Genomic DNA, 144,179 nt, shown 5'->3' with positions numbered 1-144,179 from the left:
TTATATATAAAGGGAAAAGTAGAATATGTGTATTAAAGTTGATATTAAATATACGAGGGCTATTCAAAAAGTAAATGTTTCATGATATGTAACCCAGGGTTCTTTCCTTCATAGTAGAACTATTATGGAAGTCCCGTCCGAGCGACATCTACAACGATAACGTTGTATGTAATATTAACAATCTGTGCCAATTTACAGAAAGGGATCAGAGGCGAATTATTTGAGCAGTGCTATTTATAAAGAAAAGAAAGACATATAGAGATTTCGAGACATTATTATTGTAATCGGTAACTAAAATAAGAGAGTTGTTGTTACTATAGCAACATCGTAAATAAGTGAACATGTACGTAGACATCTTATCGAGTAAATAAGTGTATGTATAGTGGTGTAGACATCTTGTTGAATATGCAGAAAAGTTGATTATGCATGCTTCTCATGGTCAATTATTAAAAACCAGCTAAGGGAGTGTTAAAACGTTTCGAATTATTTTGAAGATTACTAGTATACGAACCAGGACAGACCCCTTACACACGATCTTAATAAGATCATACTTGCTTGCACAGAAATAATTGATGTAGACTAAAAATTTTACCTTACTCATCATTTGTACTGTTTCTTTTCTGATGAAAACAATCTAGTTTTATCGTTTTTACTTGAGAAGAAAGGTGGCAGCCCTTTAAAATTATTTACCGGCTTTTTAGCTTGTGCCGTGTATTATTGGACCCGCTCCCCCCCCCCAAATGATTGTGCTTCTATTCTGTGGAGATTGATTTGTGATTAAAATTTGCATCTAACTGCTACCTCAGTTGAAAGGACCAATGATGTTCTTTGCGAAACACACAACGAGTTAAGAATAATTCCTATAATACCTATCTATTATAAAGAGGTCACTAAAATTTTGGGAGTAAAAGACTATTGTCCGTTTCCTATGTCAGAGTGTCTGTAAAAGAGAGGGTTCTTTCCAGGAATTGACAAAGGGCCGGGGGCTCTAAAAACGAGCCTCAGAGAGTAAATTTTATATGTTTCCTACTGACTTTTTTGGTTTATATTATTTTAAAGTAAGTAATTACATAATATTTTTCCATTTCACCATGGAAGAAGAGATTTCCATAGTACTAGGGGGACTGTATCGACAAATGGAGACATGGCATGTAGAAGAAAGAGTGGAGGGGGAGTTGATATTACTTATAGTGGGCCATGTTTGTTGTGAACTTTTCCCAGGCAATGTATGCTATTGGATTTTACGTATGCAACTCATTTAAAGTGATAATGGAGGGGGAATAGTATATAGGATAGCACTTCCTTTTGATTTCGTAGAAACGACATAGTCGCACCAAACTGTCAGATTTTATTGAAAGTAGTATCTAGGAGATGTTATTCTTTCGCTATGTACGTTCGTAACGTATTTAAAATTATTTAATTTGTTGCTAATTTTCAGTAATAGTGAAATTTAACTTTTAATTTAGTTTTTTTTTTAAGTTTTCTTACTCTATTATCACACCTAAGGCCAAATTCTAGATTTTAAGGTACTGTTTTTATGCAATAAAAAATATGGACGCTTTCTTATAAATTTCCCTAAATTGACTTTGGTATGGTTTACTTACTTATCAAACTTACCAAAGTTAGAGGATTTCTAATACTTGATAAAACCTGTAATTAAGCTTTAGTCTTATAAGAGTGTTCAGCTTTTGTATAAATTAATGAGGTACGTTTTATGAATGCTATGGACTTCAAGCATAAAAAAGTTGTTTATATTGCTGTGCAACAAAACGTGTGTGAAATGTATTTATTGGTATTTCATCTTATTAGAAGAGATTGTTACATAGCCGGATATATGGTAGAATGACTCCTGATGTTATTGATGTAACGAAACAGTTTACAATATAGCAGTAATCATGTCACCATTAGTAGTATTCAATAAATGCTGTTCGGTATTGTTTTGTTTTAAACGCAGTGTAATTACTAAATATATTACATCATGTATTTGAGCATTAATTTTTCTTTTTGAAAATATTAAAATCACTGTAATAAAATGTAAAATATAGGATAGAAGTATGGGGCGCCAAAAAGTCATTTTGCTTGGGTGAAAATTTTGCCTTGGTCCACCTCTGGTTCTTTCCCACAATGACCATATATATATATATATATATATATATATATATATATATATATATATATATATATATATATATATATATATATATATATATATATATATATATATATATATATATATATATATATATAATCGACATATTTCCCTATTTTAAGATGTCTTAACTAAAATTCACTGTATAATCTTAAAAAAAAAAATCTTGGTCATCCAGCTCTAAAAATGTATGTAATTTATTCCACAACAAGAAAGATGAAATAAATGTGTGACTTTTTGACCTGTTTAAGATCTTTTTGAAGCAAAAATTCCCCTAACCTTATAAACTACACTTATTTTAAAAAAAGTTACAGCCAATTCTGAACAATATCACAATGAAGGTAGATCGTCATATATCTAGTATGTAAGAAAACTAAATATCTTCCGCTTTTTCTTTTTCTTTTTTTTTTTTTTTTTTTGTTCTGTTAACCTGCAAAGAAGCCTAGACAAGATCATCACAATTAGCTGGTGTAATCGTTACATTTATGAACTGAAAAGGGTAAAATCCAGTATTGGGTTGCTAGAGCAAAAACACATTAACTTAAATAAATATTACTAAGATTAATTATTTTATGATTCTAGCCAGAAATAGAAAGAAGGATGAAATTACACTTCTAGGATGTTAATTTTATTTGATTACGTTAAAACGGTGTATTGACATTTCTTTATTGTTTTGCATATACAGACATCTTGTGAGGTAATAGTTTGCTATTCTAAAGTCTCGTATCTTCTACTTGCTCCTTTCTTGGATTTCGTTTAGGCGCTTAAATTTATAAACATCAAGAAAACTTAGAAATGTGCATGGGCGCAACCTCATATTCAGTGTTCCATTCAAGCTTGACGCAAGCGTTTTACAAGTGAAGTCAAGTCAAGTCAAGGTCCAATGAACGGCCAGTGATGCTATGACGCTCTGTGAAGGATCTGAAGCATTGCTTGCAACTACAACAAAAGGCAGATTGTATGAAAGCATGCGTTTGAAGTCAAGCATAGAATACCAAAATCCAAGCACGCGTCGACTGGCAGAAAGCTTTTTTGCTGCCAGGGTCTATAACTACTGGTTGCAATAGATTAATAAGATCAAAGAAAGAACCTGTTGAATGTATATCAAAAAGCTATCAGGCTTACTCGCCCTCATTTACTGTTTTTTTTTCTATCACGATAAATGTCGAAACTCGAAATTCTTAATTTGAACCACTTCCGGTTTCAAAAGAGTGTTAAGGGAGTTAGAACCTACTCTTGGCAAGATGAATCGATTGCAAAAGACCGCATCTTGATATCTCTGATAGGCTTTACTCAACGAAACTCAGAATTACAACCGGAAGTAGTAGTAAATTTGAACCACTTCTGGATTTGGTACAGAGTTGCAAATAGTCATGGTACGTTGCCTTCAGACGCCTCGTTATTTGTTACCGTTTCCGTTCTATGGTGCCAAATGTTGAAACCGGAAATTACTAATTTGAACCACTTCCGGTTTGAATAGAGGATTAGCAGAGGAGATGGAACCTATTTTTGGGACGCTATATGATCGCAGAAAACCATATAATTTAACGTTTTTAATACATGGAAATCTGTATTAAAACCGGAGGTAGTAAATTCAAACCCTTGCAGTTTCGGTGGAGCATTGCGGGTTGCAACATGTACATTTGAGATACTGTATCAGTTGCAGGAAAACGTTTGTCGCTATATATTATCATTTCTGATCAATGTCGATAAATGTTGAAGCCAGAAATGATTAATTTGAAAGGCTTCCGGTTTGAATCGATCGCTGACTAAGAATATTAAATCTATTCTTGGACAATGAATCGATTTTTTAAAAAAAGCCGCTTCTCAATATTTCCTACCATTTCTGCTCTGATACCAGTCCACATACAGACGGACAAAGCCGTTGTGTAAGACTTCCTACACTTACGCCTAACATAGTATGGAAGTCTAATAAAACTGAGACGTTCAAGGTAGGCGGGTAGTTCTCTATGCACGGAAAATAGGCGTGTGGCGAATAGAGTTCTTTTAAAAATCCATAAAAAAACATATATTTCGGTATACTAATGGAATTTGGTCATAATGTAAATAGCATGCTCAAAAAGTGCACCACATACACGGGATGCAGCATAGACAAGAAGAATTGAGTTGAATTTGAGTTTAATGTCCCTCTCAGCAGCGAGGCTATATGAGACGGGACGGGAGCTACTTATTAACGTGGAATCTGAACCACATGAGCTCTCTCCGGGAATCGAACCCGGGTCTCCCATCATAGACTAGAAGAATAATTACAATCTTCTTATGTGTTGAAATTAGACTCATTGGCCTTGGCAAATAAAATCCCACCAGATTCGGGAAAAGACGAGCAACATTGAAGCTGTTGTAGCGGTTCGTTTTTATGTCGTAAGCACAGAAGGAAGAAATTGTGCTGCTTGCCAAGTTTTACAGCTTTAGAGGGATCACTAAAGGTGAAACTTGTTTTCCTTTTGCGTTTTAAGCGTGACTAAATTTTTCTTTACGTTCTTGACATTCTTTACGTCTGCCAACACTTCAATGATCATCCTTTGCATCAGAAACCTCTCACTATTCTGGCCCTACGAATTCGTATTTTGAGCGCAGTTTATTATCTGTTTATTCCATCTTTGTGAAAATGAAATGAAATGAAATCTTTCAGTTTAACGTTCCACGATTGCAAAACATTACGTTACGTTACGTTACGTTAACACATTACGTTAAGGGATACGAACCCTAGTATCAGATACAACTTGCAAACCGATTGCTGTAAGATTGAATTGCAAGTCGGGCAAGCTTGCATTTACCTTGATTGGAAAGCGTGCAAGCATGCTGCAAGCTGGATTCCAGTAACGAAGTTACAAGGGGCAATCTTGCATTCAGTGTTACATTCAAACTTGACGCAAGCGTTTTACAAGTCAAGTCAAGTCAATAGCCAATGAACAGCCAGTGATACTATGACGCTCATCGAAGGGTCTAAAGCATTGCTTGCAAGTACAACAAAAGGCAAAGGCAGATTGTATGAAAGCATGCGTTTCAAGTGCAAGCGTTGTAGTCCAAAAACCAAGCACGCGCCAACTGGCTGAAGGCTTTCTTGGTGCTAGAAAATGAATGATGATGGAAGAATTGGTGTAATGAGAGTGTGAGAGGAAAGATGTGTACCCCGACGAAACCTACGGGCATGACATTGTCGGGAGGCGCGGTGGCTCAGTGGTAAAGCGTTCACCTCTGGTGCTTGGGGTCCCGGGTTCGATCCCAGCCCCCGCCAAGTGAACTTTGTGGTGGACAAACACCGTGCTCGTGGGTTTTCTCGGGGTTCTCCCGTTTCCTCCCACTTTCTTCATTCCACCATTTCACTCATCTCTCATCATCACCGTCTCCTTTAGCCTAACCGGCATAACCGTGGGACGTAAAACTCAAAGATTTCATTTCATTTCATTTCATGACATTGTCTACCATTTTCATCTTTGTGACGTGAGGTATTTAATATTACCCATTTTGAAAGTATGATAACAGATTTATTGAATGTACCAGTGAAGTTAAAACGAACCCATGTAAATAAGTTAGTGTTCCGGATTTACAAAACAGGCCTTGCATCTTAAATACAAAGTTCTGGAGATATATTCGATGATAGTCAGAGCAATAATAATCGTCCATGATATATCCAGGACGTAGACTGCCCTCTAAAACTTGCAAACGACTCGAGTTCGATTCCTGGTGGGAGCTCATGTGGTTCATATCTCGTGTTTAGCTGTAATTCCACGTCTCATATAGCCTCCGTGCTAAACGAGGCGCTTTAATTCACAAACTTCCACTATCAATTAACCAACATAACGAACCAGTTAATGCTCTCCAAAGCTATTTTTCTTTTAAATTTTGTTGCTAAAGAGAGTGAAAAGTTATTAGATATGGCGCCAAAGTCGCCACATTGACAACACCGGGCTTAAACTATCATAAGCAAGGGTGCAACGCTAGTACAAGAGGGGGCGCTGCTGGACCTAAGTGCTCCCATCTCTTTGACATTTAATATGTATTGCCGATGTACTGTTCTACCCATCCCCAGTGTCATGCGGGCCATCCTTTCTGAATATCGCAATTTTCACACATGTATGCAAGTATATGCTTATATTTTTAAGACCCTGTAATTCGAAATTACATCCAAGTCTTTGTACTACAAAGCTTGATCCAAGAGTGTATACGTAAAAATACTTTCAAGACATTATATGAGATATTACTTACTAATACTATAAAATACATGCATTTGTTTTACATTTTCTTTTACATGATGTAACAAATTATATATGTAGATATTGACTTTATTTCCTCGTGCCTTTATTAAGTATATGGTATTCTATAAAGAATGCGTTTTGAAATGCCCGCCATTTTTGTTCTAGTATGTTGGCAGCACTAAACGTTACACGATTTTCGTCTGTTGTTTTGGTGGTTAGTAGTTACGGAGCACTGAATAGCGTATGATCATAATCTGTTTTCTGTACGGGTAGAAATGGAGTGCTCCACGACGGAACAGTGAAAACTTATCACAAATGTGGTTAATGTTGTGCAAAGACTGTTCGCAAACTCCGTAGAAAGTTTGGTTTATTTAGGAACTAGTATGATAAAAAGTTTGGTTTATTTGGGAACTAGTATGATAAAAAGTTTGGTTTATTTGGGAACTAGTATGATAAAAAGTTTGGTTTATTTAGGAACTAGTATGATAAAAAGTTTGGTTTATTTAGGAACAAGTATGATAAAAAGTTTGGTTTATTTAGGAACTAGTATATGCCCTATCCAAATATCCATATTTCAGAATCATGCGGTACTTCCGTAACAATTTTTATAAATATAGTTGTTGAGTAGTTCAATTATATGCCCATATGATACATGAGTACCATAGGATTCTGAAACATGTATTTTTAGATAACGCACATATTAGTTCCGAAGTGAAGTCTTGACCCGACTACGGTAGGTTCCATACTTTTGAAGCTGTGGATCTTTAAAGTGATTTTTTTTTTAATGTTTTTGGCAGCCTATAACTCCAAAAAGAAGTATTTCTGCACCAAGGTTGGTCTATACTTTTCGTCTTATCTTGATGTCAGAAATTACCTCGCAAACGTAGTTGGTATTGTTTCGAAACACCCCGTATATTATAGTAATTTCAAATACTATCGTACATTTTCGAAAGTGTAAAATCTCTTGTATAATTAAATTACACACTATAGTCCAATGTTTAAATTAACTTTTCTTTAAGTAACCCATTTTCTTTTCATAGAGTGAGGCTTATTTTCTGCATCTTATGTTCACGTGCATTATACTGCTTCACTCACATCAAAATGCAATTATCACGTACTCAGTAAGGGTAGGAGAAAGAGCTGGAAATTAATTCTCATTTCTTTCTTTTATACTTCAAGAGTCCATTTTTAATTTTCTATTATGTCTCTTGCTCTTCAATTTTTTTCTCTTTATTTAATTTATGTTCACACATGTATATATATATATATATATATATATATATATATATATATATATATATATATATATATATATATATATATATATATATGTTCATAGTGTCATTCCATTTCCTTGTATTCTTTAATTTAAAAAAATGCATGTACTTGTTTTATAAAGGAAGAGTACCGGTACTTGAGCCTAACAGAAGGGTCTGCATGTGTTATAATCTACGTAGAGTCTCAAGAACTATGATTACTAAAAATCTAATTTTAACTGGTCTCGTTTTTATTAAATCTGTCATGATGAAATATTTTTTCTAGGTTTTATTACGTTTCTGATATTTATTATGTAACGGTATTATTGTGTTTAATAAATTAAGGTAACAAGAATTTTAAGAATGATAAAAAAAGGGATCAAAAGATTGCGCTCTTGGCCAATCATTAGTTTTTGGGTCAGAGCAACAAAATTTTTGAACGGCCCCTAAATCGAATTTTTACATTTTTTTTAACGGAAGAAGCTCATTATACTGAGTTAAATAATAGCTTGGGTTTGGCTACACTATATGTAGTTCTCCATATATAAGGTTTCCAAGAAAATTTTTGATTGAAATATATTGGATCTTTGATGCATTTTTGGATCGGAGGCTACAAAATTTTTGAAAGGTCCCTAAATCGAGTTTTCGTATTTTTTACGGAATTAGCACGACATACTGAGCTAAGTGATAGTTTGGGTTTGGCTACACTATATGTAATTCTCTAAATATAAAAGGCATAGACTATAAGAAAATTTTTGATTGAAATATATTGGATCTTTGATGCATTTTTGGATCGGAGGCTACAAAATTTTTGAAAGGTCCCTAAATCGAGTTTTCGTATTTTTTACGGAATTAGCACGACATACTGAGCTAAGTGATAGTTTGGGTTTGGCTACACTATATGTAAATCTCTAAATATAAAAGGCATAGACTATAAGAAAATTTTTGATTGAAATATTTTGGATCTTTGATGCATTTTTGGATCGGAGGCTACAAAATTTTTGAAAGGTTCCTAAATCGAGTTTTCGTATTTTTTTTTTTTTTTTCGGAATTAACACGACATACTGAGCTAAGTGATAGTTTGGGTTTGGCTACACTATATGCAACTCTCCAAATATAAGGCATATAAGAAAATTTTTGACTGAAATATATTGAATCTTTTGATCCAAGGAGAATTTAAGACAGTCTTTATGTAATATAATTTGTTGCTGGTAATATAATTTGTTGTAAGCTAGAATTTTTGAGCTTGTAATTTAGCGATTTCTGTTTTTTATTATTATTATTATTATTATTATTATTTTTTATAACAACTAGGTTATGGAGGACGAACATGTACTATTGATACGGACTCTCAACCATGACCATCCAGTGCAGCTAGCGGATACACCATCCGGTGCAGCTAGAAGATACAGAGATCATCATGCAAGATCAACCTCACAATACGGTCGTGGTGGACAAACACCGTGCTCGTGGGTTTTCTCGGGGTTGTCCCATTTCCTCCCAACTTCTTCATTCCACCAATTCATTCATTTCTCATCATCACCGTCTCCTTTAGCCTAACCGGCATAATCGTGGGACGTAAAACTCAAAGATTTAATTTCATTTCATTTTCACAATACGGTCGTTCTCACCACACAACCTTGCCTTCAAGAAAGGTGAATTACGGTATTATACCACAAACCCCTGATCATAGGCGATAACCTACAACATTGAGAGCTAATTTCAGTATTTCCCAAATGAAATTTTAAAATAAAACGTATAAAAACAAGACATTTAATAACAAATTATTATTTTTAAATCCGAAGATTAAATATTACTATACTAACAATACAAAAAACGTGGTACTAATGTAGTCTAATAGTGAAATACGTAAAATTTGATGCATATTATCTTATTTTTCTTAAAGCAAATACAATGGAATAACGTAAGATGGAATGACATCTTACAATTGTAGTGTAGAAGTGGAATCTTAGTTAGACATGAAGTTCATGGAATTTGATATTAAGAGAAAAAGTTTTGGTTTTCACCTGTATGTTTTCCTATTTCCATATGTTATTTTAATATTTTCAGTCTTGTTTATTGCTGACATGGACAAAGGGTCTTGAGTCGATTATTCAGTCTTCACTCATCTTGCGATAGTCGTCGATAGTAACTAAAGGCTTGGAACCCGAGCAAAATGGCATTTGGTTACCAATGATCAACATACTTGATTCTATCTCGGCAATCGTTTATATATACCTCTGTTTTTGTTTTCAGCTGTATGTTTTCTCATTGCCATGTGTTATTTTGATATTTTCACTCTTTCTTTTTCTTTCTTTTTCTTTTTTTCTTTCTTTTTTTTTTTTTTTTTGTTCTTCTGCTTTAATAGCTTTCTAGGAAACGAGCTTGACTATCTTCTGAAGTAAAAAAATTACATTTACAGCGAAAATTATAAAATTTAATATACATAAGTTTAATTTACATCACAGTGCGGTAGGAATCATCTTGTTGGTAAGATGACCTGTCATCACCGTACATTGCAGGAATGGCAGGGAAAATTGAATCAGCAAGCATTGTTAGGCACTTTATTTCCAGTTACCTACCGACAAAACGGAAAATTTGCAGCCTTTTCAACAATAACGTGGGCATTTTTATCATTCTTTTCAGCCAAGTATGCACAAATGACAGTTCCATTAAGTTTGAACTGTGCTTCATCTGACCAAACAATGCTACCCATACCTATAATTACCGGTTCATGTTAAACTATCTTCAGGATCCATTCAGAAAATCGTATTCTGCGATTTGAGTTATGGGCACTTAACTGTTGCACCAGCCATGTAATGTACACACGCAAACTTACCTTTCTTCAGTATGCGTAGCACATTACTAGCTCTTATACCGTTTTCACGTGTCGCTTGCCTTCAAGATTTTTAATGGAACGTTGAAACAGTACCAGTACTGAACTGAGGATTCAGCACTTGCAGCTGTGCGAAGTCTCCCTCTGCACATCACACACTGTTCCATGAATGTCGAATTTGTCTAATAGATGTGTAATTGTTACCTTTGAAGGTAAATTAGTCGAATACTCACGTGTCCATTGTCCCGGGACCGAGCCCAGTTTTCAATGCTCAAACGACCGTCCGCCATGTTGATGTTGCTGTGCAGCAAGACCGACGATTCTGCTTCCAACTGTTGAAGAAATGTAACGTTACTTTTCCTAGATATCTAACTTTTTAGATTGGAAAATAAATTTTGATGCACCTGGTATAAGAATCAATTTCATAAAAAAAAAAAAATTCTGCTGATGTTACTGATGAGAGCCGACTTCAAGCATAACTAAGAATGTTGAAAGAAAGTAACGACTAAGAAAAAGAAACAGAAGAGTAGAATAGACGAAAGAAAGAAAAAAGAACATGGAATGAAATTTAACAAATACAGTGTCATTTCTGAAGAAAGAGCAAAAAAATGGAAAGTCAATGAAATTCTTAGAAATTTCTTAGAAATGATAATTGTTGTACGAAGAATGTGAAAAGCTAACAAATTTATTTCAAGGGGGGGATTGAGCCCGAGCTAAGTGAGCCTCTCTCTCTCTCAAATATATATATATATATATATATATATATATATATATATATATATACTCTTTAGATAATGATGTCGCATCAAGGAACCGCTTTCCGACATGTTCTTCTTCTTCTTTCTTTTTTCTATCGTGATCAGTGTTAAAATGGAAATCGTCGATCTCCAACTCTTTTGGTTTGAATACGAGGAGTATCGGAAATTTTTAATTATCCCCAGGAAGTTATTGATTGATTTTGATGCAGAGAGAAAAAATGAGATGAAAGTTATTCTTGAAGCGGTGAATCCATATGATACAGCCATTTCTCGCCATCTCTTAACATTTTTTTGCTCTGTGTAGATGAATTTCGAAACCGAAAATGGTAATTAATAGCTTCCACTCCCGATTTAGTAGAGAGAGAAAGACAAAGATGGGAAGGGAATCTATTCTTTCGATGCTGAATCAATTTTAGAAAACAACTTCTGGCTATTTATTATAGTTTTCGTTGTAGGGGATCAATGTTGTAACCGAAAGTGGTATATATATATCTATCACTTACGGTTTGAATAGTGTGTTAAGGAAGGAGACTAAACATCTATTTTTTTTTTCAAGAATTTTATTCCCATCTGGAGATAGGCGGGATGTATAACGTCAGATATATTTTCAACCTTTTTAAGCGTTAAGTTTTTTGAATGATTATAGCTGCATGCTACTTTTTGGGCTGAAGTAATTGGATGTGTCAGATTAATGCGTGTTGAAGATGATTGTCGTGACTATGTTGGAGGATGCTTCTCGTACTGTTGGCTCTGAGAAAGTACACTGAGAAAAAAATGTATGTGACGTAATTAAAAATGTATGTTACATTTGTAATTCCTGTAGTTTTTGGACTTAACGTACAGCAAACGTATAACTGAAAACGCATGTTTTATAATACTTTCTGTATAAGCATTCCATCTATATGTACTTTCCGTATGAAACAGTATAGGTGGTCAGAATCTCACATACAAATGGATGCATATAATATATAGCTGATTGAATGTAACATACATAAATGTATGTAATATACGGAACACTGTTCGATGTCAGACGTCTTGCAACGGCATGATGTAACATCTAAGGGCAGTGCGTAAGTAGCATATGGATAAAGTATGCTCTATATTGATTTCTGTAGTAAGCAAGAGGATTCCGCATGTGTACAGTATACCGCTGTCCGGAGAAGGGATTTTTCTCAGTGTACTGTTGATCTTGATGACAAAAATTCCGTGAAAAGTTCCATGACAAGAATGAACTTACTTAGTGGATCAGGAGCGACTTCAAACTGTGGCTTGTAGACTCGGAATTAAGTGTAGTATGTTGGATAGCTGAAGATCCTTCAGAAGTTGAAGTTCTTTCATACTTGTTACTAGATCTTCAGAGGAAGAACTGCCTCCGAATGATGTCTTGGGCATGGACTCCCGAAAGCTCTCTTCCCTTGGCTCACGGAAATGTATAAGTAATGTATAAGCAAACAATGTATATTAAATACCAGAAATACGAGAAGCAAAATAGCAACCATGCAGATGGTCCTACACCTTGAAAATTTTCTTCGGGCTCCACTGGTCTTGAGTAATACTGAATCTACCTTTTAAAAAGGTTGTTACTATCTCTTGCCGATATCGCTCTGAGGAGATAAATATTGAAACCGGAAATTGTGTTATATATGTACCACTTCCGCTTCTATTAGAATGATAAGGGTAGAAATGAAACCCTTAGTAGGACACTGAATCTATACATTTAAAAAATGCATCTGGGTGTGTCTAATTTACTGACCAGAACATTTTCTTGGCCACCGCCAAAACTATGAGGGCCACCAACTTGAAATTTTCACCAAATATATCCCTCAACACCTCCAATATGTCCACCAAATTTCATTTAGATATCTCAATATTTACTATATATCTATATCAAAAAATTGTTAAAATTTTGGTATAACTTGGCCACCGCCAAAACTATGAGGGCCAGCAACTTGAAACTTTCACCTAATATATCCCTCCACACTCCCAATATATCCACCAAATTTCATTGAGATATCTCAATATTTACTATATACCTATATCAAAAAATGTTAAAATTTTGGTATAACTTGGCCACCGCCAAAACTATGAGGGTCACCAACTTGAAATTTTCACCAAATATATCACTCAACACCCCCATTATATCTACCAAATTTCATTCATATATCTCAATATTTACTATATATCTATATCAAAAAAGTGTTAAAATTTTGGTATAAGTTGGCCACCGCCAAAACTATAAGGGCCACCAACTTGAAATTTTCACCAAATATATTCCTAAACACCCCCAATATATCCACTAAATTTCATTGAGATATCTCAATATTTACTATACATCTATACCAAAAATTGTTAAAATTTTGATATAACTTGGCCACCGTCAAAACTATGAGAGCCATCAACTTGAAATTTTCACAAAATATATCCCTCAGCACCCCCAATATATTCACCAAATTTCATTGAGTTATCTCAATAAATACTATATATCTATATCAAAAAATTGTTAAAATTTTGGTATAACTTGGCCACCAACTTAAAAGTTTCACCAAATATATCCCTCAACATCCCCAGTATATCCACAAAATTTCATTCAGATTTCTCAATATTTACTATATATCTATATCAAAAAACTATTAAAATTTTGGTATAACTTGGCCACCGCCAAAACTATGAGGGCCACCAACTTCATATTTTCACCTAATACATCACTCAACACTCCAATATATCCATCAAATTTCATTCAGATATCTCAATATTTATTATATATCTATATCAAAAAATTATTAAAATTTTGGTATAACTTGGCCACCGCCAAAACTATGAGGGCCACCAACTTGAAATTTTCACCAAATATATCTCTAAAACCTTCCAATATATCCACCAAATTTCATTCATATATCTCAATATTTACTATATATCTATATCAAAAAATTGTTAAAATTTTGGTATAACTTGGCCACCGCCAAAACTATAACGGCCACCAACTTGAAATTTTCACCAAATATATTCCTAAACACCCCCAATATATCCACTAAATTTATTGAGATATCTCAATATTTACTATACATCTATACCAAAAAATTGTTAAAATTTTGATATAACTTGGCCACCTCAAAACTATGAGAGCCACCAAATTGAAATTTTCACCAAATATATCCCTCAACACCCCAATATATTCGAAAATTTCATTGAGATATCTCATTGGTGGTGTTGATTGATACATTTGGTAAAAATTTCAAGTTGGTGGCCCTCATAGTTTTGGCGTTGGCCAAGTTATACCAAAATTTTAACAATTTTTGATAGATATATAGTAAATATAGAGATATCTCATTGAAATTTGGTGGATATATTGGAAGTGTTGACTGATACATTCAGCGAAAATTTCAAGTTGGTGGCCCTCATAGTTTTGGCGGTGGCCAAGTTATACCAAAATTTTAACAATTTTTGATATAGATATATATAGTAAATATTGAGATATCTGAATGAAATTTGGTGGATATCTTGGGTGCGTAGATATATATATTTAGTGAAAATTTCAAGTTGGTGGCCCTCACAGTTTTGGCGGTGGCCAAGATATACCAAAATTTTAACAATTTTTTGATATAGATATACAGTAAATATTGAGATATCCCAATGAATCTTGGTGGATGTATTGGGGGTGTTGAGGGATATATTTGGTGAAAATTTCAAGTTGGTGGTTCTCATAGTTTTGACGGTGGCCAAGTTATAACAAAATTTTAACAATTTTTTGATATAGATATATAGTAAATATTGAGATATCTGAATGAAATTTGGTGGATATATTGGGGGTGTTGAGAGATATATTTGGTGAAAATTTCAAGTTGGTGGCCCTCATATTTATGGCGGTGGCCAAGTTATACCAAAATTTTAACACTTTTTTGATATAGATATATAGTAAATATTGAGATATCTCAATGAAATTAGGTGGACATATTGGGAGTGTTGCGGGATATATATGGTGACAATTTCAAGTTGGTGGCCCTAATAGTTATGGCGGTGGCCAAGTTATACCAAAATTTTAACAATTTTTTGATATAGATATATAGTATATATTGAGATATCTCAATGAAATTTGGTGGATATATTGGGGATGTTGAGGGATATATTAGGTGAAAATTTCAAGTTGGTGGCCCTCATAGTTTTGGAGGCGGCCAAGTTATATCAAAATTTTAACAATTTTTTTATATAGATATATAGTAAATATTGAGATATCTCAATGAAATTTGGTGGATATCTTGGGGGTGTTGAGGGATATATTTAGTGAAAATTTCAAGTTGGTGGCCCTCATAGTTTTGACGGTGGCCAAGTTATACCAAAATTTTAACAATTTTTTGATATAGATATATAGTATATATTGAGATATCTCAATGAAATTTGGTGGATATATTGGGGATGTTGAGGGATATATTAGGTGAAAATTTCAAGTTGGTGGCCCTCATAGTTTTGGCGGCGGCCAAGTTATACCAAAATTTTAACAATTTTTTTATATAGATATATAGTAAATATTGAGATATCTCAATGAAATTTGGTGGATATTTTGGGGGTGTTGAGGGATATATTTAGTGAAAATTTCAAGTTGGTGGCCCTCATAGTTTTGACGGTGGCCAAGTTATACAAAAATTTTAACAATTTTGTGATATAGATATATAGTAAATATTAAGATATCTGTTTGAAATTTGGTGGATATATTGGGGGTGTTGAGATATATATTTGGTGAAAATTTCAAGTTGGTGGCTCTCATAGTTTTGGCGGTGGCCAAGAAAATGTTCTGGTCAGTAAATTAGACACACCCAGTGCATCTTTTCCTCTCTCTCACCATTTTTGCTCTGACATCTGACGATAAATGGACATGTTCTTATATAACATTTCCCGTACTTATGCATAACCTGTTTTTTTTTAAAGCACAGTCACAGTATAATGAAATATAGTGTAAAATATTTCTTTTTAAGAAGTTATTTATTGTTTGTCAAAAGCATGTCAGTTCATATTACGAATATACTGCCTAACATTGAGAAATGCCTCGTAAAAATTGTTTTTATTTGTTTTATTTTTAGATTTAGTATCCTTGCACCCTGTGGCTGGTTAACAGGTTCTTTGCTAGTTGCTGGAAGAACAATGTTAAACAAAGGGGCATGGTGCTTCAGTGGTAGAGTGCTTACTAATGGTGCGTAGGGTTCCTGGTTCGACTCCCTGGTCAAGTAAGTTTGTGGTGGACAACATCACGTCCGTGGGGTTTGCTTGGAATACTCCCGTTTCCTCCCACTTTCTCATTCCATCAATTCTTCTACTATCATTCACTTGCCGTAATCATGGTCTCCCTTAACTCGAAGGCCATAATTATGAGACGTTAAACTGAAAGATTTCATTTTAGTTTCATTTCATTTCAACACTGCTAAACAATGAAATCTACTTGTCATAAAGAAACAAAGTAATGCATCTTGTTAAGTGGAAGTATTTGTACTTTTTGGTGCAGAGAATAATGGAATACCACTTACTTTTTTTTTTTTTGTTTGTTGGTAAATACTCAGCGCAAGAAATGAAGAATAAAAGAAAGAATGTAAAAGAAATTTTATTTTGAATAATACCTAAAATTCATAGAACAAGGAAAGGTTGAAATTAGAGGTAACTGGAAAGCAAGAGAGAAGATTAAATGGATTAAAAAAGAGGGAGGGAGAGAAGAGAATTTCAAAATTCTTTTTTGTTTTTTTCTGTTGTGCAACTCTGCAAACTCCAATACGCATTGAGGACTACAATTATCGCAGCCATTACACAATGGTCAATGGGCCAAAGTTGATTCGCTACACAATGATCATTGCCTTCACTCTTAATAGCACCTGCTCAACTCCGCTAGTTTCAACAATCGGTCTTCTTTCTCTTTCTGTCTCTTTTTCTTTCTACCTGCAATTACATCATGCTTTTCCTCCTTTTTCTTCCTCCTTCTTCCCTCATACATCAACTTATTTTGTAAGAGCAATATGAATGTATCTACCAAAAGTAATATGCGATATATTTCTACTATAAAAAATAAAGTAACAAAAACGGAAGCTAATGTGTTGCTTAGGATGGAGCCCTATTTGTGATGTTATATAGAATAATCATAGTCTAGCATAGTGAAATGTTATTTTATTTTGTTAGATTTGAACACAATAGATTAGAACCCATTTACAGTGTTCGTACATTGTTCATACTATTTTAACATATGCTATACACTATTACAAATTCCCTTTCCTATATTTTTCTAAACAGTTTCTATCTTACAACTTAAATCAATTTCTCTAACTTTTTGGATCCAATATATTTTAATCAATTTTTTTCTTGTAAGCCTTATATCTGGAGAACTACATATAGCGTAGCCAAACCCAAACTATCACTTAACTCAGTATAATGTGCTTATTCCGTAGAAAATACGAAAACTTAATTAAGAGTCTTCATACCGGCGAAATTAAAATACCGCTAATTTTAGAGTAATTATGTGATATCTTCAAATAGATAAAAGATAATTGAAATATGGAACAAGAGCGCCCTAGACAATATTATTTTGCGTCAGATACCGTTATCACAAGTCACCTAATGGCTTTCTGTTTTCAGCTGTTTAGAAACGCGAAAATAAATGCCGATTTTCAAAATGGCTCGAAATCGAAAGCAGATAAGTGAGTCGTGATAACGGTTTCTCATGTAAAATAATATTGTCTAGGGCGCTCTTGTTCCATATTTCGATTATCTTTTATCTATTTGAAGATATCACATAATTACTGAAAAATTAGCGGTATTTTAATTTCGCCGGGATGAAGACTCTTAAGGGGCCGTTCAAAATTTTGTAGCCCCTGTTCCAGAAACTAATTATTGGCCAAGATCGCAATCTTTTGATACATTTTTTTTAATCATTCCTAACTCTTGTTTACTTATACTATTATAAGTTGCACCCATTCTCCATGTTGTCGACTTCTGGAGCATATTAATCCTTGGTTTTCTGGAATACAATATATCATAGTTATCTGGTCGTGTGTTTCGAGATGGATCATGAATATGAAAACATGAAATAAGTTCGTTATAGTCAACTTTACTATTAAATATATTATAAAGGAATATCATATCAAATAGAGTTCTTTGTTGTAAACTCATGATACCAAAATTAGTATTTAGAGAATCATTGCTATTTACCTGTGGGTATATGTGTGTTGTTTCATACGTTAGATGCCTTAAAAATTTAATTGAATATTTTTTCCAGTTTGGCAATATTATGTTTGAAGTGCGGATTCCAAATAGTACTTCCATATTCCAGCTTGGAACGAACGAAGACTTCATAAAGTCTTTGAGGTGTTTTGAATTCTCGTCCAATTCTAAGTATCATTCCAAGATTTCTATGCGATTATTATGTATTATCAATCAATAGTACAATCAAACGCTATTAAGTCATGTTATAAATACAGAACGAATCAAAAATTCCAGGAAATATCCAAGGTATACTCATGTCCAAAATGATTGTTGCATATCTATAACTGTCTTCCTGTAAGAATATAATTTGATAATGATTTTGCAGGCTACTTTTAATACTGATACTATGTCTATAATCGAGAAATGTATATTTGTGGTAAATTTCATATGAAAAGAATTATAAATACGAAAATTAGAATGAGTAAAACAAAATGTTGCTAAATTGACATGAAGGTTTTATTTTCGTTTTATTGTTCTTATGTACTGCTCTTTTGACCTGAAATTTACCACATACATGGCTTTGCCGATCATACATATACTAATATTATAAGAAATACCGGGCGAATTTGTTATCAAATTATATTCCTACAACAGGATATTTATAGGCATGCGACAATAATTTTGGACACGAGTGTACATAATTTATTTCCACCTGTACACATGGATGAATAGCACACAATTAATTTTGCTAACAATATTCTGAACATATATCTTCTCATTTTCTCAACGAAGAGATCAAATACTAAGTTTTCATGGTACTTGTTTCATTGGCATTCTTTTAATATTGTTCCGTAAGATGGTCGTTATTTCAAAATCTGCCATCTTCAATCAAGGTCAAGATCTGTCAAACTAAATATTAGAGGCCATGGCGGCTCAGTGGTAGAGCGTTCACTTCTGATGCATGGGGTCTTTGATTCGATCCCAGCTCGCGCCAAGTGAAATTTGTGGACAAATATCACGTGTGTGGATTTTCTTGGGGTTCTGCCGTTTCCTCCCACTATCACCATTCTACCATTTCAATCATTTCTCATCATCATCGTCTCCTTTAGCCTAGCCGACATAACCGTGACACATAAAACTTAAATATGTCATTTCATTTTTCAAACTATATGTTAAGAAAAATAAAATCTTTGAGTTTTATGTTTCAAGATTAATAAAGGAGACGGTGGTGATGACAACAAACAAAAGGTGAAATGAAGAAAGCGGAACGAAATAGTCAGCAAACAGCCGAGAAAGCTCACGCACACCGTGTTTACAAATATTAAGATAAGAAGGAATTGAATTCAAAATTTTGAGGCAAGGACCCATGGTACGGTAATCTAGAACAGGTCTCTTGAATATTAAATGGTCCGGATCCCTCTCCCCCCAAAAATTCCTAACTCAGCATACATTGTACACTTTCTTAATTAAACAATACTTTTTTTTAAACAGGGAAATGGTTGATGTAGCACGAAAATTTAAACTTACACTTCATCTGTATTCTTTCTCTTACAAAAACATTATAGTTCTAACTTATTATTTTTTTTCTGAAAATGTAGGTGGAAGTATTTTACATTTACTTAGCGGCTTTTCGGGTGCAAAATAATAACCGTTCAATTCTACATAGACATAATGACTTATAATATTGGATTCCCCCATTTCCAAGCTTGGACCTCTCAGAACAAAAATTTCTGGGTACGTGCTTGGGTGATACGATGATAAATGGCCTATATTGAAAGCATTGATCTTATATAATGAACTGTGTACCGATCAACTGCTAGAGTTGCACACAAGACGAGAAGAGACATGTTCTTCTAACAGAAATAGATACATTTCGTGACGAGGTATAACTTTGACTACACACTTTTGAGACGAGACGACCTTAAGAGTTTGACTTACTAAAAATAATACAAAATTTATTATTTTTCTTTTGCTTGTTTCTCATAAGTGAAAGGAGATAATAAAATGCAACTTACAACAATCATAGATAACGTTATTGTACAACAGAAAATATGAACCTGAAGGATTTTCCGTATTCCATCCATAGATATTACAGTGTTGCCAAAAATAACATTTCCTCCAAGACCTAAGTTAAGTCAGAGATTAGAGGAACGAACTCAACTGGATTAGTTTACGTATCATGTTGTTTTGGTATCCTGTGAACTACTTTTTTAAATAATAGTTGTATTTAGTTTGTAATAAACAAAATAGTTTTAACATACAGTTAGTAAAATTAAATAGTAATGTCATTTAAAAAAGTAGTTCACAGAATTCCAAAACAATATGATACGTTATCAAATGCAGTTGAGTTCGTTCCTCTAGTCGCTGCCTTAACTTAAGCTTTGGAGGAAATGTTATTTTGGTAACACTGTAATTTCAATGGATCGCAACACTGAAAATTCTTCATGTTCATATTTTCTGTCGTAGAATAACATTATCTATGATTGTGGTAACCTGCATTCCATTATCTTCTTTCACTTATGAAAAACAAGCAAAATTAAAATGGTAAATTTGTATTATTTTTAATGAGTCAGCCTCTTAACGTTTCTCTAGTGTGTATGCTTTCCAACTGCAGGGGATTCGAGCCCCGGTTATCATCATGCTATCAGTAGGCTTTCATAACCTTATTGCTACGTAAAAATACAAAAATTCAACTCAAAATTTTGCACGAGAAATAAGGCTTTAATACAATTATTTAATTCGGCAATACTGAGATTTAGTGTGTTAATTGGAAGGTGAACATGACGGTAGTTAGATAGCTCCAATTGTGAGAGAAGGAAGTAATGGTATTCAGTACAATTATAATGAATCCACTCAATAAGAATAGTTAAATAGATAATAGATATCTTCCTTATTTCACCTCAAAATTGCCCTTCTCTAAGTGCTAATATATACTAGGCCTAAAAATAACCAACTGTATATTGTATCAATTTGTGATTTTCACTTTGTTACTTGTTATGCTTTACACAACAAGTAGGAAAGACTTCAAAGTAAAAGTGGTGGAAGAATGGACGCCGAAATAAACTAATGCTATGTGCATCTAAGCAGGGCTTAGAAGAACGAAACAAGACAAAAGCAACAGTACCCGCATTTGCACCAAAAAGGATAGGAACTACAGCAGTCATCAGACACGTTCCAAAGGCAATGTTGGCGTCCAACAACCGAAAGAAAGAAATACTTAAGAGTAAGGGAGGAGCACGGAGTGGGGTTATTTAGGAGGGAAAAGCTAAGCCTCCATAGATATATATATATGTAAGCTTCAGCTATGCGCTAGAAGATAGGTAAAGAAAGATAAAAAGAAAGAAAGAAAGAAAAAAGACAACAACTCCACGCTTCGGTACGGGTCTAGAGGGGGCCGTAAGCGTCAAATATAGAGGCTTTGGTGAAACAGATCGTGCCTGGACTACCCTTAAATCAGCCCGATCCCCTATGGAGTATGTTTGGGATGACGTAGATGGCTTTTAGCAGATTGAAGTGTGTGCGGGAACAGGCAATGGCCCCTGAGAGATGAAGCCGGGGCTCAGGTAGGTTGGCAGCAGCCACAGGTAAAACTGCAGAGCATACCTTTTCCCCGCTTCTTTACTTCTTGCTCATTTCTCTTTTGGATTCATTCCATTTCTTTTTCTTTCGTTTTGCTTTTCTTTGCTATTCTCTTGAGCTGTTGCACTTTTTTCTGTTTTCCTTCTTTATATATATAGTTTTTCACGCTACAGTGGCGTCTCGTTCCTTAATGTTCTGTACTTGCCGAACCTTCTTATTTTTCGGACTTATACGTACAACCTCTTATCCTCGCGGATATGTCTCCTTACATATGGCTTTCACAAATTCCTTCCCCTCTCCATTTGCTTTCGCCATACGAAGATCAGTGTAATAGACAACTGCGCTCACAGAAACACATACAAGACATATCCAGGTGTGTATATAGATATATATGTAAGACAAAGTGACATATTCGTGATCCTTCTGAAGAGCTAGAACGGCTCATTGTGCACCTGTCTCTCTAAGTTGAAATACTCATTTTCTGTGTTTCTACAAGAAAATCTTCTCTCTGCAATATTACTTTATCTTTGCTTCTTTCTCTGCAGACACTATTTTTTTTCTTTTCATATGTGAACAAGCACTGCACTTCTTGTCCATCTCCTGAGAAAACAGAAATTTTGTTATGAAAGTGGCAAAGTGATAATATTGTTATTGTCTAGTGTACACTGAATAGTAATAAGAATAATATGCTTTGTTTATAGTAACATTTTTGAAAAAAAAATCATAAATTTGTACATTTGGAAGTTTAAACATTAAAAACGAATAAAATAGGAGAGAAAATCTTAACATAATTATTACAGTTTAGATTATATCATAGTTTACATCTTGAGCGCTTATAATATTAACCAATAATGGGCAAACTAGTTTAAAACAGGATAAAACAAAAAAAGAAAAAACTTTAGGCGATCCAATATAATTTATCAAAAAACAAGAATGGTACATTTTACAAAATTCTTATAATAAAAAAACCGCAGGCAAGGAATCAGAAATGTTTGCTGGGAGGAGTCCAAAGTATTTGGGGGAGGGTCCAGTACGTCTATGTAATATTGAACCCTTCTTATTCTACACCCAAAAAGACGATGAGAAGTTGTTAATTACTGCTATCTATATTTTTGGAAATTATGATTGAACTAGATTGCTTTTATGAGGCATAAAATCAAATCTTCCGCCTACATCAATCATTTCTCTGTTAAACAATCAAAGTTCGGTTAAGAAAGTCTACAAATGTTAGTCGAGTTTCGAAATTTTGGCAGGTCTCAGACACGGTGGACCTCCCCATGGGTACATCTCTGTCAAACCGTATTAATGATTGAGGTTTCTCACGATCTGCCTCGAAAAGTGGTTCCATTGATTCTCAATAATGAAGTTAAGTGCTCATCTGTCTCACTCTAGTTCTAATACAACTCCTTCGTAATAACCTTATTTTTCTTTTCATTCGTCAGCTCATGAATCATATTGCGGACCGGACAAAACTTTTCAAGGGGCCGCATCTGGCCCACGGGTCGTAGTTTGCTCTTCAGTGATATAAATTATTGTTTCATGTAAATTCTCATAAAAGTATATCGTAATTACCGTCAAACTATTCTTGTTATTTTTTTTAAATAATATATAGTTTTTTGTGTCCTATCTGAAATAGACTTACTGTACCGGTACCCCTTTACATAAGTTTTTTCTTGTCGTGTCCTACCATTAGAAATTTTCAATAAAATGTTTTGTACTATGCAAGTGCTAGATAATTTATTATTTTCGAAGTTATACATACTACTACATTAAAAGTAAGAAGGAAGCCCATACTCTAACTTACAAGTAATAATTATGTCATGTAGGACTATTGTGTTATCGTTAAGACAAGAAAAATTACATTAGATAGACCTGCAATATTGCTGTTAACAGCGTATTACTTTTACATATACTGTAAATAAGTAAACAATTTGTTACAGGGGTATAAAAGTTACATATCATCATTGGGCCTTCAAAAATCGCTATGTGCAGTTTTTGCTCAAAATTCGATTTTTACTGATATACGAGCATTTTGGTATAGAGCATATTCCTACAAAGACCCTTATGCGATATCGTTCATTTAAGGGGGTAATTACGTCATAAAAAGAAAACCCGTCATGTGATCAAATTGCTTCTATCACTTTCCGCTAAGTGTTCTCATACGTAATTTCTATGTTAAAATTGTAACAATCATACACGCGCAGCAACTGCATATGTGAGTTTTTTATTCTCTGGCACCTAACAAACAATAAAAGCAATGCAATCGTCTTTTTTTTAATCACTCCTATAGAATTTTAAATTTTACCCATAGCGGTTTTTGAAGGCGCAGCGATGGTATTGGCAACAAACGAGATACTTTTTTTTTTCTATCGCCATAAAACATTCATTTTTCTCGAGAACAAAACATGATCATTTACTCTGAAGTATCTTATTTTGTCTGGCTCAATATGATCTTTCGATTAATGTGTATCTTTTTTGGATAATATTATAGTTGAACAAAGATTAAAGTTCAACAGTTAATCAAATTTTTGGCTTATATATTGTTAAACACACTGTATACTGTGAACGTTCTGATATCACGCAGAGAGGCTCATTAAAATATGTCTCAGTATTAGAGTCTTCTTGATAACTGGCATGTAATAAAAAAAGAAAAAAAACGTATGTGGCGTAAGTAAAAACGTAGGTTACATGCGTAAATCCTGTAGTTCTTGGAGTTAACGTAGAACCGTATCTAACATCATGCAGCAAACATACAACTGAAAACGTGTGTTCTATATATACTTTCCTTATAAGTGTTACGAATAAACGTACTTTCTGTACGAAAGAAAGAATTGTATAAAGGCGATGAGAATCTCCCATATAGATGTACGTATATAACATATAGCTGACGTACGTAACATATATATATATATACCCTGTATGTAATATACGAAGGACTGTTAGACGTCAGAAATCCTGAAGCGCTATGATGTAAGATCAAGGCTGGAAAAAGGCATACGTATGTAGCATATCGATAATGTATGGTCCTTACGTATTTCCGTAGTAAACATAAGGATTCCGTATATTTGTACAATATACAGCTGTCCAGATAACATATTATTCTCAATGTGGTTGTCATAGAGCATCAATTTTATAAATTTATAAAGTGTCAATTTGTTTGGTGATTTTCTCGAAAATTGCACATGAGAATTTAGAATTACCCATATCTTTTTCTTCAGCTCAAAGGACTTTCTTCTCTTCCACTTCCGTCAAACGCTATTAGTATTGTTCAATTAATAGGGACCAAGAAATGTTTTTTTTTTTTTTAAGTTCTGGACATTACCTAAGAGAGATGTTTCACAATGTAAAACACAACGATATTTTAAGCCCAAACTATTGAGTAATACGTGCAGGGCCGGATTTATAACTAAGCTTGGACCTAGAATTAAAACGTTCTTAGGAGCGCAAGTTGGACGAAAAGCTAATAAGCAAGAAGATAAATTGCAATATTGAATAATAATAATAATAATAATAATAATAATAATAATAATAATAATAATAATAATAATAATAATAATAATAATAATAATAAACATGGTTCGGTCATATTAAATGCCCTGCAAGTAATAATTCCTTTAACAAGGATATTAACTTCAATCATTGGTGGCTGAATTTGAGTGAAATTTTAACGTTGTATTCCCAATAAACAATTGCGTATGGCAGACGCATACGCTGTTGTGCTTAGTGCACGATGCGCAACCCCCGTGAAACACCTAAGCGCCTCACAATACTGTATCACTATACCAAAATTCGTCAAAATGTATATAAAAATGTTCAAACAAAAGGTACTCATAAAGTGTCTTTAAAAAAAAAAAGGATTACGCTACTAGGGCTTATAAGATCTTAATTTTAGCCATGCGATAACACCCATTAAACTACACGATAACTCTTGAATAAAAATGAGCTTGAATGAATATATATATACATACATATATATATAGTATATTTCGGCCGAGTTCACTAATGAAGTCAATCTGTCAACTTAACTGAAAACAGTGACTTTCAAGATGGCTATCCATATCACGTACATTTATTAAAAAAATTACGTTTCACACAATTATATAAGCAAACCCTGAAACATTGATAGGTTAACGGCTGCATAGTCATCTAGGCGAAAACTCAAGCCCAATCATTCATAAATGTGCATTTCACGTAATGCTATTATACAACCCTCACAACACTCTAACAGTTACAGGTTGCATAAACATCTAGGCGAAGGTAGCAATACTTAATCCTTGTTACGAATATAAACGCAAGCCTAATCATTCATAAATTTACTCTTTGTGTGATCCTCTTCACTGTTCTGAGTAGACTTTTATTTTTAATTGTGACAAAATTTCGTACGTCGGATGACGGACGCCAAATACCTTTCGGCTTAGGATCGGCAAAACGTCCGACCCTGAATACGTCACCAGTGTGTAACTGACAAGAGCAAGGAAGGAGGAGAAATTAAGCCATAACTTGTCCTCCCTATGTTGGTGCTCATTGCTTATATTATCCAATTATTGTACCTTCAAATAGCATTATACATATTCATATTTTTATATAGTAGAATAGAATATTATATGAGAGTAGTACTTTCTTCATTTTTAAAAAAAATATTTCGAACATAAATACAATTTAAGTAGTCGCGAGTACTGTCTATAAATTTTTCATATCTTCAGAATGATTTGGGGTAATGAAAACAATGCTATGATTCTTAGAATTTCCATGTGTGCTTGATTCAAATATATTTTGGGATACAAATACTTAACAATATTCTAATTTATTCACTATTAGTTTCTTCTATCATTTTCTTGTTTTATCAAAAATTATCGGCCTTTCGTTTTACATGCGTCTTATGATTATGGAAAAAGAAATAATTATGGAATATTGAAATGATTATGGAAAATGAAACAATTTTTGTAGCATATTTTTTCGTTTCAGGAGCCTTTTAATAAATGGAAAAAAATAATTGCACAGTCTACTAGACTGAGATAAAACATCTTAACAGCTGGGGATATCTTCTTGTTCACCTCACCCATAGCTTGGAGAGCAACATGGAAATTACCTCTCTCTCCCTTGGGAGAGCTGTTTTATACTTTGATAAGCTCTCATCTTCGTAACTATACCTAAATATTCTTTCGTTGGTTTTCCTCTTCCTGGTTTTACTTCTGTCTTTCCCTCTATCAGCACAGTGATCCTATCAGAGTGCCGAATAAGGTGGCCAAGCATACAGTTTCTTCGTATTATCTTCATGATCTGTCGTCCTTCATTAAGTTCCTTTAGTAAGTCTCCATTCCTTTCCCTTTTGGTCCATGATATGCACAGCATTCTGGGCCAATCCACATTTCAAATGCTTCAAGTTTGATATTTCAGCTTTTCTCAATGTCCACGTCTCTGATCCCTAAAGCACAACGCTCCATACCAGAGTCTTAATAAATCGTTTAAAGATGAAACGAAGATTAGGTTGGAAAATATCAGCACGCGTATTCAATGATGTCTCTCGTTGCTATATAGTTAGTACATGCTTCGGGCAGGGAGACCCGTGCTCGATTCTCAGTGGAATCTCATGTGGTTCGGATCCCACGTTAAGCTGTAAATCTATATCTCATGTAGCTTCGGTGCTGAATGAGACACTAAACTCCGAATCATCCAATCCATTTATGCAGATTAACGAGTTCTGGATGTAATCTGGATAAGTCCCCATTAAACCACAACAAATCAATTAATCAAATTCGGATAACTGGGGAAATAATAAAAATACTGAATATGTAAGATTTAAGAAAACACAAAATTTCTTTTGCTGAATAAAATAATATGGCTAATGTAAGTTGAAAAGCACATTTTTTTTTATTACAAACAATTTGAAAAAAATATAGAAAATTCAAATTAAGGCGGTAGACTACTAAATATTTTTCAAAAACTAACAATTTTTCTTTTGCCTGTTTTTCGTAAGTGAAAAGAGATAGTGGAATGTAACTTACCTCAATAATAGATAATGTTATTCTACATCCGAAAATATGAATCGGAAGAATTTTCAGTGTTGCCATCCATAGAAATTACAGTGTGACAAAAATTTGAATTACCCCAAAATCTAGGTTATGGCAGCAACTAGAAAAATGAGCTCAACGGCAATTGATGGCTTATCATGCTTTCTGTGTTCCTTGTAAACTGCTTTTTAAATAATATTTGTATTTATTTTGTAATAAAGAGTACAAAATAAATAATTTTTAATAAACAATAGAATTAAAATACAAATATTATTTGAAAAGTAATTAACAAGCAACACAGACAGAATAATGAGTCATCAATTCCGTTGAGTTCATTTTTCTAGTTGCTGCAATAACCTAGATTTTTGGGTAATTCAAATTGTTGTCACACTGTAATTTCTATGGATAGAAACACTGAAAATTCTTCCGATTCGTATTTTCGGGTGCAGAATAACATTATCTATTACTGAGGTAAGTTACATTTCATTATCTCTTTTCACTTAGGAAAAACAGGCAAAAGAAAAATTGTTAGCTTTTGAAAAATATTTAGTAGTCAGCCCCCTTATAAATTTTAATAGCTTTAAATCGGAATATTTTTATGAACGAACACATACAGTTCGAAATTAAATAGGTTTCTTGTTTTCTTTTCTTTCTTTTTACTTTTTTTATGTACGAGTATATCGATATTTGGTGACCTCGATGACTGGAGCTGGGATAATTAGAGCGTTACACTATGTTTTGGCTATTTAAATATTTCATTAACAGGAATTATTTGGGGGTGCTACATTAAGCTGATTGGTTTTGCCTGCTGTTAATTGTGCTATGTTGCCTTTTAGTAGGGTTTCTAATGTCAGAAATTATAGCTCCCACTCGATTTGAGTGCTGTTTTATATTTTTGTTGAAATTTATAGAAAAACGTTAGTAGGTTTTCAAATTTTAGGGTGTCATTTTTTTCTTTTCATATATAAACAAAGACCTTTATTGAATTATGTTTATGATATACAGCTTTCAATTCAGTGTTTGGAAAGTGTGTTATGAGCCACTAACGTACAATACTATTACATTTCCAGAGCTCAGACTCATTCTGAATAATTCTGAATGTCAAATCATCATCATCATTATAATCATCATATTCTTACATTATTAGGTGATGACTTCTCTTTATTTTAAGAACTTCTAAATACTGCAATCCTCCATTGATCTCTTAGTTTAGTCGTTAACACCTATTTGTTTCTTTAATATTGTGAATAAATTACAATAAATGTTATTCTCTCCCTCTTTTTCCTTCTGCTACAACTTCCATTATACTCTTAACGATAATTTATGGTTAAGTAATATTCTAATCAGTTATAGTCTTCATTTTTGCTCTTCTTTTCTCAATTTTCATTCACTTCGTACTCATTGGTTTTTATATGAACAACTAATCCATTCACAAAAATTATCTACAATAGTATTAGTGTTTAGCAAAAAAGAATATTTCTAAAATAAGACTTACGTTAATCGATAGACCTGAACAAAATAATACGGTAGAGCTATATATACAGTAAATCCTCATGTGTAGTTTTCGACAAAGTAAAAAATTAACTTTAGTAAACCTAAAAATTGATCTTTACAACAACCACGCCATCTATTAAGAAGGATCTGATATTGAGGCAAACATTAATCAATCTTCTTATGATGACACTTAAGGAGATAGCCGTAAACAGCATAATTAATGAAATATGCTCAAAATTTATGGTTTATTATAAATCTTTGACTTTTGTTATACTATAATGTTATGGAAAGATAAGACACATAAGACACTTAAGACATATAAGACATACAGGATAAGAATAAGACATAAGACATACAAGATAAGACTTAAGACATACAAGATAAGAATAAAACATAAGACATATAAGATAAGAATAAGACATAAGACATCTAAGATAAGAATAAGACATAAGACATATAAGATAAGAATAGGACATAAGACATATAAGATAAGAATAAGACATATAAAACATACAAGATAAGAATAAGATATAAGACATACAAGATAAGGATAAGAGTTGAGTTGAATTTCAGTTTAGCGTCCCTTTCAGCAGCGAGGCTATGTGAGACGTGGACCTACTGATTAACGTGGAATCCGAACCACATGAGCTCCCGCCGGGAATCGAACCCGGGTCTCCCGCGCCAAAGGCGCGTTCGCTAACCGCTTAGCCACGGAGGAGCTCGATAAGGATAAGACAAAAGACACATAAGATAAGAATAAGACATAAGATAAGACACATAAGACATACAAGATAACAATAAGACATAGGACATACAAGATAAGAATAAGGTATAAGATAAGATATATAAGATGGGAATAAGACATATGGCATATAAGATCACATAGGACTGAACAAAATTATATGCTTTAGGCTAAATTTTGATACAGTTTTCAAGAAAATGGTAGTAAAATTAATTTCGTTAACAAAGCATACCATTGGTTTGTCAATCTGATCCACTTCATAGTTTTTATTTTGCTAGAATCTACCATTTGTGTATTTATGTACTGTATATGGAAGATATACGCTGTTCAGAAGTAGATTGTAACCATTGTTTTATTTTATGTTTTCTAATAGTGACACACATACTCATGACATCGAAACATGTAATCCGAATAATGATGTTCATACTAACTAGGTACTTGTAAACAATATGATTAAAGAATATTAACACTAACTAGTTTCACTAATTGCTTAAGTATTTGATTATTTCCGTTTATGAGTCTTTAACGCTATGCTGAAACAAACTGCAAACTGTTTGTCTTCCAGAAGTGTGTGCACGTTTTTCTTTACTTACCTACTTTTCTTCTTTTTTACCTTGAGACGAGAGAGAGAGAGAGAGAGAGAGAGAGAGAGAAAGAGTGAGTGAGAAGGCCTAATATTTAAAGCAAAGCAATGGATATAAAAGAGTCTTTACGCCTAAAGATGTTCATTTGTCTACCGTCACTTGATCTAATCCAACACTTCATCTAGGTTCTTCCAATTCTTTTCTTTTTCTTTTTTCCTTTTTTTATCCTTAAGAGTTTCTCATTTGACAAAATCAAGGCAGAGCACAATTCCCTTGAGAGAAGAGAGGAATCTTCCAATTTTCCGTTGCTACTACTGATGGATAAGCTTGAAAAGAAGAAGGCATGGATAGATTCCAAGAGAACTTGATGGTTACAAATACGGTAATCACAAATTAGGAGTTTGAGTGAAAGAATTGCTTTTTCGGTTTTAAATTTCTAATTTGTTCATTTATCTCAATGGAGGAATTTTATATTCTTTGTACAGGGTAGACCATAATTATGTATATTATTCAAAGACTGCAGTAAAAGAAACTAGCAACATGACTTGTAGTTAAAATTGAACATAAACACATTACTTTCATACGTTGTGTTACAAGAATTTCAATCTCTGTTCTCCATGCCATAGTCCACCAATGCACCATCGAAGTCGATACATTTATTTATTTATTTATGGTTACATATATATCACAACAGGTATATTACCTAATGATAGTGACCTAGTCAGTTTGTATATAAATTAGAGCAAGCATGAATTCACTCACATAATTAAAAATACACATTTAAAGATAAGGCCATTTTAATTAATGAGTCATCAATAAGATTGCATAATAGTTCTTAGAGAACGATTGTTCATAGAAAATATGTCAAGTTCAGGATGACTTTCAGCATAGGAGTTAAAAATTAAACACATTGTCCTAATAGGTGACATGTATAGCGTTTTGGTTCTAGCTGTAGGTAAATGAAAAGTAATATTTCTAAGACGCGTGCGTTTACCTGGAAAATGTAATTCTATCTGGGATAGTAAATACTCAGAGTCTATATTATTTTGCAATAATTTCATTAAGAAAATCAATAGTTGGATGATACGTCTTTCTTCGAGGGATGAGATATCGTGCTTACGAAGGAGGTCGGTATATTTTTCGAATTTTGGATATAATCCGCTTTCCTTATAAGTTAAGTACCTCATAAAACGAGATTGAATCGCTTCAAGACGTGCTTTGTTTTCCTGACTGTTGAGATGCCATATGATTGAAGAGTACTCAAGTTTGCATCTAACGTAATTATTGAACAGGGTTTAAGAACCTTAGTATTTGAAAAGTCAAAGCCAAATCTGATTACGAAGCCAAGGCTTCTGTAGACTTCACTAACAATGCGATTGATATGCGTATTGAAGGAAAAATTGGAGCTAATAGTGACCCCTAAATCAGTTACAGTGTCAACTCTTTGTACGGGAGTGTTGTTTATACTGTAATTAAATTTTAGATTATCAATTTTCTTTTGTAAATGTAATAACGTTACATTTTTTAATGTTAAGATTAAGTTTGTTCGTTATACACCAAGTGTGTAATGCGCTTAGATCTTCTTGTAGTGCGAGAGCATCGGAGGGCTGGGAAATTCTTCGATAGAGTTTTACATCATCAGCAAATAAAAATTTAGTACAATTTGGTAGCACATTTGGGAAATCATTTATAAAAATTAAGAATAATAATGGACTTGGAGACGAAGAACAATGTTGTCACAAACAGCTTGACAGACCCGTACTGGAACTCTTCTGTGATAGCTTCCCATAGTTCAGCCAAATTACGTATGGGACAATTGAAATGAAATCGATCAATATTGGTTGCTGATAAAATTTTAGTTTTTTTTTTTTTATTAATTTTTAACCTAAGTTTGTACCACTTTCAGGGAGTTGAAAACGGGTATTCATTTACTTTTTAGCCGCGCAGGTTTCGTTGTAGCGGGCATTTTGTATAGGAGCCTGAGTGTATTTTGAACTTTTTAGTGCATTCCGTTAAACGCTGTAAAACTTTTTAGGTTTTAAAAATAATGAGTTCAAACCAAAACCATATGGAAGATAATGGAATGAACAACATTTTTTGTTCTGTGTACATTGATATGTACTCCAGAACATTGAAAAAAGCTTTGAACATTGAGGTTGGAAACCTAGAAATTGTAATTTGGAAATGTACATTTTGAAACGAAATAAATGAGACTCACCTTCAATTTTTTTGTCAACATAGAGACTAGATAATAGACAACGTCCCAAACAAGTTTCAAATCTGAGAACCATATACTTGATTTTTTGAAAATTTTTAAACATTGTGAATTTTTGAAAATCATGTATTTTCACTATCAAATATCTGAGGAAGGACACAAGTGAAAAATCTCAAATTTTCAAAACATATACGATAGTTAGGCAGTAACAAGTGGCTAAAATTGCATCACTGAAACTTGAGTAATTTTTGAGTTATAAGGTTTTTCTTTACTGGGACTTAATATGAAGCGCCATGAGGAGAGAATATAAACTTTGTAGCGAAAGTCAAAATAAGATGACAGTAATGTAAAATGGGTAAAGTGTGCAAAATTTATGTCTGTTATATTTTTTATTTTTATTTTTTATTTTATTTTATTTTATTTATTTATTTATTTTTATTTTTTTTTTTTTTGCCTATAGCACTGCTGTTAACACATCAATGAGGTAAACAGTTGACTAATTTGTATACAGCGTTTGGCACTGATATTGAAAGTACGACCTGTTGGAGTTGTGAGCTCTGTGGGTGTGAGTTTCCGGCGAACCTTAGTGATTGGCACCCATACTTTGTCATTCGTACATACTATAAAAGAGATTTTTGGGCCATGGGGGTGGAAAAAGTGATCAAAAGGTTCGTTATTTTCCTGACTAATGTCTTTAGTACCTCCAATCCACCATTTCTCGTCATAAATACAGGCTACGGTTACGTGCAATTGACAATATGCTATGTTCTATAAATACTGAAGTACTGCAATCAGTAAATTCATGTGATTGTGAGTATTCATAACATCCGATTTGTGTTTTGGTCAGAGGTATAAATCTATGAAATGATATGGTATTGATAAATTCTTTTACATGTAGCAAATCTCAAATTTCTTGCTGTTTGACTGCACTTTTTCTGATGAAACAGACAAATTGTATGTCTGAGATACTATATCAACACAAAACCTGTACATCTGTTGAGCTGTTGAAATTGCGAATTTCACATCATTGCAACAACTTATAACTCAAAAAACATTCAAGTCTCAGTAATGCAATTTTACTCATTTGTTACTGCAGAATTATCGTCTATTTTGTGCAAATTTGGGATTTTTCACTTGTGTCCTTCCTGAGATATTTGATGGTGAAAATACACGACTTTCGAAAATTCGCAATGTTTAAAAGTTCCCAAAAAATCAAATATATGGTTCAGAACACAGAATGTTGTCCATTCCAATATCCTTTCATGTAGTTTTGGTTTGAACTAATTATCTTTAAAACCTAAAAAGTTACAGTGTTTAACGGAATCCTCTGAAAAGTGTAAACTACGCACACGCGCCTATACAAAATGGTCGCCACAAAAAAGTTGCGCGGCTAAAAAGTAAATGAATACCCGTTTTCCATTCCCTGAATATGGTACAATCTTAAGTAAAAATAAAATAAATAAATAAATTTTGTCAGCAATCTTTGATCTGGAAATTGTTCGATGTCATTTGGATTGCCCTGTATGTGATGTTGATACATTTTGTCCTTTAGAACACCCCATAAGACAAAGTCAGGTGGTGCTAAATCGAGAGATCGAACTGGCCACTCCACAGACACGCCGACCGATGCAGTGACTCGGGAACGTTTCGTTAATCCTGTCTGGCATACACTAACTGTTCTAACGGTTCTAAGTCGAGTGGCCATTATCCCCATTCTCAAGCTACACAGTATTGCCATATCGAAACTTTTTGTCACGAATTACAAATATTCCAGTCAGTTAAACATCATATACATAATTTTTAGGTCATCCTGTATTCACTAAGTTTTATGTAGTTTAATGTTTCGATAGCACGACTTGACTACTAAGATTAGATTAGAAAGTGTTACGTGGTAGTATAACTAGCAGAAGTGCCCATTAATAACGAATAATGAATAATGAATAAATGGAAATTTGATTATTGTTTATTGAAATTTTACTTACTTCCTTCATTAGAAGTTTCTGAGTTAATAATGGATGTTTTAGTATTCTATAATATAGATGAGATACAATATACAACCACAAGCACTCAAGTGGTTATTCTGAATATAATTATCAGATAATATTTCCAGCGAGGAAATGAAATATAATAAAAAGATAGAATTCAGCGCTTCCAAGGAAAACTATTTCATTAATCGAATACAGTCCTAATGCTCTTAGCCACGATAATAATAATAATAATAATAATAATAATAATAATAATAATAATAATAATAATAATAATGAACACTCTTGCTAATAGATGTTGTTTCCTGCGCCAGCTAATAAATGTGGCTATCTGCTCCCATCGTTTTGCTTGCCTGGTGATAGTTAATACTGTACATGTCACTATCTGCCCCTATCATTTGCCTGCCTCATGCTAGCTAATCCTTGTCGCTATCTGCGCCTATCATTTGCCTACCTCATGTTAGCTAATCCTTGTCGCTATCTGTGCCTATCGTTTGCCTGTCTGATTCTAGCTAATAGGGGCTGCTATCTGCGCCTATCGCTTGCCTACCTGATGTTAGCTAATAGACGTCGTTATCTGCGCATATCCTTTTCGCTGCCTGATGCTACCTAATAGATGTCGCTATCTGCGTTTATCGTTTTCTTGTCTGATGTTAGCAATAAATGTCGCTATCTGCGCCTATCGTTTGCCTGCCTGATGCTAACTAATAGATGTCGGTACCTGAGCTATCATGTGTTAAACTGTGCAGACAATTTGCTGATTTAAAAGTATTATAATAACTTAATTGTAACTTTAAAATTGTAATGTTACAATTTAATTATTTCAAAATTTGGCAAGGGCTTCAACTATATTTAGATTTGTGCATAAATGTTTTTATAACTGTATGTTTAGCCACGTACTAACCTAATTTCATATATTAGGTACAGGTTTCGTATTATATTCATGGAAGCCAAGCAAAAATAATTTAGACTCTTACTTATTTTAATATGTAGTTCTTTGACGATGCAGCAAGAACGAAGACTTTGGAATCTACCTAAACTTTCTAATTTCAACGTTAAGAGGTAACAATTTTATAAATGATGCTTTTCATTCAATAAACTAAATAGATTACATTTTCTTTTTCTGGTGTTACAGGGGTCGTAGTCTGTTTAGAGAGGGGCTCATGCCCTCCGGAAAAGTTCAACGACGCCAATGTAGCTCTAATTTAATTAATGAGTATATTTCAAAGGAGATTTATACACGTAAAAAACTGCGTAAATGTACAGGAAGAAAGAAACTAGAGACACAGTAGTTACAGAGAAAGTGCAAGAAGCGGTTTCCGAGAGCAGGAATTGGTGGGGGTTAAAGCAATGCTAGTAAGGAAGTCTCTCTGTTTCTCTCCCTTAGAGACGGTTCCGAAATTCTGCTTTGTGCAGATTTACTGAGTGAGAACAACTTCTGACCGTTTATCTGATGCAGATAGCGAGGATAAATGGGCCCGGGTCAAGGTATACGAACTGTTCAACAAGGGTACGAGAATCAACTAGAAGCATTTGGACCTGATGTGGATCAGGAGGGGAAAGAGAATTTGGTGGTTTTATAGGTGGGCTTGTAACAAAGGAAAAGGAGAGATTGGGGGATTTGAGGTTGGAAAGGGAAATTCAATGTTACAACAGAGATTGGCTACAGAACAGTCATCAGTGTTGCTAATCTACTATTGTTTCATCTAGTTAACATTCTGCAATTAAAATTTCATAAATATTTGTGTGTGTTGTAGCTAGGGACGTCGCTGTAATTTCCGACATTTCTTAGACTTATATTAAGCGTAAGTATAGGGAATATTATAGAACAGCTACGTCTGTCTGACTGTTGTCAGGTATTAGAGCACTAAAAGGGTAACAGATATTCAGAAAAGACTTTTTTTTTTTTGGAAATAGATCGGTATCTCAACAGACCTATTTCCTCTCTTAACCGGGGGCACTGTGGCCTATTAGTAGAGCGCTTACTTCTGGTGTGTGGGGTCCCTGGTTCCAGCACCGACCAAGTAAGTTTGTGATGGACAACTGTCGTTTCCTCCCACATTCTTGTCCTACCAATTTTTCCATTATTATACACTTGTCGTAATCATCAGTCCCCCTTAGCATAAAGGATATAACCGTGGGACGTTAAACTGAAAGATTTGGTTTGATTTCATTCTTTCCCTTCTCTGAACCCTCCATTTAAACCGGAACTAGTAACAATCAACCATTTCCGGTTTCAATGTTGGTCGCAGTAGGGGAAAAAGTGGCAATGGATACGGAAAACCAGGTTTTTAAAATAGATTCGGCAACTCAAGAATAAGTTGTATCTCTGCCCTTTATCCATACACTACAACCGGATGTAGTAGAAATCTCGTACCATTTCCGGTTCTAATATTCACCTCCTTAGAGTAAAACCGGTAATAGATAAGGAACATTTTTTAAAAAATATTTATTCAGTTTCCCAAGAATAGGTTATATCTCGTTTCTTAACCCTGTACTAAAGCCGTAAGTAGTAGAAATAAACCACTAACTATTTCAACGTTGTAGTCTTACTAAACCACTAACTATTTCAACTATTTCAATCTCTATAGTGAAACAACGTTAATAGACAGACAGTAGTTTCTACTTAACCGATTCAGTATCCAAAGAACCGGTCCCACCTCCGATCTGATCACTCTATTGTATCCCCAAATGATCGAACTACTAACTCTGGCTTCAAAATTAAATCTCCGTAATTTTGATCATCATCATCACAGGTTCTCTGCCATTATTGACAGGTCATATGCAGCAACTGAGAAGTTTCCATGCTCTACGATTTTACGCTAATCTCTTCGTTTTCAGGTACCTTTTTTTTTCTGTTTTGATATCGTCCATCAATCGGAGTCTTCTTCACCCTCTCCTTCTCTTTCCCGCTACCATACCTTCTAGCACATCCTTAATGACACAGTTCCTTCGTAGCCAATGTTCCAACCAATTTCCCTTCCTCTTTTCAATAATATCTAAAACTTTTTCTTCCTCCATAATTTCTAACACCTTCTGATTCGTTTTCCGCTCGGCTCAGTTAATTTTCTCCTTTCTTTTCCATACCCAAATTTCGAAAGTCTGCCGTAATTACACAATGTGAAACAAAACTGGCGTGTTTTAATTTTAAGGAGTTTGTTTTACCAAATCTCCTTTATGCATGTACGTGTGTCCATCTATCCGGGAGATAAGAAATGAGTGTCCGTCCGTCCAGGAGACAAGGAATGAATGTCCGTCCGTCCAAGAGACAAGAAGTAAGTGTCTGTTCGTCCGGGAGACAAGGAATGAGTGTTCATCCGTCCAGGAGACAAGGGATGAGTGTCCATCCGTTCGAGAGACAAGAAATAAGTGTCTGTACGTCCGAGAGACAAGGAATGAGTGTTCATCCGTCCAGGAGACAAAGAATGAGTGTCCATCTGTCCGAGAGACAAGAAATGAGTGTCTATTCGTCCGGGAGACAAGGAATGAGTGTTCATCCGTCCAGGAGACAAGGAATGAATGTCCATCCGTCCGAGAGACAAGAAATAAGTGTCTGTACGTCCGGGAGACAAGGAATGAGTGTTAATCCGTCCAGGAGACAAGGAATGAGTGTCCATCTGTCCGAGAGACAAGAAATAAGTGTCTGCTTGTCCTGGAGACAAGGAATGAGTGTTCATCCGTCCAGGAGACAAGAGATGAGTGTCCATCCATTCGAGAGACAAGAAATAAGTGTCTGTTCGTCCGAGAGACAAGGAATGAGTGTTCATCCGTCCAGGAGACAAGGAATGAGTGCCCATCCGTCCGGGAGACAAGAAATGTGTGTCCGTCCATCTAGGAAAGAAGGAATTAGTATCTGTCCATCCAGGAAACAAAAAACAAGTGTTAGTCCGGGAGACTAAAATTCAACAACTACTTGCTTAATCACCACCAATTTTTGCCAGGATGTTAAGAGTCAAAAGTCACGGATTGATTTGCTTGATGAAGATGATATTCAAATAAAAAATTTAAGACACTAACCATTTCCGGTTTTAACGTTGATCGTTATAGAGTGAAAACGGCAATAGGTAGGGAGAAGTGGTTTCTGCAATCAATTAAGCATCCAAACATCATATTCAATTACTATCTTAATAAAACCGGAACTCTAACTCTATGACCTATGAAATCCGGAGGTTAATGCCACGTTCACAACAGCTTTCTACTTACTTCTATCCTTGGTCAACTAGATCAACTTTCTAGTACAAAGTAGAAACTTGATCTAGTTGACTAAGGATAGAAGTCAGTGGAAAGCTGTTGTGAAGACGGGTCTCGCAGAAATAGGAGTACAAAGCCTATTTTTGTGAGACAAATCTTAATATTGTCCTCCCATGTGCGCCTAGGGCTTTCTAATGGTCGTTTTCCGATTGGTTCTTCAGTTAAAATTTTGAAAGTGTCCCTACTTTTTCCATTCTCGCTACATAACCTGCCCACCTGAGCCTCATAGACTTGATGACCCTAACAATGTTTGGTAAACCATATAAATTATGTAGTTCCTTGTTATGAAGTTTCCGCCATTCTTCATTCCCGTTTCTCTTGCGGCCGAATTGTCTCAGGATCTTGCTCTCAAATACTTTCAGTCTATGTTCTTCCTTCAGAGTAAGCGACCATGTTTCGGAACCATACAAAACAACAAGCACTATTATTGTTTTATTTATTTTAAGCTTCAAATTCCTCGACAGAATTCGCGACGACAAGAGATTTTGAACTCAATGATAAAACGAATTCCCTGCTTTTAGTCGAGTTTAAGAATGATCGAAAATAAAAACTACATTCTTTCCTTATGAGCGATACCAAAGTGAGTTCTTAAATTACAGAAGTATTACATATTCTGAATTCTCTGAATAGCTGATTCACTTTTGTTCACTTTCTTCTATTTAAAGTGCTAATTTCCTTATATTAACGTGTACATTAATGTTTAAAAATTATGGAAGCTTTACAAAAATGAATGCGGAGTCGTAATTGAATAAGTTGACATTGTTCTAAATTTAAATCTTTTTTCAGCACCGATAATATATAAGAATTGAACTTACATTTTACATGGGACTCGAAGCAAAGGGCTCCCATCTAGAATTCATTCCAGGTCTGCCGAGCTGAGAACACGAACATTAACCATTAAATCATAAGATCTCATAATTAAATAACAAATGAATAAAACCTGTTTTGTTTTCAAAAATGACTATCCAATACGATTTGGTAGAGCTTCTGAACAAATTCAAATGACTTACCAATGCGCTTATAAGCTATAGTTACAAAAAAAAATAAATAAATAAATAAATAAATAAATAAATAAAATAAAATAAAATAAAATAAAATAAATACAAAAATAAAAAAAATAAAAATTGAACATGAAGATATTCTGCATATGTCCAAGTTAGTTACAACAGTGGTGGTACGGGAGTTTCATTCGTGGAGTCAGAAGGGGACAAACATAAGAGAATAAAACTAGCTGATATCACATGAATTTTCTAGGGAATCGGGTAAATAATTTTATATATTATACCAATACCAATTATTAGGTAAGATTAGACATGTTTCTTTAAATAGAACCTAGAACCATCTTGCTAAAATTTCCACTTTTACTTTCGAGCAGCGATACCAGAGAAAGTATGGCGATTGAAAAATAAAGTCGAATTTGACATATTAATGGTTCTGTTTGGGCTGCTCCATAGCCTATACGTACCAAAGAAGTGGTTCTTGCATCGTCCCGCGATATAGGTAATATGCACCAGTGGATTACAGGCTATTTTGTCCAACCTACTTACGCGAGTATAGGCTATAATGTTCAACCTATTCTCGCGACTACAGGCTATACTGTTCAACCTATTCTTGCCACATTTTAAACATAATGTTTTTATTTCTTCTCTACAGGAGTTTCTCGAAATTTCTTTCTGTCCCCAAAACCAAGTATAACTTTCTGGAGGAACAAATTAAAAAAAAAAAATTCTTCGGAAATGGCTCTATTAAGTTTGCTTACTTTTCAAAAAAAAAAAAAAATTAGCATTTTCTTAACAATCTCATAATATGATACTAGTCATTTTTCTGGTAAGTGAAAGCCATTTTCAACAGGGTTTAAGTTATTTGTAGTGCAAAAACCCACAAGGAGCAGTTTCCTATTGCGGGTGACCTCTATTTTGGATTTTCTAAATAAACGACTCAGGCGATTTTATTCATATTCCAGAAGTAAGTGTTTTTTTTTAACAATCCTATAATATGACAAAGGTCATTTTTCTGGGAATAGCCCCAGCGGGTAGTCAACTCTTGAGAATGAAGATTTTCTCGAAAAACGACTCACGAAATTTTGTTCGCATTTCATGAATAGGCTAAATGTTTTATAAACAACTCCATACAGTATGGTACAAACAATTTTCTGAAAAAGACATGTCTAGCAACGATAATTTTCTCATGAAAGTAAGTTTTCTCCAGACGATTTTCTCAATAATATTTTAATGTATGGTTTTCATAATATATATTACTAGGGGTAGCTTTTTCTTTGAGGTGATTTTTTTTTTCATAAAACAAGGATTCCTGAAAACACCTATAATAATTTTGTCCAGATTTCACAAATAAATATTTTGGTAATAAGTAGGGAATGACTTAAATAAATAGGACTGAGAAAGTTTAGTGCAGTGACCATTACCTTTTACTGTACAATAGTCTGCTATTTATTCAAAGGGAACTCATTGAAAGACCACATTTAGCATAATATCTCAAATTCAACACCAGCTCTACCTTCTGTTTCCGCTGGCCCCGTTAGCATCCGGGTTTGGTGGAGGAGGCTTGAAATTTGAATACATTACGGTCTGATACCACCTTAAACTGTAGGTTCACGTCTCATGCAGCATGGGTGTTCGAAAGAGACGCTAAACCTCAACAAACAAATAACAACAGATCTTCTTAATGCTGTAGAAATTTAGATTTTACTGTACTTTAGAAAAATACAACGAATTGCTGCCAATCGCCGTACTGTCATTCTATCATTGTTAAAGCACAGCTTTGTGTCACAAGGAAAATTGATTGATTTTTTTATTATATCCTTATATAAAACCGAGGTTAATAAGAACGACGCTTACTATTAGACTGGTGCAAATGAAATGTTCGCTCCAGGTGTGTCATTTCCAATGCCAAAGAATGAAAAGTACAATACCTGGTTAATCAAAACCTATTACTTTTGTATAGCTCAGTCATGGACTGGCTTCCGTGACGAAAGAAGTCTGGATTCTAAGATGTAAAAAAGTCCCCAACCGTACGTTGCACTGCCCTTATTATCAGGGAAGGGTTTTCCTCGCAAGATGGCAGAAGAGATTATAGTCAGTGGGAGAGATGTCAGAAGAATACTATGTATGAGGAAGACTTTCATACTGGAACTCATGGAGTCTGCAACATCCTTTGGGCCGACACTTCTGCGTGCTTTTCGTCCAATACGAATATATCATGTATTGTTACGGTTTATGGATTCTTGCGGGCAAAGTGAGCATTTCAGGACTGTAATGATCCATAGTGATGGTTTCGCCTCGACGGAGAAGGACGTGATATATCAATCAGTAACGTAACGATCGATATTGGTGGTTTTACATCGACGGAGAAAGACGTGATATATAAATCAACACTGTAATGATCTGTATTGATTATTTTGCCTCGACGGAGAAAGACGTGATATATAAATCAACATTGTAACGATCTGTATTGATTGTTTTGCCTCGACGGAGAAAGACATGATGGATCAACCCGTTCATAGATCACCATACCAGCAAGAACATCTAGATTTCTTGGTATTTGATCAAAATCTATCACCGTTCTGACCGGTTGATCACCTTAGCAGACCCATTTATCATTTGAAGAGACAATCCAATGTAGGAAACTTTCCCGGGTAGTCCTTACACTCAGAGAACTGCACATCTCTAGACGACGATTCTTGTTGGTCGATCTTAATTTATGTGTCACTTATGAGTCCAACTTTTTCGCCTTACCAAATGCACGGAATTGCCGAACAAAGTAATATGCCTAACTCGTGCCAATAAGACGAACGCTTTCCTGAAGATCCATTTCTATGGTGTTTCTGAGGAGCTCATTTGAACATGATGATCGTCGGTGCGCACTGGGCTTAGTTTACAATGCGGTATCACCGAAACGAAATTTGACGAACCAACGTTGCGGATTGCTGTGCAGAAATGTCCCAGATTAAATACGTAAAAGCAAAAATCACTTACGATTGTGTGTGTTCCATGGTGCACTTTGATACGATCCGGTTCAACAATGCACTACGTCCTAACTGCCTGGGTATCCTGCTGGATGTGTACAGAGTTCTTGACATTACACTTGTGCACTTTTTCCATCCATATGTTGTATATATATCTGTGGAGGTGAATTTCCCACCAGACTTCAGAGTAGTCATTTCATTCGAAATAACCTAATATTTATGTTGACTCTGAACTATTGGCAACCAAGTTGCATTTAAAGCCATATTGCGGAAGCAAACTGTTCTTCACCACGCTATCTCGTTTCCAAAAGAAGTGTATTACAGGACCAAGCCAAGCATCTCAGCTTACGAGGAATATTGGTAATATGATATTAGCATAAGAAATTACTGATACTTGGAAAACAATTTATGAATAACTCTGTATTTATATATCCATACATATAGTTGTAGTAATAGTGGAAAGATCTACAGATGGTAATCAGAAAAATGGAAACACCTGAACGAAATTGCAACTTACCAGATTAATATGGTGTCGGGCCACCTTTCGCCTTCAGAACAGCCTTGATGCGACGTGGGATGGAGGCATAGAGGTTGTGAATGGTAGCAAGTGGAATTTTACACCATTCCTCGTGCAGGGCATCGGCCAGTTCTGTGAGAGAGGATGGAGGTGGAAATCGTCGCCGGAATCGTATTTCCAAGACGGACCACAGATGTTCAATTATGTTGAGATCTGGGGATTGGGCGGGCAAGGGGAGGTGTTGAACTTCATCCCGATGTTCCTCAAACCAAGCTGCAACAACGGGTGCATTATCATCCTGGAAGATGGCGTCAATGTCCGGGAACAACATCTGGACCATAGGATGCAAGTGGTCTCCTAAAATTGCGACATAATCGTTGGTAGCGATTCGTCCGCAAAGTGTGACCACAGGACCCAATGAAAACCATGATATGGCGGCCCACAGCATCACCGAGTCGCCGCCATGTTTCACAGTTGGGCGGAGACACTGAAGATCATAAGCTTCTTTGGGCGTTCTCCACACATAAACACGGCCGGTGGTTGGGAATAGGGTGAAGGATGACTCGTCCGACCATATCACACGTTTCCAGTCCTCAACGGTCCAAGTTGCAGGGTCGCGGCACCATTTGCGGCGTGCGAAACCGTTATGGTCCCTGATGAGCGGTTTGGCCCGTGCAACACGACACCGTAAATTCATGTCATATAATTCGCGGCGGACTGTAATTGTCGAACAGGGGGGGGAGGTGCTGATTGAGTTCCTCCGTCACTTGCTCCGCAGTGGCACGACGGTTCTGCGTGACAATGCGCTTTAATACTCGGCGTGACCTGTCACTCATGATTTTCTTCCGCCTACTGTTCCGCTTCCCCGATGTGGTTTTCCCGTGCGTTGTGTAGGCCGTCATTACCTTCGACACTGTCCCACGCGACACACCTAACACAGTAGCTACTGCCGTCACACTCACTCCACATAACCGCGCACCAACAATTTGCCCTCTTTGAAAATCTGAGAGGTCTCCCATTTTACACTACCTCCGTCTGCTGCAGCCACTGGATACTGCTGTTCCACTGCGCCTGTCGTAGTATGGAGACCGACCTAACACACCACCACCAGCGGTTCGGCGCTGCGGGCGCCACGACACCACTGCCAACCCATACATCTGACGTGTTGCCAACTACAGGTGTTTCCATTTTTCTGATCACCATCTGTACGTATAGCAAGACGCTTCATTCGAACTTCATTACAGTAAAATGGGTTAATTGGAGTATACGGTCGCTAATAGCTCGAATGCTCATCTCTGATGATAGAGATCCTTGTTTCGATTCGAGGACAAGGGAGTTTGTGATGGACAACACTGTCGTCAGGTTTCTTCCTACATTTTCATTCCACCAATGCCTTCATAATCATTCACTTTCACTAATGATTTAACCCAAAAATTATAAGCGCCGAACGTAAAACTGAAATATATTTTTAGTTACTTGATTAGTTGATTGATTTTATTTTTTCTTCCTATTTCAATTCAAAGTTTGTATGAGTTGTCACCTACTGTAAAGTGCGATCCAATATAAATTATGCTTAATGGTTTAAACCAATATCTTAAAAAGAAAAAGAAATTGAGGCAGACGAGAAAAAATATTCCGAAGAACATTGACTAGTGTGTTTACTTCAAATTTCCATTCCAGTATTCATTCAGAAAGATCAGAAAATATTTAGAAGTAACTTTATTCAAATGGAGTGTTGCAGGACTCGAACCAAGGACACCAGGATTCGGGAAAAGAAATTAAATCTTCAGATTAACTTCTAGTCCAAAGGTTATATATTTTAGGCTAAAGAGACAGAAGGTAATGCAACTGAATGATAAATGAAGTTTTGATAAAAATAAAATATGAGGAAATGAGAACTGAATAAAAGTATTAAAGAGAAAGTAGTCAATACATCATAAGTTTACGTGAGTTCCACTATGACTTACTGGGTAGTATTTTAACTTATTGTGTGGCTAAGCCGGGTATCATACTTAATAATAGTACATGTTGTTTTAAGGAAAACTAGGAAATTTCCACTCAGTATTGATGTTAAGAAATGTTCAATAAATTTCAGATAAATAAATAAACTATAAACTGCCATGGCTAGCTGTTTAATACGGCATCATTAGTTCAAGATCTGAGAACTCTACCACTGATCTACCATGCTACCTTCTTTAGGAAATTAGGATAATAAATCACAGGTGGACACTTTCTCCAAACCTCACTCAATCTCAACTTCAACTTGAACTTCATCGAGGGTAACAGTCTCGCCCTCACTCTCGATGGCCTCTCACCACCCCTTAACCTCACTAGCTTTTACCCTCAAGGGTGATTATCACTGTTCTTTCACTTCACTTACCTTACCCAAAGGTCACTCAGTACCGGTACTCTAAGTCTCAATTACTCTAACCCTCATAGACCCTCACTATCACTTAACTTCCCTCATCCTCAAGGTCACTCAATACCCCTCAACCTTACTCACTCTCAACTTCACAGATTAACTTTGAGGGGGGTAACCTGATGAGAGTGTCCATTAATATGCAATAACCAACTATCAATTAAATAACTTGGATTTACAGTAGTCATAACATTTACAGTAGTTAACCATCATCTCGGTTACATGAGACTCGATTTTTGACCGGCCTATCCGGATCTGGTTCTCGCTTCACAGACCTGTTCTGACTTGAAAAGATTCAGTGACCAGGTCTGTATGGAAATACACGAAAGCAGCTAAAATCATATCGACTTTCCAGAATTATTGGATAATTTTGTGGTACTAGTTTAAATTGTGTCATTAATTGAGCTTGGATATTCACGTCTTTATTTTCCTGCGTTCCACAAGGGTCACATTTGGGACCTTTGCTATTGGTAATATTTATGAACGAACTTCCCGAATGCATAAAACTTCCCATAAACTTTTAAAATGCTAATGACTTCAAACTTTTTTGCTATGCCAAATCAATAAATTATTGCAACAAACTTCAACAAGATATGAATGCACTAGTTGTCCCAAAGTAAGTTACTAGATATAAATATTAATAAATGTAAAGTCATGAGTTTTCCAAAATGTAGGAAGGCATAACGAATGAAGCGAATCGAAATTTTGCGTTCATTCTTAAAAAAAGAATACTAAAACTAGAGACAGTATAATAAACACAGCACTCCAAAAATTGTATCAAATTTATGTTTGCTCTAAGCTCGAATATATGACAGATGTATGGAACCCAAACACAGAAACTAATTTACTAAAATAAATTTTAAAATAGTCCAAATTTCTTAGGTATCTTCTTTAAAAGCAAGCAAGAATTTTCCCACGTGTTGAAAATTATTACGCAGTAAATTTTAATTTCGAAAGTATAATCCTTAATCAAAGAAGAAGATTACACGACATGTTATTCTTGTACAGCATGCAGTAGTTAATAATAGATTAGAGTACAACAAACTGTTTTCAAGCTTTCAAATAAATTTTCCAAATAGAAAAGGACACACAGAAAACTAATTTATTTTATTTTAAGTACTTATAAATAAATAAATAAATACATTATTGCTTAATCACATTTAATCTGGTTGCAAGAAGTATGCTGTCATTTAGCAAAGATCTCTTTAAAGATACAAACTTAGAACATAACGAGACATGCACTTTTCCTAGTAACCGAATCTGAGCCTCCTATGTGTACTAGGAGTTTGTAGGAAGGTCTGACGTCTTTTGAGTCACATGTCACGGTGTAACACATTATCTTACTGCTCTAGAGACCGGGAGAAATACGGCTGGCCAGATGGCTGCTAAAGTGGCGTATGGCAGTCACCACATAGACTGCCGTCATCGATCATTGGCTCATTATGCTGGATCAACACTGAAAATCAAACTCAAAATCATCAAAAATACCCGCAATACCCGTCAGTGGCGAACCTAGAAGATAAAAGACTGGGTGAAGGGGCACCCAGAACCTAGAGTATGATGCGTATATCAAGAGTTTACTATAAAGTATCAGAAAATATATTAATAATAGCTTTAATTATTTTTGTAATTTAAAAAACTGGGAGGGCCCAGGCACGTAGCCAAGGAAGGGGGTCCGGGGGGTTCGGACCCCCCCCCCCTTCGAGACCAGAAATGGTAAAACAAATAAGGAAGCATGAAACAAAATGAAATGAGAAAAAGAAGGATCAGCGTTAAAAATAAACTACAGGAAGCTTTTCGTTACTCTTTCTTATGAGAAAATTTGTATTACTTGCAATACATGGTTGCGAGCTGAGCGAGATAACTTGGAAGAGTCAGGGAATTTGAAATTTCTAGAAAAGTTTCGGAATTCTCAGAATTTCTGCTACTAGTCAGGGAGATTTCAAGCTTCCGAAGGGATAGTGCCGTTGTGTAACAGCGTGGACATTTTTTATCATAATTTTTCGTCATCGCATCCTTACAATATCAAACATGTTATTTCAAAACAATTTTCTACTGCTCCTTTAACCTGTCATTTGAAACAGACAGTAGTTGGAATAATAAAAACAAAAATGTATGTGGAAAAAAAGTTCTGTTAACATTTGATTCAACAGAAAAAGGAACGCAGATATCGCAAAATATTTTACAAGACCTTATTGAGTATGTACTTTTTCTAATAGTGAATATGTATTTTATAATAGTTGAGGCCATAATGAAAGGAAAATTGTTATATTTGAATAGACAGAGGAAGGATGTAAATATTGTATAATCTTTTTCAATACTTTTCTTTTTTTACTCGAGATTTCTTCATAGTTTATTAAAATACTTACCAACATATCTTAACAAACCAATAAATGTTGATAGTAAAATAGTTTAGATTGATCGAGCTCCTGGGCCTTCAGAATTTCATGTCACGCACCCCCCTCCCCCGTTACGAAATCCTGGCTAAACGAACCAATATATGTTCCAGTAAAATTGTTTAGAATGATCGAGCCCCTGGTGTGATGACCACAGTATTTCATGTCACGGACCCCCCCTTCCCTTCACGCAATCCTGGCTACGTGCCTGGAGGGTCCAGACCACAGTCTCGGCCAAAATCCGTCCTGCTACCCATATAGCTATAGAGAAAAACTAATTCTCCATTACCACTAAATATATTATTTAGAATGAAATAATGTTTTAAAAACTAAGTGAAGATTTTCTAATGCTAGTTTTTACGTCTTGAGATTTACTGTATCTTGAGTTGTAGCCCGTTTGTGTAACATCTTGAATCTTGCAGTTGGCAAATGTATCTCCAACATCAGGAATTCAAGTAAGTCCACTTCGCTCGTTGGGAAACCGATTTCAGTTTTCGGCAAAGACTAACGCTACACGGATCTCGACTAATGATAAGAAGGGTAACGTTGTATTTACACCTCTTCTCCTTCTTCTTGTTCTTCCCTCCCGATCTCTCGGTGGACCACAAGAGACGAGAACTTCCAAGGGTGTTAAATTCAATTTATCAGTTAATCCTCAGGTATTTAGGAAAGGACTTATTTCTGGGATTGAAGCGAGGGGAGAAAACATTTCTTTGAATTTTTTTCCCTCTTTGTATCCTAAGTCTATGTACTAATACGTATTCTCTACATGACGCATAATTCAGCGCACGCACTTTGCATTATAGTTATGAGCATATTGCCAAGAATTGTTGTAAGTGCAAATAGCGTATAGGTACTCATTTCTTTTCTTTTCTTTTCTTTTTCTTTCTTTTCTTTTTTCTTTTCTTTTTCTTTAGATATTTACAGTCAAAACTTGTATTGATAAGTGAAATCTGGTAAAATACACTTTATTATTATTATTATTATTAGAAGAAGAAATAATAATAGCTGAAGGTTTATCGCTGCAAAAACGAAACTTTGCGAATCCAGTTAGCACTTAGCAGGGGATGAAACAGAATATCCTATTTATATAGCAAAGCTGTCACTCTCTGCAAAACGCTAATTCCCAAAAGTAAATAGTTAAGATGTCAACAGATGTCGCTAGCGTGCAACTTTAAAACTATTGTTACGATTCAGCGCTAGGGTTATCATATATCAAAATTATAGCATGCCGGACGTTCATTTAGAAAATACTTTACTTTTCATGGAAGAGCCTTACTCTTTCGTAATGCTGGAAACGCCTTGCCTGAAAAATATGTGACCATATCGTAATACTGCATTAGTATCAGGAACAGAATGCATCTTATAATAATATTTAAGCATAATTATTGGTCTTGTATATACATACAGGGTGTTTCAGAGGGAAAGGGTAATACTTTGGGAAAAGATAGTATGAATGGTTCTAAGCAAAAAAGTTCATATAAACATGGGTTCTATTTTCAGCGGTTTGAGAGCTACGGGTTGAAAACCATGTGTTGCTTATTTCACACTCTGTAGTTATTCTATGTAAGTGGAACATAGTGTATTTGAAAACTGATGGAATGATCTCTCTAGTGGTAGTGGTGCATTTGGAAGATAAGTTATTAAGGGAAATTTGGAAAACTTAAGATTATTTATGAGAACTGAATGGCAACACTGATTCACAAATTTCCCTTAATAACTTCTCTTCCAAAGACTCCACCGTTATATATTGCATATCGTAAAACACTAGACTCTCGCTAATTCGGCCATTCCTGACATATATGGGCGCCGGATAAGCGGAAGTACTGGATTATTGAGTGTCTGACATTTATTTGATTTATTTAGTTACTTTGTTTTTTTTATTTATTTTGAAAACATAGGAGATATAGTGTACTGTACTTTATTAAATCGAAGGATATAATTTTAAAACATAGAGAATATATTTTATTAAATCTAAATATACATTAATTTTCAAAGAAAACTTAGTTCTTGAGTAGTATCACTCAGTATGAAACATGCCCCTAATTTTTACCTAGGGGTACAAACCGGCAAAAGGAGAGAGATGGTCATACCAGGGGCAGGAGCTAGAAGCAGTTAAAAGCTTTAAATACCTGGGAGTTAACATATCGTATAATGGAACCTGGATCGACCACTAGAGGAAGGTGGCAGCTATTACAGAAAAAAGCATATTCGCAACACGCAAAACCTTGAACAGGCACAACAACATTCCGTTCAAATTAGCCACACGGACATTTAATACACTACTGCAGCCCATACTTCTGTATGGATGCGAAGTTTGGGGTACAAACTGTGCTGACAACGTAATTAATAAAGCAGCAACCAAGTTCATTAAACAAATATTAGGGGTACTACAATCAGCACCTAACAGCGCAGTCCTACTCGATAGAGGGAGGTATGCCGTGAGCGCAGCTATAAAAGTACGGGTACTAAAGTATTGGTTAAACCTATGCGAAACAGAAAACGAGAGGGAAATTCAGAAGCAATGCCTAAAATACCAAATGAAACAGAGAAGAAATAACTCATGGATAATGGGAGTAGTCAAACTATTGCAAGAGATAAATATGATCAACCTGTTAGAAAAAAGAAACAAGAAATCAAAAGAAATGTGTAAAACAATTAGAGAAAAAGTAATATCAGATGCAAATCAAAATTTGAAAGCTGATTGCGAAGCCAAGAGATCTTTGACAACATACGTACAAATCAAAACAAATGAGGGGCAGAAAAATATCTTGAATTATATAACATATTCTCAACATTCTCTATTCTACATATGTAGAGAACTTGTTACGTTAAGTAAAAAAGGGTTCAGGACATCGCTTCTCCAGATTCGCCTTAGATTGGAATCCCTAACTGTGAATGGTATTTTGTATTACTAGGCGTTGTCTTTAAGCATAGCAGAATTATTCGACGTCAGCATACAGTAAACTGGCCAGGAAGTGTGCAGTCACATAATATAACATCTACATGTATAAGGGCGAACATCAAAATAAGGTCAACAGCGTGATTCATTAAGTACATCGGATTCAACACCAATCATTATTTTATTCAGTTCGGCATAACATCGGCTCGAACTTGAATTATTATTTATACGTGGAATCCACCTGTAATATCACTAGTAGACTCTTATATATCTTCTTCAGCCATCCAGTACACGTTAGGAAATATATACACATATCTACACTACTTCAGGATTCTATAAATCAAAAGAACAACAGCTCCAACGTCAAAACTTAATTTCCTTACTTGCATTTTATTACGCCTGTATATAGATATACCAAAATAATAAGATGATCCATTTTAAGGTGAGGTAAAGAAGAATAAGTTGAGGGGACCCGTAACTAGTTTACTCACACATATTTATTATTATCTCCATGTCACAATAACATTATTTTAACTATATCCATTTGTTAACAAACTAGATCCATTTAATTTTTCTTCTTCTAATCAACAACAGTATATCTCTTTCCTTCTTTTCTTCGAACAAGTTAGAACATAGTTATAGTCATAACATTATACATAGATTTACAATCATTAAAGGAGAATATTAAATTATACCATATGACAATATTCAAATACATAAAAATATTCATAAGTAAAAAGGAAAGAGATTTAATAATAAGTATAAATTTTTTTAAATGTTAAAAATAATCCGAATTTATATATTTATAGCCGTTCTGCATATAAAACATCTTTGACACAAATAAATAATTCTACAAATTCTTTTTTTTGTCATAGAACTATCTATTTTAGGAGATGAAAACTATGTTATTTCTTAAAGTATTAAAAACGTCTGTAACTAACAAAATCTAAAATTTTGGTCCGTTACAGATTTGCCGGCCCATCGAAAAAAATTTAATATGATTAAATTTTTTATTGGTCATTAAAGGGTTAATAGACTTTAATCAGCCCTTTTATAACATGACATTAGTTCAGCTCGATAATCATGCGAAGGATTAAATTTCCTAAGATTTCTAAAATTTCTGAAACTACTAATTTTACTCTCAAATCTTCGAGCAACGCACAATTTCTAGGCAACGTCATAACTATATATGGTCCCGTAAAATTTTATAATTCAAGTTTCCTCATTTTGAAAAAAAACAGTAACGTTTGACATATAAGTGCTATCACATCTAAATAATAAAATAATAGAAAACAATTTTGGGACAATAACTTCATGGGGCATTGAAGTGTTGCCATATCGAAACAATGAGTTAATAGGAAACAACTGACTATTACCACAATTAACCTTAACTTAACCTAAGGATTAGCAGTTCACTATTTTAGCGTCGCATTGTACTCAGAGAAATCTCAACAATTCACATAACAGTTCTCAAGACTAATATAAGAAAGCTATTCATCAGATCGATTAAACAACTTATATCTAACAATCAGATTTGGCATAATATCAAACGCTAATGTTGTCACCTACATTTCTCCATCGTTGTTGCAAAATAAGATTTATCAAATTATTGGGTAACAACATAATACATCAAGATCAACCAAATTAGGTTCAGAACACAAAATGACTAGTTACATTTTCACTGCATCTGGCCTCTAATATTCTTATTGGCCAGTGCCATGACGTACTAAACGAAACTAAGATAAACCTAACAAATGATAAGCCTAACAAACCGAATAAAGTAACGCATTAAATCATAAAATATTCACTTACAAGGATACAGCTTTTTTTTTTCGCTTTCTGTTATACTTAACTCCAATTCTTAGAGGGAATTCTTTCCTCCTCTTCCTTTTCCTCATGATTCCTCTTAAGTTCGACTTCTTTCGGAAATGGTATCCTCTATCCTGTAATCTTCTATATGCATTAATTAGGTAACTCCATCGGGCAATTCTTTTCATTCTCTTCCGTTTCTTGTTTCTTCTTTTCATCTTCATTTGGATAATTCTTAGCCGACGTAATCTATCAATCTTCTTTCTCTTCTTCATCACATTATTTTGGAACATTCTCACATTCGGCGATTTTCTTCTTGTTTCTTTACGACGGCTGTTTCCTCTGAATTTCTTTCTCTTCTGACTCATGTATATCATGTATCTTTTTTTTCTTTTTCTTTTCCAACTACATTGAAGTTTGACATCTTTTACACATTCACTTTTCCACCTTATCCGTTTTCGATTCCTTTCATGTGTGATTCTTGCTGGTGATGTTATTTTTCTTGAAATTCGCCATTTCATTTTCCGTTTCATCACTTCATGACGACACTCTACAATTTTCATTTCAATCTCAACTCCATTGTTGATCTCCAAATTTTGTGTCTCAATCTCATCATCCTTATTTACTTCCTCTGTTTCCTTCCTGAGGTAACTATTCTTCATCATCATAGTATTTTCCAATGGTACTATTCTATTTGTTTGCAATTCCTTCCATTCGTTGATTTCTCTCCGACTTTCTTCCTGGTCTCTCGTAATCTTCTCCATTAAGGTCTTCATGCCAGTGAATTCGGAAAACTTCTCATCCAGCCATTTCATTAGCACTCTCAATTCACCCGTCACTTGCGGACTTCCAGCTAATGCTGTTTCAGTTCCAGAACCTTCACCATCATTGACCTGTACTGGCAACATTGATTCATCAGACTGTACTACCAGGTGACAATTCTCCAATACCCATGGGCATTCATGCTTAGCTAACTGTTTCTCCTCTGGTTCAGTATCTAGGCAATCTAGATGATAAACTTTTCCACATTTATTACATGTTACAGTGATATCTTCCACCGATCTCCGTGGGTCACAAACACAACCAAAGTTCACATCACTATTTTGTGACACTGTCCTTTTAGCTTTTGACCGAGTCATCTTTTCTTCATTGTACGGGTTCCTCAACTTTCCTTTCACCATTGCGTACGTGCTAATAACACATCTCATCTCACCACACAGCGGTTAATGTCCATCTAAAGACCTGCAGCGCCATCTAGCGACAATCCTGGCTGGGTCGCCATTTTATAACATATTCTCAACATTCTCTATTCTACATATGTAGAGAACTTGTTACGTTAAGTAAAAAAGGGTTCAGGACATCGCTTCTCCAGATTCGCCTTAGATTGGAATCCCTAACTGTGAATGGTATTTTGTATTACTAGGCGTTGTCTTTAAGCATAGCAGAATTATTCGACGTCAGCATACAGTAAACTGGCCAGGAAGTGTGCAGTCACATAATATAACATCTACATGTATAAGGGCGAACATCAAAATAAGGTCAACAGCGTGATTCATTAAGTACATCGGATTCAACACCAATCATTATTTTATTCAGTTCGGCATAACATCGGCTCGAACTTGAATTATTATTTATACGTGGAATCCACCTGTAATATCACTAGTAGACTCTTATATATCTTCTTCAGCCATCCAGTACACGTTAGGAAATATATACACATATCTACACTACTTCAGGATTCTATAAATCAAAAGAACAACAGCTCCAACGTCAAAACTTAATTTCCTTACTTGCATTTTATTACGCCTGTATATAGATATACCAAAATAATAAGATGATCCATTTTAAGGTGAGGTAAAGAAGAATAAGTTGAGGGGACCCGTAACTAGTTTACTCACACATATTTATTATTATCTCCATGTCACAATAACATTATTTTAACTATATCCATTTGTTAACAAACTAGATCCATTTAATTTTTCTTCTTCTAATCAACAACAGTATATCTCTTTCCTTCTTTTCTTCGAACAAGTTAGAACATAGTTATAGTCATAACATTATACATAGATTTACAATCATTAAAGGAGAATATTAAATTATACCATATGACAATATTCAAATACATAAAAATATTCATAAGTAAAAAGGAAAGAGATTTAATAATAAGTATAAATTTTTTTAAATGTTAAAAATAATCCGAATTTATATATTTATAGCCGTTCTGCATATAAAACATCTTTGACACAAATAAATAATTCTACAAATTCTTTTTTTTGTCATAGAACTATCTATTTTAGGAGATGAAAACTATGTTATTTCTTAAAGTATTAAAAACGTCTGTAACTAACAAAATCTAAAATTTTGGTCCGTTACAATTAGGGAGGGAACAAAGACGCGCCATAGCAATATTCCGAATAGGGATGTACAGGTGGAAAAGTCCGAAAGATGAAACCGGAAATTACATATGTAGTCTATGCGGAGAAATCGAAAATGAAATACATATTTTATTCGAATGTGAGGTGCTACAGGAAGAACGCAATAGGGGATGGACAGGGGATAGCATACATGACAAAAACTTGGAATTAAACAAAATTTTAAATGCAACCGATAAACAGAAGTTATCAACCTTAGCAAAATTTCTGCAGTCATTCTATCGTTTACGGAAAGAAGCATTAAAAGAGACTGAGGACAACAACGCATCCTCTACTCCACCATAAAAAAAGAAAAAAAATTAATTAATTAATCTTGTAGTGTACCGTATCTATTCATTTGTATTTGTTGTTGCTTATATTCGCATTAGAAGTGTGTGTCACAAACCTGAGCCACAGGCCTTCAATACAAATAAATAAATAAATAATTTTTACCTGTCGCAATAATGTTACACGACGGTGGCATGCTTTATCATGCAACCGAAGTGCAAAGAATGCTACAATTTCGAATACATACAGTATATAAAGCATGCCACCGTCATTGTTGTTTAACAACGCCACCAGCACTGTTTAACTAAGCATTGTTGCGCATAATTCATTGTGCATATTTTTTTTTTTTTTGGTTGGATGTGCGGCACCGGATTACTGAGAGGCCGGACTACTGAGGGCCCGATTATCGAGAGTCTAGTGTATTTTTTAAATTACTATTTTTCGTAATAAAGGCTACGAATGCGAAAATATTTTTAAAAAAATGAAGTTGAAAAAATCCCAGTTGGAGCGAATTTATTTATTTATTTATTTAGATATTTAGTAAAGCGCTCACGTTTGGTGCGAGGAATGCTAGTTTGATCCCAGATCATGTGAGTTAATGTCGGACAACATCGTGTTCATGGGATTTCTCTACGATCAATCTTTTTCCTCCAAAATGCTCATTCTACCAATTCATTTACAATTATCCCACTATAATTAATTATCCGTTTCCTTTAGCCTAACACTATTTTAGGCACTGAAAACTTCCTTATTAGATTATTGTTCTATACATTAATCATGATAAATTTTAAACATCCTTTTCACGTTAAAAAATATCGCAGAAAGGTTGTTTACAAGAGTGCTTCTTTCTTTCTTTCCCTTTTTTTTTTAAATGAATGTAATATTGTCTGGCATCTTGTAATATACTCTCCTGTTTTACTACTCATTCTTCTTCTTTCTTTTTACATTTTTCATTTTCAGTTTTTGGGAAGTCTGTTCTATTCAAAAGATAACCCAAGTGACAGATGAATCTTTTCAAAACATTTTCCCACTGATTCTGTGTCATTCTAGTCTTCTCTTGTGAAAACACACTAATGTTCTTTCTTTCTTATTATCTTCTCTCTCTCTCTCTCTCTCTTTTCTTTCTTTTTTTTTAAATCTTTCTTTTCCCTCTCAAAGTCTCTGGAATCTTAGAAGTTGTGCATGCTGTATTTTGCAGATGTTCTTTTGTTTTCTTGTCTCTGATTCATCTTTCATTTTGCATCCCTTATGAATTCTTTCACCTGCGAGGATTAATTTAATTACATTAAACAGTGTTGCCGGCTATCTATTTATAAAAATAACTACCTTGTTGGCTTTTTTCAATAATAATAATAATAATAATAATAATAATAATAATAATAATAATAATAATAATAATAATAATAATAATAAATGATCAAACAGACAGTTTACAGTTTGTTGAGTATGTTGAAGGCCAGTTGAGAATTGGAGGGTGAATTCCGAGGAGAGGACGTTAGACTATCAACTTCAAGGTTGAGAAAGAGAACTGAAATCTGAGCTTAAGGTAAGGACAGACACGGTGGTTTCGTGGTAGAGCGCTCACTTCTGGTGCGAGAAGTGTCTGATTCGATCTCAGTACGTGTGAATTTATGTTGCACAGTTTCCCTGGGTTTTCTGGCATTTCTCCCGTTTCCTAACACGTGATCATTCCACAAATTCAAATTAAATGGAATTTCTTGCTATTTGTACCATGCTTAGCGTTGTTTTCAAACACCAATGCTATTATGCAACGCATGGGCGGAGCTATGGGGGGCATGAGTTGTCCTCCCCAACTTTTTATTTTTGCCAAAAATGAGTTATTCATATTAACTCCACACTCGTGTAGCAAGTATTCCACAGATCCGAGACCGACCAAAAGGTCTGCCTCCCCAGCAGACAATTCCCAACACCGCCCATGATGTAACGTGAATCTATAGCTTAAAATGAGAACCGAATCCCATGAGCTCCCACCGAGAATCAAACCAGAATCTGCCGTACAGAAGACGAGTACGCTAGATCCTTTCTATTTCAAGTGTGTCCTCGGAAAATATGTGAAACATACTCGGCCCCACTCTTGCCACTCCTCTTACGGGAAATCCTTTTGCTTTGGGGAAATAAGAGAATGGCCTGGGCTGTATTGCGAATTTGTCATTCAGTCGTTTGGTTTTGGCGAATGAAGATCTTAGGCTACGCAGAATGGCTAACTACGGTAAAATATCGACCAAAGCAACTTGTTCCTGTTCTTTCTAGGGTGATACGGACAAACACACATCGACAGCAGCGCCAGCAAGGGCACTTTTGAAATACAAAGGCACTAACAATGTAGCCAGGAGGGAGCTTTGACACAGTGGCTCATTGGTGGTACAATGGCACCTCTGGTGCCTGTGCCCCTGGTTCGATTCTAAATCGTGCCAAGTGAACTTTCTGGTGGACATACACTGTGTGAGTGGGATTTCTTGGATTTTCCCGTTTCCTCCCTGTTTCTTCATTTAACAACTTCATTCAATATTATCACCACCGTCTCCCTTATCGCCGGAATATAATTGTACGACGTTAAATTAGAACTTTCAATTCATTGCATTTTACGTGAGAGCTCTGACATAATCGAGTGAAGTTTACCCTTCTGTTTCTTTCTTGACGAAATGAAATTAATTTTTGTTGTTTTACGTTCCAAGCTTATGCCCTTTAAGCTAAAGGAAAATGAAATTAAATGAAATCCTTCTGTTTTACGTACCACGGTTATGCCGGCTAGACTAATGGAGACGGTGATAATGAGAATTGAATGCAAAGGCGGAATGAATACAGTGGGAGGAAACGGGAGAACACCGAGAAAGTTCACTTTTGGCGCGAGCTGGGATAGATCCAGGAACACTACGCACCAGAGGTGAACGCTATACCACTGAGCCACCGAGTCCCCTTTAAACTGAAGCAGATGGATGATTAATGAATATACATGATTGTGAAATTATTATCTTTTGTGCTTTCCTCCCGAGAATCAAACCCGGTACAATATGCACCAAAAAGGCACATGCACTATTCCACTATTTAGCAGAGAAGCGGAGAGAGCGTTTGTTTTTAGATGTAGTTTTCAGATTTATATTTGTTGAATTTTATCTGACAAACTTTCAACTTATAAACAATCTTTTACATACCCAAGTTGTAATGAGGCAATAAGTAATCCAATGGTTTGAAAATATAGCGTTTTGTTTATTTTCACGTAGAACAGAGTTTCAAATAAATACGCATGCATAGGCTATATTTTCAACTTTCATAAAAGGAAATCTGAACGCACGTTAATATAAAAGGTGAGAGGAAAATCGTTTTAGGTAGTCTGTAAGCAAAGCAGTACGAAAACAATTCACTCTCTTGTATTTTTCAGTTTGTAAAATATTCCTAATAACCAAACAACAGTTTGGAATATGTGAAATTACGAGGCAGAAACCCATCGTAAAGTTAGCAGCAAAACGATGCTAGAATACGGAAACAGCCAGGTCATGGTAGAATAAACGAGAAGCGAAAGCAAAATCAAAGGCTTTTTGGTCGAGGAGTGGGAAGAAGAAATTGTATAGATATATATATATATATATCATAGACGAAAAGACGTGAAAAGAGAAAGAAGGGATAAACGGTAAAGAAAGAAGGAAAAAAAAGAAATCCAGGATGTAAAGGAAGAGAGGGGGGGTTAGCACCGTTTTCATTTTAATTGAGATTCGTAATACATCAAGCAGTAAATATCCTATATACCAATAAAGTTTCAAAATTACAGTGTTGATAAAGCGACTTGGCTTTTTGATATCTCAAAAACTTAAAACTCATAAAACCAGTCAAGTGTAGAATATTGGGCTGAAGTTTTCTCATGACGTACAGGCAGACGGGTTTGAAAGAGAATTCTGTATTCTCAAAACAGAATCGCGGTTGAAAGCTTTTCAAGTTTGGTTTCGGTTTACAAAGGCCAAGTTGAAAGGAACATCAACAGCTCAAAATGCCTTAAAAGTTAGATAAAAGGTTTTTTTTTAAATGTTCATTTTAAATATAATATAATAAATAGCTTAATATTGATAATAATTGTGTGAGTTGAACAAAATATTAGTAAGGTACATCCTCTGAAAACCCTAATGTACACTTATGCCCTGAAAATTTAACTTGCAGGAGGATTCTTGTCGGAGGATCTTTGTAAGATTATCACAGAGTGATTCTTAAATATGTGACGGACATACCTCACTGAAATCCATAAGAAACTCCATGAAAATTTGCATATAAGTGATCCATAGGAGGGCAAGGTGGCTCAATGGTAGAGCGCTTATCTTTGGTGCATGTGGTCCCTATTTCGATCCCCGGCCAAGTAAGTTTGTTGTGGACAACACCGTGGGTTTTCTCGAGGTACTCCCATTTGATCCCACTTTCTGATTCCATTAATTCTACCATCATTATTCACTTGCTTTATTCATCCTCTCCTTTAGCCTAACAGGCATAATCGTGGGATGTTAAACTGGAATACAGGGTGGCTCAAAAGTAGGTATACACCCCTGCTTTGTCCAAGTATAACATTCTAGTTTTTGGGTTTATTTGCTTCGGCCCTTCCGAAGTTAAGATGCAAGTAAAATCACATTAAGAACAAATAATAAAGAAACTATGTCTTCCTGACGGATAAAAATAAGAAATGATATAAAATGCAATGAGCTGATCAGTCCGGTACTGTATACCTACTTTTGGGTCAAACTATATTTCATTTCATTTCATTTAAAGAATCGCCTGCGAGTCTAAATGTCCAGGGACAGTGACAGATGGCGTTGTTGTGGGTGTGTTGATATTATGTAGGATGTAATAACTTTAAAGAAAATAGAATTACACCATTACATATATGACAAGAATTTCTAGATGAACTGCACACGTTTGCATATGGAAAGATAGCTTAGATGATAGTTGTATAGACCGCCTGTAGGCAGGTAGTAGGGTGTCTGAGTTCTTATCCCCTTTTGAAACTAAACGCTTATTGGTTTGTTTGCAGTTTAACGCCCCTTTCTTCAGCATCGAGACTATATGAGACATGGACCTTCAGCTTTACATGGGATCCTAATTACATGAGCTCTTATCAAAGATAGTGCTAATAAACTGTATTTGGGAATATAAGTTAACATAAAAATTTCGGACGAAAAACTTAATAATACTCGACCTTTATAATCCCAGCATGTAACTAAATATGAAATATGAGTAATAAATACTTTTCTGACCAGAGTATATACTTATTAAAATTTACAGTCAGTTTAGTTCAGACCGGTTCAGACAGTTCAGTTGGATTATACACTGATGAAGACTGATGAAGTGATCTGCTCTATGAGTGAAACAACTGTTTGTGTCAAAATGGTGGATAAGTTGCTTTATAATACCGTTTTATGTCAAGCGCTTTCAACATGTGGGAATTATCCTGGAGAATTATATTGAATTAAACACAGTTTGAACATGACTGCTCTATTTCTGTGAATAACATTAACTGAATAAAGTAATGATCATTAACTGATTCTTGTATCAGTTATTATTGTTGTTATATATATTATAATGTTGTTGTTATAATCAAGTAATGTACTTATTTTTCAAGAATTATATTAAATGACATAAATGGTTATTAAAATTAAAATAAGGCTTAACAGTTTCAATAATTTAATGTTATCTTCATCAGACGTTAACTCGAAGAGATATCTTCATAACATTAAATTATTTTAACAAAAGAAACACTGACCAAAGATTAAAACACACTTTATTTTAAATTATAATAACGGTGACTATATATGTGTCTGTATTTTCATTTATTTTCGATATTGTCTGAAGAAGGATATGTTAGATATCCGAAACTGTTATTATAATTTAAAATGAAGCGAGTTTTAAGCTTTGGTCAGTGTTTCTTTTGTTAAAATAATCAATCCAAAGCCATGGATAGTCTTACTATTAAATTATTATCGTTATATAATTCTAATTGTTGCATTTTATTTATTTATTTATTTTTTTGAATTAATAGAAAAACAAATACTATCAAGATAAGACGAAATTGTGGCAAAAATAATAAGAAATGCTAAAAGGACAAGAAATTATGGCAAAATAATTTTAAATTTTAATATGAAACAATCAGGTTTGTTATATTTTATTGTTTCATTTTAAATTTATAACATAACTGTTTTCTTAATCATTATTATTTTTCAGTTTCTTCTTCTTCTTCTTCTTCTTCTTCTTCTTCTTCTTCTTATTCTTATTATTATTATTTTAATACATTATTCCAAATATTAGTTAATTGGATCAAAAGATCCAATATATTTCAGGCAAAAATTTTCTTGTATGCCTTATATCTCGACAACTACATAAAGTATAGCGACTTGGCTTTTTGATATCTCAAAAACTTAAAACTCATAAAACCCGTAAAAAGTATGGAAACTTGATTTAGAGGCAGTTCCAAACTTTTGTGGGTCCTGATCTAAAAACTAATTATTGGCCAAGATCGCAATCTTTTGATATATTTTTGGGATCATTTCTAAAATTCTTGTATTAAGCATAAAACATGTTTACTATTACAGTCATCCCAATGGAAACACATCTACATTGTCGGATATGCATTCACACAAAATAGATCTTTTTTTAGACATGTTTAATTGATCTTTCATTTTTCAGTTTATTTCCATAGGTATTTTATCTGACCCGTGCGAAGAACCGGCATAACAGCTAGTATATAATAAATTGCATGTATGTAATTAGATGTGTGTGTGTGTGTTCCAACATAATTCTGATATATCTAGAGCAAAACGATCGATATTAATATCGGATACATAGTTTCTGTGTCGCTTAGGTAAATAGTGTCACTTTCAAGTCCAATTAGCACCCAGGGTGGGTACGTAGGGATGTAAAAAAAAATCGGAAACGACCGATATTAGTGTCGAATCTTAAGTTTTCAGCGTCGCAAAATTAATTGGTAGAAGTTATAATGCTCCCATTAGTAACCAGGGTGGGTACGTAGGGATGTTAAAAAAAAATCGGAAACGACCGATATTAATGTCAAATCGTAAGTTTTCAGCGTCGCAAAATTAATTGCTAGAAGTTGTAATGCTCCCATTAGTACCCAGGGTGGGTACGTAGGGATGTAAAAAAATCGGAAACGACCGATATTAGTGTCGAATCGTAAGTTTTCAGCGTCGCAAAATTAACTGCTAGCAGTTGTAATGCCATTTAAGTCCAAATTTACTCCAGGAGAGGAATACCCCCTTAGCCGTCCTAGCAGAAATGGGAGAGGCTGACATGAAAATTATAAAAGAAGATCGATATTAGTGTCGAATCCATAATTATTGGGGTCACTTAGATAAAGAGAGGCACTCCGGATGCCATGTAAGTTAAGCACCCATTAACACCCTGAAGGAGTGTGTGAAATTGTGACATGTAAAAGTAATTGAAAATGACTAATGTTAGTGTCGAATCCATAGCTTTCGGGTTCACAAGATCATTGGAAGTAGTTCTGATGACTTTTACGTTCAGCTTCCAGTAGGGGTAAGATCCCCTAGCACATCTACTAAAGAGAGTCGAAGGGAGTAACATATACAATGAATCGAAAACGACTGATATTAGTGTACAACCCATAGTTTGGGGATCACCGAGATACATAGCAACACTTATGGTACCATTTAGCCATTTAGCCATGTCAGCTTGATTTAGGGGCAGCATCGAAGGCGTTGCTCGCATAGCTCTAAATATTTTAATGGATATGTATAAATGTATATTTCAGTGTAACTCCGGAATATCTGGAACAACTTTTACCAAACGTGGTAGCCATATTACTTTCAATCTAAGTAGTAAGATACCCCAAGGGATGGAAGTTGGGAGGAGTGACATGTAAAAATAATGTAAAACGACTGATCGTAGTGAGTTATCCATAGTTTTCTAGGTCCTTGAGATGAGTAGTGACGCACCTAATGACATTTAAGTCCAAATTCATCTCCATCTTCAGAGGATGAGAAGCTAGGAGACCTAAAAATAAAATGTCAACAATTACTGAAATGTTTGTCCAATTTATAGTTTTCGGGGTCGGAAAAGCGTTTCTAATAACTTTGGAAGGTAGTTTTTATCCACTTCAAAAGGGGTTTTTATTCATATCAATTTCCCACCGTGAAAAGAAATGACCATCTCAACTAGTATAAGTATCAAGCCAACCATCGCAATCGAGAAAAAAAACTGTTCAAATGTATATTTCGTCTTTTAAATGAAATGAAACATGTTAAAATCAGAGATGTAGAGGATCAGTGGGTCAAATGGGTCAAAATTTGTGAGTGGGTCAGTAGATCGTGGTCAATGAGACGTGGTCCACTGCGAAACATCACTCACCATGAGTCACACTGACCCACCGATCCATTACGACCCACCGACCCATTCTGCTCGGTGGATTCAGACAGCATCTTCTGAACACTGGTGAATTTGTCTACAATTAATTTGAAGATCTTTATTTTTCTTCTTTTTTTCATTTGTATCTAATGAAAAAGGAGGTTCAGGCACTTTTGGATTTTGATATTTGCAATTGTAATAATAGCAATAGGATTTACTATGTTTCTTTTGAGATGCAGCCTGAAAGATTTTAGAGGAGCTAACTACTGGAAAAAATGTTTTATTACAAGTACAACCTCTTTAGTCAGTGGAGAAGATGGTGTCGATCATGAGTCAAAGTTGATGACGATGGGTTTTAGTGGATCGGAGTTGGTCACTATGGTTCAGAGTGGTTTATGGTGGGTCAGTGTGGGTCACGATGTGTGGTGGGTCAGTGTGTTGTGGATCAAGTTTTCATTGACAAACGCCATCTCTGGTGAACATTATACTAAAGGGGAGAGGTTCTGAAGGTACGCATAGGCGATTTTGCTCAAATTTTGCACATAGATAGTACCCCAGCAGAAAGCAATAAATCTGAAACGGTTCACAGTATCACTTCATAGAACTCGGGATAGAGTGATTTGTCTGATTGGCTAAATTAAGCCCTCAATAATTTATCCTTCTGCAAGGGAGGTTTTCTTAATCGTTTCCGTGGCAAAGTCGGAAGAGTACGCGGCTAGTAAACATAAGGTTGGAGGTTCGCGCCTCTCTGAGGGTACTTTCCTTTTCTTTTTCTTTTGTTTGTGTGTGTGTGTTTTGTAGACTCACCTGAATATGAACAAATCACGCATATAGGCAATTTAACATATTTTGGGGGAGTAATTTTGTGGTTCGTTGTCGTTTTGTCGCGTCTCTGCCGCTGGTGGTAAAATTTTCAAAATGGAACTGGGGCCACCGCGTATCGTCGCTGCAGGCCACCAATTTTTGGCGAGAGGACGATAGTTGACCATCTGTGGTCCACCAACGCTTACAGCTTGGGGTAGTGAGCCTGCTAGACTTCATGACTACAGACGTCGGCAGTCAACTAGCTTTCAGTATTCCGATAAAAACCGTCTATCGTTCATGTTTATACACGATGTTGTAATAATAATAATAATAATAATAATAATAATAATAATAATAATAATAATAATAATAATAATAATAATAATAATAATAATAATAATAATAAGTAGTAGTAGTAGTAGTAGTAGTAGTAGTAGTAGTAGTATCATTGATAATAGAATTGTCTGTGTATTGTCTAGATAGGACTTCACACAGGATTTGGCTCGTTTTGGTTCGATTCGGCTGTTATCCGAGTCGAGTTGGAGGAAATTTTTCGCGCCGAGTTCTAGAGTAGACCTCAAAGATGTCTGTTTCGAGTCGTAGCAATCTTTTATATGTATCCCCCTCCCATTCACCATAGCTAATCCGATAGTACTTTTTTTCAGATTATAAGAAATATGGTTAAAATTACTCCAGGCCAGTGGCTCTCAACCTAATTCCTATCACGATCCCCTTTCATCACATCCTCTTGCCAGCGACCCTGTTATAATTTATGTTTCATACTAAGCTTGTGTGGGATTTTAACATAACTAATTCTATAATAGTAGAATCCATTTCTTGTTTTAAAATTTCATCTCCATTCAATGTTCAATTAAATAATTTTATATCTATTGCTTCTCTTAATTTCTCATATCCGTGAACTTTGTCCTCCAATTTTTTCTTACAATCTATCCCATAATTCACGTATATATTTGAAGTCCATTTGTCCAGTTAATTAACCTTTCACTTTTTTCTTTCCTAATAACCCTCCGCCCTTCTTTCTATTTCGTTATCATTAAATTTATTTATCCATTTACGAATGTATGAAATAAAGAGAAACAGTCAATTTATTAATTCTGTTACGCCTTATTTTTAATTTTAATATAAATCGCTATCGCAATCAAGCATGCACCCGCTTCGGGAAATGGGGCAGCAAGGAGGCTGGTTTATCTTCCGGGACAACAACAGAGTAATAAAAGTAATTATATATTCTGGTTAGCAAGATGGATGAAGTTATAATATATGAATGTTTAATGGTCGCTAATTGGGAGGAAGTGAATAAAGACTTTTCATGTTATACCATGATACGTTGTGTACATATAAATCTATCCCTACTTACCATGGGGGTCTCTGGCATATTTTGTGGATCGCAATCAAAGTTACACAGAAAAGTAGTGAGGTAAATGGAAAGCTACTTGAGCTAGTGGGATCGAGTTTTTACCTCTGACAGTAGAATTAATAATATAGCTATTATTCCACTATTAGTAGTTCACTTGTCACATATTTAGAAGTTTCCATATACTGTAATCATTAGGATACATCGTCTTGATGTAGAAGTTATACCACGAATACTATTCATTAAATTCTACATGTCTCTACCATTGTTGATTCAGAGCTCCTCCGTGGCTAAGCGGTTAGCGTACGCGCCTTTAACGTGGGAGACCCGGGTTCGATTCCCGGCGGGAGCTCATGTGGTTCGGATTACACGTTAATCAGTAGGTCCACGTCTCATATAGCCTCGCTGCTGAAAGGGACGCTAAACTAAAATCAACTCAACCATTGTTGTTTCACTTCCATCACATCTTCAACCACATCACTCAAAGCATCATTTCTTCTTCAACAGTTTCCTAACATGTTCTTAATAATTTCACTTTAAGTTCCTTCACCCTTATTATTACGAATGCCCTTCATTGGTTTCTCATTGCAATCAGTTAAACTTTTTCATTCTCCTCAACATGTAAATTTCGAAGGACTCAAACATAATATTTATCGTCATCTGTTCGTTATGTCTACATTTTTTGCTCCCTACAATTCAATATTCAGCATTTAACTTCTTTTTGTAACTCTTCATTCACTGACTCACATTCAATGCTTCTCATTATCGTTACCACAATATTATGTTAAAAAATATTTCACAACTTCTCACGTTGCTTATTATAGATAGTTTTAATTTCATATCTTCGTTAATACTGAAACCTAAGTATTGAAAACTAGACATCTATTATACTTTTTTGATGGGACTTCTACAACTATCACAGCCTGAATCATCAGCTACCATTGCTGAAATCTCTTTAATATTTATTTTAATCTCGAACTATTTTCACACTTTTCTTAATCTTCTCTACTATTATATTAATTTCGACTCAGATTCCGTGATGTTAAATATATAGTCTGAAAAGCAAATACAGATATACTAGTCTTTCTAGTTCCTATAAAATTAATATATTCCTTAATTAAATTCTTCTTCACTACTTTTCAGGTAGTAAATCATGCAGTGTTGCCAAAAAATTGACACAAAAAGTCACTAAATGGGAGGTGAAATAACTCCAAATTGGGTGAAAAGTCGCTAAAAAATTATTCGTGATATTCCGTCTCTCTATCTCTCTATATCTGTATAAATCACAATACCTTGACAATGATCGTTTATATGAAATCAATATTACTTTGAAGAACACAAAAATGTTAGGAAAAACACATAACACTTAAAGATTCACAAAGAAAATCTTACCCGCTTTACTGTTTACTTGAGTTTCTAGAGATAATCGGTAATGGTGTGTTATTTGTGCATCTCAACAGAAGCTCTGCAAACTAAATGACATCGAAGATTAAAACTGTCCTCGGTTAGAGGGCAAGACGCAGCCTATCAGAAAACAAAGCGAGCTTCTGGAGATTTCACACGCAATATAGGCTGTATATTTGACGAACTCACTCACGATTAGATTGATTCAAATAAGTAAAAGGAAAACGAAGATATGGAAAGTGCTTCCAACTAACAGGACTTGATTTATTCACAATACAAAGTTGTTAGATTTGTAAATAAGTCACTGAATCATCATTTTAAAATGAACTAAAAAACTTGCTAATAAATATGCCGAATGTTTATTTAACGTATCTTTGAATATCACTATCCCATATCATTTCTAGCATTAGAGCTTCATATGTGAGTTTCTTTAGAGCTTGACTTTTCATTTCATTTCGTAAACTTTTTAGATTACCCTGATCAAGCCGTTAGAAACATTTTCTAAATTAATAAATACTACGTACATTTTCTTCTCTTAGTGTGAAAAGTTTCCATCTATTTTATCTGATGGAAACAAATAGCATATTTTTACCATCTATACTTTTAAATCATTACCCCTTAACTTTCTTACTTTCTCATCTACAAAATCTCTTTAATATTCGGAACTGAATTTGTGCTGCGTGCGATGTGAAACTAAGACACTAGTGTTATAATACTTTTTTAATGTTAAAGAACGTGTGGCTGTTGAGAGCATACTAATATTTGTTTGAGGGTCCCAGCACACCGGAAATCATAAATTGGCAGGCTGATTGTAGTACCATGCTACTATTATAAAGGCTGTCGAACAACAAGACGAGTGTAGTTACGCTTAAATCATTTCCAGGACGATACCAGCGAACATCTATTCTTCGAACGTAGTCATATACAGAACTGAAGCAGTGAGAAGTCTGATGGTAGTTTCGTTGAATTGCCGCTCGCTTGTCATATGTCAATGTTCGGTTGGTCATACGTATGTCGATACCCCAAGGTAGAGAGTTCCCATAGCGGACGTGCCTTCTTCAACGCTACCCTGACATGCTTTTAGAAAGAGGGATCAGTCGGAGCGCCCTAACCGCAGGATGGTTATCAGCAATGCAATGCTTGAGCTACCTTGATTCCCGGAACAGTAAACAATTGATTGTTGAAAATTGATCCACCATTATGCATTAGTTTTGCATGATTACTCTTGACCCCTGATCATCGCGTATAACTTTTTCCATAGTATTGGGAGAGACTGCAGTGGCAAGGTTATTGAAGGTTTGTTATGTTCAGCTATGAGAATAGTTTCTATGTTAAACACAGAAATGATTCTGTCCGTGTATCTAAACTTGCAGGTGAGAAGGGAAAAAAAGCGTGTTTTCATTCGTCATATAGGATCCACACTTCACTGTCTGGTATTCTATAAGACAGAAGGGATATAAGCTAACACACCTTGTTCGTCTCTGGTTTTCATTCAGAGGAGTATGATTAATACGAAGTGCATTCATGATGTCGTCAATCATGTTATTTGACCTTATCTGGACACCCTTTCAGTGATCCCATCTTCCAGCAGCATATCCCGCATCCCCATACCACAAGCTTAATCCCGAATGCACTATCTGGTATAGGCTTTCTAACTTCCCTTCTAAGTCTCCGGACTTAAGCCTTGTTGTATGGCGCATCTCATGTTGTATGGGCCGGTGCTTGATCATCAGGTGATTCTGAAAACAGACCTCTCAAAACAGACATATCTACGGCCGGATTTAGGGGATGCAAAGGTTCACGTGCACCTCCCCCCTTCGTTGTAAATATATACTATCTAAAATGAGAAGCTAGCAGTGAAAATAGCAACACTTTCCGAAACTTTCTGCCATCATGTTTCCGTTAGGGGCTTAAAAGAAAGCACAGCTTTGCATAAGCAATAGTTTAAGTCGATTTTCAAAAAGTTGAAAGAAAAAGATGCACCAAGCTAAACAATATAGCATTTGTCAAGTACGTAGGAAAACACAAGCCAGGAGGAGAGGAGAAGTTTTTTTTTTCTGCATAACCCTTACGACTCTGTTTAAAATACTTTCCTGCGTTCTATGCATCAATGTTGTCAGGGGTAAGGAATATTGCTACATGTCACTTTGAAGAGTTTATGTGATTGATCATTTTGGAAGTTATTGGTGCACCCCCCCTCAGGCAATCCTGGATCCGCCCCTGGACAATGAACATACCCTATAATATCTAACCGGCTACACGTCCGAACAGTTGTGTGGTCGCTTGGATTAAGTTGAGTACTATAACACGCTGAGGATGTGCCATGGGTGCCATAGGAATAGTACATCTACCATCACTTTCTTGTGTATCAGTTTAAAGCCTGGTCCATCAATTCCTATTGTGTGTTCATATTTGTGGTGGTCACGGTGATAGTTCTAATTTTTTTTATTTGACATTTGTTTTAGCTAATGAAGTCTTATCTCTCTCTGTAAGAAATCTTATCACAACTGTCTCGTCATTTAATTACACATTTCTAGAGGAAAGTCAGCAAAGTCGGACCCCCTTTTGTGTTTGGACTGTATCTCTAATTATTAAGATGTTCTTTATTTGCACTTTATTGGAATAATGTCTTTGGTATGTTGTAAAACATCAGACATTAGTCAATTCAGCATTCAGCTCATAAGATTTTGCTAAAGAATTATTTAATGAAAAGTGACGAAAATGGCGTTTAAGGAAAAGTTCTCCAAATTCGGACCCCCCGTAATAACTGACATGAAAGTCACAAATAAAGTATGAAAATAGCACAAAACTTGATTTTACAAATGTGATACAAATCTCTGAACAATAGAAAAAGCACACGATACACTGTCAAGTGAAAAAAAAAAAGAAAACTTCATTAATCATCTCTTTTACGACAGGAATTACAAATGTATATCTCGCGGTAATTTCCCGGTTACACATCGTGTATCCACCACACGTTGCACATTATATCCAAATTCATTCCTACAATCCATAGAGAACTTTTCCTCACAAAACAAGCACTCAGCATAATTGTCGTTTGGCACTCCTGCTTCCAAGTGAAATATCCAACTCGCTGTCTACGCTAGAAATGAACGACACGTAACCACTCTCTGAGCTGTCCTATTCCCGATTACGAATTTTGCAAGTAAGATCTCTAAATTTTGCAAGTGAGATCTCTAAATCTTGCAAGTAAAATCTCTAAATTTTGTAAGTAAGATCTCTGAACTTTGCAAGTAAGATCTCTAAATTTTGCAAGTAAGATCTCTAAATTTTGCAAGTAAGATCTCTAATTCATTGCTACATCCTCGTATTTGTAGTGCGTTGTCTTGAGAAGTGTTACTCTCTTGCGCGAAGGTTTCTTCACTTTTCCCTTTGAGCTCGCCACAGATTGAACTAGATCATGTTAGTATGGAGTAGATGTTACGGCAAAGGATGATTTTGCCTTCTGAAACAATATGTACGATGGATTCAGTAACAGGCTGCAAGCCTTCGTTGACAATAAGGGATGTACAAAGAAATGAGGGGTCCACTTTCGGATATGACAAGGGGTCCGACTTAGGCAACTTCACTCGACAATCAACCAGTTTCAACTGTATGTGCTACAGAACAAACAGCACAGTTACAAAGAATAGTGCTTCCTAAAGATTAAACTGTCCACTAACCTTCTAAACTTTCCCAAATAACAGGCTTTTGCACTGACGTCAAAACTTCTCTCCACACCAAAACAAAGAATGCCTCAACTTTGCGGGTGTTAATTGCTGTTTGGTGCTCCACTCTTCATAACGTAACGACTACGTCTTTGTATTTTCGTTCCTATCCATTCCAACAGGCAGAGCCATTTGTCTTCGAAATAAACGGGGATCCGACTTAGAGGACGGGTCCAATCATGGTGACTTTCCTCTAATATTTCTTGTTTCTCTTCGTCTATCTGCTTAAAAAGCGCAATAAGTGCCTACCTTTTTTTCAAATTTTGATACACAATCTTGAAATTATCCCTTAGTATCGTCATTTTTTTTTTTTGCCGTTTTCGTGTCTTTCGTTCTCTCTTAATGCCCAAAAATACGAGGGTCATTGCAAAACTCATGGCAACTATTTTTTTTTTCGAAAAAGGTAACGAATAAAAAAAATTCTGAAAGATGCAAATGGAAGGTTAGTTCATATGTAAACATTGCATGGTGGAAGATGCATGAACACACACACCACCATAAAGATATAACACGAGAAAAAAGACGAACAATATTTTGTCGTTTCAAACGTGTTTTATTTTCAATTGCAACAGTACACAATAGTACAGGGCAGAAACACGTGCCTATGACATCTTAAAGTAGCTGGAAGTAGTCTCCCAAAGAATCCATCAGACATTGCCAATGCTCTGGAAGACGCTGAATAGGGCTACCCATGGCTGCATGTTGAGCGAATCTTCGGATCTCACGCGTGACTGCTGTGGCAGTCTTCACGTATTCCAAAGCGTGTTCCACTCAATGACTCTTTCAGCTTTGGTATGAGGTCATAATCGCAAGGTGATAAGTCTGGCAAATATGGTGGGTGTTCTAAGATGTCACAGGTTACTATTCCTGCCCTTTACTATTGTATGCTGTTGCAATCAACAGTAAAACACGTTTGAAACGACATTTTTTTTGCCATAATTTGTAAATCTCACTGTAGTTCAACTTTGTTAAGAATTCATATTTTCTATTTACATGTTTGGGACTTTGCTTAGCATAAATTGACCGGAAACGATATTGTTTTGTCTGCTTCTTCATAGAAGAAGTATGATTGATAGTTCCTGTTGTATATTGTATTATTTTCTTGTTTTGTCTCTGCATGTTTTATTGCAGATTTTATTGCAGTATTTTTTTTTTCTTCAGAGTTAAATAATTGTTAAGAAAAATCTGTGAGTGTTGATCAATTGCTTCTTTCGGAGTGCATGTTTCTAGTTCTGTATGCAGCTTAGATTTATTTTCTCTGGAAATTTCTTCATCCTTCTTTTTACCTTATTTCACCTCCATGTACAGTAAGGGAAACTTCTAGATGGTACACTTATATGGAAATTTACGGCAAAAGTGTACCATCCAGAAGCGTCCCTTACTGTACAAGATGTTACATAATTCAATGCTTTGTTGGATTGCTTACTCGAACTTCCTATTAAGGCAATATTTGTGGTAGTGATATTAACCATTAGAATCACGGAAAATAACACTGACGAAATGTCAAACATAGTCTTGGGGTCCATTGGAGCCCACCGGGAGTCCTAGGGTTAAAGTTTCTAGCCTACCAATACATAGAAAGAAAACTTAGATATTGTTGAATATCAAGTAATTTCGTGATACTACACGGAAAATTCGTGATATTTCACACATAACGATTAAACACCGAATATAATGTTATTTACTGGCAATCTCTGTTATTACATCCTCTTTCACCTCACAGGATCTACTTTACATGATACACTTGAGCTCGTCTTCATGCGCATCAAAAAGTAGGACTTAGGGTTGCTTAGAGTAAGCTAGGTCAGGATAGAGTAGAGAAGAGTAGGAAAAAGTAGAGGAGGATAGGTTAGGGTATGATAACGTAAGTCTGTGAAAATTAACCTAGTACTATTTCTTGTATGTACATAGGAATACCAACTGAAGTGGACGTTGTAAAGATGACTTCAGTCACGTTCCATCCTGCAGATGAAGTTCCGTTTGTATTTTGTCAGTCTTTAGCACAGCTAGTGAAATCCATTCATCACACTGTAAACACTGAATCCAATTTTCACTATGCATATCATTGCCGTAAAGACCAGAACAAGAATCACATCGATAATGTTGAGTCTTTCGACGTGCGTCACTGATGCCTTTAGAGGAGGAACAAGTAATTCGAATAATCGAAACCAATGCCTCAGGTACTTCTTTTGAAACTTTATCATTTGAATCGTGAAGCTACCTAGACGTCCTCTAAAATCGTATGTCTACTGCTTGTACGGATTTATGTGGCTCCCAGTAGAGCTTAGGATCTAAAGAAGGTTTGCTTAGAATTGAAAGATCGAAGACTTATAAGAAATATATATGAACAAGTAACAGGAAAGAAAATGATAGAGGGGAATCCAATTAGAAGGGACGTTCGGTAGTGGTGTTGTCACTCGCCAACATTATTTAATCGAGACAGTATAAAAGAAAATACATAATAACCCACTTTCTACGCATGCGTATTCTCTTTTATTGCATTAATTCAATTTAGTTCTTAGATATAGTGTTGTTTCTGTTATTTCATTGTAAGTAAATTGTATTTCTAGTAATGATCCTTATAAGCAATAAAAACATTGAAAAACAGCTTACTTGACAATGGACTATTTTCTTCTGTCGCATGGATGCTCCAAGGCTCTTTAACCAATAAAATGAAACAATCACCACATGTATTTGTTTACATGAGGTACTGAGCGTTCCTTGAATGAACTATAGTATCATTTCACAACTATCATTACATGACTACACTCATCATCCTGTACGGAAGTTTATTTGTCCTCGTTTCGTTGTGAGAGTAAGTTCCTAATCGTCAGCTGTGTAATTATTAAGAAATTATCCGTGTCATGAAATTGTCCGTTTTGTCTTATTTGTTGGAGAATGTGGTCCACATGTCGTGGAAAAATTATTCTTTATTTGATATTTTTCTTTTCGAAAGAATAAAATCATTCATTTTACTCGAAATGTTATCCGTTTTTCCTCACTGGATATCTTACTAACTCACACGGATAAAAACACTGTCAAGAGTAGCAATTACTCATATCTAGTGATAAACGTGCATAATGATATAGAGATGATAATCAATTTTTAAAACCGAATGCCAAGTTTGTTTAAACGTGAAGTTTTTAATTTTCGAAGTGCATAATCCAATTGCAAGGCACCTTAAACAGATTAACAAAAACAGTGTTTAACAAGTAGTATGTGGAACGACAAAATGTACCACGCGTATCTTCTAATATTAAGAATATAGAACAGTTACGTTGGCCATCTTTCTTCAGAGTTGTCGTCAATCGAATAAACTTTTGCACTACCATTTTCGTCAATGGGACTAATCCATTAATAATTTAACGGGTACCGGTAAATTTAATGGTTCCTATCCATATCCCATAATGGATAGTGTATTTACTCTTGATTGTATTTACCAACGTTTAACAGGGCCGTCGCATGGGTTGTAAGTGCCTGGGGCGTGAATTCCCATCCCTCCCCCCAGCGTGTTATGAAAAACCACCAGAGTTTATTCTGTACTCCTAGATTTAAATATGAAATGCAAGACAAAAGAATTTGGCATTATGTCATTCTTTTAAAAGTAAGTGGCTTTTATAGTTAAAACATAAAAGTTAATGGGTCGGGTATGGACTTTTGGGTTTCGGGTAGAACAACGATGAATTTCGAAAAAGTACTTATTCAGGCGTAATAACAATTGAAAATGTATTATTATGCAAAATTTGGTAGGTACCCCAATGGGGTTCAGGGGTATCATGGGGTACCAAATTTATAAATTTTTAAATATTTTGAAACATACGTGTACGAAATCTTCTAGAGAACGTTACAAATACTAGATAATCGAAAACCACATTTCGCTACACCTCTTGGTTACCGAAATATGGGGAAATAAACAGTGATACCATAGATGTGTGGGGTTTGCGTACTAGATGGAAAAATTTCGAAAAACTAAACACTCATTCCTAATAACAATCTCAAAAGACGTGTAATCCAAAACAAACACAAACAGCTGTGGGGTTTTAGGGGTACCATGGGGGCGCAAACCATCCATTCCTAAACATTAGCAAAACACGTCTTAACATACTTTTAAAGAACATTACATAGATGTGTTTACCGAAAATACCAAGTCAGTACACCTAACTGTTACCGAAATATAGGGAAATAAAAAACCGGCATCATAGATTAGTGGGGTTCAAACGTGCCAAAAGTTACAGTTTTGAAAAATTAATTATTCAGGCCTAACAATAATACCAAGAATATTTAAAATCCATAAAAAAAATACTAATGGGGTTTAGGGGTACCATGGGGTTTGTGAAACCCTCACATCTACTTCAGTTTTCAATTTCTTTCGGCTAGCTTAAACACAACCCTCAGCTGGGTCGAATACCGAAAACTGCATGTAAATATCTAAAAAAGGAACCAAGATTTTAAGAATTGTATTTTTTGATGACGTCATAAATATAGATTCTTATGGATATGGACTTTTGGGTTTCTACTATAAGGAATAGAAATTTCACAAAACTAATATATGTGCATTAATATACAATCTAATGCACGTTCTGTAGTAAAATATGATGGTACCCCTATGGGTTAAGTGAGAACCCCACTATAGTTTCTATAAAAAGATTACAACATTTACTAATTTCTTTCGGCTACCTTAAACAATGCGCTCAGCTGTGTCGAATACCGAAAACTGCATGTCAATATCTATAAAAGGAACCGAGATTTTAAGAATTGTATTTTTGATGACGTCATAAATATAGAGATTCTTATGGATATGGACTTTTGGGTTTCTACTATAAGGAGGAGAAATTTCACAAAACTAATATATGTGCATTAATATACAATCTAATGCACGTTTTGTAGTAAAATACGATGGTACCCCAATGGGTTAAGTGAGAACCCCACTATAGTTTCTATAAAAAGATTACAACATTTACTAATTTCTTTCATCTACCTTAAACAATTCAATCAGGTGTGTCGAATACTGAAAACTGCATGTCAATATCTAAAAAAGGAACCAAGATTTTAAGAATTGTATTTTTGATGACGTCATAAATATAAAGATTCTTATGGATATGGACTTTTGGGTTTCTACTACAAGGAATAGAAATTTCAGAAAACTAATATATGTGCATTAATATACAATCTAATGCACGTTTTGTAGTAAAATATGATGGTACCCCTATGGGTTAAGTGAGAACCCCACTATAGTTTCTATAAAAAGATTACAACATTTACTAATTTCTTTCATGTGTCGAATACTGAAAACTGCATGTCAATATCTAAAAAAGGAACCAAGATTTTAAGAATTGTATTTTTGATGACGTCATAAATATAAAGATTCTTATGGATATGGACTTTTGGGTTTCTACTATAAGGAGGAGAAATTTCAGAAAATTAATATATGTGCATTAATATACAATCTAATGCACGTTTTGTAGTAAAATATGATGGTACCCCTATGGGTTAAGTGAGAACCCCACTATAGTTTCTATAAAAAGATTACAACATTTACTAATTTCTTTCATCTACTTAAACAATTCAATCAGGTGTGTCGAATACTGAAAACTGCATGTCAATATCTAAAAAAGGAACCAAGATTTTAAGAATTGTATTTTTGATGACGTCATAAATATAAAGATTCTTATGGATATGGACTTTTGGGTTTCTACTATAAGGAGGAGAAATTTCAGAAAATTAATATATGTGCATTAATATACAATCTAATGCACGTTTTGTAGTAAAATATGATGGTACCCCTATGGGTTAAGTGAGAACCCCACTATAGTTTCTATAAAAAGATTACAACATTTACTAATTTCTTTCATCTACTTTAAACAATTCAATCAGCTGTGTCGAATACTGAAAACTGCATGTCAATATCTAAAAAAGGAACCAAGATTTTAAGAATTGTATTTTTGTTTACTTCATAAATATAGAGATTCTTATGGATATGGACTTTTGGGTTTCTACTGTAAAGAGGAGAGATTTCACAAAACTAATAAAGTACTTAAATTGTATGAATTGTATATTTTTGATGACGTCACCATAATTGAGACGCTGATAAGTGTTGAATTTTGACTATTTTGTAGAAGATTGAAATTTCCAGATAACTAGGAAATATACAAACCCTATCTGAAAATACGAGTTAATGGGAACTGTTTGGGTTACCATCATATTTTACTACAGAACGTGCATTAGATTGTATATTAATGCACATATATTAATTTTCTGAAATTTCTCCTCCTTATAGTAGAAACCCAAAAGTCCATATCCATAAGAATCTTTATATTTATGACGTCATCAAAAATACAATTCTTAAAATCTTGGTTCCTTTTTTTAGATATTGACATGCAGTTTTCATTATTCAACACATGAAAGAAATTAGTAAATGTTGTAATCTTTTTATAGAAACTATAGTGGGGTTCTCACTTAACCCATAGGGGTACCATCATATTTTACTACAGAACGTGCATTAGATTGTATATTAATGCACATATATTAGTTTTGTGAAATTTCTGTTCCTTATAGTAGAAACCCAAAAGTCCATATCCATAAGAATCTATATTTATGACGTCATCAAAAAATACAATTCTTAAAATCTTGGTTCCTTTTTTAGATATTTACATGCAGTTTTCGGTATTCGACCCAGCTGAGGGTTGTGTTTAAGCTAGCCGAAAGAAATTGAAAACTGAAGTAGATGTGGGGGTTTCACAAACCCCATGGTACCCCTAAACCCCATTAGTATTTTTTTTATGGATTATAGATATTCTTGGTATTATTGTTAGGCCTGAATAATTAATTTTTCAAAACTGTAACTTTTGGCACGTGAACCCCACTAATCTATGATGCCGGTTTTTTATTTCCCTATATTTCGGTAACAGTTAGGTGTACTGACTTGGTATTTTCGGTAAACACATCTATGTAATGTTCTTTAAAAGTATGTTAAGACGTGTTTTGCTAATGTTTAGGAATGGATGGTTTGCGCCCCCATGGTACCCCTAAAACCCCACAGCTGTTTGTGTTTGTTTTGGATTTAAACGTCTTTTGAGATTGTTATTAGGAATGAGTGTTTAGTTTTTCGAAATTTTTCCATCTAGTACGCAAACCCCACACATCTATGGTATCACTGTTTATTTCCCCATATTTCGGTAACCAAGAGGTGTAGCAAAATGTGGTTTTCGATTATCTAGTATTTGTAACGTTCTCTAGAAGATTTCGTACACGTATGTTTCAAAATATTTAAAAATTTATAAATTTGGTACCCCATGATACCCCTGAACCCCGTTGGGGTACCTACCAAATTTTGCATAATAATACATTTTCAATTGTTATTACGCCTGAATAAGTACTTTTTCGAAATTCATCGTTGTTCTACCCGAAACCCAAAAGTCCATACCCGACCAGTTAATGAAAACATTGTTTCTGAATTATTGAAATCGAGTGCTATTCTTGCTTATTTTGAACTTGATACACATCGACATAGTAATAGCATAGAATGTACAAATATTAAATTCTAATATAAAAAGAAACTCTTCCCATAGAGGGCTGGAGATAGTTCCAGCTGAATAATCCTAGACGATGCCAGAATTACCAGACGATTACCAGTAATTTTCAAGTTCAATATTCTATCGGGAGTCCCTCAAAAATCTAATTTAGACCCCCTGTTGTTTCTTCTTCCTATTGATGATATTTCTCTGTGTATTTAAACTTCTCAAGTTCTTCTTGCCGACGATCTCAAATTATACTCCAAAGTAAGTTCAATTGATGACTGCATGACAGTTCAACGGGATCTACAGAGAGTTCAAATATGGTGTAATAAGAATAAATTAGACCTGAATGTGTCCAAATGTAAATCTGTATCTTTCACGAGGAAAGAAAATCCAATTAACTTTATCTATAGAATAAGTGGCACTTCCTTCTCTACCCGAAATACTACCAAAGTTCTGGGAATTATATTTTATAGCAAATTAAACTTTGCTCAACACATTGACGCAATAACAGTAGTGCATATAGAAACCTAGATTTAATTTATATGATAGGACAGAATTTCTTCAAAGAATCAACATTTATAAGGTTATATTTTTTGTCTGTGAGGTCAAATTTAGAATACTACTGTACTGTTTGGACACAAAATGTCACTAAATACTCTGATTCAATAGAAAATATACAGTTTATTTTTTTTTTTAATGCTTGCATACAAGAAAACAGGTTTCTACGCAAAGTATGTCTTCTATGAAGACTTGGTACCGAATTTTAGTTTAAAACATTAGAAAAAAGGGGATTGGTTTTTGATTTGTAGTTCTTATTAAATTATTAAACGGTAAAATTAACTGTCCAGAATTAGTTTCAGAAGAGTTATTAGGTGTCCCAACAGGTAAGACTAGAACAGAATCACTGGGATATTCTACTACAGAAAAGGAACAGCTAACATATTACATAAGTCTCCTCTGTGGAGAATGTGTGCTTCATATAACGAAATGATTAGATTTCAGCTAGTACATGTATTTAGTAATGTCCGAAAACAAGTTCAAAACAATTGTCAGGCAATAACTTCTACATAATTAAACGACGTATATTTTTTGTGTATGAACGTATAATAGTGTATGTTAGATAAGTATGTATACGACGTTATAATTGGGCATTAAACCTGTTGTGTTGTCCTTATGAAATAAATAAATTTTACTTAGCCGTGGCATGATCATTATTAAAATATCTGAATTAACATTAAACTAAAAAAATCATTTACCAATATAATCTAAATTCCTTGAGTTTTGTTGGCGACAGCCCTGACATTTACTATAACAATTTGAATTAGAGTTGTAATTTCTCGTATTCGTGCTACGACCCAAGTACTCAAATTCACTATAAAAGTATTTCGGTATTTCTAGAGTTAACAACATGCAGGCACGTAGCCAAGGAGTGGGTCCGAGGGGGCCCGGACCCCCCCTTCTTCGAAACCAGAAATGAAAAAGAATTAAGGAAGACTGAAACAAAAAGAAACGACAAAAGAGAAGAATCAGTGTTAAAAAGGAAAAGTTACAGCAAGCATTTGGTTACTCTTTCTTATGAGAAGGTTTGTGTAGAGAGAAAAAACGGGTGTCAAGTTAAAATGGATATTATTGTAACGGAGCATTCCGAATTCCATCTAGCTCTATCTTACGGACTACAAATGACGATCGATAAACCGGTTCGATCATATAGACTCTCAGGTAGAACTTAAGAAATGCCCACAATCACCAATAATATGAGCCTGGCAACATAGGATCCAGTTACACTTCTTAATGAAATTTTCAATTTCGCAGCAACACTAATCCATTTTATAGGATGTCTTTAGTGCCAAAAGGGATCTCGTTGCTATCCTTGATAGCATTAAACGAAGATAAGAAAAAGAAGAAAGAAGACAAGAAGAACGAAGCTTGAATGACTTCGGAAGACTATATCTTTTTCAGTATTCTTTTATATCCTTTTACTCGAGATTTCTTCATAGTTTGTTATCTTCATAGATACTTATTAACATATCCTCATTTTATTGTCCTAACAAACCAATATGGGTATGTTGCCAGTAAAATAGTTTAGCATGATCGAGTCCCTGGTGTGATAACCATAGTATTTCGTCACGGACCCCTACCTATTACGAAATCCTGGCTACGTGCCTGCAACATTTATAAATGTTCGAACATATTACATCATCAAACAAATACATCTTTGAGATCAAAAAAACAGATTATTAATTGAGAATTTGTCTTTTGATTGAATCGAGTTTGAGATTTACTACTCTCAGAGCAGAAAGTCGCACTGAAGCTGTTAGTAACTTTTTTTTAAATAAAAAGCGTGAAAGTGGAATGGATATGGTTAGATTCTCAGTTTAGTTTGGGTGAAAAGGAACCTTGCGGGCAAAAATCTCGCCACTCAAAAGTTTGCCATCCGAAACCTTACTTTTGGATCAAAACTTAGCCATATTTATTTCTTCAATGTAGAATGTTCAATATATATCTATATCTATATCTATATCTATATCTATATCTATATCTATATCTATATCTATATCTATATCTATATCTATATCTATACCTATATCTCTATCTCTATATCTATATTTATCTATCTATCTATCTATCTATCTATCTATCTATCTATCTATCTATATCCCTCTCGTTATGTATAGAAGCCGCACGAGGGGAATTGAACCGTAGAACAGTATGCAGGTAGTATAATTTCAGAGAGCGCCTGGAGATCTGGAGATGGCAGGAGAACCTTGATTTTGAACCTTGATGTTTGTAGGAAATGCCAGTTTACGCGAAAGTTGGAAAGTGTGACATACCATTAGCCTAGGTTTCACTGAGTCGTTTACATGTTAAAAATGCACATGGTGACAAATATAGTTGTATTCTTTCACCAGGGGGTGGACTGGCACCATGAAATAGGAGACGGTACAGACTTCGGGAGGGAGCTTTACCGAATAATCACAAAGTCGGATTATGTAATTCACAGATATATCTTGCTATAAATATCTCATTATGTTTAGTATCTCTTATGATTTTAGCTACAACATAGAGCATAACTTTGAAATAAAAATACTTTAAACGTAGGTGTTGTTTCAATTCGACGTTCGATTACAGAAGATAGACGCTCCTTGGAAAGTTTACTAACAAAAAGTCACAAGATACGCGAATTGTTCTGTGTACTATTCCAGAAAAATATTGTAAATATTTCAACGAAATTTATTCATTTTTTCGTTATTAAATAGTTTTATCTTTCGAGGGGTGCGCTCTACAGGAAAGGGCGCACCGGGCACGTTTGCTCGGTTACCTGGTGCGCCAGTCCAGCACTGCCTGCACTAATAAATGAAACACCAATAGAGGAAGCCGAGAATACTGCAAATATCCTCACGATATTGGAGCATTGTTTCTTTCTCCAACGGAGTCGTCATTACAACTCTTATACAATTCCCCTGTTCCACGTATTCTCACTAATTCTTTAACTCTGTGCGTGTATTATTTACGTCAAATACGCTTGTTCAAATGCATTCCTCAACATCGTGAAAGTCTTTTCAGCTTCACATATTTGTATATAATCCTCAATTACAAATGTTCAAATTCATCATGAATTCTAATTGCTCTCTCACAAAATACAGTGTAAAGTTAGAGGAAGGAAAAATGAGATCATGAAATTGGAGATAAAAAGATAAAATAAAATTTGAGATAAGCGAAATGTCAGAGGGCGCATCAAATGAAGTAATTCTCTTGCCCCATAAAGGCCCATATTATGGGGCACTAGGGATCACTGAAAATTTTTAAAAAAGCAACATTTGCATTATTTGTTTCTTTACACCAGTGGAAAACATTATGAATACAACAAATAACTTTTGTAGAAAATAGTTTTTCGAGCAGGGTATTGTGTACAAAATGGAAAAATATGAGTTGCTGCACATTCAGGTACAACGTCCAATGGCTGCAGATCACAAACTGTTGGAGAGAAAAGGATGACACTAATGGAACGTGAGAGGGCGTATCAAATGGAGCACTGTGCTTGGTAAACATTGTTCTTTATCATAGAGCCCTAATTTTAAAGGGAAAGCTATATTTGTTTTTCCAACATTGAAACGATCATGGAAAAATAGATAACTTTGTAAGAAAACAGTTTTCCGTGCGGAACATCATTTACAAAATAGCCACAACTAAATTTTGAATTCTTGTATATACAATCACGTAAAACTAACAGTTAAATGGTAACTAATTCGTGAACAGCGCCTCACACAAAATTATTTTTTACTTCGGGGTTGAACTGTTGGGTGCCACTCGAATTTACACCAGCTAACAAAAATCATCATCCGGAGGTCTGGAGTTCTTTGATCGTAAGAAATAACTGGGAAAGTTTCCTGAATCAGATTTTGTAACTTTAGATGAAAAGTGAACCTGCTATGAAAATTATTAACTATCAGGACAATGGTTGGATCACGATCGACGTCAAGAATGGTTTTGCGAATTCCACAGAAGGTATTGCTGTTAGTATGGTAGAAGTGATTTTCATGTCTTTTCCAGGTGATATGAAACCATCAATGCAAATCGTTACAGTACTGAGCTCCGTTAAATGCACGGAAAACTTGTCCTGAAGCGTCCAGCAACAGTCAAGAAACATGGTGTATTTATGTTAAAAATTTTCACCTGCACGTCGCGCAAAGAAAGTTACAGTACGAAACCCTTTCTGACCCACCGTATTCCTCTAACATCTTTCTCAATGACCACCACTCTTCCGGCACGTCAATAATTTCTTGCGAAGAAAGAGTTTCTCTGATTATTAGGTGGTGCAATATCCATTTGAGAACTTCTTCGCATTGCAGAATACAGACTCCTTTCGTCACTGAACCCAAACGTTGACTGAGCGATGGCAGAAATGTGTGTTGTTTTGCAGACGGTGACTGAGCGATAACAGAAGTATGTTGGTTGCAGATGGTAGCCGAACAATGGCGGAAGCGTCTTGGTTGCAGACAGTGACTGAGCGACAGCGGAAGTGTGTTGATTGCAGACGGTGACTGAGTGACAGCAAAAGTGTGTTGTCGGAGATGGTGACTGAGTGACAGCAGGAGTATGTTGTTGCAAATGGTGACTGTTTCGATTAACCAGATGTTGTAGTTTTAAGTTTTTTAGCTTTTGGAAATTTCATACAAAGGACGAACATTATTTTGCACCAATCTAATCTTTAATTTTAGCAATGGCACATTTATGTTAAAACAACTAAATTAAGTTCATACAAACAGAAGCTTAGTTAACTGAGATTATTTGGATGGCCAAAATTTAAAGAGTCTTTTGCTTAAAATACTCACATCCTTGGAGAAACCTTGTTTTAATGAAATAGTTTTGTTTCGTAAATTTCGAAACGGAAGCCTGATGTGGTATCGGCTTACGGGAACTTGACGAAATTTTCTCATCACTACTATTTCAAGTACATAGAACAGCAAACTTTTTGTCATAAGTGCACAAATAACACATCTTTTTGAGTTCATATACTACAGTTATCTTAGTCATTGCGTGCTTGTTAGGCTTGCTTCAAAGTACAGTCTGTGAAACGAGAGCAGTGCCCATTCTTTTGCTTGACTTTTTTAAGATTTGCAAATACTCACGAATTGTTTCCACTTGACATGATATGTCTTTTGAAACTAAGGAATCTTACGTTGTAACTCCAGATGGAACAAAATTACTGCATGTTCATACAATTATAGTTTAGTTTCAACTAGTTAATCTTTCTGACACGTAAGACAAGAAAGCAATAATTTTACTTGTAGAAAATGCCTGCTTATTTTCCCCCCATGCAAATTTCTGGATTAATAATGATAATGGAGTTCCGTTTTACAGTTCTTTAATTAGGGTAGACTTCCAAACTATGCAAATTTAATATTGAAGCATATCCATAAATTCCAGCAGCAGTAGAGGGATAATGAGAAATTAAACGTGTGAAGTAGAAAATTTTTACCACTTCCGGCCTTAGTAGAGATACATTAGATGACGGATTGCTTTCTTAATATCTGAATCGTTTGCAAAATAAATAAATAAAAAAATAAAATAACATAAAAGATGAGGTGATTTTGAGTTTAACGTTCCGTTCAGCAGTGAGGCCATATGAGACGTGGGCCTACTGATTAACGTGGAATCCGAACCACATGGGCTTCCGCCGGGAATCGAACTCGGATCTCCCCCGCCAAAGGCGCGTACGCTAACCGCTTAGCTACGGAGGAGCTCAAAATAACATAAAAGATGTCGCTATCTGTTGTCGTTTTCATTCTTTGGCGATAAAGGTTAGAAATTGAAATGGATGATTTCTACTACTTCCGGTTTGAATAGAAGGTTAACGGAGAAAATGTCTATTCTTGGGACAATGATTTGATTGTAAAAAATAAAGTTTCTCGATATCCACTACCGCTTTTGCTATGATGTCTGTCGACAGACGGACGGACAGAGCCGTTCTCTAAGACTTCGGATACTAATGCATAACAATGTTTGAAAATAGTACTAGTAATAATAATAATAATAATAATAATAATAATAATAATAATAATAACGTATTTTTTAAAAAAAAAAGAGCCTTTCAGTAAATATACTGACGTAAGGTATTTCAGAAATTATTCAATGTTTAAGGAGTTTGATTGTAATAACATTTATTCGGTTTTAAATTTTTTTGACAGGATGGCGGATCTAGCCTTGGATTGGGGGTCTAGTCCCCCCCAAAGTTGTTTGAGCTACAAAAATAATTAAAGCTATTATTTATAAATCCTTGAAAGTTTATAGTAAGCATTGCATATTATTCTTTATTGGAAAATTTTTGAAACCTTAGATATAGCTTGAGTTGCAGTTTTTCTGTTATGCAATATGTACAACAATACTTGAAGTCCACAATATGAACATCCATTCTAGCCATAATATCCATCGGGAGAGAGTCAAGTTGGAAACTTCTGCAGGACGCATGAAAAATTGTAAACTCATCCCTAACAGCACAATTATATAGCATTCATATGCCTATCATGTTCCCCCAGGTACATGTGAATGTGCCCAGTATGTGCCTTATGCACCTATAAGAGAGAAATCACATGGATGGCAAGTGATAGTCACAGTCTATGTCCGCCCCTAGGCGCATGCCTGACATGGACCTGGGGAACTTACCTAATACGTTCTAGGTATGTTCTTCCCCATACTGCAAGCGAAAATTACTCCCCCAAAGTATGTTAAATCGCCTTTATGCGTAATTCGTTTACATTAAGGTGTCTAAAAACACGAAAACAGGTTAAAAAAAAAAGTAGCCACTGGTGTGCTCGAACCACCAAACCTTTAATTACTAGGCGCGTTTTCTTCCGTTTGCCACGGAGGCGATGAAGAAAACGTCGCTTGTACAAGGATAAATCCTTGGGGTCTTTTTAATTTGGCTAATCAGAGTGCTCTTGTAACACTGTATATTCGACTATAACCGTTTGGGATCAGATAAAAACCCGCTCGCCATGTAATTTTATAACAAAATGACGCGCGTCTCTTTACTTTATTTCATGGTTCTTCCATAATCACTTTCAAATCATCTGCGACAGTTAGCATCTAGAAAACTAAAAAATACAATTATACGCACTCATCTCAAGATTTTACACTTCATGATGTAGAGGCAAGGGTTACTCTTGACCCCTGGAGCTCACTTTAGGAACAATTCGTCAGGAATATATACAGTACATATATATATATATATATATATATATATATATATATATATATATATATATATATATATATATATATATATATATATATATATAAGTAAATAATTAACTGTTCACATATGTATCAAGATTCATCTTAATTTTTGTTCATGACTTATGTCATTTCTTTCTTCTAAATTCATCTCCCAGATTTGATGCATTTGTTGCTTCTGTTTTCTAAAAGATTGTGTACTCGAAGCACAGAAAGTTGAGCAGAAAGCGCAAGAGACCGTTGCATGTTGAAACTGAGGATAGGGATAAAGTAGTTAGGTAGTTAGTGTAAAGTGTTGTATTTTTTTAAATACCAACTGTCGCCGATCATTTGAAAGTGAATATGGAAGAACCATGAAATAAAGCAGAGACATGCGTCATTTTCTTATATAATTACATGGCGAGTGGATTTTATCTGATCCCAAACGGTTATCGTCGAATATACAGTGTTACAAGAGCTCTCTCATTAGCCAAATTAAAAAGATCCCAAGGATTTTTCCCTCTACAAGTTCCTTCATCGCCTTCGTGGCCAAGTCGATACGTTCGTGAGACTTCGTGCTAGTAGCATCGTCTGTCGCTCGCTGACCGTTTGTGTTATAACACACGACAAGTCACGAAATTAGTTTGTGTACTGTGTTAATATCTCAGTGTGATATTTGTTGAGTTGAGTTGATTTTAGTTTAGCGTCCCTTTCAGCAGCGAGGCTATATGAGACGTGGACCTACTGATTAACGTGGTATCCGAACCACATGAGCTCCCGCCGGGAATCAGTGTGATATTTAAAACTGTTTAGGATCTGCATATATTTTTTTCATTTTCGAAATGATTTTTGTGGTCGTTGTACGACGAAAATTCGACCTGAGTTGTTTGTGTGAGAATACCTTACGTATCAATTTTGGTCAAGTAAGTCAAAAGCCTACTTCAATTTTTGTCCATGAATGGATCCGAAACACATTCAAATTAACAATTGGTCAAATCCATAGTATAAAACTGGACTACATAGGGAAACAACTGTATATTAAGCTAGTCAACAAGGTGCTGTGTGAACGAATTCTCACTTCAACTAATGGTGAAGTCAAATACACCGAAAGTGACAAGGAACATTTACTTCCTATTGATCTCGCTGACAAGAATTTTACAGTCGTCAAAGTGTCTTTGCCCCATGGAACTTAGTAACCAACAGTTAATATGCGTTTTTCTCATTATGATGAAATACTTTATGAAGCTTTAGCTAACGTAAGTGATTTGATAGCCTATCATGAGACTTCTGCCCCCAACCCTGTGGCCAATCTATCCACCTATTTTTCACAAGCTTTTGACAGGGTCTCACTCAACTATCTCTTTAAAGCTCTCCACAAATTTGGGTTTAATGGCACTTTTCTGTCCATGCTTCAGGGAGTGTATCACAACAGAATAACGAAATTAAAAATCAATGGTAGTTTAAGCTCTGTTATCCCTTTGTGAATGGAATTCTTCCAGGTGACACTATGTCCAGTATTCTATTTAGTCTCTCAATCGCACCTCTAATATACGCGGCACAGACCAAACTCAATTGCATCAAAATTTACCACGCTTCTATTTCAGTCTAGAGCTACTTAGATGATGTACACTTCTATGTGAACAGTCCACCCTCGATGATATTCAGAGTCTTTTAGACGCGTATCAAAGTATTTCAGGTGCAAGATTAAATAAAAAAACATAGCTCCTCTGTATTCATCCAAAATACCAAGATCAATACAGTGCGTACTACACGGCTGTTAATTCCGTCAAAATCCTGGGTATTGAATGGTTCAATATCATCACACAAACCATTACTTTCAATTGTAATATACTAGCAACAAAATATAAACCTTGCAATATCAACATCATCAGTAGAAATTTCTTTCTCAAACAAAAAAAAAACTTTTAGCCTTCTGTGGTTTGTCTGCTCTAGTTTTCCGCTCCCCCTACAATCATACAAATTCCTCACGAGTCAAGCTTTGTTCTTTCTGTGGCATAATAAAGTGCTTCACGTTTCACGTGAGCAACTTGTGCTACCTCCGGCACAAGGTGGAATCGAATTTCAAAACATATTGCTCCAAGCTTAGGCACTACTATTGAAACGAACCATTGACGTGTTCACGAATGATAAGAACAGTGTATCTAGTAATGTTATCTCTGCTTGTTTAGCTTGTGTCGACCTCGAAACACCTATTAATATTTTTCCTTGGTTCTATAAATTCCCACATCTATCGCCCGTATCATATCGATGTGTATTCCTCTTATCTCCGACACCATTTGCAAAAATTTCCTGTGGAATATAAACGAAAAAATTTGCCAATTATTTGGTTGTCTTAGTTTCATAAACTAATATTTACTTTTATTAACTGTGAATTGTTATCTATATTTTAACCAACTTGTTTTGTATCGACTGAATAACAACCTAATGTAATGACTATAAACTCTTTGCAATAATTTGGTCGTCTTACCTTCATAATACTTGTGTTTACTATTCATAATAGTCAATTGTTTCTTTTTTCTTAATTTTGTAAAATTTTTCTTTTTTTCCCCACCACATTGCTTCTGTATTACTTTTGTAACTGAATTAAAATGTCAGTTTATAACGATGCTTGTATTCCAATGTAATTTATTATATCTTTATTTGTATTAGTGGGTAGAATTTACTTTTAAATTAGGCACAAGCTGTTTAAGAAAGGAAGAAGAAGAATATAAAGAAAAGGATATAGATGTATTTTCTTTTCAGTTGTTATATGTTGCTATTTTGTTAAAAATAGTGATTCAACGATGTAAAATAGTTGTCATGACAACGAAGGATAAATAATATATAATTACGGATCCATCTGCTGTGAATTACATGCACAATTTTAAGAAGTGTATTTGCTTAATTTGTTAAGTGCTATAATAAGAAAAGGTAATGTTTAAATGCAATGTGTGGTTTTCGTAGCCTTGTTTACATAAAAAGTACAAACCGAGGACCTTTGAAGTAACGATATTTATATAATTGGAGGTTCACAGAACTTTAGTTTGCTTTCATGGTGGTTTGCCGCCGGGACTTTAGGAGATTTGTACGAAGTTAAGTAGACAATATCTTAAATAATAAACTTCAGGAGTGCAGATTTATTTTATGGCTACGTAGTGATTTTGTTAAAAGAAATACCAAAACGGAGTATACTTTGTTAAGGAGTGGCACAAAAATCTTCAGAAATATCAAAATGAGTCTTCCGGATATTGGAAATACAACCGAATCAAATGATAACAGGGAAATGAACTTCTCTGAATGTACCTTAGCCAATGTTTTTCAAACAACATATGCAACAAATTGATGAGCGAATGAAGCAACAAACAGAGCAAATAAGACAATTAAAGCTTGATTTTGGAGAACAAATGGCTCAACAGATGGAACAATTAAAGCAAGGTTTTGGTGATCGGATGGATCAACAAACGGAACGAATGACCCAACTTGATAGTAAAATCGATCAACAGATGGGAAAATTAAAGCAGGATTTTGGTGATCGAATGAACCAACAAATGGAACAAATGAAACAACTTGAGGGGTATGTTTAGTACAAGGGGTCCAGAAGCACGTAAAAAACACAACATTTACAGGAGAAATGAGTGATGCAAGTACTTAGACGTAACATAACGTAATTAATCTAACCTAATCTACCATAAACTTACTTAAGCTAACCTAAACTAACGTAATATTAATAGAAATAAGCGAAATTCTATCATTTTTTTGGAAAATTATGCGGGACTCCTACACTTATATAACACAAACTAAACTAACCTAACGTAACCTAAACTAACCTAACGTAACCTAAACTAACCTAACCTAACTTAAACTAACCAACCCTATCCTAAACTAACCGAATGTGAACAGAAATTACCAAAATTGTATCATTTTTTAGAGAAAAGAGCTGGACCCCTTCTGCTAAACATAGGCCCAACTTGATAATAAAATCGAACAAACGAATCTAAGAATTGAACAAAGCGACCTTAAAATGGAACGAATTATACGTAGATTCACTGAGATGCAAAATTCTTTTGAAGTAGTAGAAACTATAGTTAATGATCACTCCGCCCGAATAAATGAACACAATAACCAGATTAGAGAATTACAAGAAGAAGTGAAGTCTATCAAAGAAAATCTTATGGTTGCTAATGAGAATCCTGTTGATGCTCATACGAACGGTGATGGAATTCTCACTGATATTAGGCAGGCATCCCAGTATCATCATCATCATCGGAGGAACGTGAAGGAAAGTGATGATTCCTCTGAATATTCGACAAGTACTGATAGTGACATTTGTGTGGGCCAGCGTCGAAGAACCAATCGTTCCTCGCATCGTGGCAGAAATCATACCGTGAATTCCCGGCAGGTGAAGAATAGAAACAAAGGTAAATTTTTTCGTGTCAGTGAAGTTAAATATCTCACAAAGTTTAGTGGCAGGTCTGATGATATCCCGGCTAGCACATTTATAGAAAAATTAGAAGATGAGTGTGATCTAATGGGGGTGGATGAATCTAAATTCTTAAAAAAATTTCCGCATGTTCTATTGTCTCCTTATTCAACCTGGTTTAAGACTATCAAAATTAATCTACGTAGTTACTCTGATTTCAAAAATGCGTTATTAACCAACTTTGAAAATGACTTTATGTTAGCGAATAGAGATGCATTAATTCGCAACAGGCATTATTATCACTCTAAATTGGATAGGAGTATTACAGATTTGGTAATATTAGATTATATTGAGTTGAAATCTATAAATCCTTTTCATCCCGAATCCAGAATAATATCTAGCATCTTATTACCCTTCAAATTACAGCAAATGTTAATTTCGGCACAGTGCGTCAACTTCAAATATGTAATTATGATTGTTCAAAATTTTCAAAGCCGATCCATGATGCAAAACAACAATAGAGGGCAAACTAACTTTAATCGTAACCATGTTAATTATTCCTCCATCCGTAATATCAATGTTCAACAAGAGGGTATTCCAAGTGTGCGAAAAAATAATAGCTTTCATTCTAATAGGAGAACAAATGAACTAAATTTTACCGGTACTCGAACCGAACCTAACTGCAGGAATTACCATAGAAATAGTAATCGTGGCACTTTTTCACAATACAGGTTCATAGGTGACAGGAATTACCAATATAGAAATCGAAACACGGTAACAGTATATAGCAGGCAGGAAAATACCCAGGACTCTGGAGTACAATGTAATATAACAGAATTATCTGATTGCCGTAATTTAAACTAGATGCAGCTGACATGAAAGGATTAAAACCACGTCAGCGTTAAATGCGCCCGAAAATTCTTCTGAAAATGAAACTAATCAAAATTTTAGATGCTAATCATAATAATCAATATATTCCTTCTAATCGGTATTAGATCTTTGATGATGAAATAGAAGAGGTAGGCACCTCTGAAGATGATTTTGTTTTTCTGAAAACGTTTAGTACTGCTAAAATACAGGTCAAAATTAATGGAATTCCACTTCAAGCCCTAATTGATACAGGAGCTACAGTATCACTTCTGTCTTATTCATTTTGGCGTGAACTTACAAAAGATTATTCTAATCCCAAATTGCAAAAGGGGGATAATTTGATATTAATTGATTATACAGGTAAACGCAAGAAAGGGGTTATGGGTAAAACACAAATTGTAATTACCATACAAGATTATGAAATTACCATTCCTATCCTAGTTATCAACGAACTAAATGAAAATATATTAATAGGACTAGATTTTTTAAACTCAATTACTTGTTATTTTAGAATTTGAAAATAAAACGTTTTCAATACGTACGTTAAATGACAAAATTATTCAAGAGTTAATTCCTGTTAGTGACAGCATTGCGTGTTTAAAACATTTCATAATAATGTTTTAAGTTTCAAATCAGATGATCAGAAGGAAACCAATGTCAAGGAAATTGAAAAAGAAGAGTTTACGATGTAAGATAATGATTATTCCTTTCACAAATGTGTAGATAACATTATAAATTACATCAATATTAGTGATAAAAATTTCATATAACATTTTAGAGATATTATTTATAAACTTAAAAAGGTATTTTCGCTTAGACCTGGATGTTACAAAAAATTTGTCTATAATATTCTGCAAGAGCCTGTATTTTCAGATAGCAGAGCTCATAATTTAACGATTAATTTTATGTTTATTTGAGAATATTGGATTTATGAAACATTTTAAATTTTTATTTGGTGAAGGAAAAATAACAAATATAATTTATGTCAAGATTAAGATTCTTGATAATGCAAGTTTTTACAATTCTGTTGTCAGCTAATAAAAACAAGTAAAAGCACATAATTAGTAGTCTGCGAATGCAGGAACTAAATTTAGAAAATGTGTTGGCAAGAACAATTTGTAAAATCCTTTGACTTGCAATTGTATAATGATTGTGAACACGAAACACATTCACGGGTATGTAGAAATTGTCTAGAATCATGAGATCAGAGCATTCCAAGTATTGCAGTTGTTGTTCGCGAAACAAGGAAGCAACCTTGTTTTCCAAAGAAAGGAGGGCACACGTGCTTGACGTCAGTCGACACCATCGAATTCCTGAGGACGATTTTCAAACAAAACCAGAGGACAGGAGGTCTCTAGAGAGAGAAGTACCGAAACGTTAAAGGGAAGAAGTTCCAATACAACGGAGTCGTTCGTATGTGACTTGAAAGTACCGATCCGATTACGAAGTTGAGAGTGGAGTCTCAAAGCGCTTATATTCAACGAACTAACTTTGGGAGTTAGTTACCTAGGACATTAGTCAGAGAAGCCGTTACCAATGTTGGCCGCGGATTAATCAGGGAGACACCTATCCAGGACGATATCAACTTGGCGATATCGACACTCAGAGTCCAGCCCAGGAGAGCACCACCAGCGACCATCAACGGAAGTCATCATTCAAGGTATGTGTGACCTCGAAATCAGTGATCAAATGCTCAATGCTTGGCATGCGCGTTGCTCTTCTGGCAAACTTTCTAGATATCCGGTTTAGAACACAACATTTACACAGCAACACATAGTAATCAGAAATATAACTGTCAATTATCCATTTAATCTCTGAGTTGTCATTTTGAGTTAATCCCCATAAGAAACATGCTTAAAGCGTTTACCTCTTGCATAGAAATCAGTAACGTACCCACTCATTCTAGATGGTGAGTGGAAGGTGATCTTCTCAGTTCAACGATTACATCCCCGTTTCAAAGGCACGAACTGAGGAGGTTGTCAATATTGAAGTCGATACCAAAAATCCCATGGTAACGAAGCCCTACATTGTGCTATATCGATTTAGAAAAAATGTGAGAAAACAAATATCGAAAATGCTTTTAGAGACGGTATAATACGACCTTCTCAAAGTATTCATTTTAATCCTTTACATGTGGTACCCAAAAAGGATGGTAAACAATTAAGAATAGTTTTGGATTTAAGAAAATTGAATTCTCATATAAAATTGCAGCAAGTGAGGTATCCACCAGCAGATGAAATTCTTAGCCCATTACATGACAAGGAAATACAATATTTGGGAATCTTGATCTCGTAATAGCTTACAACCAAATTTACTGCTTTTTCGTTTGAAGGACAATTGTACGAATACAATCGTATTGTTTTCGGACTAATTGATGGTGGTGCTGGTTTGGCCTCATGTCTAAATAAAGTAATAGGGCAAGATTTACGTAGTAATATAGTTTATTATGCTGATGACAGTTTGATTATGGGGAAAACTCCCAAAGAGGATTTGGAAAGTTTGGACACTATTTCGGAACGATTAGAAAATTCAGGTTTGCCTGTAAATATTGAAAAATCAAAATTTTTCAGAGAATCGATTGAATTTTTAGGCTATTCTATTGATGCAAGTGGAATGTGTTATAATGATTTTAAAGTTCAAGCCATTATGGATTTATTTGTTCCCACCAATGTAAAGGAAATACGACAAATTCTTGGTTTATTTAATTGGTTTAGAAGATCCATACCTCGGTTTGCGGAAATTGCAGAACCCTTAATTTCAAAAACCAAGAAGGGAATACCTTGGCAATGTGGGAATTTACAAGAACAAAGTTTTCACAAATTTAAAGATATGCATTATAAAAAATATCCGCTTAAACCATTCTAAGTATGATTGTCCATTTTAAGTGCAATGTGATGCCTCATTATCCGGCATACTCTGGCAAACCGAATCCTACAATCAATGAACCAGCTGTCATACATTGTTTTAGTCGAATGTTAAAGAACGCCGAAAAGGGATATACCACAGTTAGAATTACTTGCTGTACGCTTTTCGCTGCGAAAATTCGCTCCATATCTTAGTGGATGTCATTTCACTGTTATAGTTGATCATAATTCTTTACGTCATTTTAAGAAAGTACAAGTACAACAGACGTTTATTAAGATGGTCCATTGAACTTCAATCTTTTGATTTTGAAGTTCAACATATAAAAGGGGTTGATAATGTTCCAGTTGATACATTATCTAGATTGTGTCCGAATGAGAATCATCAGGTATTATCTATAAATGTATTCAAAATCTTACAAGAGGAAATATCCAAAATTTCTTTGGAGGAGTTGCAAGAACATCAAAGAAACTATGAAGAATATGCAAAAATTATACATCATTTAACATCTTGTTCTGGAAATTGTGATTGCCCTCGCACTTGGAATGCTTTATATCGAATGTCCCATGGTGTATTAGTAATCATAGGTTTTAAATATGAACATAGAAACAAAATTTGTGTTCCACCGATATTGGTACCTCGTATATTAAAAGCATATCATGATGATTTTGGACATTTTAGATATTTGAAGGTGTATTGTTTGATCAGCAAATCTTTCTGTTGGAAATCTCTTAGATCACAAATTAAAAACTATATCAATGATTGTGAAGAATGTATAAAAATCAAACACAATTATCAATCGCTATAAAAAAACCTATGATGTCAATAATGCCGGAACGACCTCATTCCTTTATTTCAATAGTTTTGTATGGACCTCGTCCGAGAGCGGCCACAGGTGAAACTTTCCTTTTCACTGTTATAGACATTTTTACTAGATGTTTAGAGATATTTAGTAGCATATCCTTTGCGTAAAGCGACTTTCTCAGCAATTGTTAACCGAATTTTAAATGTATATACATCAATGTGGTACTGTAGAACACATACTTTGTGACAATGGTGGACAATTTCGGAGCAATGTATTCATTCGTGCAATGAATAGTGCCAATATAAGGTGCATTTTGTTACTCCTTACCATCCCAGTAGTTCTATTGTGGAGAACATACATAGAAATCTTGGTATGTTATTTAGACATTACTTGTATACTAAGTCTTATACATTTAGTTATTTAGACATTATTGTCGTGGTAAGCATTCGGTGGGACTAATTTCATAAAACCGATTGAGCTACGCTTCGGCATTACACTTAATGAAAATGATGAAATGGACTATTCACATCTTGTGAGTATGGTACATTTTCTCGTACGCAGAAATTTTTATCACGCAATCAGAAAATAGAAGAACAACAATTAGGTAAAACTAAGATTCAAACTAACGATTTAGTCTTTGTAAAATTGCACCCATAAAGTGATGCATCCTTAAAAAGGATTTATAAATTTTGTGATTTATTTGCGGGATTCTATCAATGTATAAGACAAGTTAATCAAGTTTTAGAACTAATGGAATTGAAAACTGGAAAACGTTTGGGTTTACCCAATATTGATGGACTTAAGTTATGGCATCCTTCAAAGTATACTAAAAGTAAATGGATGCAATTAGTTAAAACGTTAGTTCCTTCTGAGATTGTGACTCAAGTTAACATGGATAACACATAATATTTGAATTTCTTCTTAATATGATAATATCTTTGCTTGTGTTAGTTCTTGTTGTAATGCTAATTATTGTGTTATGTTCTGAATATTGTCGATATTTTAATCTTAATTTAATTTTCGTTTGACTATATCCTGTATTTGATCCTTTCTTGTGTAAAATAGCAATTATGTAAATGTAATATCCTTTTCGCAATTTTTTTTAGTTCTGCTCGCTAAAATAATATAAATTTTGTTAAACTACAACTTATATTATATATCAATGGCCATAAAAACACCTTAAAATTAAATAACTTCTATCCGTAATCCGAATGTACCGTTATATTATCGACGTTGATATATATATATTTGAAATGAAATTAATTAATATGTTAAAATATGAAAATAATATTGTTATAGAAGTAAAATATGAGATATGATTATGTTAATTGTAGTTTTTATATATATGAGGGTCATTCGGAAAATCAAGTAATTTAATATGCAATATTTAACGGCCCAGGATTTCTGTTTTTATTTTAAAAAAAATAAAAAAATAAAATAAAAAGGTCCTATAGTTCAAGGCGCCATATACAACGATACTTGTATTTCAATGTCTTTTATTATATCTTTATTTGTATTATTGGGTAAAATTTATTTTTAAATTAGGCACAAGCTGTTTAAGAAAGGAAGAAGAAGAATATAAAGAAAAGGATATAGATGTATTTTCTTTTTAGTTGTTATACGTTGCTGTTTTATTAAAAATAGTAATCCGACGATGTAAAATAGTTGTCATGATAACGAAAGATAAATAAAAAATAATTACGGATCCATCTGCTGTGAACTGCGTGCACAATTTTAAGAAGTGTATTTGCTTAATTTATTTAGTGCCATAATAAAAAGATAATGTTTAAATGCAATGTGTGGTTTTCGTAGCCTTGTTTATATAAAAAGTACAAACTGAGGACCTCTGAAGTAACGACGATAGTTATATAAATGGAGGTTCATCACAGAACTTTATTTTGCTTTGAATAAGCGTCGTTATAAATAAAATCTTTTAAAAAAGTCGGAAAAGCACGCGTCTAGTAATCAAAGGGTTGGTGGCTCGCGCCAACCCCCGGCCCACCCACTTTTTTAATTTTTAAAATATTTTTTGGACACACCTTAATGTAAACAAATTACGCATAAAGGTGATTTAACATATTTTGGGGGAGTAATTTTCGCTTGCAGTATGGGGAAAAACATACCTAGAACATACTAGGTAAGTTCCTCAGGTACATGCCAGGCACGTGCCTAGGGGCAGACATAGACTTTGACTATCACTTGCCTTCTATGTAATTTCTCTCTCATAGTTACATAAGGCACATACTGGACATATTCCCACGTACCTCGAGGAACATGATAGGCATATGCCTGCTATGTAATTGTGCTGTTAGGGAAATGGCGAGCGTCTCTTTGCTTTATTTCATGGTTCTTTCATATTCACTTTCAAATGATCGGCGACAGTTGGCATCTAAAAAATGCAATTCGAACTACGTAAATAATTAACTGTTCACATACGTATAAAAGATTATTCTTAGTTTTTATTCATCAGTTATGTCATTTCTTCTTCTAAATTCATCTCCCAGATTTGATGCATTTGTTGCTTCTTTTTTCTAAGCTATTGTGTACTAGAAAGACAGAAAGTGGAGCAGAAAGCGCGAGAAACCGTGGCATGTTGAAACTGAGCATGAGCAAATAAAAACAACTGACTGTCATTCGTGCGTCACTGCAGATATCAATTATGTGTCATAAATGTCTGAAAAAGTATGCACCTAAAGGAAGTACCTCGAACATGAAACATATATGTCCCAAGTGACGACGTAAAAACAAATTACTATTATGGTGCCAGGTATATAAATGCTACATTTGTGGTACATAGTCGCAAATATCAATTAGATGTAACAAGCACCTAAAACTTTAAGTAGTTGCAGTACATACTTAGCACATGAATACCATATGTACCAAGTGCCGGGTACCTATAAAGTAGCTGGGACACCTAAATGGCACATTCCTAGCACATCTTGTGCTGTTAGGGTTATACTCTGTACCTATCACAGTCTGAGTTTTGTCTGCCTCCCGGTTTTACCTTCTATATCCGCCACTGATAGACAGGTAAAATGAATGTTGTTCATTGGTTCCATTTGTCCATGAATTATCGCTTGAAATTAAATACACATGAAAATAGTATGTATTATATTTGATATTTCCTAATAGTTATCGAACGAACGGTGGATCCATAATCATTTTCCTTTATGAACACATAATGTTTTATTGCCAACGATATTGGTACATTTCAATTAGCGAGCTAACTGAATTAAGAAAAAATATAATGGATCAAACAATTCAGACATAATCTTGTTGAGAATGTGCTGACTACACATCTATGAGCTATCTGGAGCACTAGAACCCTTCACACTTTATTAATTATTAATAGTAAGCATTGTACTAATGCATCTTTTGTAAAACTTGGTATCCATACGAGTGAAAATAATTCCTGCAAACTCTCACAGAAAGAGTCTTGTAAACTATTGTGTGATGCGTGAATACAACAAAGAAATCGATTCTGCGAGTATTTAAAGCAAAAGGGTAATTCCATGTACTCTAATCGCCTGAGGGAAACTGGATGAAGCAGCAGCGCTTTTGGTGACTACAATTTGTGGCAACCCGTAGGGACTTTCAGTACACTACGTTTCTGCACTAGTCCCATCTATCCATCACTGTTAGTAATTGTATGTTTGTTCCTCACTCTTTTTAACTGAACAAGCCACGTGGAGGAAAACAAAAATGAAACAGGAAAACGTTACAAATATGGAAATAGCAGTAGTTTGATTAAAGCGAACTGCGTAATTTACTTTATGCTTTCTCTGAACTCAGTGTACTCTGTACGTGTGTTTTGTTTACTTGAGATCTAATGTTCATACTCTACATGCCTTTTAGTTGATATTTACTGTACGTAAGTGGACAACTCATAAATGAAATTATTATTTAAACATATGTAAGGTTATGCAAATAGGTTTCCTCCAAACCAAGAAGCATGCTCGAAGTCTTTATTTATTTATTTTAATCTTTTCTCTTGCTATCAGAATTTTGTAGATTATGAAAGGTGTTCTTGATCTGGTTGTTTGGTTTAAAGTCATTTCAACACTAAATTAACGTGGGGATGTGGTGGCTCAGTGGTAGAACCTTCACCACCGGTGCTTGGGGTCCCTGGTTCGATCCCAGCTCGCGCCGTGTGGACTTTGTGGTGGACAAACACCGTGCTCGTAAGATTTCTCGAGGTTCTTCTGTTTCCTCCCACTTTCTTCATTCTACCATTTCATTCATTTTTCATCATCACCGTCTCCTTTAGCCTAACCGGCATAAGCGTGGGACGTAAAACTAAAGATTTCATTTTCATTTCACAAAATTAACGTGGTTTCCCAACCACATGATCTTACGCCGAGAATCGAATCTTCGTCTTCCATGCCAAACTCGTGTATGCTTAACCATATAGGCACGAAGATGTTCCTTGAGAAAAGGGAAAGAGGCGTTTTGTCAGTGGCATCACCAAAATATTTTGCTGGGGGGCGGGGCTTGACTGTTACTTCTGAGAGTTGAAAGTATTTATTCTCGCTTTTAGGCACTTCTCAAATAGTGTTGTGAAATAGACAAGGGTGTCTTGTCGCGAATAGCTCTTGTAAAATTACAGTTTCTTTTCAAAAATTGATGCTGTGTTCATTCAATGCTTCGTTTCCACGTCTTGTAGGCAATATTAATTGTGAATCTCCTGCAAGCAGTGTCGATTTCTATATAACTTCGAGGGGAAAGATTGAGTTATCAGATTCCTAAACAAAGGTTTAGGCGTTATCCAAATTCTCGAAAGTTATCTGAAAAGGGGAAGTCGTGCCATTCATGTTCACCTGCACAGACTATGGCTAAGAAGTGAAAAATAGAAGAAACATTTTCATATAACTAGGTAAAAGAATATGGAGAAAGACTATACCAGAAGTTTCTTCTATAAACTCCATCTTTTTCATCTAATAATGGGTCTTCAACACAATGTTTGAATCCGTCACACAGGATATGGAAGACAGATTTAAAAGAATGAAAAAGAAACATTGAGATAATTCTCCTTTCTGCAGCCCAGGGATCTTACTCGATTACGTGATGAAGATATAGGTGAAGCAAAGATTCAGTCATGTAAATACTATAGTAGTGAAGTATGCATGGACATTATAGAAGAGCTCGTGTGTTTAAAGAAATTGGTGCCCAAGTTAAAAGAGAAAGACTCTTTGGCTTATTATGACGACCTAAAGTTTACAATTTCTAACTATCTTGCTGAAATTGTGTCAAAAACATGATTGTATCTCAGCATGATCTTTACTTCTATTTTTAGTGTATAGTGGCATAACTAGTCCGCTATTGCACTTAAACCGTTTGTACTTATTTGTAACGATATACTCTATTTTCTAGTTTCGAATGCGTAAAAAAAATTCAACTGTTATAGAATATTTATTTTCCAATCTACATGGTTAAAAGTTTGGGAAAAGTAAGGCTATAAGCCAATTAAAAAAAGCGTATTTTCTCGTGAAACTGAATGTCCCAAACGTGGTTAAAGTAAATGTTTAAAATGGCAGCTTCTAACATCGATATATTTCTGACTACGAGTCGTTCCCAATGTGATTTCTGCGCACATCATTTGAATCTGATTCCAAAGTGTGTCCAGGTTACATGGCTTGTGACGGTGCACCTTATCTTTTACTGTGCCCTGTAAGAAAAATCGAACTACATATGGTCTGGAGAGCGTGTAGGAAACTCGATTAGTCCCCTGCGTGCTACCCAATAACCTGGTACATTTTGATCAGGCATGCTTACGTCCCTATGATAGTGCAGAAGGCATCATATTATTGATAATAATTCGTGTCATTACCGTACATTCCATGAATGCCAGGAAAAATGATATCATCAAAATACTGTTAAATACTTTTCCCCAGTTACAGTACCGTCAAAACAGAAAGGCCCAATGAGTAACCTAGGTGATAAAGCGCACTATAGATATACCACTTTGACCTGACACTTAGTCTTCCGTCCCAAGCGCTGCTATCGGCTGAAGGAATTTCACTCTCTTTGGCGTAGATGGCTGCAAGGATCTCTCGCTTAGCAGTGACTGAACCTTTATTGGCTCAACGCGTGGGTGTATCGAGGGTGTGAGTCAAGGATGTTCACATTTTTGCCACGGCTCAAGACATTTCGGCAGCACTATACACATACACACTAAGAAAATTCGCAGCGGGTTTATTTTTAGCCCAGTACAATCATATATATCTATTGACAGTTCTATTAAGATTGAATTGTGTTTTATCCGACCAAAGAATGCTACCAATAAATTCTGGTTCAAGTGTAATCACCTTCTGTACCCAGTCACAAAATTGTATCCTGCGATCTGAGTTGTTCTCACTTAGCTTGGCAAGTCGTTGCACCAGCTGTGGAATATGCACACGATAGTATGCATAGCACACTACTAGTCCTAAGCGCTCACATGTGACTCTTGCATTGCAAGATTTTTGTTGTAATGTTGGAACAGTTCCAGCACCCCAACTGAAGATTGAGCACTTGTAGCCATGCGAGGTAGATCTGTTAAGACTTTCTGTACATGACACACTGTTCTATGAACCTCTAATTTGTTTTCGTAGACGTCTAATTGTTATCCTTGAGGGTGGATCAGCCCCATACTCACCAGCGGCGTAGCGTAAGGGAACGCCTGTATGCCCGGCATCCCCTGTTAATAAGAAAAAGTACGTATTTCATTATATTTATAAATTGTTTGCTTATAATTATCACAATTATTTCTACTGCAATCTTGTGGATGCGCTCTCTCGCTTTACTTTGGCAAGCGGAACCTACGCATGCGCATCACTCAGATGCACATTTTCAGTCTTTCCTCTTGTTGTATGCTATGTTCCTCGGGCATCCAGGCCTACTGCAAGCATCGGGGTTTTCGTCTGCTTTCTGTCGAATGCGCATGCCCAACAACTCCCTACCATCCCTTTGCAACCCAACATGTGCTTTAGATATAAGCTGGCGTATGCTCAAGTACTGCCAACTCTATATATTTTGAACTAAGCTGTGGTTTCTGTATAGAACGTACGACCGCTGTCAAGGAAATAGAACAAAACATAAATAGTTAGTTCAACGCCATTATGAAGCATGTCGCTTATGTAGGCCTAAGTGATAGTATAAAAATAGTTATGCTTTAATCGTAATTAAATGCATCGTAATTGTAATAGTAATTAAAGGCAAACTAATAATCTACATCATAAATACATATCATGTCCCAGAATGTAGCCAGATATTCTTTGAGAGGACTCACATACACAAGCATAACTATAATGCATTCTGTAGAATCACGGTTACCGATTCGGTAGACCACCCTCTGCCCTTCACAAAAGTTTACTTGTGCTCTTCCGTATCTGGGTATCTGACAATGAAGTAGATACACAGAAATAGGCCCCCCAGAGTTGCTTTAAGTGCTTTCTGTTTGTATCTTCAAATGATATAAACACTCAGGCCCATATTCACGAACGGGCACCTGAGGTCCGGACCCAAGATGACAAATTTCTAGGGGTGACATTTTTTTTTTAACGAGATTGAAGTATGGTATGCGGAGAAAGAAGCTGCCCACGAGAAAGAAATAAAGGGAATTATACTGAAAACAATATTTATACAAAAGTGGAGCCGGTTTTTCTCGTCACAATGCTAGTGGCAGAAAAGGAGCTGAGACAATTGCTTATTGGCGTCTAACGTAATCTACGCATTTGCTAATGTATGCCCCACCAGGCGTGCAATTACGGGAGCCTGGGCCCCTAAATGTTTTGGCCTCCTAATTATTAGGAGTAGTTATTGATAAAAGAGATCCAGAATTGTGACGATTGGACCCCCTAGCATATTTGTTCCTCTCTCCTAAACTTTAATGGCTGGCTGTGGGCCTTAATGAGCAGACTCAGTCTGTTAATCTTCTATTTGTGTTGTGTAATCGTATGGGATGGTTGCAAATTATGCCGTGCTAAATATAAAGCTTCTGCAAGTTGTTTAATGAGCATGGCTTTACACTCCTTTCTTGTGATAAATTATTGGCTCACCTGTCCCTGGCTATGCCCTTGCGTTCTGTACTAGATTTATGCTTTTGATTAGCAACATTGATCGTTGGCGGTATATATATATATATATATATATATATATATATATATATATATATATATATATATATATATATATATTTGCGCGTTGTGATTTGAAATGAATATTTGTTTTATTTTTTTACTGTAGTATGAAGAAAATTACATTTATAACTAAGAGACAAAGCTGTGGAAAGTGTTCGGCTGCTACAAGGTATAGTACCTTACTAAACTTTTAGCAAATGATGACTACGATAACAGTACCAGACACAAATTTACTTTATTTTTTTTTGTTAACAACTACCATATCTCGCTTGACTTACGAGCAGCACTGCTCTCTGAAAGGGATACGGCCTACCCCAAAGCTTTCCATAAAAACGACAACTAGCAATCAGTCGCAAATATTTCAGTCTTCGTGGTATGATGATAGGTTTTCTTGGCTTTCTGGGTGTTCTGTAGGGAATAAAATGTTATGTTTCGTCTGCATTATGTTTGGGGCAAAGGAGTCGGAGTGGTGTTCAAACGGTATTTCTGATTTTGGTAATTTCATGAAGAAAGCTCTGAAACATGAGTCATCGAAACAACATTTGCTGTATAGTGAATGTTTTCACTTGATAAGGAAAATACACATTGAACATGCATTGCATTGTATTGTATTATATCAGACAAGTGACAAACTTTGGCATCCCCATTTCGGAATACCACGCTACGCTACTGATACTCACGTCTCTACTGTTTCGGGACTGCAGCAACATCCTCAAACTTCCAGTACCACTTAATAACCTGCTTCCACTCTCACAGCTCAAACGTCTCTTTGCCATGTTGATATTACTCTCTTGTCACAACTAGGTTGCGCAGCTAGACCGACGATTCTACTGTTGCCTATAACACTACTTCCCCCCCTCCCCCCAAATGGAACCTTTTATATTGGAAAATATTTTTTCTGATAGTTTAAAATGTTGATACATTTTTGCATCTAGTATAAACTAAAAAATTGTTTTAAACTATTAAAACTAACAGGAAAGTCATGCCATGAATTGTCCAAGCCTGAGGGAAATAGGATGTTTCTTCTTCCGTAAAATATATCCCTTTGAATGTACTATACACATGAACCACGTAGATACAAAATCTTTAGTAACGTGATATTTGCGAACAGATTTTCACAACAAAATTAAAACGTTAAGAAGTGAGTACTTTCAATTTTAAGCAAAGAAGTGATTAAATGTACTTTCAAAGTACAGCAGTTTTAACACATTCAGAAAAAGAAAAATTTGTAATTACGGTTTTGTAGGACTGTTCTTTTATTCAATTCTACAGTAAATGCTTAATGAATAAATACACTAACAGAAAGGGCGACATCTAACATGGTTAAATTTTCTTATACGAAAATGGAAAGTAAGTTTTGTAGACTAAGGGTAGCTAATTCATAATTAGCCTACTTTTCAATTTTCCTTGCTCAGTTCCAGCGAACCGAAAATCATCAATTTTCAATTTATGATAGGAGATGAGCCTTTTGTTCTCTAGCCATTTTGTCCTATGTGTTTTTATAATATTATGACAGATTGAAAAATCTGTAATTTCTGTTGCATTGAGTCGCTGTAGGCTCTTGGTTTGATGCGAAGTCTGAGTAACATGTAATTGAGTGAAGGTAGGAGAGAAACTGGAGCAAAGTCTTCATGATATTGTACAGCTGCGTTTGTCCTAAACAGCCCGCTCACCGAGGAATAATCCGGATTGGGGTCCTTTTTTGGTGTTTTCTGGGAGAGGTGTCATCTATACCTCTAAAATTGAAGTTGTATTGTATTGTATTGTATTTATTTCTTTTGTATGAACTTACAAGTACGAGGAATGTCCTCAAGTAAGTGTAACATGCGTCATATGTACAAAACAATTACATGAGTAAAATAAAGTAATATTACCTTGTCATGATATTTACGTACTCCTCAATCGTATAACAAGAATTTTCTAATAGAAATAATTTTAACTTTTGTCTGAACCTTTTCATATTTTCTTCATACTTTATATCAATAGGCAGTGGCGTATTTACGATTTTGTTTCGGGAGGGGCTTTGAGAACTTTCGGGGGGGGGGCTTTGCCTGAAAATGTGAAAATTTTGCAAGATATTTCATATACTTGACTATAGTAAGTAAGATTTCGGGGGGGCTTAAGCCCGGAAGCCCTCCCCCTAAATACGCCACTGTCAATAGGCAACATGTTGTACAACTTAACACCACCATAACACACTTTTTTGATACATTGCTGACCGGTGATTACACAAATGAAAATCATTCTTATTTCGCGTATTATGATTATGTACATTCTTATTTGTTACGAATGCCGATGAGTGTTCTTTCAAATACAAAAAGAGACGATACAAATATAAACTATCCAGAGGAAGTATATTGACCTCCTTAAACAAATGTCTACAAGAAAAATTCGGCTTCTTATCACAAAGTATTCTTATGGCTTTCTTCTGAATTTTGAAAACATTAAATCTCTAACTTGAATTTCCCCAGAACATGATACCATATTGCAAGATAGAATTAAAACACGAATGGTACAAGGTTTTAGCTAATTTTAAATTTATCTTCTTTCTAATAATCCTTAGTGCATAACACATTCTATTTAATTTATTAATAACTGACTCTATATGAAATTCCCATGTCAGGTTATGATCTATAGTAAGAACTAAAAACGAACAGTGTGTTGTATAGTTAATTTTATTTTGGTTCAGATATAGGTTAGGGTATATTGGTTTACTGCATTTGTTATGAAAATTTATAGCAATGGATTTTTCAACATTAACAAAAAGATTATTGTTCTTCACCCAAAGAGATACTTCATTTAGTGTTTGCCTAGCATTCTGTTCCAATAATTTTTCATTTTTTTCCACTCACTAGCAGAGTGGTATCGTCAGCGAAAAGGGTAACATCTGCCGAAGATATGCTTTTCTCAAAATCATTAATATATAAAAGGAAGATCAATGGCCCTAGAATAGATCCTTGTGGAATTCCGTGTTTTATATATAATTAATCTGATAATGATAGTAATGATAGTTGAGTAATGATAGTTCGTTTTGAATGGTAAAAACTATAGGAATTGCCTATTTTTAAAATATTAAATTAAGGGGGGCGATGGGAAGATCACCATTAGGTGTGAAGTGAATGAGTCGATCTTCTGTTTTGGATCAATGACCTTGAGCACAGAAGTAAACGTGTGTTTTTGCTTCTTCTTCTTCTTTTTCTTCTTCTTGGAGGCAGGCTTGTTGTGAGAATCCGCATGAGTGGAAGTTACTCTTAATGCGGGAGCGCAGTCCGGGTGATTCGAATGCTGGCATCTTCTCTGTGTTCTTCTGAATGGAAGAAATTAGTGAAATCTTGACATCTGGTTTCGGATGGAAAACTGTTGAAAAATCTTGCTACGGCTATCGTAATACCATCCGTGTATCACTGAAACATGACCATATAGCACACTAATAGCCGGGTAAATTTCACGGAGACTGTGGAAACGGTGACAGTTTCAGAAAGGTTCTATTCTTTTCAAAATCTAGAAGGTGACAGGTTTGACTTTGTACTTCCTTCAAGTAGCGACCAGTTCTATTGTCTTCTCAAAACTGGTCTCTACTAGAAAATAGGTATTTTCTTGTAAGACTCAATACACAGAAAAGTGTTGTTAACAAGTTGAAGGTCTTTAAGTATGACACTCTTCTGCTTGTGGCGACTGGGTGTCACTAGTTGCGTCGATGGACGCCTTATTCCATCCAATCTTGCTTCCTCTATTCTCAGCTATTGAATCACTTGAGGAGAGGGTGTTCCGAGAAGATGGTTGTTTCTTGTTACAAACTTGTCTTTCTAGCATTCCGTTTCTTAACCATGTTACTCAATGATACAACTTAGGTTTGTATATTACTATACAGTATATGCGTACACAAACAATACAGTGTATGTACACTGGAACTTCACAATTATGAATCCATACTTTGCCGAATCTTAACAAATTAACTCCACAACTTAAATCCCGAAATATCCCCAAGTTTTAGCTTTTACAAAAAATAGAAATTAAAAAAATATTCGAGCATCTTCAAATATTCTGTAAATTTTGTTTAAAGTATGAATTAGGATGCTTTTGTTGTATAATACCACTAACATACGTTTGTAATTCAAGATGATACATGGGGCCGCTGTGGTTCAGTGTTAGAGCGTTCACCTCTGGTGCTTGGGGTCCCGGGTTCGATCCCAGCCCTCGCCAAGTGAACTTTGTGGTGGACAAACACCGTGTGCGTGGGTTTTCTCGGGGTTCTCCTGTTTCCTCCCACTTTCTTCATTCCACAATTTTATTCATTACTCATCATCACCGTCTCCTTTAGCCTAACCGGCATAAGCGTGGGACGTAAAACTCAATGATTTCATTTCATTTTTTCAAGATGATACATAATTCTACTTCCATGAAATAGAATTTTAATGTAATGAAGCGTCATGTGTAGGTCTCTACTATACGCCATGACATGTCACATGTCTAATTTTGTACATTTTTATATTCTCATGTTCATTTGTTTGAAAGATTATATTCAGTTACTTCCATTTCTTGGTTATGTGCATATTACTTATCAGTATATGTTTATAGTGAACCTACAAGCCAAATTACATAAATTAACATTGTGACAAGAAAAGAAAAGTTAGAAGAGAAGTTTGTAATTTTCAGAGATGAATCGGGGGAAGAAAAGGATAATAGAATATAAAATATATGAGGGATGGGCATTTTTCTAACCCTCACACTCACATTCACCTGACCTCACCCTCAAATATTATTCACCACGCCCTCATCCTCAATCGACTTCCTCATTCTCACAGTCACTCGCCGTCACCCTCATCTACTAAAATAAGTGAGGGTACCCATCTCTGACATATACATGTATAGGGTATAACATAAATGCATGTCCAAAAGTGACGAGGCTAACATCCAAATAAGTAAAAGGTTCTTATAGATATGTGTCCGATGTCGCTTCGTTCTCAAGATACATGGTGTTCAAATGTCGAGTCCCTCCAAGTGCTCACTATGGGAAGGTGAATTGAAATCTTCAATATTACGAATGATATAATCAAGTGGAATTATGCCTGTGTAAATACATTTACACTAACGTAGAGAATGAACCTAATCACCATTTGAAGTTATTGGGTTGTCAGTGTTGCCAACCTGGTACAAAGTACATGCATTATATTTTCAAATAGCACTAGACGTCCACTTGTTAGTATATGATTGCTGATATCAGAACGTTCCTAAACATGGGACACTGCCTTCCGAAGTTTATGTGTGGTATAAATGAACGCTGTGACTTACATCGAATACCTTTCTCAAGTACTTATCTTTGGGAACATACAATAGTTGTGATCTATGAACTGTTGTGAGCCGTTAATTGACTTCACACTTGGACACCTTGTCTTTCGAAAATGAAGAGAAATCTGCTCCATGTTTAGGTACGTTTTGATGTCAGCACTCATATACTACCGTGTAGGCGTCTAGTGCTATTGGAAGACATAACACTATGTACCAGGTTGGCAACACTGACAACCCAATAGCTTCAAATGTAGATTAGTTTCATTCTCTGTATTAGAGTGAATGTATTTGAACAGACATAATTTAACTTTATTGTATTGTTCTTGCAATATTGAATATTTCCATTCACTTTCCCGTAATGAGCCAATAGATAGACTCGACATTTGAACATCATGTATGTCGGAAACGAAGCCGCATCTGACCCATATTTATAGGAATAGTTTTACTTATTTGGATGTCCGCAATTACCTCGACACTTTTGGCGATGAATTTATATTACACCCTATATATACAGGGTGTGAACTTGGATATTTGGCACATACTAGTTCCTAAGTAAAATCTTGACCCGACCACGGTAGGCCCCATAGTTTGGAAGCTATGGACCTTTCAAGTTCATTTTTTCATGTTTTCGGCAGCCTATAACCCCGAAAGGAAGCATTTGTGCACCCAGGTTGGTATACCGGAAGTCAGGTACTTACGACACAACTTAGACACAGTTGCCTTTGAAAATCCGAGTGCCGCAGCCACTTCCGAAATCAAGCCTTCCAGTCTTCTGGTCCTTACCACGATCAAATCCACTCAGGTCCTTCGTCTTGCCCATCACGCACTGCACTGACATGGATAGCGAGAGAGGAAACACACGGCAGCAGTACAGGCGCGATGCACTTTATTCATATGCATTGGTGGAGGCTATGCAGGGCAATTTCTGCAATTGTCCTGCTGTTTCTAATTCAACTGGTGATCAGTGTATGACAGTGTTCATGAAATATTTTAACTGAAAGGAAATCAATATAAAAAATATCGAGACTCTACTTAAAACATACGACACGTCCCGCCATTGATACATACCCACATAAATTTTGGAAAGTCGGCGCCGTTGCCTTTGAGTGAAGTCACACTGATAAAAACAAAAATTTTACTTTTTCAAACAAAAGGAAGAAAATTGACCTAAAGTTACAATTTTTCTGTACAAGAATTAGTAGCTTCGATACGCGCTTAATTTCCCTCTACAGCCGCCACTAGAATTATGGTAACACATGTATTAAAATTGTGTTGTATTAACTATAAATTCTGAAATCAGTTTAAAAGAAATATCTAAAATTATAAATGAAGAAAAAAACATAACTGAGATTACATCTGCTTTTCTAAAAATTACTTCAGAAAATGTTAAGGATATATATATTAGTTTTCCCCCTTCTTGCTTCTTTCGTTCATATCCTCCCCCTATCTAGGGCCCTTTTTTTCCTCCTCTTTTTTACAACTTGAAATAATTGAATCCCGAGACATATTGATGAGAAAATGGAGAATAATGATTTGAAGTTAACTCCCGAAAGCTTTTAAGTGTAAAATCTTGTTAAATGTTAGAAGCATGCTCTCGTAACAGTACAACTACGTAAAAGAAGAGAAAGTGTAAGTTCGTCACAAGAGGGAAAAACACACGATGAAGAAGAAATCGCCCTCTTCTTTTTCACTGAGAAAAGAATATCTCAAATTCTAGGAAATATAAGTATCTTCGAAAGTTTTTTTTTTTTTTTTTTTTTTTTTTTTGGAAAAGTGAAACTCATATAGACCCTATACATATTAAAAGTGATCTTTAAAAAAAATGGATCGGGAAAGAAAAAATAGCCATATATAGATAATCGATAATGTATAAAGGAGAGAAAATAGACGAAGGGATAGACTTTCAAAATTAAGTTCTTTTTCTAATTCACCTTTACCTTAATCTAAATCTTAAATAGGTAAAGTAATCTATTAGTATGCACATAGATGTTCAGGAGTACCCTTAATGATTAAACGTTCAGGCATTTGTCCTTTCGAAAAGACGATGCTATATTCCTGCTAGAGGGTGAGAAATGTCCTGACAGTGGGACAGAGGTATTTTTATACGTTGCAATTATAATACTTTTAATATTCGTTATGTTACATTACTACTACTTTTTTCCAACGTGTTTATTAGTTACAGTATAGAAATATAAACTGTAAAGTTAATAAAGTATAAGGAACTTTATCTTATACATGTTCAAAATACAATATTATGAATGTATGGAAAGGATATATATAACATTCAGGTTAAAATAAATTATACTATACTTATTTATCCTTTCTTAAGCCCGCCAAGGATTTGAATAAAATCGTAGGCTCTCACGTTAGAGGCCCCTAGTGATCCTTCTATTTATCATAGAGTCACGATTGAAACATCTTTGGTGAGCTTATGGAACACATATTTCAGTGAAGTAACATTTGTGCAATTTCCGTCCTATTCGTAGAAAAGAAGATGAGGAAACAAAAAGTCACAAAAATATGGAAAAAATATTTGGAAGGGCCCTGGCAACCACTGCACTCACCCTACGCTGAGAAAATGATACTAATGTTTACTATATTGAAACTCAATTATATATTACTGGCAGGCTAAAAAATCATTAAGTTTTGTAGTTTCTCTGCGTCCTACCAGTATGAAGCTTTGAACATTCTTTCATTAATTGTTAAGAAATAATTCTTTCTTAGTATTGGAAATGCTACTTTTGATTCATATGTGTAAATAAACCGTGTGAAAATAAACGAATGATTTTAGAAATATGTGTATGAATGAATGTAAGAAGAAGCAATTTTCATTTCACGTTATCGAACATCGGTACACGTCCAACCATTATTATTATTATTATTATTATTATTATTATTATTATTATTATTATTATTATTATTATTATTATTATTATTATTATTATTATTATTGCTATTATTAATAATAATAATAATAATAATAATAATAATAATAATAATAATAATAATAATAATAATAATAATAATAATAATAATAATAAACTGTGTGAAAATAGACGAATGATTGTTAAAATACATGAATGAGTGAATGTAAAACAAGTGATTTTCACTCCTCATTTTCAAATTATGCATATCTAATTCTAAAACCAGAAATGGGTAAATCCATCACTTATGTTTTAAATATAGGTATAAAGGTCGATTTGGAATCTATTATTGGAACTCTGAGATCTTATCTATAAGTAATTTATACACTTATACAGGGTGGAATATTTTACTTAAAATACTCTTGTAACTTTTAAACTTATACATAAAGATCAGTGACATTTCGTACTATACAAATATTAACAGGAGGTAATTGTTGGGCTTACCTTGAAATACCATCAGATTAACAGTGTTGCCCAAATTAACATAAAGTTAGAGTTTTTTGAATTGCTCTGGTGGAGGAGGCTGTTTGAGCGATCTCTGGGTGGGTCGAGTGAGAGTTATTTTTCCCCAAATTTTCGAAGTCGTACTTGTAGCGCAGTGTTGTACGTAACAAAATTGGGATCTAGATTTCTTAAGATTGTGTCGTTACGTCAGGGTATGATTTGTGTGATGGCTCGTGGAATGTACAGATCATGTGGCTGTTAGTAATGATGATGAAAGTAAAAGGTAGAAATAGGTCAACCTGTGATCGAGGCGTCTCCTTTAATTTTGGGACGTTCTCGTGGTCCATGACAAGACCAGACTAGCTTGTTATGTCAGAAATGACGCCCTGATGGATTTTCTTTGATTGTGGTGACTTCTGATTATCAGTGAATGGCTGGCCATTAAGATATTTAGCAGGACTCGTTTCACGACTGGTACTATGGTTGCTTTTATCCTTTCGTTTTCCTCTTGTAGCAGAAAGAAGGACCGACTACGATCATAGGTAGGGCTTGATGATATCCGGAGTCCCAAGAAGGAGGTATGGAAATAGTCTTGATGTTTGGGCACGAAAGCCGAGGTTGAAGTTATCTGGACTACTAGTATATGTAAAAGAGATGATAAACAAATGTAAGGCTACCCGTTTGGATAGTAGTTTTAGAGTGCGTAGCTTCCATAGTCTTTTCAGTAGAACCAGATGCTCTTAGCTGTATCAGCCTGACGTCAATGTTCTCATAAGACGACATGACAAAGTACCCAGGATGAGGATTGAGGAATGGGAAGAAGACGACATAAATTCATAAGACTGTCTTTCACACGTGATCAGGTAATAGGGTCCAATTAAGTAACGATCTAAAATATGTATTACCTTATTCAGACAGACACAAGTTTAAATCTTTTGTCCCGGGGAGACTCGGGACTAATGAACACAAAGGGAAGCCCTTGTTAATGGTGAGGACATCTATACAAAAATAATGGACAAAGATGAGAAATGTGATCGGCAATGAAATAAATGTCCAAGATTTCTCGTTCATCCGAAGTCAGGTGTGTATTTTTTATATATAGAGATATAAATATATTTAATGATGAAAATTTGTTCCAATAGGTGGAGTCGGCGAAAGCATCGGAGTGAAGAATGTCTAAAAACAGAGGAATGTCTGTGTGTGCGAGACTTGACATGTCTAATAGGGAGTCGTACAGGATACCCCGAAATTTTCGGAAAGGAGATGTATTGATAGGTGAGTCATGTAGGATATAGTAGTTTAAGGCGATAGGCTAAAGGATAACGTGCTTTTCCAGTATGCAGAGATTTTGTAATAGGAAGCAGGAGTATTGCACCATGCAGTATGTCCAAAAGTGACGATGGGACTGAGGAATGTCTTATGGGTGTGAAGCAAAACATCCGGTTTTAGGCCCCAAGTTGTTCCGGCGAGTCGGCATAAGTGATTTAATCTATTTTTAGCCTAATCTGTTAGCTCCTTCAGGAGGCGTTCCAGGTAAACCTGGAATCGAAGACCACGCCTAAGTAGGTGGCAGTGGGGTAGGATGTATCCATCGATAGTGACTCGGAAAAGAGTTGTGTTCCTGTGAAGTCTAGAACGTCTTTTAGGCGGTAAGAACACTGTTGCTTGTGTTTTTCTTTGTTGATAGATTTCATTTCTAGCACCAGGTGATGAAATTATTGAGTGTGGTTTGAAGAGCAGCATTAAGTTGATATATAGTTTTGCCAAGACCGGAAAGAGCCGTGTCGCCTGCATAATGAAAAGTAAATACATTGTGCGAAGTTGGAGGTATGTTAGAAGCATAAAGTACTGTGTATATATAGAAGAGGCTAAGAGCTGATCCGTGAGGAACTCCAATGAACGTTAATATAAGCTAATATAGCACATACCAGACAGTGACCTAACCAATACGATGTGTAAGAAAAGAATGAATGAGCCCTCAAGTAGCACATGGGAAGGTTGAGTGACCGAAGTTTTTGAATTAGACGATAATGCCAAATTTTATCAAAAGCTTTTCTAAATTCATGACAATAAGACATGATGGGAGTACACTGGTTACACTGGTTTGTGGTTACAGTGCTAAGGCGAAGCAATTGATCATATATTGAGAAACGTGGTCTTAGGCCTGCTTGTTGAATATATGAATGAAGCCGGCATACCAAATTTTTCTAGTAGCTTACTGAACACTGAGGTAAGTTGGTTGGTCTATAAGAGCTTACAGAATGTATAGGCTTATTCAGTTTGCGAAACATACAAACTTTCGATACTTTCCATTCTAATGGACAGAAAGCAATTTGTAGGATAAAATAATAGATTGCTACAGGGATATGGAGTGATCGTTTGGCTATTTGGATATGTAGGTAAGAAATGTTATCAATTCCAAATTATGTATTCTTTTTCTGCCTTAGTGCAGATTGCAATAGCAATATGCAATAGCGATATGTACAGTAATAGGATGGGCCGAATCAATGGCATGTTCTGTAAAAGGAATGTAAAGAATGTAAACATATTTATCCGTTCTGCACACGTGGAGGCAGCAGAAGGAATAAATACTGTCTATTACTGAGTAACAAAGGCGTTCGCTTTGTCTTGATCTGAGAAGAGATTAGTGCCATAGTCAGTGAGAGGATAGGTAATTTTGATGTTCTCTCCAGCAAGTTGATTAAAGCTATTCCAATATTGAAGAAGGATATGCGTCCTCCGATAAGTTGGTCCAGGTTTTTGTACAATTACTACGTAGATATGCAACAAGATAGTTCCTAACTGTGCGCTGCCATTTTCGGTGGTTCGATAATAGTAGCGAAGATGTTGACGCGCTTTCTGTATAAGTGCAAGACAAGTTGGAGGCAATTCATGGCCCGTTGGAATATGATGCTGAGAGCTGTATTGTATTGCATTAGTGATAATAGTGCGACAAGAAGCGAGGTCGGAGTCAGTTGTAGGAAGTGTTACAGTATGAAGAGATGCTCAAGCTCTCGTTCGGGATTCATGTCAACAAGCCTTAGCATATCTTGGGACAGAGCAAGGGACAATTACAGGACGAATTGGAAGTCCATGTGTTAATGTTAGTTTCACTAGATAGTGGTCACTACCAATAGAATAGAGTATCTCTAGTTGGTATTAATTGATGATATTCAGAGCTGTTAGGATAACATCTGTTGTGGTTTGGCTTATAGGCCTGGTGTGCATAGGGAGAATATGATTAAAGAACTGAAGATGGTCAGTTGTATACTGCTGAAATTCTTCTTTTTCTCGAGCACTACGACTATGGATATTGATATCTGTCCTGATAAGAATATTACAACAGCTATTCGCTATGAATCTATGTTCGAACGGTGAAGGTTGGCGTAATCTAATATAGATTGTGCAAATATTAATAGTTATTGCAAATATTAATAGTTCCAGAAAGTATATGGAACAGAGTAAGTACTCCGGAATATTACCGAAAGCTTCTGGCGTATATGTTGTAATTGGATACTTTGGAAAATGTCCTATTGCGACTCCATCTTGGGCAACAGCCATATGGTCGCGATAAACATGGCGTAGTGGTTGATACCCAGGAATTCGAGCTAACATATTGGTTTTAAGGCGGTTTCGTTGAGAGCAAATACATTCATATGTTCTACGAGTAACAGAGCTTCTAATAAATGTCTGTGTTGAAAAAATGATCAAATATTTACAAATCGAATACTACTCTTCATAATGAAAAGCATATACATTTGTTTAGACTGAAGTTTCCAGAGATCCAACATGCAAATGAACATAATCTTTGGAATAGATGGTTCGAAGATTTATGTAATATATATATATATATATATATATATATATATATATATATATATATATATATATATATATATATATATATATATATATATATTGTGCGGCAGAAATTATATATGTTGAATAATATGTGCCCGTTGGAAAGGAAGGGTGTTTTGAAGAACTGAGCCAGTAAAGCGGAAAAAACTCTCGACTGTGAGCAGAGGTAATATAGATTGATTAAGTTGAACTGTTGTCTGTCATTTATAATGGCACAGTTAACTACGGACGTTCAGGTGTTGGTGCTGGTTTATCTTTGCAACGATAGTTATACCACATGAGTTGCATTTAGGTGGTTCTTGTAAACAGTGTTTCTTCCAGACATGTTTTATTTTGGGGGACCACTGGCCCCGAGCTCTGAAAGAACCCCCGGAAGAGTCCAAAATAATGCGTCCATAACATAATAATAAATAGAATAACCCATGTGAAAATAATATGTGCCCCTCCTAATACTAATTGTGCCCTCCAGAACATTTTTTTCTGAAAGAAACACTGCTTGTAAATTAGGACATATTTTGGTGCCATGAAGCTCCGAGCAGTAACCACAGTTAGGTTAAATAGGGCAGTTGACTATAGTGTGGTCATTGTATAGGCTCAACAAGATGTATTCTCTGATAAATAGGTGCACCAAACTGACAAAGATAATCAATAGGGTCCTGTCGCTGTAATACAACGCGGACTAGGTATGTGGGGCCATTATTATTTGTAATGCGAATGTAATACAATACCCCGGTATATCAACTATTTATTGATTTTAAAAAGGTTTTCGACTTGGTTAGGAGAGAAATATTGTACAACGTTCTTATACAATTTGGAATACCGAAAAAGCTAATTAGATTAATTAAGATATGTTTAAATGAATGCTAAAGTAAAGTCCGGGTAGGAAAATTTTTGTTCACGATGTTTCACGTCGAGAATGCCTGAAGCAAGCAGTTGCGTTGTCGTCATTATTATTCAACTTTGTCCTGGAATATGTTATAAGGGAAATCAAAAATAGTAACCAGGGCCTAGAGTTGAATGCTGTTCACCAACTTATGGCGTATGTTGATGATGTAAATTTAATAGAGGATGATAGGAGAACAATAGAAAGAAATACAGAAGTCTTACTAAACGCGTGCAGGGACATAGGTTTAGAAGTAAATGCAGAGAAATCTAAATACATGGAAGTTAGTCGGTATCGTAATACGGCAAATTACAGATGCTTTAAGATATCGAATAATACTTTTGATATAATGCATACTTTCAAGTATCTAGGATCATTATTAAAAGACGAAAACCATTAAATGTCGACTAAAAGCAGGGAATTCATGTTATTATTTAGTTCAAAATCTCTTTTCGTAGCGAATTCTGTCGAGGAATTTGAAGCTTAAAATATATAAAACAATAATAATGCCTTTAGTTCTGTATGGTTGCGAAACATGGTCGCTTACTCTGAGGGAAGAACATAAACTGAAAGTATTTGAGAACAAGATCCTTAGACGAATATTCGGATCCAAGAGGGACGGAAATGTGAAATGGCGGAAACTTCGTAACGAGGAACTACATAATTTATGCGGTTTACCAAACATCGTTAGGATCATCAATTCTAGGAGGCTAAGGTGGGCAGATCATGAGCCAGGATGGAAAAAAGTAGGAAAGCTTACGAAGTCTTAACTATACAACCAATCGGAAAACAACCATTAGAAAGACCTAGGCGCAGATGGGAGGACAATATTAAGATGGATCTCACTGAAATATGAATCCAAAGTAGAAACTGGATCCAGTTGGCTAAGGTTAGAAGAAACTGGAGAGCTTTTGTGCACGCGACATTGAATCTCCGGGTTCCATAGGCAATTGTCAACTGAAATTCTTTTTTGTATGAATTCCTAAAGAACGTCTGCACCCAAAATGTTGTATTTAGTATTATACAACTTGAACTGCTACACTCATAATATTTGGGAACCTAAACGCATTATTTGTAATCATGGGTATTCTTTGAAATCCATAGTTAACTTTGCTTAAATTCAATGAGTGATTTACATGGTTGTTTCCTGGAAACATTAAATAGCATTGTCCTTTTTATATTTCATAAATCGTTACTCTTGAATGTTGAACATTTCAATGTTCGAACAATGTAAATTTTGATGCTGTCATCCACCGGGCTTTTTTCAATTTCCTTGAATATCTCATTTTAGAGACTGTTAAATATCTATGGTCATATGAAGCTTCTTACTTCCTTGGGCCTCAGGAATTCACATTTAAAGTTTGTGTATTTAGTTGCGGGACACATTGATGTTTCTGTGGTAAGTGCAGTAGGAAACTACCATATTTGGACAAGGCAGCCATATTGGTTATCCAAACATGCATGTGTTTCGATTCGCTGAAAAGTTTATTTGGTAATCCACCAATAACGAAAGGAAAGTTTTATTGAAACAACATACAGGTTAAATTTTTGCAAATGAGTGATTCAGACCATTGTGAACCTGCTCCCCCTAACCCTCGGTACAAACAATTTCCGCATATCAATAAAAAGTACTTCGTTTGTACCGGTTTGTACCGCAAATATTTTTGTTTGTACTGTACTGCAGAATGAGAAATTAAGAAAACAAAGTTGGGGGCCAAGTTCACGCAGCCCCCCACAATGTCCTAGGATCGATTTAATTGGCTCATTTGAAAGACCTTTGTTTATACCGGATTGTACCGTAATTTGTTTCGTTTGTGTCGTCCTGGATTATGAAAAATTAACGAAAGAAAATGGGGCTCAGGTCAAACAGGCCCTCAAATCACGACTTAATACACCGGTGCACATGACTATTGTATGTCATATGAAAGTACTTGGTTATTACCGGATTATACCACAATGAGTTTTAGTTTAACCATAACAGATTATGAAAAATTAAGAAAACGAAATTGGGGTATGTGTGAACCTGAACCTCAATCACGTTGTACAAACGATTTAATCTGCTCATTTGAAAGATTTTCGTTTTGTACCGGATTCTACCGTAGTTTGTTTCGTTTGTACCGTCCTGGATTATGAAAAATTAACGAAACAAAATGGGAGCCCAGGTCATGCAAGCCCTTAAATCACATCTTAATACACCGGATACACATGACTTTTGTATGTCATATGAAAGTACTTGGTTAGTACCGTATTGTACAAAAATGAGTTTTAGTTTAAAAATAATTGATTATGAAAAATTAAAAAAAAAATTGGGGAACTTCGTGAACCTGGTTGAGGACAGGCTGGTCCGGTCAACACAATTTGTTTACAATTCGAATAAAAACGGGACCAAAAATATGTGCCAGTTATGTACTAATTTGTACCACCAAAAATCGAATTAGCACCCCTACCAATACTTAGAAGTTTGAATTCTTGATTCCGGGTCAAACTGTCACACATAACTTTTTCTTTCGAATAGTAATCATAATCGTATCAAAAATTTGTAGCCAATATTTACCAATTTGTAGTACCAAAATTATAATATGTACAACCACCAATTTCGAGAAATTTGGATTTAGGTTGGTGGGTTAGACTAGCCCGCACAACTTATTTTTCATTAAAATTCGAATCAAAACAGTATCAAACATTTGTACCCTATATGTACCAATTTGTACTGCCAAAATTAAAATTTGTACCCTCATCAATTTCGAAAAGATTGAATTTTTGATTACGGATGGAGCAGAGCCGCACAACTTTTTTCTTTCTAATTCGAATCAAAATGGCACCATAAATTAGTACTCCATACTTACCAATTAGTACCACCAAATTAGCACCACTTGTACTTCCACTAATTTCGAGAAATTTGAGTTTTCGGTGGCTGGTCAAACTGGATCGCTCAACTTATTTTTCTTTCAAATTCGAATCATAACGGTACCAAAAAATTGTTTCCAATATGCGCCAAGGTGTACTACCAAAATTAGAATTTGTACACCCTACTTATTTTGTCAAAATTTGAAGTTTTATGGAGAACCAGTATGATGCCAATCTGGCCTACACAACACATTTCTTCCAATACGAATGAAAATGGTACTAAAACTTTGTAAACAATGTGTACCAATTTGTATCACGAAAATTATGATTTCCCATACCAATTTCGTGAGAATTGAATTTTTAATAGCGGGTCAAGCAGGCTTGCACAACACATTTTTCTTCTCAATTCAAATCAAAACGGAACCAGAATTTTGTACCCAATGTGTACCAATTTGTAACACCAAATTAGAATTTGTATCTCAAGAAATTTCGTGAAGCATGACAGGTCACGTCAGGCAGAATTTTGTTGGCAGGTCACATCAGGCAGAATTTTGTTGGCAGGTCACGTCAGGTAGAATTTTGTTGGCAGGTCAAACGTGCCCACACAACTTATTTTTCTTTCCAATTTGAATCAAAATTGTTCAAAAATTGGTACGCTTTATATACCAACTTTTGCCACAAAAATTAGAATTTCTAGCCCCGCCAATTTAGAGGAACTTGAATTTTTGGTGGCGGTTCAAACTGACCCACAAACACTTTCTTTCCAATTCGAATCAACAACCTTACAAAAAATTGTACCCAGCATGTACGAATTTGAACTACCAAAATAATAATTTGTACCCTGCCTAATTTTGAAAAATTTGAATTTGTGTTAGGAGGTCAAGCTGGCGAGCATAAAACTTTTTTCTTCCCGATTCAAATCAAAACTGTACCAAAAATATGTAACAACTTGTATCACCAAAACTAGAATTTGTACACCCACCAATTTCAAGAAATATGAATTTAGTGGCAGGTCAAACTGGCGGCCAACTTATTTTTATATCCAATTCGTATCAAAACAGTACCAAACATTGAGGAAAAGTTTGAACCCAATATGTACCAATTTGTACCGCCGCAATTAGAATTTGTACCTCCACAAATTTCCAGAAATTATAATTTTTGGTGGCGGGTGAAACTGGTCCGCATAATTTATTTTTCTTTGCAATTCGAATGAAAACGGTACAAAAAATGTGTACTCCATATGTAACAATTACCACCAAAATTAGAATTTGTACCCTCACTGATTTGGAGAAATTTGAATTTTTAATGCTGGAGCCAATTTTGCGTCGAAACGTGGCTCGCGCAACACATTTGTTTTACGAATTCGGATTAAAATGTTACCAAAACATTGTGCCAAGTAAGTACCAGTTTATACTGTCAAAAGTTGAATTTCCAACCCTACCAGTTTCTAGAAATTTGATTTTTCATTGAAATCTGTCTGGGCACGGCAATTCTTTTTTTTTGTTCTTTTTTTGTATTGAATCAAAATGATATTTGATTCGAACGAGAACGTGTATCCAAATTTTCCCGCAATTCATAAAAACGGAACGAAAAATTTGCTTATAACTTGCATGAGCAAAATCATGTACGAATAAAGATAAAAAAAATTGTTATTCAACGAACGGCCAATTTATCTCCAAGTCAACTCTTCCAGGCCTAAGGCTTATTCAGAATTCATATGAAAATTGTTCAAAATTTTTTTAAACAATTTGTAACAAAAATTACATTGTACCTGCACTAATTCAATAAATTTGAAATGCTTACTCAAATATGTGATTCTATTTGATTCCAAGGTAAACAACAGAATTGTATGTTTTTTTTAAATCGACATCACCACTTCGCAAACGAATTTTTGACTGATTCCATTAAACATCTTAACTCTGGAGTTTATTATTGATGGTAACTGAATTTGTAAAAGTTTGTATATACAAAATTAGAACTTAGACTCTGTTATCGAAACGGAGATATGAATGGATGGAGACGACTTCACAAAACTGATCCTCTGAATGAGTTCTGTAATAGAAAATAATATTGTCCATGATCACAAATGGTTGGAGAAAAATCACCCACCCATAAATATTTTGGAGTCCTCAACATATGTAGATGTTTGACTCTCTCTCTCTCCCAACCACGTTGTACAAATGCTAATACCATCAATTCAATCTGCCGCCTACCCAACAAGTTGTTTTGTGATAATGCTTTCCTTTATTCTCTCTAACATTCGGTACACCGTGGAAAAATATTAAAATAACTTTGTCTTGGTGTTTATAGATGACACAAACTGATATCTATTTGGCACAAATTTTTGGTAACATTTTGATTCGAATTGGTAAAAGAAATATGTTGCGCGAGCCAAGTTTCGACGTCAAGTTGGCTTGAGCTTTAAGAATTCAAATTTCTCAAAATTGGTACTTGGACAAATTCTAATTTTTGTGGTACAAATTGGTACATATTAGGTACATATTTTCGATATCATTTCGATTCGAATTGGAAAGAAAATAAGTTGTGAGGGCCAGCTTGACGTCGCCACCAAAAATTCAAATTTCCCGAAATTGGTGGGGGTACAAATTCTAATTTTAGTGGTACAAACTGGTACATATTGGCAAACAATTTAGGTATAATTTTGATTCGAATTCGAAAGAAAATAAAAGTTCTGCGTGATATCTTGGCCTTAAGCTGACTCGCCATCAAAAATTGAAGTTTCTCGATATTGGTGGGGTACAAATTCTAATTTTGGTAGTTCAAATATTTAGTACCGTTTTAATTAGAATCGGAAAGACAATGTGCTGTCCGGGCCAGCTTTTCGTAAACCTGGCCCCCCATCAAAAAAATTAGTGGGGGTAGAAATTCTAATTTTGTTGGTACAAATTGGTACATGTAAGGTACAAGTGTTTGGTACAGTTTTGATTCGAATTTTAAAGAAAAATAAATTGAGCGGGTCAGTCTAACCTGAAAATCTAAATTCGTATTTCTCGAAATTGGTGGGGGATACATATTCTAATTTTGGTAGTACAAATCGGCAAATATTGGCTACAATTTTTGATATCGTTTTGATTCGAATTCGAAAGGTTCACGCAGCCGGCCAATTTTGTTTTCTTAATTTATAATCTATTATTGTTAAAGTAAATTGTGGTACAATCTAGTACTAACGATGTACTGTCCTAAGACATACAAAAATCATGTGTACCCTATGTATTAAGTCCTTATTTGAGGGCCTGCTTGAGCCGGGCCCCATTTTGTTCCGTTAATTTATAATAATCTAGGACCTTACAAACGAAACAAACTACGGTACAATCCGATACAAACGAAAATCTTTCAAATGAGCCGATTAAATCCCTTGTACAACGTGGTGAGGGGGCCAGGTTCACACAGGAACTCCAATTTTGTTTTCGTAATTTATCATAATCTATTATGGTTAAACTAAAACTCATTGTGGTACAATCCGGTGCTAACTAAGTACTTTCATATGACACACGAAAGCCATGTGTACCTGGTGTATTAAGTCCTGATTTGAGGGCTGCTTGACCCGGGCCCCCATTTTGTATCGTTAATTTCTCATAATCCAAGACGGTACAAACGAAACAAGTTACGATACAATCCGGTACAAAGAAAGGTCTTTCAGATGACCCAATTAAATCGATCCTAGGACATTGTGCGGTGCTGCGTGAACTTGGCCCCCCACTTTGTTTTCTCCATTTCCTATACTGCAGTACAGTAGAAACAAAATTATTTACGGTACAAACCAGTACAAACGAAGTACTTTTTATTGATATGCGGAAATCGTTTGTACCGAGAGATTCACAAGGGTGTGATTCGGGGATAGCCATATTGGTAAATGGTGGTGATATAAGTTACGTAAACATACATGTATTTGTATTCGTTCGAAATCTTATTTTATACTCTATCAATGCAGCAAGGATTTTTTCTTTTACAAAATTCTTATGTAGGTTAAGGTATATGCAAAAATCTGTGAAGGGGACCAGGAAAGAAACCATTTTGGAAGTGGTAGCCATATTGGGTACTCGATATCAACTTTTGATTGACACCTGGATATCCACTTATGTACAAAAATATTTGCTTGTTTCAGTAAAACTCGGTGAGGACACTCGGTCGAAAATTTGTTTTAAGCTTTTTCAAGCCAGCCATTCTCAGTGAGATTTTCCTGGGTTTTTCTCATTCGTACCTGGCAAATGATGGGATTGTACCTAACATATAGGTCCTAGGCGCTTCCTTCCTTCCCCAATCCTTTTTTTCCTTCCCTTTCCTCGGATTGTGAATCATCGATGACGTCATCCCTCATACGTGAAGGGCTAAGATGGTCATAGGTGCCTAAAGCCCAGAAATCTAAATACTAAATCCTTAATCCTGTTTCATTATAGTATTTTGATGCTTTTTCACGGGAAAACCGCTCTACTAACTAGGCGGAAGCAAATATCACACACCGTGACAGTATTTCATTTTCTTCTGAAGTTGAATTTACAAATATAAGAAAGAGAAATAAGACTCTTGATATTAGGAAGTGTTTTAATGGATGAATATTTTTAGTTCTTCTTTCACAGCTGTGTATAGCGAAATACATGAAAGACGGAGACAAAAGTTGTCGAAAAGTTGTTTCAGGTTGAGTGGACACAGGAACATCTCCAGCCATCTTGCCATCACACTAGATTAACTGTTCATTTTAATGTAAACTGGGAAGTTTTAGTAGCTTCTAGAGTCAATTTTGGAAGATAGTCACGTACGAAGGAAATTGTTTTCGCAGGTTAACGTACCTCCATATAACATAAAAAGCAAGTATGGTATAAGCCATTATTTAGGGTTCACCTCAATATTTGAAGTGAACAAACTTAAATGGATCGAACTCATTGAATGATGCCTTTGAACTTTTTCAAGTGAAAAGTAAGATTGGAAATTGTAGATGATTACTTTTTTCTGTCTTTCAGAGTGAAAATAAGCTCTGTAAAATTGCCAGAAAGTGTAGTGATAGGAAAGAGAGGGAGGGAGCGAAGAATTCTACAATTGATGGATGATATCAAAACAGAAAAATCTTACGTGAAGACGAAGAGGTTCGCTGAAGACCATGGAGCATGGAATCCTCTCAGTTACAGCAAATGACCTGCCAATAATGACTGAAAACTTATGATGATGATGATGATGAAAATACACCAATGTGTCAAATTTCCTTGTAGTTGAGAATGAAGAGTAGCATTTTTCTCCTTTTTTTGGAGTTCTTCATTCCTTTGCTAGTATTTCCTTTATGTGACTAAATTCCCTTTCCTTTTACTACTATTTAAAAAATCTCATTTCTAATTTCCCAATCATATCATGAAGTGTTCTGTTTATTGTCAGAATTTTTACTAGTTCAAGCAGTTTCTGCTTTCTCTGGACCCAAGTGACACACATGCTATTTTCAAATGGAGAAATTCTTTATATGTAGAGGTGATTCATGATTTAGCGGACATAATTGCTTTGAATCTAGGGTTACAAATATGTGACGGCTGTCATTAAAAACTTGGAACAGCAACGCTTAGAAAATGAACATGTACCACCCGTCAGACAACAGATCTTAAGTGGCAAAGAATAAATTGAGGTAGTCTTTATCTGAACGTTGTTGAATTTACGTCTCGGGTTGTCATTCCAAGTGAGTACGAACTTCGACCCGGTGGTCTCTGTAGTTGTGGAAAGAAACTTTAGCATCTCAAAATACTTTATACTTCAGGACTTAGAGATAGTGATTGTTGGATCAAAAGATCCAATACATTTCAGGCAAAATTTTTCTTGTAGGCTTTATATCCGAATAACTACATATAGTATAACCATACCCAAAGTATCACTTAACTCAATATGATGTGCTTATTCCGTAAAAAATATAAAATCTCGATTTAGGGGTCGTTCAAAAATGTTGTGGACCCTGATCTAATACACAAATGCACCAAAAGACTTCAATTAAACATTTTCTCATTGCTAAGTACAACAGCTTTGTGTTTGCTTACCTACTCACTATAAATAGTTTCTAATTAGGTAAAAGGGGAGTCGGGTCAAAGTAGTAGGTAAATAGTACCTTTTTACGCACCGAGGCTAAGGGAGACTGTGATGATCACAATGAGCGAAAATGGTATATTGAAGAAAGTGGAAGGAAACTGGACAACCTGTAGAACACCTACGCACATGGTTACTACAAAACTCCCTTGGAATCTGGGATCGAATTAGGAACCTTATGTAGCAGAGGTGAACACTCTGCCACTGAGCCACCACGGCAGTAATCTCACCTTAATTGTAGCATTTCTTCCATTACTTTTCTTCCTACTTAAACTTTTCCTAAAAACATGGTGATTAGACTATCCAGAAGTCTTGTGCATATATACAATGATTTAAAAAAGTATTTTGTTTAACGCACCTTGCTTTTACTATGTGAATTAGAGGCAAATGAAAACTCAGCCATTGCAGCTTTATATTTCACAATACGATTATCATAGAATAAAGAAATAGAAGATATGGGCCACCACAGTAAACTATCTGAAATTTCCAATTTCTGAAATTAAGTCACGTCGTTCTGCAGTTACTTGAATCATATTAATCAGCTATTGATTTATTGATTTATATTGATTTATGAAATATGAACAAAATCTATTGAGCCCTTTCTGGGAATATTTTCCAAAAATAACTTCCCCCCACGAGTAAACTACTACGTTTTCTCGATTTTCCTTAACAAAATAAATTGATTCATACCAAATTACAGGGTTCTTAATAAGATATTAGTTATGGACAATTAAATTGTTAGAGCCGTTTTCGACAAAATCGTATTTGTTCTAAATTTCACCTCCGATCAAACTATCCGTATTTTCGGAGGAGGTAAAAAGAAAATTAACCCCGAGTTTAAGATTCAGTTTAGTTATGAGTTGAAGGGTATCGTCTCTAGACGAGTAGAAAAAACGATTTCCATCCAAAAATTACTTGTTTGGTGTGTAGAAAACTATGAAATGTTATTGCGAAGTCAGGAGATACTCCATAACATTGGTGGTCTGATGAAATACAACTGCTAAGGCTATACAGCTTTTTATCTGGTAATTAAACTTCGAAAATCGGTCGAGTATTACCGATCATCTTCCTGTATTGGGAATTAGAATAGAATAACAACGTGATATCACAGACCTTGAAATAAGGTTTCGAAAAATATAAAGAAAACAGATGAGTAGTTTTTGGAATCCATAAAGTGTTATTACTAAAAATCCGAAATGTAGAAGGAAAGTAAAAGCTAATTTAGGACTGGAAAAAGAAACCATTAAAAAACAGAAGAATATACATTTTTAAGATTGATTAATGCTGTTAGGGGACAGAAGCTTATCAAATGTACGGTGTGGAATATTGCATTGTACTGATAGAAAACTTATGAATTATTTTCGACGAAAATGACCACAAAAACTTGATTTCACTGTAAAGAATTAATGGGAAATGTGCTGGAAATAGTAAGGAAGATAGAAATGATATATTAATCTAATTTGGTACAACATTAACTTAGACTCCTATCGTGGTCTTATAATCCAGCTTTGCAGGACGTCAGAGAAGACCTGGGTCAATGGAAACTTGAGCCATTACCTACTGTGACCCACTCTGACCCACGACCCACCATAACCCACTCTGACTCACCACAAATCAAAACCTATAGTCATCAACTCTGACCCATAATCCCCGCCTTCCTCTTTATTTACTAAAAGTTTACACTTGTAATAAAACAAGACTCGGAGTTTGAATTAATACGGTAAATCGCTCAATCACTGTTCTCTTGAAACACCGGTGGATCTGACATTTAAGACATAAAATGTTCTCGTGTTTATCATGTGCCATATTACGACGAGTTTAAATTTAATTATCACATATAATATCTCCTTGTTAAATTACAGATACTTTTCAGCGGAAAATAGGATGAAATTTGAAAGTCTCAAATCGAGATAAAGTAGGCCAACGCAAAGGAAAAAGAAACGATGTAAAATTCGTGTGTGTCTTGAAAGCCATGTAGTGAGTCATATTACTACTATTACAATTGCAAATATGAATATCCAAACGTCCCTGAAGCTCTTTTTTCACTTAGATATAATCATATCAGGTAACTAAATAGAACAAATGAAAGAGGAAGAAAAATTGATAGTAAAACGTAGACAAATTCAGCAGAGTTCAGAAGAGATGTCTGCAATGTTGGTTGGTCGTAGTGGGTCAGAGTGGGTCATAGTAAACCAAAGGATCAGAGAGGGTCAAATCCTCTTTATCCCTAACAAATCTTGAACCTCTTGACCCACGATTCACTGACCATTCCATCTCTACTGGACGCTAGATATTGTAGTAGGTAAGGATCCGTTTTGTGCGAGATTATATTGCATGATGGTCTGTTCCGAAAATGCACCCATCAATTTCACCAAACTTAAGTCCTGAAGTTGTTCCATCTTTCATAGCCTCAATCTTGCATATGAATCTAATACAAAATCAATCAACCAAAAAAGAAGATAAGTAAATAAAAGCAAAAAGAAATGCTTAGTGTGTTACTTAATAGTGTTTGCTTACGAGACAAGGAAATTCTTGCCTCTTCTCAAAAACGAGATAAGAAGTACCCTTTTAAATTCGAGACGAGAAGAGAGACAAGGAAATTCTTGTCTGGTCTCAGAAACGAGATAAGAAGTACTCTCTTAAATTCGAGACGAAAAGAAATACATGGAAATTCTTGCCTCGTCTCAAAAATGAGACAAGAATCACGATTTTAAATTCGAGAGGAGATAAGGAAAAGGAAATTCTTGAATCGTCTCAGAAATGAGATAAGAAGTACGCTTGTAAATTCAAGAGGAGATAAGGAACAAGGAAATTCTTGAATCGTCTCAGAAATGAGATAAGAAGTACGCTTGTAAATTCAAAAGGAGATAAGGAACAAGGAAATTCTTAAATCGTTTCAGAAATGAGATAAGAAGTAGGCTTGTAAATTCAAGAGGAGATAAGGAACGAGGAAATTCTTGAATCGTCTCAGAAATGAGATAAGAAGTACGCTTGTAAATTCAAGAGGAGATAAGGAACAAGGAAATTCTTGAATCGTCTCAGAAATGAGATAAGAAGTACGCTTGTAAATTCAAGAGGAGATAAGGAACAAGGAAATTCTTGAATTGTCTCAGAAATGAGATAAGAAGTACGCTTGTAAATTCAAGAGGAGATAAGAAACAAGGAAATTCTTGAATTGTCTCAGAAATGAGATAAGAAGTACGCTTGTAAATTCAAGAGGAGATAAGGAACAAGGAAATTCTTGAATCGTCTCAGAAATGAGATAAGAAGTACGCTTGTAAATTCAAGACGAGAAGAGAAACAAGGCAATTCATTAAAGAAGAGAAAATTTACGAGTCTCGTGGGCAACACTAGTTTACCAAAGTATGTGTGTTAAATGTTTCATAGTAAATTAGCAAAGTAATTTCACGAACACATTAAATAGTGTTTATCAAGAATTAAATGTACGCAAGTCATTACATAATATACTTCAATAACAAATTTGGTTTAAATGTTGTTATGTCATATCCTTCATGAACTTCTCGTAGCCCAGAAGGATTCCGATAACTTCTAGATGTAATTAAAAAAAAAAAATCAGGGCATAACGTTTTTTGAGACGAATGAACTTCTTTCTCGTCTCGTCTCTTATTCTGGGTTATTTGAAAAGAAATTCTGAGGTTCATCATACAAAGTATGGCAGAAGTAAGAGTAGAGAGAGAAATACTATAATTTCAATTAATAGGTGATACTAAAGAAAGCAATTCTTATGTTAAAAGAATGATAATAGTGAAAAACGTCTAATGCAGGGACAATATCCATTCATAGTGTAGTAGCTAACGCAGTGCTTATGTGCTTGCAGGGCAGAATTCGATTCTTGGTTTTAGTAAATATCTTGGATACAAACTTGAGTAATGGTTGAGACTCAACTTCAGACAGTGAGTCCCATAATATGTAATTTAAAAGCAGAACAATTATAGAAATCGTTATTAGTGGAATATCATTTACAGGTAAGATTTAATTTTGAAGCTTGGTAAGGAGGAAAGTATATAGAGACTGCGAATGGTCGCCATCTTAAACTTGTGAATACTCAACCGTTGGGTATCGTAATTTACTAAGCGAAGTAGGTTGATATAAATTTAGGGAAGAGGTGGGCAATGGCGATTACCTAAGAAAAATATGTTATTACGTAGTTTCATTTGCAAAATATATTGAAACAAATTTGTAAATACGTACTCCAATCCTTCTACAATAAGTGTGTAAAATAATACGAGGATCATTCTTTCAGTTCAGGAACACGATGGAAAAAACTCAAATTGCTACTTTGGTCGCCATTCCCATCACATGTTGGTAATAGCGATCACAGTACAAACTTAACAAACTTAATAAACACACATGGTTTCAAAGGCAGTTCAAGTTTTATTTTCTACACTGCGATTTCAAAAGACTGAGAAACGTCAACTGAATGTTTTATTGACGTTTTTTTTTCAAAGACACGTCATAGATATATCCATGTGGTGAGTCCACAACAGTACAATCAGCATGCACCCACGATCCACAAAGGTTACACCGATGCCAAAGTTTCAGTGTTTGACTCAAGTAGGCATATTACCTATCTTCGGTCTAGCCTCTTTTATGATTTTTGGCTGGAGATGTATTCCAAATGTTTTTTAGCAATGACGATCACCATGATGGTAAACCGATCCCGTTGATATTAAGCTCGAGATATTAAAACTAAGTTTAATATAGATATATTCTCTATACGAAACATATTATATCATGTGAGATATATAAAGGTAACCAAGAAAGTTATGTCGCTTTTTGTGGAGGTCTGTGTTCAATTGATCCTCACACCGTGAGTTGAATGCGAATGGAGAAAAGGCGAAGGTCAGATGTTGGTGTGGGTATATCCAACATTCTACCTGCTTATGGCAGTTCAGTTACAACATGAACTTGTGTAAGGACATAGTGAATATGGAACCTCCACAGAGCGTCATATGTTGTACGAGTTCAAACTTGGATCAAACGCCACTGCAGTGGGGCGGAAGATATCTCAGGCCTTTCGTGAGGGTGTCGTGATCACGCAGACAGTGCAAGGGTGGTTTAGAAAGTTTAAGGACGGTGACAAAACACTCACGAAAGACGCACCACGTGCCGGAAGACCAACACATGTACAAAATGAAGATCTTCAGATAGCAATTGAGGCGAACAGTGGAGAGACCTGTGAGGAACTGGGGCTAACATTCAATGAGAGTGGAGAGACCATCCGGCAGCACCTCCATCAACTTGGGAAGCACTACAATTTGAGTCTATTGGTCCCATATGAATTAACTCCGGGCCAGAAGACTACGCGTGCAGACACCTGTGTTTCTTTGCTGTCTCGTCTGAGGAAGGAGACATTTCTGGACAGGATGTTGACATATGATGAGAAGCTCCATGGCGTCGTCATCATTGGTTAAAATCCCATGAACTGGTTCCAAAACAGCTGAAACCAGTAATGCAGCAGAAAGTCCTGCTGTGTGCTTGGTGGACTGCTCGCTACATCGTGCATCGGGAACTGCTACCGGCTGGTCAGAGCAGAACATTAATGTAACTGTCTACTGTCAGCAGTTGAGCCGTGTTCAAGAAAAACTCAAAACCCTGGAGCCAGCACTTCTCAATCGCTAAGGGGTTCTCCCATTACGGGACAACGCTAAGCCCCACATGACTAGAGTGACCCGGGACACCATCCTACGCCTTGAATGGGAAACACTATTGCAACCGCCGTACTCCCTGGACAATGCACCGTCCGATTATCTTTGAATTATTTCTTGGACACTCACCTTAGAGAACTAAAGTTCAACTCCGTAGTAAAGGTGCAAAATGCACTTGATATCTTCTTTGCTTCACGGCAAACCAAGTTCTACCGCGAAGGAATCCATGCCCATCCCGAACGTTTTCAGAAGGTCGTTGATACTGATGGGTACTATTTTTGATCTTCCAGGTACGTCTTAGGCAGGGGTGTAGCCACGGGGGGCCCATCGAGGCCAGGCTCCCCAAATGATTTCCTGGCCCCCCTAATGACCAGATTACTTCGCTTCAGTCACTTAAAAATAACAAAGTTTACATATAATTAATAATTTACGGTAAAATAGTATGGAAAAATAGTATTTTACCATACCGATCACAAAATAGTATGGTATTCCTTCCTTATAGTGATCCGTAAATAGTATGGTATACTTTTTGTGACAGTAGAATACACAATTTACGGCGATTTGTATTTGACACTTTGAAGACAAACGTTTTGACAAGGTACTATAAATTCTATGAAATAAAATGAAATCTTTGAGTTTAACGTCCCACGCCTATGCCGGTTAGGCCAAAGGAGACGGTGATTATGAGAAATGAATGAAATGGTGGAATGAAGAAAGTGGGAGGAAACGGGAGAACCCCGAGAAATCCCACGAGCACGGTGTTTGTCCACCACAAAGTCCACACAGCGCGAGCTGGGATCGAACCAGGGACCCCAAGCACCGGAGGTGAACGCTCTACCACTGAGCCACCACGCCCCCCACTATAAATTCTATCATAAAACAATGGTACTATACTAAATCGTAAGTACATTATATTATTTATATGCTGTAATTAGTGTTTCAAGAAAACTTTTTATCAGATGGAAAATTTGGTGAAAAGTAACGTTTTTATTCAGTTTTTCAGTTTGGATTTCATTCGCTTTTTAAAATGCTATTTCGTGTAAAACAGGAAGTAAGATATAGCTGTTAATAAAATGATTATGTCTTTTTAGTCACGAATAATAAATAAACATTTTTTTCAGAAAATCTTAAAATAAATTAAGTGCAATTTCAAAGAAAATCAGTCTTATGTATAAAAGTAACCAAGAAAGTTCTGTCGCTTTTTGCGTAGGTCTGCGATAGTTGGTCCTCACTGGCGGCCGGGTTTCGTCGAGTTGAAACATATATCTCGCGTCGGGATGTTGAAGTTACCACCGCGTAGCAGCGACCAGCGAGAACTTCGTCTTGGTCCGCACTTCTTAGATTCTTCGCGGAGTATCGTGAAGGGACCAACACGAACTATCGCCAGTCATGTGCATGCGGTTATTATTATATATTATTTTTTGCTGACGAATTGTTCCTAAAGTGAGCTCCGATGGTCAAGAATAATCTCTGCCTCAACATCATGACGTGAAAAATCTTGAGATAAGTGTGATAATTGTATGAATTTAGATGACAACTGTCGTCGATCATTAGAAAGTGAGTATGCGATAACTATGAAATAAAGTAAATATACACGCGTCATTTTGTTACAAAATTACATTGCGAACACATTTTATCTAATTCCAAACAGTTATCGTCGAATATACACGGTTAAAGGAGCACTGTGATTGACCAAATTAAAAAGATCTTAACGATTTATCCCTTTGCAAGCGACGTTTCCTTCATCGCCTTCGTAGCGAAGTAGGAATAACACTTGCCTAGTAATCATAAGGTTGGTGGTTTGAGCCCCCTTCGGGGTAATTTTTTGGTACTTTTTTAAAGTGTTTTTAAGACTCACCTTAATGTAACTAAATCACACATATAGCCGATTTAACGTTTTGGGGGAGTAATTTTGTGGTTTATTGGCGTTTTGTCGCATCTCTGCCGCTGGTGGCATAATTTTCAAAACGGTAGAGGGGCCACCGGGGATCGTCGCTGTGGCGCCGCCAATGTTTGGCGTGATGTCGCTAATTGCCCATTTGTGGTCCACCGACGCTTAGGGCTACGACATGGGGACAATTCAGTGTGAGTGGCGAAACCATTCAGCAGCACCTTCATCAACTGAAGAAACACTAGAAGTTGGGTCGATGGGTCCCACATAACTTGATTCCGGATCAAAAGGAAACGCAAGCATACACCTGTGTTTCTTTGCTGTCTCGTCTGAGGAAGGAGCCATTTCTGGACAAGGTGTTGCCATGTAATGAGAAATGGGTCCTGTACGAAGTTCCACGGCGCCGTCATAATTGGTTAGCATCCCATGAACGGTTCCAAGACAGCCGAAACCAGTACTACACCAGAAGAAAGTCCTCCTGTGTGTTGATGAACTGCTCGTGGCATCGTACATCGAGAACTGCTACCAGCTGGTCATCGCATCAATCCAACTGTGTACTGTCAGCAGTTGAGCCGTGAAACTCAAAACTCTGGAGCCAGCACTTCTAAATCCCAAAGGGGTCCTTATGTTACAGGACAACGCTAAGCCCCTCGTGGCTAGGATGACCCGGGACACCATTTTACGCCTTGGATAGGAAACACTATTGCATCCGCCATACTCCCTGGACATTGCACCGTCCGATTATCATCTGTTCCCTTCCTTGGACAATCACTTTAAAGGATGGCAGCTCAAATCCCAAGTAGAGGTGCAAAATGCACTTGATACCTTCTTCGCTTCACAGAACACCAACCTCTACCGCGATGGAATAAATGGCCTTCCAGAACGTTTGCAGAAGGTTGTCGATCTATTCTTGATCTTCCAGATACGTGTTAGGTGACATATGAATATTCGGAGGTGGTGGGTGAGAAAGCGATAGAACTTTCTTGTTTACCTTTATAGATCGGTTCTGTGTATTGAAATAGTTATGCACAAAGATATAATGTTTGGTCGGGGGCAGTAGATCTTGGTTAAACATAATACAAACTTTCTGTAATATAATTTATGAAATTATTATTATTATTATTATTATTATTAATAATAATAATAATAATAATAATAATAATAATAATAATAATAATAAGAAGAAGAAGAAGAAGAAGAAGCTAAAACAGTGTTTTTAGTTTTCCGGAAGGAAACCAAAATTTTCCAGTTTTTTTCAGGCTTCAAAAACACTAGCTGTAACACATTTTTTTAAATTGTAGCTGCCCCCCTTCAAAAACGACGAGCCCCTCCTACAAAAACCTGCTGGCTACACCCCTGGTCTTAGGTGTCATATCGATGCTCTAAGGTGATAGGTCAAAAAGCGACAGAACTTTCTTCGTTAATTTTATACATACTATGTAAAACTACTGTATAAGTTCTAGTATCTCGAGTTCGGGAAGTCGGAATGTCAAAATTCCTTAAGATGCGTGTTCCTCGTGCTCTACTTTACAAAATATATAAAAATCAGGGGGGGGGTCCAGTTTGCTTTCCTGCAACCGAAAAGTACATTGGAAGTGTCATCAAAGAAGTAACTAAAAAAAGGGCAAATGATCCCAGGTCAGTATTTGTAACACACAAGTTCACATTAGTACTTACGGAGTTCTAAACCGTAAGGAAGTGGGAGGAAACGGGAGCAAATAAAAAAAGTTGAAAAACAGACATAAATCAATACAATTGTCTCGATCGATAGATGCTTTCACAATTGTTAAAAGGTGTAATTAAAAACATTGGTTTCGGTTTTGTAAACCGCAACTGTGATTTCGGTTTTGAAAACCGCATCTGCGGTTCTGGTTTTGAAAACCGCTTTTGCGGTTTCGATTTTGAAAACTGCTTTTGCGGTTTCGGTTTTGAAAACCGCTTTTGCGGTTTCGGTTTTAAAAACAGCATTTGCGGTTTTCGGTTTTCAAAAAAACGGTTTTCTCAAAAACCGAAAACCGCAAATGTCACAAAAATTCAACAGCACTAGTTGAAACCCGATTCTATATCTTCATAGGTTTTCAACATTTTTCATCTAAAGGTGTTACGGGTGTATTATTTCCCGGAAAAGGAAGATGGGACTCTATTGTATTACCCTCTTCCTGTTTATCACATCGATTTTGAAGAGTAGACATCTCATTCCTAATCTGACTAATAGACTCAGTCATTGCTTTGAGCTTCGTTTCCACCTGCAAGCTACCCAAGGTTTTGTTTAATTTCTTTATTTCAGCTTGATGCTGAGCGATCTTTTCATCTACATTACCAAACATCTATTTTCTCGGATTTATTATCAAAGTTCACCAATCTATTCTAGGTTTCCTTTCTTAATTCACTGATATTGTGTTGAATTTCATACTCTATCCGCTAAGTCTTAAGTAACATTTCCTCTTTTAGCTTGCTTAAGGAGAAAGTAAAATCGGGACTTAAGTTATATACAGTAAAAACCGGATTAAGCGTTCTGTTATTATACAGTGGAGTTTTAAATTATTGGGACAAGGACCAGGGTTAAAATAAATTTGACAATAGATACACTGTAACTAGAGGGTTATAATTGTAGCAGAAATTTTACGAAAAGCGCTGGCCTCTATTACTTCACTTCATGCAATATATCTTATTTCATGCAACAATTATTCTACATACAGATGCATATCAATTAATTAGAAACATCTGAAGTTGAAAACAGGTCAGATGTCTAGATTGGTAACGGTCAGCACGTGATCACAGCTCCGGGGTGTTCATGCTGGTGTGTTAGAGGAATCTCACTATCACAGTAGTAGAACGGAGTGTGCAATGAACTGAGGAGACGATGATAGTATAAAATGAGCGATATCTATGATTTGCAAAGAAGGTAAATTGTTGATATTCATTTATCTGTTACGAGCATTACTAAAATGGCAAGGTTCGATGTGTCATGAGGAGCGATAGATAGTATCTAAGGTCAAGACGATTTACAAAACTCACGGCAAAACCACATCGGCAAAGAGGGTCAATGGTCGGAACAACAATTATTGAAATGTGTTGCCGAGCATTAAAGCAGATTGTCACTTAGAACCGTTTTGCAACTCCGGTGCAAGTGACGGAGGTACTCAAACAACATCTCGCACACCGTGTCTAGACAATCACAATCCGCCGCTAGTTACATATAGACATACTGTGTCAGATCGTACAGGTCAAACTTAATGTAAGATATTATAATGCTTTAGCTCGACGCCAATTGTGCCCGAACTTGCAACATGGATTGCTGATAATTAGAAACTTTTGGTGTGGTCGAATAAGTCATTGTTCAGTTTAGTTTAAATCACGGGCTGTGTTTGTATGCGACGGATGCTCAAGAAAGAGCATGATCCGTAGTGATCCGATCAACTATGAAAAATACTTTACCTTGATGACTGAGGACCGGTTACTTTGTTTGCAGTGGATCTCGTGCTGACGCTTACCGTTATCGTCATTACCTGTCATTTTGTTGTCATTTTAAGGGACAATGTGCATTCTGTGGTGCAGATATTGTTTCGGAGCAATGACGACAGTTCCCAAATGATAATGCGCCTATTCACGCATCTAAAACTGTAGCGACACGGGTAGAGAAACATCGAGGTGAAATTGAACACTTCTCCTGGCACGCTCAATCCCCGGACCTAAACATAATTGAGCATCTGTGATCCGCTTCGGAGGCACGTGATGAACTACCATCTGGAATGGTGTAATGTTAAATTTGCTACTACTCACGTTGCGACGTGGTTTGAGGAACATCGGGATGAAATTGAACACTTCCTCTGGCACACTCAATCCCCTGACCCAAAACATAATTGAATATCTATGATTCGTTTCGGAGGCACGGGTTCCGAACTGAGTGATGAACTGCCTTCTGGAATGGTGTAATATTAAAGTTGCTATTATTCACGTTTGAGGAACATCGGGATGAAATTGAACACTTCCCCTGGCATCTCAATGCCCGGACCTAAAGATAATTGAATATCAATAGTCCGTTTTGGAGGCAAGGATCCGGTAAGGTTTCTCTCTCACGTAACTGACTGTTGAACTGCCATCCGGAATGCTATAATATTAAACTTACTACTATCCACGATATCTATAACATGTTAAGTCTATTCTACGTTGCATGAGAGCTGTTCAGAGGGCGAAAAGTTGTGCAACGCCATACTAATCTGGTAAGTTGCACCTCTTTTAGGTGTTATTACTAAATTGGTAAGTATCTGTACATATTCATTCATTTATATTTCTCACTGACTTTGATACATAAAACGAAAGTGAGACCAAAATTGTACTTTTTCTATATCCAATGAGAAAATAACACTATATCAGATATTAAATGTTCTGAATACTATCACGTCAAAAAAAAAAGAAACTATTTATTTACCTGAAATAGCCGATACGAAAAAAGAAAAAGAAACACAAAAATATTAAATTAATATTTAAATTACACAAATACAAATAACCTATTTTAATTATTAATTAGTTTTTTCTATGTGAAAAAAAACACGATTAATAAAACAATTCAGAAAATGTGTTCATTCACTGGAGTTTGTAAATTTAATTACGTGCCAGAAAGGTTAATTCCCAGTAAAATAAAGGACCCTCAATTCTATTTGATTTGTTTTGAAAATGCACAAACAGAGCAGTGTGTAAATATTTCTTTTGATGGCGAGGGGGAGAGGGAGGAAGAGGGTGGAAAGAGGTAAGAGAAATCAAATAATAGGGCTAATACACATCAAAGTGACACACACATACATACTCCCACATGCTCTTCGATGGATGGCTGCCTTGGTAAAGAGACACATGCAAAAGCACACTCATACTACAAACAGTATATGTCGTGTGTTCTTATAGCGGCAGAGGACAGACTTTACAAAGGATTCCAATCCACTTGCTAAATATTTGTATAGTCATTCTGAGTGCGGTTTGTGTTGAAACAAAATGGCGTTAAAATCCTCAAGAGTGTCATTTTACCTGATTTCACACACCTTGGTGTATTAAGCAATGCATGTTTGCTGAGCTTGAAAACAAACATTGATAATTACACCAACCTTAATGTGGAGTGTTTCACCTCCAAGAAGTAAGGTGAAAATACGCGTGATTTCTATTTTTTTTTTTTTTAAAGAAAAAGTTTTAAAAATTAGTATCTCTTAAGTTGAAATTCCACATTACGTGATTGTACGTAAGTTGCAGCTCTAGTTTACTTATTTTTGTTTAATTTTTAACTTTTGCACCCCATGATTCTGTCCTTTACGCTAAATGAAATGATGGGAAATGAATAATGATAATAAAAATGATACGAACTGTGAAAAGACAACACACAACAGTCATGCCCTTAGCAGCATTTGAATCTGTAAAATGCTTTAAACTGCTTCGCCATGACATTTAACACATATTAACGATGTAGAAACTTAGGAATATTTTCAGTTACATAAAATCGCCATTTCTTGGATTGTAGCACTTTTACTACAACTATAAGAACAATCCCTATCAGAATCGAAGAAATTCCAACTTGAATGATGTACTTTGTAGAAAAATTTTGATGTTTGATTAATTTATTGAATAAGTCAATGAAGTATAATAGGATCATTAGCAACGAGATTATTTGCCCGGGTTCAATTTTGTTTCAGGAGATAAAACATGTATCCAAAGTTTTGTCTTCTTCACGATGAGAACATTTCGATGTTATATCACTTGAAGAATACAAGAATTAAAATAGTTGTATGTAAAACGTAAGGGTAAATCATTCTCTTTTTTTAATATTAGATTTATCTTTGTTTGATTATTGAGAATGTAGCAAAACGTATTTCTGACACGCGTAATAAGGAGTAAAAATACAGAATGTCCCATGTAAACCTCTTTGCTGCTATACTATCCACAGAATACGAAAAGTAAAAGGAATGTCTAAAAATAAAGGGAACATACTTCAGCTTATGTTCACATTGTCAGGACATAGTGAGCTCTGATTTGTTAGTTCGATTGGAGTTTACAGTGCTTTTCAACAGTGGGTCTGACCTACTATTTAACATAGACTCTACCCTGTAGCTACTTCTAGCGTTACACTAATTGCCCTTAGTTACAGAAATATTCCTATAGAAAAATGGCTTTGCCTTTTTGTTATTGGATTGCCTAACTGCGATTTATTTGCATTACCTTGAATTGGTAAGTTATTTCCATAGTTCTGCACGATCAGTAGCAAATATCTTTAGGATAGTAAGATTTGCTATAATTTGTAGGGCAACAAAATACGAATTGTAGCAATAATTCGCGAGTCTACTTGATACATATTGAGTGTTTAAAGCTCATTATAAGCTGACACCACAAAATCTACAATACGTTTGTCAACCTTAGCATCATATTTGTGATTACCAACTTCAACATCTCTATTGGCTAACATAAAATCATTTTCTAAATTTATTAGAAAAACACCTTTAAAATCCTCATAACTTTATAATGATTCCTTAGTTGCTTTATACCAGACAGAACAAAGTGGTACTAGCATGGGAAAGGATTTTCAAATAACTAGCCTTACAGTACAGAGACTAATTCACAGTCCTCATTTTTTCCCAGAAGCATGCTTGCTGACACGTTCAACACGACCACTTTATTTGGTTAAAAACTTAATATCGCTGAATTGATAGATAATGCCCTTCTCTTCGTTTTGCCTTCCTGTATCTCTTGATCACTGTCGGTATTGGACAGAAGTTGAACATCTGATGCAAACACTGACACATGTGCCTCTTTCATACGATTTTTCGTACTGATTTCCGTATCATACCCTCTTCATTTAGAACAATTAGTGGTCTAAGTCCTTCTTCTACGCATATTTCTGTATCGCTAATGTCATAAGTTTCCATTTGATTGGAAGTCACCTTTCTTTTGATAGCCACCGTCCTTTGATCTGTTCCTGCAATATGGCAGTTTGGTTATGATCCATATTAATTTGTGATTCAAGCCCTTCCCATTTATCCTTTAGAAACATGACATCTTTGTTAAAGACTCTGTATATTTTCTAGGAAACGTTCCACCTTTTGAAAACTTCGTTCAATTTTGAAAATGAAATGAAATTTTTGAGTTTTACGTCCCACGGTTATGTCGGTTAGGCTAAAGGAGACGGTGATGATGAGAGATGAATGAAATGGTGGAATGAAGAAAGTGGGAGGAAACGGAAGAACCCCGAGAAAACCCACGCATACGGTGTTTGTCCACCACAAGGTTCACTTGGCGCGAGCAGGGTTTGAACCCGGGACCCCAAGCACCAGAGGTGAACGCTCTACCACTGAGCCATCGCGGCCCCCTTCCTTCAACTTTGTCGTCTATCCTGGCATTGGACTGTCCTATACAGTGGGATGTAAAACTCAAAGATTTCATTTCATTTTTTTGATCAATCCTATCTCCAAGTCTCGTATTACTAAAACTAACTCTATGGCCTACGGAACCCGGAGGTTCAATGCTGCTTTCCAAAAAGCTATCCACTGACTTTTATCTGTAGCCAATTAGAACCAGTTTCTACTTTGTATTCCTATTTCTGCAAGATCCATCTGAATATTGTCCTCCCATCTGCTTTCGCCTAGGTCTTCTAATGGTCGTTTTCCAATTAGTGTTCCAGTTAAGACTTTGAAAGCGTTCCTATTTTCTTCCATCCTGGCTACATGACCTGCCCACCTGAGCCTCCTAAATTTGATGATGACCCCTACTGAGCCATTTTATTATTCATTTGTTAAAACTGTACTTAGATTTGGCTACTTATAGTTTACAACAATATCTGGAGTTGGGTTGTCATAGACTCAGGTCAGATCCGGTAATACCAGTGGTTAAATTTTCTACAGGTTCACCGTAAACGAATATATATGTAACAATTACAACCACTTTATTTTAAATAATTCCTATTATATTCTTTCTTTTATGTTATATATATCTTTTCTGTTTTTAAAGGTACCGGTAATGCACAGTTTCAGACACTTTTTTCTACTACGTTCTCAATGTAAAGCGAAAAGAGATGAAGAAGAATAGAGATTAGTTGCGACTGTCATCAAGCCAAGGCAAAGAGGATGTGGAGGTCTTTAAAACAAAAAGATGCACCAATGTCCATCCCCCAGTTGTCAACAGCGCTGATGGAGGAATAGAACTCCATACCACAACAATTTGTTACCAACCTTGTGAGCAACATGAGGGCACTTTGTTGAGTATGCGTTGCTTTCCGTGATGATCACACACCCTACTACGGGTCATTTTACTTCTTTTGCAATGTCAGGGTAACCATCATGAGCCGCAGTGACTTAAGTGTAAGTTATGTTTCTGCAGAAAAGTGCAATTTCTAATCACGTGCATTTCTATGTATGGTTCAAATTCCACTAATATATGCCACTTAGGAGTGATACACTATGTGAAACTTACTTTCGTCCTTGCACACTAGTGCATGTATGTAGTACGGTGGGGACGTGGAGGCCAAAGTTTACCAAATAACCTTTTCAATAGATTTAAGTTCTAGAACACAAATCTGCTGAGAAATATAGTCTCTGTTTGAGTTTTATATTGATTGCGAGAAGATGTGATTTTCATCCGAGATGTCCGTTCAAAGTAAAAGCTATTTCACCAAGACGTATCCGAGATCTTTCAGCATGAATATTTTAGTGTAAAGAAATTGCGATGGACATTTTCTTACCTTATAATTTTTAAATAACCTAACGAACATTATGTAGCAATTGGTCAGGTGTGTATTGAGTGTCAATATTACCGTCTAGGTTGTACTATCGAGTTGGACTTCTTGAGTAATAGCCGAGAGGATTAGATGGTAGTGATGTCCTATTTGAGAATGGTTGTAGAGATTTGATATGAGCTGTACCTCCAAACATGTCAATACTTCTCTAACTTAATGCTAAATTGAATGTATATTCAATTATAACATTTTTATGTTATTTTACAATTAGCTGTAGCTCTTAGTTCCCAAAGCATGCGCGAGACAATTTCTGTTCTAAAGAGTTTGGTTTACAGAAATTATTTTACATACTTACTCTGTCTGTCTGTCCGATAGTCAAAAAATATCAAGAACAACTTGCTGGATCACCACCAATGTTAGCAAAGATGTATAGGATTAAAAGTTGGGAATCCAAATGTGCCCCATAAAGTGTACACGTGACGCCGCTATTTGGTCTATACTGTACTTGACATCAGCATAATGCGCTCGTAGAAAATTACGCATACGTATAATTTTTGGTGAGTTTGTGATGTACAGAAGGATGGGTTTAGGGATTAAAGTGAAAATGTAAGTCCATCTACCTTACCTTGGAAGACAATAATGTTTTCTTTCAAGAGTCAATTTTTTCCCCATAAGAGTTTTGGATTTTGTGGAAATCTGATAGAAGTTTGGGATGGCCAATTCCGGAATTTTTACTTTCCGGAATCCGGAAAGTAAAATCGGAGAATTGCGGAATTTGGAAAAATCCTGTAATTCTAAAAAATTCCGATATCGGAAAAATTCCGGATTTCAGAAAAAATCCGATTTAGGGAAAAATCCGGAATTAGAAAAAAATCAGAATTTAGAAAATTCCGATTTCGGGAAAAAATTCGCAATTTTTCCGAATTGCAGAATTTTTCTGAATTCCACATTTTTCCGAATTTCGGAAATTGAAATTTCCGAATCATTTTCCGGAATCCGAATTCCTGGAAAGTTTGGCTATCCCTAGATCGAAGTTTACGTCTTTGGTGCCTTTTGACTGGTAGAGATACAAACCAGGCGGCTTTGAAACCGTCTCCATTAAAATTTGTGATTTTGTTTTAACAATTCATTTCAATCGTAGAAATGAGAAGTCAAAAAGTTTACTTATCGCCATAGAATTCATATCATTTTATTGTTGTTGATTGTTAGAACAAATTAGTTTGTACTCTGATCCTTTTTCGTATATTTTACATGTAGTATGTGTATTGCTTCACTATTAGGGGTATTATGTGTATCACTATTATGAGTATATGTGTCACTATAAGGGGAAAAGCAATACATACCAGTTTCCAGTTAACGATATACCAATATTTTTACATACAGAATACTTAAATAAACAAATAGTCCATTCTGTCAGGAGAAAAAAACATCAAATATTATTGAAAACGAAAGACCTAACTTTCTGGTGCCATAAATCACGATTTCCTCAAAAACTACACGTCAGCATTGAAGTTACTCTGAAGCATTGAAGTCAGCATGTCATTATGTTCTCCTTGATATTTTCTATCTCTCAATATATCTATATTATTAATTAATTAAAGTATATAATGGGAAAAGCTGGTAT

Source organism: Thermobia domestica, chromosome 13 (genome assembly GCF_964235325.1).
Source record: "Thermobia domestica chromosome 13, izTheDome1.hap1.1, whole genome shotgun sequence".
In the NCBI taxonomy this organism is placed as follows: domain Eukaryota; kingdom Metazoa; phylum Arthropoda; class Insecta; order Zygentoma; family Lepismatidae; genus Thermobia; species Thermobia domestica.
Note: the sequence above shows the minus strand (reverse complement) of the source record.